General features: G+C 40.7%; 4 protein-coding genes and 1 pseudogene across 10 annotated transcripts; 1 reads left to right on the top strand and 4 right to left on the bottom strand.

Moving 5' to 3' along the window:
• Positions 1–46875: 46875 nt before the first annotated feature.
• Positions 46876–47638, top strand: LOC147466127 (uncharacterized). The gene is made up of 5 exons (XM_086506146.1): positions 46876–46879; positions 47025–47088; positions 47167–47260; positions 47348–47455; positions 47540–47638. The coding sequence occupies exons 1-5, from the start codon at positions 46876–46878 to the stop codon at positions 47636–47638; spliced, it is 369 nt and encodes a 122-aa protein (XP_086362272.1).
• A 1116-nt stretch (positions 47639–48754) lies between these two features.
• LOC147466128 (uncharacterized) lies at positions 48755–83874 on the bottom strand. Of its 5 annotated transcripts, none has more exons than XR_015189697.1 (6): positions 83460–83590; positions 50908–50974; positions 50345–50836; positions 49873–50255; positions 49607–49791; positions 48755–49529 (listed from the first exon to the last, which is right to left on the bottom strand). XR_015189697.1 is itself a non-coding variant. In XM_086524198.1 (3 exons), the coding sequence occupies exons 1-3, from the start codon at positions 83483–83485 to the stop codon at positions 50387–50389; spliced, it is 543 nt and encodes a 180-aa protein (XP_086380324.1). In that variant the 5' UTR covers positions 83486–83590; the 3' UTR covers positions 50307–50386. The 5 variants fall into 5 exon arrangements, 2 of the variants coding, with proteins under 2 accessions (XP_086380324.1, XP_086380329.1); XR_015189696.1 differs by lacking the exons at positions 48755–49529; positions 49607–49791; positions 49873–50255; positions 50345–50836; positions 50908–50974 and adding exons at positions 52646–53341; positions 53661–53822; positions 53929–54274; positions 54388–54947; positions 83737–83874 and having other exon boundaries at positions 83460–83623; XR_015189701.1 differs by lacking the exons at positions 48755–49529; positions 49607–49791; positions 49873–50255; positions 50345–50836; positions 50908–50974 and adding exons at positions 52636–53341; positions 53661–53822; positions 53929–54274 and having other exon boundaries at positions 83460–83591.
• On the bottom strand, positions 51552–52213 carry LOC147466129 (uncharacterized; annotated as a pseudogene).
• Positions 83875–84631: 757 nt separating the features above from the next.
• Positions 84632–86819, bottom strand: LOC147466130 (DNA mismatch repair protein MSH4-like). Of its 3 annotated transcripts, none has more exons than XM_086524216.1 (5): positions 86630–86819; positions 85321–85396; positions 85138–85210; positions 84873–85021; positions 84632–84797 (listed from the first exon to the last, which is right to left on the bottom strand). In XM_086524216.1, exons 1-5 carry the CDS (start codon positions 86668–86670, stop codon positions 84639–84641), a joined length of 498 nt encoding a protein of 165 aa, XP_086380342.1. In that variant the 5' UTR covers positions 86671–86819; the 3' UTR covers positions 84632–84638. The 3 variants fall into 3 exon arrangements, 2 of the variants coding, with proteins under 2 accessions (XP_086380342.1, XP_086380337.1); XM_086524211.1 differs by having other exon boundaries at positions 85138–85216; XR_015189705.1 differs by having other exon boundaries at positions 84655–85016; positions 85138–85396; positions 86630–86813.
• A 24209-nt stretch (positions 86820–111028) lies between these two features.
• Positions 111029–114190, bottom strand: LOC147466131 (protein phosphatase 2C 51-like). The gene is made up of 4 exons (XM_086524227.1): positions 112817–114190; positions 112386–112730; positions 112204–112309; positions 111029–112100 (listed from the first exon to the last, which is right to left on the bottom strand). The coding sequence occupies exons 1-4, from the start codon at positions 113792–113794 to the stop codon at positions 111790–111792; spliced, it is 1740 nt and encodes a 579-aa protein (XP_086380353.1). The 5' UTR covers positions 113795–114190; the 3' UTR covers positions 111029–111789.
• Between the last annotated feature and the right edge of the window lie 29989 nt (positions 114191–144179).

Below are 144179 nucleotides of genomic sequence, written 5' to 3' on the forward strand. Positions count from 1 at the left end.
TTTCATATTGCTCACATTGCTGGCAATCATAATGAAGTAGCTGATGCACTCTCAAGACGACCAAGATTGAATGTGGTTTCCATAGCAACTCACAAAGAAATATCTTTTATGATAGATGAGTGCGCTATTGATCCCAATTTTAGGGATGTGATTTCAACCCTTGCACTAGGGAAGAAAGAAGAACCATTTACCCTACAAGATGGTTATCTTCTCTATGGCCCAATAGACTATGCGTTACTTTCTCACTAAGTGAGAAAGTAATATATGAAACTCATTCTCCTCATTATGCAGGGCATAGAGGGATTCAGTCTACCCTAAAAGGGATAGAAACATATTTCTATTGGCTTGCCATGAAAGCGAACATACAAGAGTATGTTTCAAAATGTGTGGTATGCCAAAAGACAAGGTTTGATATAGAGGAAAGCAACCTGGATTGCTTCAACCTTTCCCAATCCCATATTCACCATGGGAGAGCATATCCATGGATTTTATCTTTGAATTTCTCAAGTCTATCCATGGGAATACATGAATATGGTTGATAGTAGACAGGTTTAGTAAACAAGCACATTTCATATCTGTCAAAAAGACTACCAAAGCCCATCAAATGGCAACCCTCTTTATATCACAAATCTTCAAGTACCATGGCTTGTTGATGTCCAAGTGTCAAATAGAGATCCTAGAATGACCAGTAATTTTGGAAGGGCCTCTTTGAGAATTTAGGTACAAGGCTAAACTTCTCTTCGGCCTATCATCCCCAAACGGATGGCCAAAGTGAAATAGCTAACCTAACAATTCTTGATCTACTAAAAGCATATGTAATAGAAGTAGATCAAAGGTCCTAATGGGAGAAGTACTTACGCTTAGTGGAATATTCTTACAATAACATTGTACATACTTCCACGGTAAAAGCACCTTTTGAGGTAATTGAGGGAAGATCCAAAAGCCCCCTGCTACTTAAGGTACACGAGAAGATCTTTGTTGTAGATAAGTATAGCCAAGGCCTACAAGAATCTTTCAAAAAGATTAAGGATGTTATCTCTATCTCACAGCAAAGGCAAAAGAAGGCTGGTGATAAGCATAGAAGAGCTCAAGCCTTTAAACAAATTGATTGGGTCTTACTTAAATTTCCCAAGGCTCGATTAAGGCACAGAACGGGCATGAATCCTACGCGACACCAAAAGTACTATGCTAAATTAGCAAAAAGGTACTATGGTCCCTTTCAGATTCTTAGGCCGATCAATGAGATGGCCTATCAACTTAAGTTTCCCAATCATTGGCTCATACACAATGCTTTCCATGTGAGCCTACTAAAGACTTACAAAGGAGAGCCACCTCAAGAACCAACTATTGAAGACCCATCAGAGATGGAGGACCAAGAAGAGGTGCTGCAGCCCGAGTCCATTCTCCGACATGAAGACAAGGTATTGAGAGGCAGTAAGATTATCCGATGGTATCTTATTAAGTTAAGAAATATCCTTTTGAAGATGCTAGATGGATGCAATGCATACAATTAAAGGATATCTTAAACCTTGTCGATGCTTACAATAATTCCCTAGAGTAAGCAAATGTAAAAATGTTTAAATGAACAAAGTTTTTGTGTTATAAGACTCTCTTTTTCTTTATAGTGTGCAGATGTTGATGAGCATGCATGCTTAGGATCATGTTTACGGAGACGACGTCTCCCGAACACCAAGAAGAGCTTGTCACTCTACTATGGAAGATTGATACAGACTAATGTGCAGACATGCTTGCGGCAGCTAGCGCTCTCAAGCACCAAATGGACTAGTCATCCATTTTGGGATGATGTCGTAGGGTAAATAGGGGTCCTCTACCCACTAGCAAATGGACTAATGACTAGGCTTCATCGTCTCTACCTCATAGTCAAGGACGACTATGATTTCAAGAGAGAGGTAATGTCATAATAACTAATATCTAATTCTTCTAAATGATTTTCTCATGCTAAACTGATCATTTAATATGGGGAAGTACAAGGGGAGAAAAAGCTAGAATATTGGTTAGGCTGGCAAACCGGTCACAATAGGGATCAAAAGGAGGGAAAATAGGGATTCAAAGGGGGTCCATCTACAAAAGAGCAATGTGCATCAATGGGATTCAAAGACCCTAAGGTTAAGCCCATTAAGAATTCCAAAATGCAAGGTTTCAAAATTAAATGAAATCTTCAATGGTCAAACCTTAGGGAAAATTGGATGCTTGTGGGAAGTCTCAAAAGTCTTCCCACATCCCTATCCAGGAGGGGGCGAGCCATTTTTGTAGGGGATGAGAGAGAAACACACACACACTCTTCCAAGATCCCTTTACACAAAGGGCATAGTGGACACATGTCAACTTTCTAGCCCAGTTGCCCCCAAGGTGCATTCAAATCCTATTGGATGGCCATAGAGGTGGACCAATGAGAATTAGGCTAGAGTACATTTACCTTAATTCATTTAAAAACACTTGATAAAAGAACAGATAGAAAATAATCTCTTTAGAAGACTATTGGACAGTCTACCAAGGGGTCCAATGAGCATTCAGCAGCACAATGGCTTGCCTGATTCCTATCAGCCAGAATGTAGAGTGCGTAGGTGATGGAGAAGGTAGAAAAGAAGACTACGCACACACACCAACACACATCGAGACACACACACACACAATCGTTACCCTACAGCAACCATTCAACGAGCTGCTCTTCTCTTCTTTTTCTCTTTGAACTATTATCCAAAGTATATTTACAACATAGTATAGTTAGTGTCCAGCCGCCCATAGCACAATGGACATATTCTTTAACATCATGTTCTTTAACACTCCCCCTCAAGCTCAAAGTGAGCTTGCATATGATGGATTCCCAATGCTTCACGAAAGTAGCAAAACTTCTCCTTTCCAAGAGCTTTTGTGAATATATCCGCAACTTGATCATTTGTCTTCACATACACCAAATCAATCTCATTTGCCAAAACTTTTTCTCTAATGAAGTGATAATGTACCTCAATGTGTTTAGTGCGAGCATGGTAGACTGGATTCTTTGCCAACATGATGCTGCTAATATTGTCACAATATATAATGACACTGTCAAGATAGTCAAAACCAAAGTCTACCATAAGTACTCTCAACCATGACTCTTCACATGCTGCCAAAGCTGCTCCACGATATTCAGCTTCTGTACTTGATAATGCTACAGTTGATTGCTTCTTGCTACTCCAACTTATCATACCATTTCCAATGGAAAATGCATAACCACTTGTAGATCTTCTATCCATAAAATCTCCTGCCCAATCTACATCTGTGTAACCATAAAGACAAAGCTTCCCATTCTTTTCATAAAACATTCTATAACTAACAGTGGCTTTCACATATCTCATAATCCGTCTCACTGCATCAAGATGACTTTTACATGGCTTTTGCATGAATTGACTCACAACACCCCCTGCATAACTCAAATCTGGACTTGTTATTGTCAAGTAAATAAGGCTTCCAACCATCTTGCGGTACATAGTGACATCCTCAATGTAATGTCCATCATCAAACAACTTCACATTTTGATCAAGAGGTGTATCAACCGGTTTGCACGCTGTCATTCCATACTTCTCAAGCATATCCAATGCGTATTGTCTTTGTATCATCCAAATTCCTGATAAAGTGCTGACAATTTCAATTCCCAAGAAATATCTCAACTCACCAAGGTCCTTCATGTTGAATTGTCTCAACAAACTCTTCTTGACATGCAAAATTTTCTCATCATGACTTCCAGTGAGAATCAAGTCATCAACATAGATAACAATAACGACAATCTCTCCATCAACATGCTTCAAAAACAATGAGTGATCAGCAGTAGACTATTTAAATCCAATCTTCTTCAATAATCTGGTTATCTTTTCACACCAAGCTCTAGATACTTGCTTCAAACCATACAATGCTTTCTTCAACTTACATACATAATATGGAAACTCTGGATGTTGATAACCCTCTGGCTATATCATATAAACTGCTTCTTCCAAGTCACCATTCAAGAATGCATTATCCACATCCATTTGTCGTAACTTCCAACCGAACATACTTTCCATTGCTATCACCAATCTGACTGTTGTCATCTTTGCAATTGGACTAAATGTCTCATCATAATCAAGACCTTTTGTTTGTGCATAACCTTTAGCAACAAGCCTCGCTTTGTATCTTTCCACACTACCATCTGACTTGCACTTGACTTTGTATACCCATTTTGAACCAATTGCTTTCTTTCCACTTGGCAAACGAACCAAATCCCACGTGTCATTCTTCACAAGAGCATCCATCTCATCATCCATAGCTGACTCCCATTCTGATTTTCCAATTGCCTCTTGAAAACATGTAGGCTCTTTATGTTGCACACGTGAAACCATGTATGCATAATGTGTACGCATGTAACCGTTGTATGTCAATCTATCAACTGGATAACGCACCCTCTCTGATCTTCTCAATTGTGGTGCACTCTTCTCTTCAACTCTTGCATATGGGGGTTCATATTTCTCAATATGCTTACTGCCAGGTGTCCTCAAATGTGGTAAACCATGCTCTTCATCGAAGCTTTCATCTCGAGAACTCTCTTCAACCACTTTCTTCTTGCCTTTCTCGTCTTGCTTCTTATCTCGCAAATGACCGCTCCATGGGTTGACACTTCCTATACTCTCCTCTTCCATATGTGGTCCTGAAATAGTTATTGTTGATGGTCCTGGCTTATCAACAACATGACGCACATTCTCTTGCTCTTCATACTCATCTTCTATCATCACTGGCTTTGGTTTATACCATGGTTCATGCCTTAGCCAAGGTTTTTGTGGCCAACACTAATAATCTGAAAGCTCTAACTAAAGATAGGTTGATAGAATCTAGAAGCTTGTAGCCCCGGCTCATTAATTACAGTGTTTATCTGAAAATTAGGAGTTACAACATTCTTGATTCATCAAAATAATAAGTGTTTTTACAATAAAAACTCCGAAAATTGTTATCCGAGTTAGTTTCCTGCTAACATCCTCCTTTCTATAGATATGTGTTAGTCTACCAACACTTTTAGCCAGTAGCTACTAGGTAGCAAGGAGGTAGCATATAGATAGTAATTTGATAGCTACATAATAGCTTTTGATGGTTAGTATCAACCCAATAGTTACCTAAATGTTGTCTATAGCTTATTTGATAGTTATGAATTGACTAGATTGTCTATAGATAGGGATATAATACCTAGTTACCTAAATGTTGTCTAATAGCTTATTTGATACTTATGAATTGACTAGATTGTCTATAGATAGGTATATAATACCTATTGGGAAGCTACTTCTAGCTATGATCTTTTGATATATATCAAGTAGGTATCAGATAGCTATCTGATTGCTATCTAATAGCATTTGTTAGACAATAGCTATCTAATAGGTGTCCAATTTTTTTTTTCTAATAGTCATAGATAGGAAATAGAGATGTGTGAACCAATGGTTTAATTTCTATTTATAATAGATAATGAAAAGACTAATGAGTAACCCAAAATGTTTGTATGTAGATATAGTTAGCTATTAAAATACTATTAGTATCTTATAGTTGTCTGATAGTTGTAAAGTATCTATTACATATTTATGTGCTTGATGCAAGTTTCTAGTAAAAAACTAGCCTTGGTAGCTATTGCACAACTATCATTGGCTAAAATCTTTTAAACAGATGTCATGTCCCAACAAATCAACTTATATCCCTCTGATTTTAGGTAGTTCCATAGCCATGGGCATAGCCTATGGATAAGAAATGGTTCACACCTTGTATCATTTGGTGAGCCAAAATTTCGCACAATGCAACAAGTGGTGACTAGGATTGGAAAGCACTTATACATGGTATCATCGACTAGTAGAATATTGTCTTCACCAAACTCATCACCAGATTTTCTCCAAAATTTATCCAAGTGCTTGAAAAACAGAGGTTTTTTTCAATGCAACAAAATTTCCTTCAAGACATCACATGACCCAATGCAATGAATCCTGCAATCAGACTCACAAACCTAGAAAGCATTCATAGAAACACACCACCAGATTGTGTTCTATCCATGAGCTCCATATGCTTGCTGCCCACGACAAAAATTATCTTGCATCAAGGCACATGAGGAAGTAAAACCTTCTTGGATTTTCCATAAAAATTGGTCATCTCAAGATTCCAAGATGGGAAGAACATTTATTCTTGTAGATCAACTTTGTAATTGAGAAAATCATTTACATCAAGGATCCAAACACAAGGATCATCTTCAATGCTAGTTGGGAATCTCATTTTTGGGTGATCCAATCATCCAATTTTTGGAAAGTCCATCCAAAACTACTACATGGGAATACATGTGCCAATTTTTTGTAATACATCTACTTATCCACCCATAGAATGGGTGAAATGTGCATAATATTCTGACCCTTGACTTTAATTTGGGTGGCAAACAACATACTAAATCCATCTTCATTTATTTATGAATTACTGAATAGACAAGGCATCCTATATAGAACATCATGACAACTTTGAGAAACATTTATGCAAGGTCTCATGAGTAAACCCGACATTATCAAAAGATCAATAGGTTTCTCAAACAATAGAGGCTCATTACAATCAATCAATTCTCTATTTCCTTGAACAAATAGAACTACAAAAATGAATCTTCGGACAAAATATCACCACCATCGATAGGGCTTGTAGGAACATTGTCCTTAGAAGCGACTTCAACACCACCAACATGGCTTGCATAAACAATGTCCTCAAGAGCAAGGTCATTGCTACCAATGGCATTTCCATCCCCCGCACCCATACTTTCCACACACATAGAAAGTTTCTTGGGCCTCTTGGATGCTTTCACTAGACTAGATTTCTTTTGTTGTGCAAGTAGAAACAAGTCATGTAGAGTGTCCCCATAATCCTCATCAACAATTGTTCTTGCACGTAGACCACATGCCATTTTAGGGCATACACTAGATAGACAAAATATTGTACATTATGAAAACTGACTTTATTGTCCATGTTTCATTCTCTATTTCATAAGCATACCTTGAAGTGACGAAGCAACATTTTCAGCATGTCCAACATTCTCAGGATCATGTGTACTTTGAGATTCTTGTGTGAACCTCTGAGGCATACTCTGCTTCGGGCTACTATTTTTTGCTTGCCTCGCCAGTTTTGAAAACATGCTTTATACACATCACTTAGTATCTCATGTGCTAGCCCATCATCAAGTGATCACTCCATTGAAGACACTACCATCTTAGATGAAAATGCTACCAAGTATAGTAAAGATAATTTTACAATTGTTATCTAACCTAAAAAATAGCATAATCAAGACATCCAGTAACATGAAAGCATCACATAGCTATTAACTCTCACCATTAAGAACCCAACAACATACTAATGTTTCTTACCTATGCTATCAAGACCCACCTTTTGACAAATAAAGCAATCCACAACAATGTTGAAAGGATTTTCTTCTTGCACTATTGGTACCTACAATGTCTCCAATAGGCTACAAGCAGACCTAGTTGGGGATTCCCCCTAACACTGAGAGCCAATGGTATGATGCAAGAATGATGTTGAGTGTACGGCTAATGCACTTGATATCTTCAATGGGCTATAAATAGATTTTCTTGGCCCACTATCAGGTGATACTGGTAGAGATGAAGCTGCCAAAGAAAAAGAAGTGAACATTTTGCAAATGATGACTTATTGCACCCAGATGTTAAACATGTGTATGATAATTTTATCTATCAAATCCAAGAATATGAAATAGCAGTTAATAGATGGTTACATGTAGATTCTGTTTTGATATAAACTTTCATGGCTGATAGCCATCAATAGCTATCAGGTAGCATGCAAAAGCTCTTGACAGCTATATAATAGAAATACCATCCAAAAGTTTTCTAAATGCTGTTTAATACCTAATCTAATAGCTTTGAATGAACCAAATTGTCAATATGAAGGTATATTATAACTATTGGATGGGTTTGAGGACAACTTTTAAGCAACTATTAGACAGCTATCATATAGTTATTTGATTGCTATCAGGTAGATTTTGATACACAATAGCTATCTAATAGCTATTGGAAAACTATTACTACCTAATGTCTGTCTACTGATAGCTGTCAAGTAGCTAACACGTTTATGTGCTAGCTGACAGTAGCTAACACATTTATGTGCTAGCAACAAGTTTCTATCAAGCATTAGCCTTGAGGGTTATTGGATAGCTACCACTAGCCAATAGTTGCCTCAAAGTGGCTATCACAATGTTGTTAATAGTATCTAATAGCTAAATGATAGCTTTTGATGGCTTATACCAATCAGATAGTAGTCTAAAAGCTATCTAATATCTTACCTGATACCTATAAATGAAACAAATTTTCTACAGATAGGTATATGATACTTATTGGGAATCTATTTCTTGCTATTATCTTTGATAGCTCTGCAAAAGCTATCAGATATTTATTTGATTTTTATCTAATAGCTTTTAATAGATGATAACTATCTCCAATAGCTGTTGAAAATGCTAATAGCACTACAATAGATCAATACATTACCGATGCCACCAATGTCATTGGCAGGCATCGGTATATGCATTGCTAAAATTGGAGGGAGTCTCAGATTGAAAAAAATTCAATTTTTAAAATATCAACGATCATCCCAACACTTATATCGATGCTTATATTGGCGGGCATAGCGATGCAAGTTAGACGGATGTATCGATGCACATACCGATGCAAATTCCAATACTCTACCATAAAACAAAACCCACAGGTTCATTTCCACATTTTTTTGTTCTCCTTCTTTTTCCCCTTCTAGATTTTTCCTCTATACTTGCATATCTATTGTGTTGGGCTCACCCTCCCTTGTGTTTCCACTCACGCACCCTCCTCTAGAAAAAAGATATGCTTTTTTGGGTTTATATTAGAGTGAGTGCATATTTGTGTGTGTGTGTTTTTTTACAGGTTTTTCTTCAATCCTGAAGGCACTTTGTGCTCACATTGTTCAAATGTGAGTGCTCTTTTTTTTCCTGCATACACACACACATATATATAATCCCACACACATGCACATAAACACACAAATATATTTGCACATAAACATACACACTGTTTTCAAATAAAACATTATGATTAATAATAGATTTTTAAATTATATTCTTCATTTTTTAAATTTTGACATAAATGTTACCATTTTGACATAAATTTTGACATAAACTAATTGATTTTTTTTTAACATGAATATTTAATCAAAACAAAAAAAAGTGTTAATTTGTTTTTGTTTAGATTCATTTATACTTAATTATTTTGTTTAGATTCATTTATACTTAATTATTTTGTTAATTTGTTTTTGTTTAGATTCATTTATACTTAATTATTTTATATTTAGGCAATTCCATTTTAAGTTCAAGTGGTACTCTTAATTTATGTTAGCCTTACTGTTATATTCAAGACTTATGGTCACCAAATGCAAAGCGGTTGTAAATGTTAGTATTAGGATGCTTTAGGTTAGAGATATAGTTTTAAGTTATAGAGTTAGGGTTTAATTTGGCCATCTTAATCTGTTTGGAACTTGCCACTTAGGTTAGAGAGTTAGGGTTTGGCCATCTTAGTCCGTCTAGAACTTGCCACTTAGGATTGGCCAGTTGTTTTAGTCAGCTTAGAGCTAGCCAATTGGGGTTAGTGGCTAGAAACATTCCCTTTCTAGATAGTCTTCCAAAAATACCAGACTTTCCTACCTAGATGAAACAATTTTGGAGGCAAAGCAAAACAAATTATTGATCATTGAAGAAGAAGAGGAGATGTTGAGGGGATTCGATTGGCATAAATATATTTTGGTTGCTTCTTATTGTTAACCACATGATAATATGTCTATAGCAAGACTAATATTGTTTTGTGTGCTTGTAGTATCACAAATACTAAGCATTGTGGTCACATGGGTGACACTTTAGAGTGCAATGGATAGACGAATGAAGGGTCACCTTCAACAATGGCATTAGGGCAAGACTTTTTTAAAATTTGGAGTAGTGCCAGGGATAACAACACACATACTGGCAAGCTTGTATGCTTTGGCTACATCCAAGACATCTTGAAAATTAGCTTTAGAAAGTTTGAATATTTTATTTTTGATGTGAAGTGGTTCAAGGTTATAACTAGTGGTCCCAATGCAGCTGTGGGCAAAGATAGGAGTAGACTAATTCAAGTGAACTCTATGTAGGTGTGGACGGATGACTGGGATACATTTGTACGTCTATAGCATTGTGAAGAGGTTGTGTTTATCACAAATCCACTATGGAATGAAGAAGATGCAGATGATTTGGCTAAACTCTTTATTGTCCAAGTTTCTCCATGGAGTAAACAAGTGTGTGAAGGACTGGAGTTTGAGGATGAAGAGACACATGAGTAGCGTGCATGGATTGCGAATGATGTGGATGAGGATACCAAGCTTGAGGTCAATGCTCTTGGTGAGAATATTCCCAAACCTGTAGGTGAGCGAATAGATATTGAGATAGATGCAAAGATGGATGTAGTCGTGGAGTTTGATGTCAAAGATGCAGAAGTTCAGATAGAGTTAGATGTCTTTGGTGCATCAGCTCCCATAGAATATGAGAGATTGACTAGTGAATTTTGTAAAGAACTTTCTTGTAATGTCTACTTATGGTTAATTGATTTTAGTTGTTATTTAATAGTGAATAAATAGTGATTTGTGTTGCTTCAGTTGGTCATTTATTGTTCAGTGAACTGACGTATTGTATATATGTTTTCAAATTAGTTTTTGCAGCCATGGCAGATGACAAGGAGCCATACTCTCCTAGCTTTAGTTTTCCTATTACTATGGCCGACATGTCACCTGAGTAAATGGCCGCATTTTTCTCACAGTTTTCCCCTAGGCAATGAGCATACACACAAACGATTTTGAGAGTTTGTTCTTCCATGCCAGATACAATTGCTTTGGCTCCTATGACCAGTGAGTCAATTACATCGACAGGTGGTGCCACACCTACAACGAGTGTGTCAGTTACACCAATGGGTCAAGCTACACTAAAGATTGTGTTCTCTTGTTCTTCTTTGCAAGCCTCATTATTCTTTGAGACAACATAAGCCTCATCATTCTTCTGCTAATGGTTGTTGCAGTAGTGGTGCTACCAATGCATCCACACCATCAAGAGAGAGTTTAACTCTCTCTTTAGTAGAGAGTACACCACTTAGCACACCAGTTACACCTTGGGGATCACATGGGTTATCCTAGCGAGGTGTATAAGACTAGGGATGGGGTGCCGGTTAGATAGGGCCAAAAAGGCCACATGCGAAAGAGGATTTGATAGCTCGGTATGGTGTAGTTTGGGCACTCTATGATGGAGCATTGGGATGCTCAGCATCTAAGAGGAATAATTGTATAATTGATGACATTCACAAAGGGTACAAGCCAGTAGATGGGTATGATCCAATCTCCAATTAGTGGATCTTGAGCGTGGCTATTGCAGCAATGTCTCATTGTTGATGAGTGACAAGAGACGGGTATAAGAATAATGAGCGAAATCTCACATGGTTGGATGTAGAGGAGTGGGAAGGGATCCTGCAAGAGGCAAAGGAGCATCCTGATAGGTTTCAGAAGTAGAGAGATGCAGCTAGAGTACACCTTAATTCTTTCATTAGGAAGACAGTGGGGCCTAAGTGAGCCTATTTATCTACCATGGTATTATAAATGAGATTATGAAATGGTTAAATGGGTGGATTCCATGTGGGTTGAATTGGTGGGTATGGCAAGGACTAAAAGTGAGTGATCAAACTTGTACTCTTTTTTAAAATATAAAGAGAAAATTTCTTATAGATTCAAACAACTAAAATTTTCTCTAACTTTGGGTAAAAATCCAATCTTTTCTCTCTCTAATGGCTTCCAATTTCTCCCTCTCTCTCCTAAAAGGAGTCCCTCCAAAAACGTGATGATCATTCCCTCCCTCCCTCCCTCCCTCTCTCTCTCTCTCTCTCTCTCTCTCTCTCTCTCTCTCTCTCTCTCTCTCTCTCTCTCTCTCTCTCGCTCGTACCATCTCTCACTTCTCTTCACTCCACCTTGAAATTTGCATCTCTTTCTTCAATGCCACTTTTTCCTCCCAAAAAGCTCTACAACAAAAGTTTGAACCTCCTTTCTCTCCTCAAGCTTGCTACATTCTTCTCAAGCTTACCTCCTACGGAAGCTCTCCATTACTCTATGAACCTCACTACACACCTCTACCTAAAGCTCAAGATATGCAACATATCCTACAGCTAGATCTTCCATTTTTCTTTCCTCAACAGGGTCCCTATTTCTTCTCGATTGAGCTCACTAGAGTGGATCTACTTCCTTCTATAGCTTCTTTGTGGCATCTTCCCCATTTTGCCAACTTGCAGGTGGAAGAGCATAGCAGTAAGTGGCATTGACCATCTTAGTGTACCTTCTAATCCTGATCTTTATGCAATTGAGAACATGGTTGTGCTTAGATTAATTGTAAGTGTCTGTGTGTAGGTTGTTCTACTATTCTCCATGGCATCATCAGGTACTCGATGACCTAGGAGTGTTATTGACTCCATTTCTTGTTGCAGCATACAAGACGACTGTGGAGGTTGGGTGACAATTGACTACAAATGATTGATGTGGGTGACAATGCAGCCCAGCTCAAGGGGTGCACACAAGGCCTCAAGGAGACACATAGCTTCTTGGACACACCATTGGAAGGGAAGAATCATGGAGTTCAAGCAAACCCCAGACATCAAGAGTCTTGCAAAGGTGTAGCATGTGTATGTCACCTCACAATTGAAGCTAGGGACAACGTTGGCTCCACCAAGGTTTCTTGCAAGTTGTAATCTTTACTCCTCTATCAAGTTTCTAGGTTAACTATTTTGTATTTTCATCTTGTATGTTTCTTTTAATGATTGTAAAATTTCCATTGCTTGTTCATTCTTGCAAATGTTTTCCCATCCGATTTTGTAGAGTGGGAGCCAATAGACTCCTACACAGGGACCTTTGAGGCTATCCACACTAAACTTGGAAAATTACTCTATGTTGGCTGTCCATCCTCTGGGATCTTCTCATGGGACATTTTTCTTTATAGCCATACTAATGTCACACCTAGGCACAATGGGGATCATAATCTTCCTCAGTTCAATCACCAACCTTGCAGAGTCTAGAATGGCCTAAGTCATGGCCTAAGTCAAATAGTGCCTTGATAGAAGAAACCAAAAGGAGAATCCAGGTGGTTGTGCATGCAGCAGTCAAGTGCACTTATGGTTCTCACAAAGAAATGGTAACATGATTTATGGCTCTTCACGAGTTTGTGTATATCTATTGATTGCAAAGTGTTCAGAGGACCAACAATGTGGATGTGTGATGAATGACTTCCTTGCAAAGGGGAAAGTGTGATGAACAACTTCCTTGTTGAAGTTGGATGGGAGACTAAGGTGGTCAACTACCAGGGGGGGAAAATTAAGTGCTCTTAGTTGGTGAGAAATTGGTGTTTAGATAGAATATTGTGAAGCAAAGCCTGTCACAATGGTCTTTCCCTACAAAAGGTGGAAGCTAATGATGGGAGAATGGGAGGCACTAGACTCTGATGTTGCTACGAGAGAAACCATTGACCTCAGAATATCCCTCCACAATGATGTGGTGCACGATGTCTTTGTGCATAGCTACTGGCACTTCAGTCATCTTCGTGAGTTTCTCAATCTCAGATATACATTTCCCAAGCAATACCTCTTTGTAATCAATGACAAAATTGTTCAGTCCAGAAAAGAGAAGAGCTTTCTTTATGGCGACATTGTGTTTTTGTAAAAGATTATAATTGATGAAAATTTTTCTTTCATTAATGAATATGGTGTTTTGAATCTCCTCTCTGAGCATATTTGTTCATTTTCAAGTTGTTCAAGATTTTGATTGAAATGTTCAATCTCATTGATTTGGAACACGAATTCCTTCAACCTTGGTGTCTTTTCATTCTTTGTCGTGTGATTTTTAAGAAAACTACAATTGACGTTAATTTTAAGTGTTTTTAAAAAGTGACCTTGGGTATACAAGTCACTTTCTATGTTTTAAACTTCATTTCTCACATTCACAAAACTCTAGCTCTAAGCTCTCTTGCCTTTTTTTTTTTGAACAAACCTTTGACAATGTCCTGTGATGCACTTCTTGCACAACAACTCGAAAAGGTTTAGCCTTCCAGTTATGCACTTTTTGCACAACTAGAAAAGGTTGGCCTTTCAAATCGAGCACATGAACTAGTTAGTCTGTTTGAGGGGATGATTAACATGTAGGCCACTGCCAACTTGCACGCAGAGGTGTTCCGAGGCTTTCTTGATTACATGGTGCACCGCATGGAAGAATATGTCATAGTGTTTGAGGGATCCAACACATTGTGGTTGCCAATGGATTTCCTCAAACACCTCTACACTGCTGACAAAAACTTTCACTTTCGCTTGTTGAGGTTTGTCAAAGGGCTCGCCAAATGGGACTACATGACAGAGGATGAGGATGAACTCATAGACTTGGGCATGGAGGGCATAGGCACACAATTTGTTTCTTGGGCCATGTTTCTAGTTTTACTTGTGCTTGAGGGCATGCAAAAGGAAAAATCAAAGAACAAGGCCAGCAAGAAACCCTGTTGTGACCATTATGGAGGAGTCAAATGAATTTTTCAAAGAGGTTGATGCAAAAACTGAAGCATTTATGGTACTTGTCCTCTTGCAAGAGCCCCGTTCCACTGAGGAGAAAGATTGAATGATAGAGGGAGATGAGGTGTTGAAAAAAGTCCCTAACCTCCAAATTCTCACTTTGCATGCAGTGGTGGTGGAGGGTTGTCAAGTTTTGTTCCTTGACGACATTGCTGAAACACTAGGACTTAGAGAAGATGAGTTGCTCTCAATGCTTTCCAGCTATGCGGGCATGAAGGATCCAAGTGGAAAGGTAGATATGACCAAGTCAAATTGACTTTGAAGACCAAAGTCTCCCGGTAAGCATCTCCTTCCTCCTCAATAAAAATGAACAGAATTTCATGCAAATGGTTTATAGCCCTAGAAGGAGACCTAATCCTGTCTCGCAGTGGAAACGAGACAACTTGTTGAATTGTATTAAAAAAAAATCTAGCCCTATAACTTCCATCCTTCAGATTAAGGTTTCCTTAGCCAAGCTTTTTTCCCCCTAACATATGTGAGGGCACAGCCGTTGGTGGATTCCTCTTCCAAGCGAAGAAGTTTCTAAACGTTTTTAGTGCGCAGGAATGGATAGTTACCTGACTAATCAGGTCCACCCGTCCATGATTGACAACCTTAGTCAATCCCCACTTACCACCACGCACTCACACATGATTCTTTGTTGTTTAATTACTACCTTATTCTTGTCACAATTAAAACAATGATTTCTTTTAACTTTCATAACTGAATTCATTAAGACAACCCTTGAAAAACAGTATTGAAAACATTCTTTTGGCAAACAAACATCTTTAGACTTAAGACAAGGTACTGTCATTCTGAAGTATCTCTGACCAGTACTGGCTTGTCTCAAGACCACCTATACAGGGGTGAAAAAACGGCACCTGTTCCTTATCTATAAAAAACCGGGGTGGAAAAAGCCATCACCCATAGTCCGGGCGTCCATACGCCAACCGATTATCCATACAACCGGGCGGTTCCTCTAGGATAAACTTGATATCGTAAGTAATATCCACAAGCACAAACAAGCACGGGGTAAAGACTCCACGCGCACTGAGGAAACCAACTCATCCATGGCGGAATCGCCATCATTACTCATTACCTGGAGTAAAACATTCCAAGGAATCAGAGGCGTCTTGAGACTAGCTGTCTTAAGGATGGTCAAATATTTCTTTTCTAGGTCAATCAGTTATAACCCAATCATTTCTTTCCTATTTACAATCATTGCTCATTGGTTTCTTGGAAGTTACCTTCCATTTACACCAGTTTATCCTTCCTAGCCCTTACGTATGCAATGTTAACTTAGAAATGAACTTTAATATAATGAAAGACTTAAGTGAACAAAATAGAAATCCACATGGGACTGATCGTCCATGTGCTGCTGCGCTGGTGCTGCAGAATTTCCTCTGTAGGCCTATGACTAGGCTCAGCCTCATGGTCATGAGTGGCTTTATTTCTTTTGTTGCTAATATCCTCTTCCTCGGTAAGAGGATTTCCTCTGGTTCTCTTAGGAGCCATATTGGCAGCCTTTATAAAAGGACTTAATTGATTAGAGGATTAATTGAATAATCTATTTTCTTCTTTTTTACCCAAAAATAAGGATTTTTGGAATAAATAGGTATCCTTGTTAGTTTATTGGATGAGATATTTCTCCTGTAACTTCGTTGTACTATTAGTACTTTCCCATAATTATTATATAATTAGGGGAGCTATTTTATTCGGTTTCTCCTTAGTCTATATTCCAAGAATATCCTATATTTGGCCTTAGTAAATTATAATTATTATCTGCTATTGGATTACTCACCCTAGATGTAATTTGATATGTTCTATCTTTAATAATTTTTTGGTTAACTCATAAAATTGATTTATAACTTTTTCCTTCTATACTTATGGTCTAATTTAAGCAAAATTTATCGACAATAATTTGTTATACCAATTACTTAGGCTAAGGTAATTTTCCCAACCTTCAATAGTGAGTTCTGACATTTGTAAATTATTGGGTAATTTTATAAATTCATTTTCTAATTTCCTTTCTCTAGTTTATACACAAAATTGGTTACTTTTAATGAAAATAAGTATCTAAACAAATTATCTGAGGTTAAGATATCTATCACGGGTTCCTCAAGGTGTGTTTTACCTCTGATAATTATCTCAAAGGTTTTTGGATTAATTTGTTATTTTCTCCCTTTTATTTTCTCTTAAAAGAAGTGTAATTCTATAGAGATAATTAGTAAAACTAATTATTTGAGGTTAAGATAATTATCACGGATTCCACAAGATGTGATTTACCTCTGATAATTATCTCAAAGCATTTTGAATTAGTTTGCTATTTTTCCCTAAAAACAATGTAATTCTGCTATGATAATTAATTAAATTAATTATCTGAGGTTAAGATAATTCTCATGGATTTAATAACATGTGATTCACCTTTTATAATTATCTCAAAGTATTTTGGATTCGTTTGCTATTTTTCCCCTTGTATTTTTTCCTAAAAATAGTGTAATTTTATTTATATAATTAATTAGACTAATTATTTGATATTAAGATAATTATCAAGGGTTAAAGATGATATGTTTTTTCTCTCATAATTATCTCAAAGCATTTTGGATTAGTTTACTATTTTCCCCCTTTTATTTTCCCCTAAAAACAGTGTAATTCTGCTAAGATAATTATTTAAATTAATTATTTGAGGTTAAAATAATTATCACAGCTTCCATATTATGTGATTTACCTATGCTAATTATCTCAAAGCATTTTGAATTAGTTTGATATTTTTCCCTTTTTATTTTTCCATAAAAATAGTGTAATTCTGCTGAGATGATTACTTAAACTAATTATCTGAGGTTAAGATAATTATCACGGGTTTCCTAAGATGTGTTTTACCTCTGATAAGTATCTCAAAGTATTTTTGGATTAATTTGATCATTTTTTCCTTTACTTTTCTCTTAAAAATAGTGTAATTCTGCTTAAATAATTATAGAAATTACTCAAAAAATTACAAGATAATTTTTCTAACATAATGACAGTCTAACACAGCTCTGATGATTATTTATCTTAATCTAAATTTAATTAGTATAATTATCATTAATTTATGGTTAAAATGAGTAATTTCAGTCCTAATATGATATAATTATTAATTAGCTTAGTATCCCTAAGCTTAATCACAATAATCAGTAGAGAATTTTGAATTAGAAGAGAATTTAAGAGTATGCATAGGTTTAATCGTCAATTAATTAAGAAAATTGTAAATAGGTTAACCTACTTTTACTAATTAGAAAAAGGTTAGTGCTAATTACCGTTGATTAACCAACTAGAGCTTTTCTCTCTAGTGATTTCTATGTAGAGGTCTCTCTAGATGAGAGAGAATGTACCAAGGCTCCAATCCGAGTCTAATATTTTGTGAAGGAAGGGGGTATTTTTATAGTTTTTCAAGGCCCCTGGGCTGTTTCTGGCAGGTTCTGGCACCTCAAGCAAGGCCCCAGCTTCCAACTAGCACCACCTGCTACTAAATCTTTCCTAGGCAGGTTCCCCACAGCTCCACACAGCCCCCCCCCCCGCTTCCAGAAACGATTTTTACTAATTTCACTGATTTTTAATGATGAAAATTGGAAATATCAGTAATTTCTAGAACCTTAGAATAAGAAAGTATTTATTAATAATAATTACTGAAACCATCCAATTTTACTTAACTAATTAAATTCCTAGTGTAACCTTTTAGAGCCCGTAACTTTTCCAGATTTTATCGGAATCTGATTCTCAAAAATTCTAACCATAGTAAAGCTCTGGTTATGATTCCAAAGATACCAATATCAGCCATAGTTGGATCATTCCACAGTGTTTTCAAGTTAAATTTAACAGGCTTTGTGCAATTTCTAAGGTTTCAGAAACTGAAAACCTTACAACCATTGATTCTTTGAGTTGCTCACACAGAGTTCTTCAAGCATGGTACTACGGAGCTACTCAAGTGCAAAGTTTTAAGTGTCATCCTCACCAAATATTCCCTCACCCTTAATGCTAACAAATGCATATTGCTAGATCACGAGGGGAGGTTGTATGCCTTTATAGTCAAGCACCCTAGGTCAGTCCTCTCCCATAGTGCCTTAAGCCTAGGTCAAGGGGTGACAAACCCAAAGGAAATTGTAGAAACCCTTGGCATTGGGTAAGCCATTCTCCCCATACCCTGTTATTTCCAAAAAAAACTAACCAGCCATGATGTAATTCCCAAAGCAATAGAGAATAATTTTGTCTTTTTCTACTGTCTTTTGCCATCATTTTGTACATTTTATTTCTTTTTGTTCATATTGTCCAAACAATTTCATTATTGCAACGCATGCACGAAACGGCCTCCACAAAAACTCTCAGTGGGGGGGGGGGACTCCGTTGGTCAACTTTTGTCGATCAACTTTTGTGAAAATCACGCACAATGGGGGAACCGTACGAGGGTGGTGGGACACCCACGATACATGGTGGAGATAGTCTGCTCAAAAAATGGATGCGTACATGCCATGGTGCATAGGCCCTTTTGTTAGTGCCAACCATCCCCTCTTCGCATCATGGGCATCCTGCCACCCTTGTACGGTCCCCCGGTTGCCCGATTTTGACAAAAGTTGATCAATGGTGTCCCCCCGGCCATCGAGAGTTCGTGATCATGGTAGGGAGTTTAAATTAAACTTCTTAAGAAATACAAATACTAAAAAAATACAATGTACACAATCAATGTTACAATTGCACCCACTGGTAGAAATCCGAGTCATTGATATTATCTGAAAAGATTACAAATCTCATAAAGAGAGTGTTGGTGGAAGATTCCAACAGAAGTTCCAGTTTATTCTATCTCCCATGTAATTGTAATTATAATCCCAATTTGTAGCAACATCTCTCTCACAACTTGTATCTATTGCCCAAATGTATTTTGAAGCCAAGAATGTAATTACTAATGCAATTATGGCAAATCTAGCTTTTGTACCATGAAACCCAGAGCGAGGGTATAAAAGGCAACTTTGTAAGGGTTATTTGTACAATCATTGTTACGAATGAATGATCAGATAAGGTTTTTTTTGTGTACTTTGTGTGTCTTCTCTTCTATTGTGTATTTCCATTGCGCACACCACACCACACAACTGTCGCATTGAAATTCCAAGGCCACCATTGTGTTTGTCTTGTCAAACTTTATGTACGAATACCTACATTGCAAGTGTCACGCAAAAATCAAGCACAAAAACTTGGCATGCCTCCATGCCCTAGTCAAGACACTTGCTTCCTAGGATTTACATTACATCTTGGTTTTGTCTCTTTCAGAGATGTGATAGGAGTTGACCCACCTGGACCCCTAGACATTGGCAGCATTGTCGGGGAGCATGTACCTCGACTAGAGTGAACATAGTCGAGTCTGTCAGAGTTGCCTTAAGTAAACTCTTAGTTTAGATAGGTTAGACAAGGAGACCAGGGTTTCCGTGGTCTGTGTTTCATGTGTGATTGTGGTGAGTTTCTCACTAAAAAGTGTTAGAAAAGTTAGGATCATAGTAAAAAAAAAGTTTGGAGCTTAGTGCAAGACTTCATCGACTGGTAGAGTGGTAAAGCTTGCAGTAGGCAAGAAAAACACAAGAAAATGGAAAAAAATTTAAAGTTCAATTAGGGAGTGTAGCTCAAGCAATTTGAATCTATTTTTAGTTGATTTATTTTGTTTTAGGAGTAGGGTAAGCATGCAAGTCTCACAAGTACTCTCAGCATTTCACTGGATTTGCATATCACGGAAGGGACCTTTTTGCCAAGGGTAATGAAATCTCGGATAATGATAGTGCATCCAAGGAAGTGAATGATTCTAGGCATGGTTTATATGAAAAATAGTTTGTGATTGCTCAGCCATCACCAAAATTCTCAAAGAACTCTTAAGCAGCATTTGTGAGAGAAAATTACGATTTTCTCCTACAGGTGAGGCTAGAGGACAAGATTGTGCATGAGACTTCATTAGTGTCTTTGACTTAAGTGTTTAAGCTCTTGTTTGTGTTAAGTTTGGTAAAGACTAAACATCAAGAAATGAGTCTAGGACCAAGACTGAACTCTTAAGCAGCATTTGTGATAGAAAATTACGATTTTCTCCTACAAGTGAGGCTAGAGGACAAGATTGTGTGTGAGACTTCATCATTGTCTTTGACTTATGTGTTTAAGCGCTTGTGTTAAGTTTGGTAAAGATTGAACATCAAAAAATAAGTCTAGGACCAAGACTTGACCATTTAGGTCAGAAAAAGTATTGGAGTAGAGCTTGAGATCACTTTACTTGCCCGATTGAGGTGAAAATTGGCATAAGTACTCTTGAAGGTGTGGGATGGGTGTCTAACCTCACTCCTATCTTATTGCAGACGTAGCAAGAACCATGAATATAATTGTCAATCCATGGGACGAAGCTGACTTGACTAGTGCATAGAGGCTACAAGAGGTTGTCAATCTCTTGGAAAACAACAAACAATTCGCATCTAACTCAAGCTACACTCAAATGACTAAAATCACCAACAGCTAATCGCTCATCAGCAAACAAATCACACCCGTTACAACATCAAATGACATCCAATCGTTACAAAACTTCTAGGACAGGTTTATAAGACCTAAGCACACATGCTTATGGTCTCAAATCTCACTTTAGGTCAAGTGCAAAAATCGTGATATTAACAGCAGGCAGTGAGTTGTTGACCTAGTCGTTTTCGACCCAGAATGCATCTAAATGCTTAGCAATGATGCCCCAATACCCCGCCTATACTTAGTTTTTGATTTTAAAGCTTAAATTCCTACTTATGATGAATCTGGAAGCTTGTAGCTCCGGCTCATCAATTACAATGTTCATCTAGAAAGTAGGAGTTATAATATTCTCGATTCATCAAAATAATAAGTGTTTTCACAATGAAATCTCCAAAAAATGATATCCTAGATAGCTTGTTGCTAACATTCCCCCCCTCCTCGATTGTGTCATCCCTTGACACAGCTTCATGGGCTGAAGTAATCTTGGGTTGACGGCTGGCGAGGCGGTCTTTAAGTGCGTGTAAGGCTTTCTCGTATATGGGTCTTCTCTCTTTGTCACGAACCTGGAAGAATTGCATGGTGACTTTGTTTTTAAGCTCAATGGTTGAATAGCCAACAAATCTGGATGTTAGGTTGCTTATCACTGGCCTAAATATCTTCATTCGCCAAGCGAAGAAACCTGTATAAAATGCTTCCTCAAAGGCCAACATATTGCTAGATGGTAAAAACATGTATCGGGCGTAGAAGCCATAAAGGACTCCTTCAGAAGGCTGGCCGCTTAGGTCGTAGAAGAGGCCCTTATTGCCTTTGAGGAACGACATCCATGGTGCTTCTGCTTGCTGTTGCTCATGAAAAGCTTCAATACATGTGAGCAGCATTTGGTAGATCTTGTATAGCATAGCACATGAGAGGTCAGGAAGGCTTTTGAAGAATGTCATGGCACTCGTTAGGGTTTTCACCATGTATTCCTCTGTCGATGTTCCCTGCTCTGGAGCTGGCAATCGTGGATAGTTCAGCCATGTAGGCCGCTTCTTATTCAGTGCTTCATGTGCTTGCCATGTCCTTACCGTGATACAGGACAAAAGGTTGGGTCTTTTGAAGTGCGGCAGGTGCTCTTGTGAACGGGATCAGATATCGTGGATTCTTGTTCAACCCGCTCTTTCTCCACTTGAGGTGGACATCCTCTGTGCCTTCTACCTGCATATCCTTATATAGTCTTTCTTTACCTGTAATATCTCTACCTTGATTAAAGGATATGGCAATGATTGTTTATGCCATTGTGCATTTGATTTGGTTGGGAGTGAGTTAAGTGACATTAATTGAATGGAGAACTCTCAGCTCCCAATCCATCGTTGCTTTCCATTCGGCCTCTGTCTCTTGGGCAACCTGCTCCTTGAGTGCATCTTCCTCAGCTTTAGAAAGTTGGACCATGGGCACTTGCTCAACATCTGTGAGGGGTACTTGAAAGTCTTCTTCTCCTCCTAGGCCTTATGTCGGCTGTGTTTCCATCTCAGCTAAAGAGACTAATGGAATGTCAACACTTGGTTGCTCAGAGGTACCAACTTCTTCTTGTGTCTCTGGTTGTCCCTCTCTCAGTAGTTGATTGACTCTTTTTAGCTCGGCTATCTCCTTGAGCAGTTGTTCTTCTCATTGTACCTGCATCAGTGCAAGGTCTCTTCTTTGTGATTGTTGTAGTTTTATCTCTAGCTCAAGATCCTTGTTTTTCTTTTCCAAAGCCTTATAGACTTCATACGTGCCTTTGATCGAGGCGACAGTAGGATTTTCTCTGATCTATCTCAAAAAAGCTGCCTGATCATTAATTATTTGCTCTGAGTATTGTAGAGAAGCATTCGCTATATCGAGCTGCACTTGAACCTTCTGTACTGACAGAGTTGTGGTTAGGAGTTCATTTGTTACCTCTGTCAGCTGTTGGTCTTTGGTCTTGTAGGCATCGGTTAGTTTGGTTAAAAGTTCTTCCAGCTCCTCCATTTCTTTCTGTTGCTTCTCTTTGGCTAGCTAGTGTTGTTCGGCTTCAATTTTTAGCTCTTGGACTTGTCTTTGTAAATCTGAGATGACATTCATCCTAACATTTAACTCTCCTTGTAGAGAATCGATGACCATTTCCAACTCCCTAGCCTTAGCACTGTGGCTAAGTGCTGTTGTTCGCATTTTTTCCACGTCATCTGTTGCATTTTCTTAGTATATTCATTAACATGTATGATGACTTCATCGTTTGTTTGCCAATCTTCAGACTCTGTAGGCCGCCTTGATGTTTCAGTCGTTTCGGTTTGTGGCTCCTTTCGTGGTTCTGTGGTGGTTTCTTGTGGTTGTGGTGGGGGTTCTACCTCTTCTTGAGGCGTTGCGGTTGCTTGTGCTGCTTCTGCTTCTTGAGGCTTCGTGGATGCCTCAATTGTTTCTTGTTGGGTGGTCGTAGAAGGTTTTGACTCTCTTTGTTCAATTGGCCGTGGTTGCTCAAAACTAGCTATTGTCTTGTTGTTCCGACGCTTTTTCTTTGGCTTCCTCGCCCTCATTGGGTCTAACTATTTGTAAAGGGCGAGGGCTTGGCATTGGGTGGTCTTCTTGCTCCATAGCAGGTGAGGTGGGCTTTGAAGACATTTCTTCTTGGTCGTGTTGTGTCTCACTTTGTTATGTAGCCTCTACCTATCTTTGTTGCTTTGTTGCATCTTCTCTTGCTTTTCTCGTAGCTTCTTGAGCTTCTTTTAATTTTAGGGTCTCTGCTTCCGCGTACATGCATTCAAGAAAGTCTATGGGGTCCTCTGCTTCTTTTCTTGTAGGGTTTTTAGTTTTGGGTCCCCTTATCTCTTTTGGAACCCACCTTTCGGGTCCTCACCTGTAGCTTGGCGGCTTCGTTCGTAAGTTTGTTTCTCTCTTTCAAACCTCGCCTTCTTTTGTTGAGGTTCTTCTTGGTGTGCAGCTAGGGATTTCTTCTTAATCTCTTCTATTCTGGCCCTTCTCTCCTCATTGTCCAAGCTCTCACTGCTTGAGCTTCATGGGAGCTTTCTGCCGATTCTTCATCAGATCTATAAACTCTCTTTGACGAACTTGTGGTTCTGGGAGAAGGTTGTGCAGACACAATCCATGTATTCTAATCTGGGGCTGGTGGCAAATTGTCGGCCATGTCAATAGCATGGTATGCTATTCTTATCAGTACTTTAGGCGCCCCCGGATAGGTGATTTTACCTTCTTTCTTGGTGCTCTTTAGCATTGTCAGCACATACCGTGCATGATCGATCGGTTGATTGGTTGTCGATTTCAACACTTGGGTGAAGGTAGTCGCAACTGCATGATTTGGTGCGGTGTACCTGGCAGTCTCTTTTCTAGAAAGTGGAAGTGCTGATGATACAATCGTGTTGGTTATTCCACTTGCCTTTGGATGAGGCTGGCAAAAGTTGCAACAGCAGTCTTCTTAGTGAATGTTTCTGCTATCTTTCTGTCTCTGGCCTGCATTGTCATCCCTTCAATTGGCAGCTTCAGTGCCTCAGCCCCCACAATCTCTTTTGTGATCACTACTTCTACTTTTTTTCCTTGTTGGTCAGTGATTTGGGATGACCCGTCTTCTTTAATTGTAGACAACAACTCAAAGGCTTTCTGGAAAGCTACGCCGCATGGTTCCTAGTCGTAGAAGTCCCTGAGGCCTAGTCCTCTGCTAGCTTCCTTTGTGTCTAGCTTTGTAGCGACATCATAGATCTCTTTTGGTAGTAGTTGCAGCTCCACTTGGTGTCCTTCTTCACTCTTGAACATGCCCTTGAAAATTGTTGTATTGTTTTCCTCAAGCTGTTCTCTTAACAAGTATGTTGCATTGGACGTCTTTACTAAACTTGGGTCCAGTTGGTAGGGTGGCAACTCTTGCAGGTTCTCTTTTTGGGACACCCTTTTCTTGGCCTTCTCGGCAGCTTGCATTGCTCGTGTTAAGTGAATACAATGCCAAAGTTAGAAAATTTTGCAAATTCCGCTCTGAAATGCCCTTGAGTCTGAGTTGCTGACAAATTGAGTCCAATTTGATATCTTGGTGGAATGTTTTGGAACCATGTCAGTGCTTTTTCTTCTAGTGTCATTCCAAACCCCTCGAACTGAGTATGGAAATCAAATATGTATTCTGCTCTTACCACTTGCTTTAAGCTTGCTAAGTAGTCATATGGATCCCCAGATCCACTGTATTTTCTAACCCATTTCTAAAAATCAGCTGGTCTGACACGTCTATTTGGTTCAACTCCCGGTCTCCTGGAAGTTGGTCCTCTTCTGAGTCCTTCAAACTAGTCTATTGGAAGCAGTGACTCATGTAGCCCTGGGCTGGCTTTAGTGTCACCCAGTTTTCTTTGTGATGAGGTAGTTTTTGGTTTCTTAACATTACTCTCAAAAGATCTCTTGCGGAGTTTTAGTTTCTGGTCCTTGGCCTAATATCCAATCCCTTATGGAATACCCTTAGTATTTGGTTTGTTCCACCTCCTCAGGAGTCATCATAACAAAGTTATTGTTATAACAATCCTTAAATAGGTAAGTTGATAGATCTGTTGAATCCTTGTCTTTGATTTTGAAGATATAGACGATCTTGATGAGCGTTAACCGTCCTAATTTGGCATGAGAAGTCCATAGAAGATCTTTGACGTTTCTATCCTCCCAACAATAGACTTCGATCCTATGATTATTTGTGCTAAGCCGTCTTGAGTAAGGAGTCAAGGAAAATGCAGGACTTGAAGTAGTAACACAAAGTGTAGATGAGGACATTGAGCACGAAGTTGAAGAGTTGGTTCCTACTGTCATTGACAACCAATTAGGTTCTAATATCTTAAAGATACTAACAATTCATAAAGGAAAGCGGATACCAAAAAGTACCTTTTTTCATTGTGTTATCAACACAAAGGTTAGGGAGTTAGTAAGGGTTATGTGCCTATTAAGGGATGGTGGGTGGACATAAAGAAAGGATCTTGTATTGAGGAAGAGAAAGAGGCTTTCACTAAGCACCAAAATGGGGAGTGTAGATCCAAATTTAGATCCATTGGCAACATGAATGAAGACACAATGCCCCAGATTCAAAAGCAAAAACGAAGTATCTTGGAGGAGGCAGAGAAACTGGAGTTAGAGAATCTACCTACAAGAATAGGTAGACCAAAGATTTTTTTTTTTTTGCAAACATTTGAGGTATGATTTGAAAATTTGTATGCTTAATTTCTTTATTTACATAGTATAAAGTATGTAAACTACTTATACTTTTTTGTTATCAAATGGAGAAAATGATTGTGATGATCTTGAGATTACACATGCATAGAACAGAAAGAAGGGGATCACCACTAACATGACTCAAGCTCAGCTCGAGAAGAGCGCAAAACAAAAGTAACTCCCTTACGGCACCTATGAAAAAATGCACACACTTACATTGTTTACTTTCCTAATTACGCTTGCAAGATTTACATGCGAATGAGTAAATCTACGTTAGTAACACACCTATCCAAGAACCGATCTATATTGCAGTGATCGATCTCACACATAAGGCGATCATGGATCACCAAGAAAGAAATGGTCTCGACATGTGTAAAGCTAGAGGTCGATGATGAAACCGGCTACAATAACATTCAAATTATAACTTGAAATAAATGTCAAAAATTGTCACTATGAAGAGAACAGGAGTGTGTAGTCAAGGAAAGTAAACTTACGATGACAGACTCATCATCTAAAACTTTAATACCCTCTTTGTCATCCCTCTCATTTTCCTCTCGAGGAATGTGAGCCTCATGTGGAAGGCCATAAGCGCGAGGTTTGTACCCGTGCTTAATTTTTTCCTCTAACTTTGTTGTCCTACATGGTATGTCTGCTTCCCATGAGACTTTTATGCTTCAATCCATGCCTCTTCCCACTCTATTTTTTATTTTCCTTCTTTGTCAAAGACTCTAGCCCACTCTTTGGTTGTCGCACTTGTAAGTCTTTGTGAAACTTTCTTCGTGCCGCCCTAACCTTATACGCCATATCTCCAAACCTTGTAACGCATTGACGTTTAGATCTAGGAGACACTGGTCGTGGTGGCCGTTCACTGGTTTTAAGTCACCCTTTTTGGTGCTCTGGAACGTGAATATTTGTGATTTTGTGCACATTCTTTAGATGCCTAATAAGAAGACATCGCCTTTCGTAAGAAACCTTTTGGTCAATACATGTTTGCGATGCATGACACTCACGAATAACCTTCCCATTTGCTCCCATAACCTCAATGAATGGAGACAATTGCTGACAATGAAACAAAAGACAACATTCAATTTTTCTAATCCCTATTACATGACTCAAAAGCCCAAATCTCCAAAGACACACGCAATTTACGTCGACATTGTGTGGAATTCTAAGAAAAGTGAGCTCGTAGACATACCTCATGATTCGCCACCTTATTGTAGAATTATTGTAGAAGTACTACACCCTAGACTTCCCTTGAGTTGAAGCCGCAAATATTGTAATCTTTGAAATACCGGTGAAAGTAATCTCTGCACACCTTTGAAATTACTCACAATCGATCCACACCTTTGATGTAATCTCTGCACACCTATGACAGATTTCAGTAGTAATGCAAGAAAGGAGCAGTCCTATGACGTTACCGGTGAAGATGGACGAGCATAGATTCGTAAAGATTGTTGTGCTAAGGCCAAAATATGCTTTAAGAATACCAGACACAGGGCCTCTGTTCCTTCAAAAATTCCTCACACATCCAGGTAGTACTGTTACCACCCATGCACATCACTACACACATCTGCATAAATGCAAAAGAAGGATCAGAATGCTGCATTGACAGCTCAATATCTTTCTTCAATGATCGTGTGAACGATTCCAGAATTAGGTGATATGCAAGCCATGCCAGTCTTTTATAGATACACCCCTAATTTCTGTAGAAGCATGATTCAATAAAAAACCACATTGTAAGCACAAAGCCAGAGTGAATTTGCTTCTTAGGGGTCCAATTCAGTTTTAAATTGCAAAATTACCAATACACTCAGGTACTCTTTCACAATGCATGCACTTAGAGGTACTCACCATCCAGTAGGGGAGTGGTTGTATCTTTTGGCTGATGACAAGCCATTGCACACCATAGCCGACCATGCCCTCAAGAGAACTGATCAAGAGAATGGTCAAGAGAGGGAGGTGGTCCAAGAGGAGGCCAGCAAAAACACCGAAGGCCTTTCCAACATCTTTCGTAGAGCTCAGGCCGCGCAGCTCAGCATTCACGCGCATGCTCTGCTCAGGTCGTGCAGGCTATGCAGCAGGCAGGTTGAGCAGGAGGACTCGACAGAGCTTCATGTGCAGGCTTTCGGATTTGGGCGCGCAGAGCTATGCCTCATAACTGGAATGCATGCCCGTCGCTTTCCCTCTAGACTCTGCGTCCCCAAAATTCTAAATTCTCCTAAATCAAAACGAACAGCCGATTTTATCACCACCATAGGTCCCTTGAGTTGGACCCCGTGTTACATTTAGACAAGCCCCCCCCCCCCCCCCCCCCCCCCCCCCCCCCCCCCCCCCAAAAAAAAAAAAAAACCACAACCAAACTGTAAGGATTGTAGGCCAAAAAACTAAATACAACTACCAAACATTAAGGATTGGCAGGCCAAAAACCACAACCAAACTCTTAAGGCCTTTGCCATTGGGTGGTCGACAAAACTTACTTAACAAAAAGATAAGTGAACTCTAAGGCCTTTGCCCTTTAGGTAGGCCGATGTTGCTTGAGCTAGCCCTTAAGAGTTTTGATGAGGTGTCCATGTGATGAGCTTATTAGGAGGCACAGCAAGTCTCATAAAAAATGTGAAAAGGGACGGGAAGCTTTAAAAAAAGCCACGGGAAAACGCAGCTGCCCATATGAGAATGCTCAAAGACCTGGTAGGTTCAAGTGAGGCCTAATAGTTGCCAATGGAGTCTGTATTGATACCATGAAGGAATGAGGTGAGAAAGTCATAGAAGAGACACACACTCGATCAATTGAGAATGAGTAGGTTTCACAAATTTTTCTAAAATACATTTGCCAAATGATAAGTTCTCATGCTAGACTTTCTCTTCTTTTTCTTATGCAAGACTTGTCTGCTTGCTTGCACGAGAAAGGCTAAATTTTGACTAGGAAGAATAAATGGGCCTTGGCAAGCCTTATGTGTGTGCATGGGGTGGGCCGAGGAAGTAGATATGAGATCCAAAGGGCACATGGTGGTCAAGGACAAAGGGCATGTCTCGATAGATCATGTATGCACTGCATCCCACAACCCTCTAGATAGATATTCGTTGCATCTCACCGCTCTCTAAACCCTTGATGTGTGCACTATTGTGGTCTAAACCCCCCTTGTGTACATGATAGGCAACACACTGTGTCTTGTGTGTGCTGCTTTGGCCTTCCCAATGCTCTCTCTATGTATGCTTGCAATGATAGGGATGATGGTAGAAATATTTGAGAGCTTTTGAACCTTCGATAAGCTGGGAAACTCTTAGGAAATTTGAAGATTTTATTTAAATAAGATCGAATAGCATGTAACATGAAATGCGACCAGGATGGGGCACGAAGATCCATAAGAACAACCTCTTGTCAAAGGATTATCATTTAGACTTGAATACATCACTAAAACAACCAATTAAGACTCACACAATGTAAATGAAAATGTTCACCAAAGTGACAATGAATACGCTCAAAATACAGAGCAAGAGGAGAGAAACACAATGCACTTGACAAAACTTGATTTGGATTCCCATTTCAAGATATGCTGATTAGAAATATCTCTACTTACTTCGCTCTTCATCGTACAAAGAGCTTTTTTGTCCTTCTTATAATTGAATTTTATACCTAGGGCTTGCCAAAAATGATCTCTAGGCTCAATTCCCACCGGGCACTATGTAATCACATCAAAATTAAGTGGGACAAATCCATAATTTGGTGAGCTTTGCCTAGATTCACTATTCGTATAATCAAAATAGTAATGCAAAATGAGTACTCCATTAGAAAATTAGCTAGAAGGGGTATTCAAAAGTAGTATTTGCAAACATTCTTCCCTTCCTAGTTCGTGTTGTTGCTTGTTACTAACGTATGCATGATGGCCTTTGGGCTAGTTTCTTTGAGTGAGAAGATCTAAAACTCCTTTTCAATTAATATGATTCAAGGCGTAGTATCCTTTCCTTAAGTGATTTCTTCCTTGGTGTGTTTTGTCCGGTCCAAACATTGTTCACTATTTTGCACATAAGTTGGATGTACATATATCCCTGATAATGGACACGAATATTTAGATGATATGGACTTGTCATCAATGCATCATGTAAGGTACATTCAAAACTAGACACAAACCGAGTGACTGAAATCCACATTTTTCTTGAATGACCAAAACATGACCATAAAACAAAATTAAACATAACTTGAGCACAAGAAAATAGGCTTAGGATAAATAGAGCATGACCCATCATTTTTTGCCAAATCCACTTTTGATGAAAGGTTTTGGATTAGCATGATTAAGAAATCATTTGTACACGATCATTTTGAATTTGAATCACTGGTTTGGATTTTATGTGAGAATTTTCAAATTTTAGAGTTTTAAATCAAGGATTGACTTTTGGTTAGGTTTTTGGCTTCCAAACATGAAAAGATGATAGGGTGGGCTTGTTTTGATGCTTTAAATTGGGGCTGGGTGGTTAGATCTTGCACATCGAGAAAAATATAGACTTTGCAAAGGCCTTGTAAGAAATCTTATTTTTTAAGGATAAAGGCTAATGTTGTGTAACGTTAAGGGAACAAGGGCATTCAAGAAATTAGTTTTGAATAGGTTTTTCTAGCCTTTTTAAAGGCACATATTGGATCTGGACCTAGGAGGTCCCTTTCTCTCTCTCACTTTTTGAAAGTGAAGGGAGCAAAGGAGTTCGGCCACATAATCAAAACTGTCCATAACTAAGGGCCAAAAATTGACTTTTTTTTCAAATAATTCAATTTTACTTATTTTTTACTTAACCACCCTCCCCCCCCTATGCATATTAAAAAAACATTTTTTTTTACCTGCAAGCACTGAAAGTCTACTTTTTCATAAATCTCTCTCTCTCTCTCTCTCTCTCTCTCTCTCTCTCTCTTTGAAAAAATAAAATCCTTTGTTCTCTCCTCCTCCCTCTGCATGCCTTCTATGAGGCAATGCATGTGGGTGTTAATGGGATGCTTGGGCTTGGCGAGGATCTTTCATGTGAGCTTGTTTGGTTTCTTTCATGTGAGATTCCCAGCTTTGAGTTGCACATTGACTAGAATTCCTCTACCCTTTATGTTAGTGATCATGAATACATGCACAGCTATGTTGTAAGAGATTTTAAAGACCTCATCTTACTTACTTTTTCTCTTTGAAGGAGCTCAAGGCTTCAATTGACTAGTTCGGCCATTGTTGCCTGGATTGAATAGGGTAAAGTTTAGTTTAGACTATTCTTTTGAGCGAGGTTAAATTTCTTCTGTTTGCAGTAGTCTGACTTGAGTTCTAGTCATTTATCAGCTAGTGGGACTTAAATTCTAAATTTAGAAGTTCAACTCATGTTTATTTTGTCATTGTTCTATGGGTTGAATGGATCTAATTCATACATTTATTCACAGTTATTTAGTTCATACATTTAGGCAAATGGTTCATCTCTATTGTTGTGGGTTGGGTATTGCTTATGACAAGTATCCACAAGTTCCTCCATAGACAAGAAAGAGAGTACACAACTTGAATGTGTTCATATTGCAGCTTGAGCTGCAACATCCCATGGTCCCCAAGCTAGGGAGCACGAACAATTGGCAATCGATGCTCTTCGGTGATATCCAAATCCTATCATTGACTTTGGAAATAGTGGGCAGGTAGTACATGCTGAGCTATTGCCCCAACTACTCAATAGCTTACCTATATTGTATATATGGTTTTTGTTGAGAAGCTCATGTTGGTTGTAGAGTGGCTTCATGAAGAATCGGTAGAACTTAGAAGGGCTTGAGCATGGAGACAACTAAAGGCAGAGAGAGATCCCTACAAACTTAGGCAAAGATAGTCGTGGGAAGTTGTACTAGTGAGCAATAGTATGTAGGTAGATTCAACAGAAAGCATCCCAATAGCAACTAGCGAGTTAAGAGATGAGTGGAGTCATCTATGACAAACTGGGGGATGGCATGCCTTGCTAGGAAAGTAATGAACGTTGAGAGTAGCCAGTGCACTCATGCAACTTGTCATGCACTCTTGTATGCACAATTCATGGTGCCATGAACAACACTAGAGATAGCTTGCATGTCAAAATTTAGGTTGACATCACCTTTGAGGAGAAGGAGAGGGAGAGAAGATAAGACAAGAAGAAGAAGAAGAAGAAGAAGAAGCAACAAAAACACCAACCATATATGTAGCACTGGTAAACCAAGCATGGGGGCCTTTTTGATAGCAATGGGGATGCATGATCAACTACATTGTCTTTGCTAATACCTATTCTTCGTTGATTTGAAAGTGTCTTAACCAGCCAAAAATTGCAACCAACCACTGACGAATAGGCTTATTGCAAGGTCTCTATGTGGGAACTTGGAAGATAGTAATCCTAGGAAAAATGTTGAAGAGATTAGACCTTCAGCAGCTACTATGTCGATTGCAAAAATTGTGCATAATTCAAATTCTAATGAGTTACATGACTGGTGTAAAGTTTTAGTTTTTTATTCATGGCAAGCCTTGTTGCACAAATATGGGTTGCTTGAGATTTTTAGCACTCAAGGCATGGAGAAGTCCCATTATCGAGCTAGGGGATGTAGTTTAAAAATAATCGACATGGTGTTGGTATGGTACAGTCTAATTATTTGAAAGAGATGTTCAACTAGTTCTTTTGCACAACATTTTCTTGTAAGCTCACCATGAGCGTGCATGAAAATCTAAGATTGCAAGTGAAGTGCACAAATTGAGTTGTGAAGAGGACAACAACAAGTGGAGAATGCCACAAGGCCCCACCAAGCATGTTTCATGGTGCCAACGCAAGGTTCGGTAAGGGTCGAGGTGGATTCAGTGCCAATAACTACACACAAAAGCAAGGTCTGGCAAGGGTCAAGGTGGATTCATTGCTAATAACTACTCTTCTTTACATTTTTTTTTATTAAAGCTTGGGAACACCCATTAAAAAAATAATAGCTTTTTAAAGAAAATTATAGTGTGAAAGGGCCCTTCTAAAATGGACCCTCTTAAAATGGGCCCTTATAAATATAAGATCCACTCACTTGTCATTTGGTTTTTCTCCACAGGTGAGCTCCCACCATAGCCAATGGTGCATACCAACTAAACCGCCAAAGAGCATCTCCTTGCTAGCCAAAACACTCTCCAAGGTTGCGAGAAGTTGTTGTGGCTTCAAAACACAAGAAAACACTCGTGAACACCTGACTGTTCTTGGCACTCCTCGAGCTCTGGGCAAGGTAGTTGGGGAGAGGGCTCATTGTGGGCTCATGAGCGGCATGCACAAGAGCAACAATCACATCAACAACAAGCACAATAGGCACCATGTCAAAGATTCAAGCAGTGTGCCAAACGATGGCAAGAAGAAGAAGAGGAATCATCATCACTGAAGGGGAACACCCACCACGTCAACAAGTGCAAGCAAGGAGGTCTCGAGGCTTGATTGGTGCATAGAGATAGCGATTCACAGACAGAGCCACCATGGCAGCGTGATGAGATCCCACGCACACACCGAGTGTTAGTGGCAGGAAAGACACTACCCGATGGGCAAGGATCTCTCCCTACAACACAAGATTGGAAGGTAGTGAGGAGAGAAGGATGATGAGGAGACGGAGGAGGCTACTAGAAGTCAACCGAGATGCTCATTCAATAGAGTGGTGCATACAGACAGTGAGTCAGAGACAGAGCCACCATGGCGGTGTGCTGAGATCCCAAGCACACACCGGGTGTTAGTGGCAGGAAAGACACTACCTCGTGGGCAAGGAGCTCTCCCTACAACACAAGATTGGAAGGCAGCGAAAGAGGAGGATGCTGAGGAGACGGAGCAGGCTACCAAAAGTCAACCGAGATGCTCATTCAACAAGTCCCCTTTGCTCGCACTATGAAGGAGGTTCTCCAAAATTATGGAAATCAATATAGAATGCAAGCAATGGTGCTTGAGGGGATTTAAAAAGCTGCACATGCCCACATCATTTCTATGCTAGAGGATACCAACCTTTGTGCCATACATGCAAAGAGAGTGACTATACAGCCAAAGGACTTGCAATTTGCACGTCATTTGAGATGAGACTTTGAGCACTAGCTAAAGTGAAATTTATATTTTTTGTATTGCCCACCCTACTTTTGTATCCAAATATTTTGTTCATGATAAAAGGCTTAGAGTTTTGTATCTTCTGTATCCATAATCATTTAAGTTCTTTATCTTCTTAATGTTCTTAAGTTAAATGATGTTTGTCTAATGTATAACCTTTGGGTCCACCAATGTTAGAGGGGAAGGGGGTTATTTATGCACGAACAATTGAAATCAAGCAAAGTATGTGCTTTTCTAGTGTTCTGATGTACACAAGGCCAGGATAAGAAAAAAAGTGGGTGACCACAAGGGCACATAGAACAACCAAACAAGGATCCGTGGAACAGTCGAATAGGGACCCCCTCTTTGGTTGTTCTGCATGCCCTTGTGGCCACCCCGCTTTTTGATTTTCTTGGACTTCTGTGCACCCCAAGACACTGAAAAAGCATATACTTTGCTTGATTTCAAGTGTTCATGTCCCCATTCAGCTTTGCCTCATGCACTACCAGGGGGAAGGGGGTGAAGTAATGTATGGATGCTAAAATTTCATCTAGATATGAGGTTTTTTCGGGTCTTGAGAGGCACAAAAGGCCAAGATAAGAAGAAAGGGGGTTGGACGCAAGGGCACATAGAACAACCAACCATGACCCCCTCTTTGGTTGTCATATGTGCCCTTGTGGCCACCCCCCTTTTTGCTTGTCAAGTTGGCCTTGTGTGCACCCCAAGACCCAAGAAAACCTCAAATCCATGTAAAATTTACGTGTCCATGCATCCATTCTTTCCCTACCACCCATGAGTGTGGCACCAGTCACAATGAGTTGTTTGGCTAAGAAAAAAAGACACTCTTTATATAATTCATTAGTACTTTGAAAGAAGGATGTTACATCATTCATTTGAGGAGCCCATAATCTTTTTGGCCATTTCTTGGAATCTCTCTTACGCATAAGGCAACTCCCCAGCCAAGAGGGTGTGTGCTATTGCCTTAGGGTGAGTTGAGCCAACAAAGGCGTGTATCCCTATCTGGGCAAGCACCTTGCCACGAAAACCAATGCCAAATGCATTGCATGCTAGGGATCTTCACAATAGGAATCTTCACAATAGGGATCTTCACAATAGGAAGAGAAGATGAGCAGTTTGGGCAATGGTGCTCAAGCAGAAAACTTTGCTCAAGGATTTCAAAGATCACATCATGAAATGACCTTGGGGAGTGAACTCATTGTGTACAATGGAAACATCACCAGGGGGAAGTTTTCCTATGTAATAGGCAAGGGAGGAATGTGGTCCGCTTGTCGCTCGTCCGCACTGTAAACTCATCCATCTCCAAGACATCCTACCATAAACCAATCAATGGGAAAAAGAAGACAATTAAGGTGATAAAACACAACTATGAAAGTAAGATAGAATTTACCTCCTGCTCCTTGTCCTCCTCCTCACTATTGCCCTTGGCATCCAAGTCAATGCACGATTCATCACATCCACAAACTTTAGTTCATCAAAGGGGGGATTCTATACTGGAATATGCATCCTTGCTACCACAAACTTGGCTTGCATGGCTTGGAAATCTTCCTCTATCACGTGCAATTGCTTTGCTACCAGAACCTGCAAACACATAAGTGTGATAGTGTCAATGACAAAGTCATCGAGTGGTAGGAGGTTGCTTTAAAGGGAATCTGGCATGGAGTCTAGGGGGAATTGGGCACTGGTGCATAGGACACTCAGGCACTCATCCATTCATAGACCAAATGCTTTCTCCAATTCATGCAAAAAAAGAAACTCCCCACCATCCACCACCACTAACGATAAGCAGTCGATCTCTACTTTTGGGATTGCCTCATCCATCAATGGAGCATCCTTTAGAGTGACACTAGTGGTAGACACAACGATGGGTTTTTAAACCACTTCCTTGAGCCCCTAGGGTACTCAAGATGAAGTGCTTGGCCTTCGGCCAAAGGGTTCATGGGGACACCTTGCTACTCCTTGGCATCTTTAATGATGGGGCCAACCTGAAGGTGTGGCAGTCACACCTCCTCCAAGCAATAAAGGCACTTCATCCCCAATTTGTGCTTCTTTAGTGCTAGAACCCCTAGGGCTTGCTCGTCCAAGAAATGGTGTGCATCAACGACAATTTCTTTTGGAATCGTCTCAACCGCTTAGAGAATATGCAATCTCCTTTGTGGATGTAGTAGGAGATTCCAAGGCACCCAGATCCTTTCATGTGGGGGGATAGTCACGACATATTTGATGATATGCTCCTCCATGAATGTTGAAATCTCTACAAACACATCCATGTGGAGGGCAACTATGGCATCAAGGTCAGGGAGACGAGTGAAAAAGATGTAAAGATCCAACTTTCCCCTGTAGTTGGTGTCCTCAAGGAAGAGGGTGAAGCGTGGCAAAGGGGTGGATGTGGGCACAAAAGCAAAGGCTATGGATGCATCCATATCTGGTTTGGAGTGTCCAATAGAAAGTCACAAAGAGCTCAAGGGTTGCAAAAGTGAAAAGTGAGAATGAAATATCAAGCCCCCACTTTTATAATGGTGGCAATCTTAAAAAGAGGTATTTTTTTCCAAAAAAGCTTCAAGGTCTGTGGGCTTGAGTTGGTGAGTTGCATTTGTGGAGACATCCACAATGCTTGTATGCAAAGATATGCATTATGAGGATGATTTCTTTGACATGATCCATCCTTCTGGTCTATCTCCATGATGTGGTTGACTTGTTTGTGTCCAAATTGGATCCTCAAAGTGTGCACCTTGCAAAAGCCTCATATCACATGCTTAGAGCCTTCGGAGACTTGTAGCTTTGCAAAAGTCATCAAATGAAGCATCAAAGAGGCCCAATCAAATTGAAGTTGCTAAAAAAGGACGGGTGCCCTTCTCTCTCTCTCTCTCTCTCAACAAGTAGTCTCTCTCTCAAAACCCAACCATGCATCCACCCCTATGAACAACACTGGGCTAGAGGCATGCTAGAAAGAAAAGAGGAGAATTCATCCACAAAAGTTTTGGAGCAATAAAACTCTAATAATCATAATTGAAAAGCCTTTGTTCGAGATTCCAAGGTAGTTGCACCTTAACGTAGCAATACCTCACAAAGCCAGCCATAGTAATGTCCTTGGATTGCCGGAATAGATGGAGAGGTAGGTGGAGCAAATGACGAGCCATCGCTCATCCTCCTCCTCTTGTTCGTTCGCTGACAGTGAAGCCGACGGGCAGATGTTGTGCTTACTATGGCTTTCAAGAGCTCTTGGACGAACAATTCCTTCGTGCTCCTCATCTGATCCACTCCACATCCCAGGTTTTGGTGCTCTGCTTTCAGTAACCCCTCTTGCTCCTCAACTCCGCCACAGTTACCCTAAAGCAGACGTGCCCGCCTGCATGGCTGGGCTGAGAGTGTTGTAGCGGGAGTGCTCTGCTACCCAGACCAAGGACGTGGATGTGCGACCCGCTGCAGGTTGAGCTTAGACAGGGAGCCTTGAACCTCTTCTCTCAAGAGTACACAGAAATCAATCTGTGTGTGTGTGCGCGCGCGCGCATTGCGGGAGTCACCCTCAACCGAATACCGCTCCTAAGCAGTGCCAATCTCATGGCCAAGGGTAGAAAAATACATTTTTCTTAACGGATGAAAATAAGGGCAAACTTGAAATTCTCCGGTTTTTAGGTCCAAATTTGAAGCTTTGCCAGTAACTACGCAAACTTGTGAAAATTTATGGGTTTTCTTCAAGGCAAGCTCAAAATCTAACCGGGATTTTAAGATTTCAACCGGTTAAAATACACTGGACCCCACTTTTTTTCTAGCACTGGTGACTCATGCACGATGAGCGATTCAAAAATTCAATTTTTTCACTGCCATGTGTGCAAAGCATCGCAAGGTGAGCAATCTAAAAATTTGTTCTTTTGGCTTCCACATGTCAAAATCATAAGCTTCAGTATCTTTGGAGAATTCACTATCCTTTAGTATAGAGTAAGAAAGCATCTTTTTTGTATGCCCGAGAGAGAGAGAGAGAGAGAGAGAGAGAGAGAGAGAGACCTCGTGCATAAACTTGCAAACCAAGAGGGTAGGAAAGAGATCTCATTTTGGAATCCCCTCAAATGAATAGTTTGTGCACAAGAAAAAGAGGTGCTTTGCTATAGCAGGTAACCTCGCCAGGTCGATTTTGCTGAAGACATGTTTGATGTTGATTCACCTCTCGCTCCCTCTCACTCACTCTCTCTCTCAAGCTCAAGGCACCTTAGCTTGAGAGAGAGAGAGAGAGCATGAAAAGGTGGTGCAAAAAGTAGTATCCTTGACACTTCTTGTGAGGCACTTATGGGTGCTTTAACACACTTTTACGGATGTTCTTGCACATGAGACTACATTTTATATTTATTTTTTTGAAACGTTAGCTCCAACCACTTTAACAATCTCTTGAAATGCCTATATGTCTGCCTTTCATGCGTGTTGTAGCTGAGCGCCTCTCTCTCCCCCCCTTCCCCCCCCCCCCCCCCCCCCTTCTCTCTCTCTCTACTTGCATGTTGTTCATCAATCTACCTCCATCTCTCCTTCTCTTGAAGCAAGCAAGCATGGCTTGCACAGCCATCTGCCTCAATGTCTATCTAGCTGTAGAGATTATAGTTGACAGGTTGGGCTTGTGCCTTGAGAAACATGGTTGGAGAGTATCTGCAACAGGGTATTGGTGTGCCTCAGATGTGGCAGTAGGAAATTCAACAACAACAACATTCTCACTACTCTCAAGGTGGATGGTTGCCCATGAATAGAAGCATCAACAGATTGGGAGAGGAAATTCAACAACAACATTTTCGCACGGGTGAGAGCACCTTGGACGCGGGGATTGTGCTGCGGCAGCAGCATTGGCAACTCCTTCAGCTTGGATTGCAACCCACATCCGTGGAAGTAGAAATTGGACACCAACAACATCCTCCAAATGATCACCACATTGGATGACAACCCATAATTTGCAGACAATGGTTTTGGTTACCATCGGCAAGCTTCAAATCCAATGGAGTGGTCTCACTCATTTCAACTAGATCATGTCGAGGACAATCCAAGAAATGATGGGTTGTCCCCTCATGGCCGCACTGAGTACTCAACCACAATTCACCAGAAAGCCACACATAGGATGCGACATTATTACCATGATGAAACGAGAGAGTCATCAAAGGAAAAGAGAACATGATCCATCATGCTTGTCAACGCCTGAAGACATGAGTAGAATTGGACACCAACAACATCCTCCAAATGATCACCACATTGGATGACAACCCATAATTTGCAAACAATGTTTTGGTTACCATCGGCAAGCTTCAAATCCAATGGAGTGGTTTCACTCATCTCAACTAGATCATGTCGAGGACAATCCAAGAAATGATGGGTTGTCCCCTCATGGCCGCACTGAGTACTCAACCACAATTCACCAGAAAGCCACACATAGGATGCGACATTATTACCATGATGAAACGAGAGAGTCATCAAAGGAAAAGAGAACATGATCCATCATGCTTGTCAACGCCTGAAGATATGAGTAGAGTTTGCAAAACAATGGTACTTTGATGGCAAGAAGCTACAAAAGGCTTGAATTGTGAAGCTAAGAAAGCTATCTTTTGATTTCTTCTAGAGAAGCCAGCTTTTCGATGGTTGCACTGTGGATCAAAGAAGTCTATACTCTCCAACATACAAGGCACAATCACCAAAGTCAAAGCATCCTTGTCTGAAGAGGAGCTGAAGCTAAAAAGAGCTTTATGCAAGGGTTGCATTGACAAAATTTTGTAGTATCTAATTCACGATCAAAACAGGCTAAGGCAGGAGCCTTTTCCATTGCAATTATGCCGACGCCAACATCCTCAAAGTCATTGCATCACGTAGGAGATAAGAGACATTGGTTTTGCTTTTTGGAAAACGGAGATACGAGTGTCCCCAAACAGAAAGAATGTGTGTCAGAAATGTCTGGGCAAAAATCTTACATAAAGCATCCAATACATTAGCTTGACGAGTCAAAGGTTTATTGCTCCAAAAGTGGTTGAATTATTTTGTTCTCTTGCATTCTCTAGTATAGGTACCACGCGTATAAGTAGTAACTGCATATGGGTAGTATTACATCAAGTATAATGTTGTCTCTGAAGCGCCATATGTGTGTATGCTCCAACAATAAATATTTTGGTACTCTTGGAGCACCAATATAATGTTGTCTCTGAAGCGCCATATGTATGTATGCTCCAACAATAAATATTTTGGTACTCTTGGAGCACCAATATAAACTCAAATATAGTTTACTATCACCATTGCAAGCACCATAGGTATAATATATACGAACTTAGCAACCACCAATATATACTGATGGATCTCCTAAAATACTTGGAACCATGAAGATATCTTCACCCTGGGTAGAAGGTAGCATGAGGTCAGACAAGTAATTCAAGTATACATAAAAGCAAAAAAGGTGCATTGGGCCGGAGTGCATAGACTAGGTACTTTAACACTACCAATTTTGCTACATGTACCTTGTAAAAATATACTAGATTGAAGATTACCTAGAGTACCTACATTTAGATGCTAGTAATACTACCATGTCAAAGAGGTTGGTGCACAAAAGCACCAATGTAAACTCCTAAGTTCTATTAGGGTCATCCTGGACAACCAATGTACATTTTATGGTAATTTAAAATCACCTTTGTAAACTTATAGGTCCTTTACAACCATGACAATACATACTAATAGGCTCTCTTGGGCTACTTGGAAGAATCAAAAGTACCTTGAGATTAGGTAGAAGCTAGACCAACATGTACTTCCAAAATACAAACTCTAGGTATATAGGTACTTTATATGTACTCTTTGAGGTACTTATTAAAGTATCAATTTCAGGGACTTAGGTGCTTTGCAAAAATTGGTACTTCATAAAGTACCATTTACAAATCTAAGGTACTTTAGTACCTGATAAAAGGTTTAGAAAAGTACCATGTTATGTAGCATGTTCAAGTTGCAATGACTTTGACCCTTGTCTTCACTACAGGTTTTGATGAGATTTACTTTTCATTGGATAGGTGGAACTTTATAGGAGATTCCAAATGCAATATTCACACATCAAGATCTCTCTCAGATGTTTTGAGGGAGTGAAGCCTTGGTTTGTTCACAAGTTGAAGGATAGGTACACTCATTGTTGCATTGCTCACATACAGATGATATACCTCTAGGATGCATCATCAACCAAATGAGACAAAGCAAGACACGAGTGCACAGTGAAGGATGTGGTTACAAGTGTGATTAGTATGATTCATAGAAGAGGTCCTAGGAAATTGTGGAGTTGTTGTGTACACGCACAATAGCATCAAAAAATTGGCTGAGTGGTATTATGTTCGAAGCCAAATAGTCTACATTTCATAAGCTGTTTTTCTTGAAGGGAGAATGTGATCAATGTGGATCGCATCGGTTAAAGCTCTATCCAAAAGAAGAATCTAAAAATGCATTCGTGATTTTAATAAAGGTGCTTGAAGGCATTGCATTAGCTCATCAAGAGGGCAAGAAGTACAAGGATCTACTGGTCACGAAAATGGAATGTGCAGATTTTACATCCTTCCTTCAAAAGCATCTAACCACCTACATCATACACAATTTCATTGAAAGGTGGCAATCTCAGCAATTCAAAGACTGCATTCAAAGGTGTCCTAAAGATGTGGTAGTCTTTGTTATAGAATTTGCTGAGAGTTACTCTTTCAATGAGCAAAATGAAATCCGATCAATGCATTGTTACTCTTATCAAGTCACAATCTTGGTGCACATCACTTATGTTTGAGACGAGGTTGACAAGGTGTTAAAGTATATACATTTTTACATCTCTAATGACAAAGATCATGACACATTGTTTGTGCAACATTGCATGCAATTGCCTAGTAGTTGGCTATAGGAGAAAGGATTCAACTCCTTGAAGTAGCACTGGGTCTGGTCAGACGGATGTGCTGCTCAATTCAAGGCATCCATTCCATTTTTCTTTGTGTAATGGTATTCTATCTTCTCCAATCTCTTGAACATGATTTCAAGTTTCTTGTTTTTTCCTAGCCTTTGAGACGTGTCATTGATTTGGATACTACTCTTTGAGTGGCATTGAGATGTTATGGAGTTTCTTTGAATCGGGCCATGGAAAAGGAGAGCATGATGGGGCCGGTGCAATTATCAAAGGGCTTTGGCACATAAGCAATTGAAACCTAATGTATGGAACATGAAGTGTGCCAAGGTGGATGTGGTTAGTTTCTTGAAACATAAAATTCATTATGAAAACACCCAGGTAGAGGTGACTCGATTTTTTTGGGACGTCCAAGCGGCTGATGTGACAAGGGAAAGGAACTGGAATTGCAAGTGAGTGAAAGGATCACACTCATTGCATTGTGTGAATGGACACTCTAGGAATGACAAGTATGCACTTTGCTACAAAGATCTTTCATGTTTTTTCCAATTTTGTAGATCACAATGTTGGAGGCGATGCCTTAACAACACACATGCTCAAAACTGATAGTATACCACCATCAAACCCTTGGACAACAATGATGAAGAAAGTGATCAGTCAAGTGACGAATGAAGGATCATATTTGCTTATGTATGGTGGATATCATGATCCAATTAGTGATGCTCTACATGTAGGTGACAACTTTACCACAAATACGAATGAAGACAGATCAGACTTTATCTCTTGAGGTGCTCAAAGAAGAAATACAAAACAACACAAGCTCTAAGAGATTCTTGGGACAACTGCATTTTTCCAAATTCCTATTTGGTTGAGGGCTACTTCTATGAGCTAGTTCATGGTACCAAGCATATTTATTACATACCTCCTGACCAGCCAAAAGTGTTGTTGGCATCACACTTGGTTGGATCCATCAAGATACCTTTGGAACCCTTGCATGATGAGCCGCATAAGTTCACATTATCTTTAGAGGTTTTTGAAAATGTGTACAACAACATGCCAACGGTGTTGTAAGTCTTTGTACCATGATCTAAAATTTATTTTTGAGGTTAGGGGTGTGTTAGTCAACCTAAAATCTACCCTTTCCTTGATTTTTGTGATTATTGGTTGTCCCAACTCGATGTAGTTGCCTTTTTCGAGTTCAAACCAGTCTAATCATTCTCTCTCACCGGATTTGACATGCAATGGCGTCAAATGGTAGTGTGCAAGGTAGGGAACATATCTCAAAGCTCAAAGCATGCTGGGCATGGGAATTGCAAGAAAAACGGTTCCAAAGTAGATTTCTCTCTCTCTCTCACAAACTCACACTTGAAAATGAAGGGTTAATTAAGTGGGCCTTGCCTATACATATCCCAAGCTCTCGAGTCATTTTTCCCCCCACCTCACAGTTAGTCCCACCTCATGTGTCTGATGACCACCGTGTTAAATTTTTCTGAATTCGAACACCGTATGCCCACAATCTGTCCATTTTGTTCGATCGATCTTTTCCAGCTTAAAAACATTTTTCGTAACTTATCCGATTTTGGCCATAACTTGCTCGTTGTTACTCCCAATTGAATTTTAAAAATTCATGTCTCTTCTCAGAGTGCATGTACGTGTGTCTGATTTTCTTGATGATTTTCTTGCTTCTGTTGTCATTTATTGCTTAGAAAATCAGTAAAAAATAATAGAAAAAGTAAAATTGACCTTAAAAAATAAAAAATTGATCTAGATAAATAAAAGAAGTTAACTTTCATTGAGAAGGCCTTATTTGCAAATTTTGAACTGATTATTCCACTTATTATTAATAATTTTAGCAAAAAATTATATTATTTGCGTATTTATACACACCCAAGGCTCATCTTTAATGTTTGTCCCTTCTTCTCGAGTCTCTTCACTTTTAAGGCACAAAGTCAACAAGTGTGCCAAAAATGAGAAATCAAACACGAATTTCAATTCAAAGATTAAGAAAAGGTTATCACATTACAGTGCAGTCTGTTGCTTTGCAACTGCAGGTAATAGCTCTACGCATTGACGTAAGTATTTTATGGTAATCCGTAGCTTTTGGCGTCGTCGGCCCGCGGCCTAATCTCATCATAAGTAGAAATTTAAGCTTTAAAATCAAAAACTAAGTATAGGTGGGGTATTCGGGCATCATTGCTAAGCATTTAGATGCATTCTGGGTCGAAAATGACTAGGTCAAAAACTAACAACTGGTAATAATCGTGATTTTCGCACTTGACCTAAAGTGAGATTTGAGACCATCAGTATGTGTGCTTAGGTCTTATAAATCTGTCCTAGAAGTTCCATAACGATTAGATGTCGTTTGATGCTGTAACGGATGTGATTTGTTTGCCGATGTGAGCGATTAGTTGTTGGTGATTTCAGTCATTTGAGTGTAGCTTGAGTTAGATGCGAGATGTTTGTTGTTTTCCAAGAGATTGACAACCTCTTGTAGCCTTATGCACTAGTCGAGTCAGCTTCGTCCCATGGATTGACAATTATATTCGTGGTTCTTGCTACGTCTGCGATAAGATACGAGTGAGGTTAGACACCCGTCCCACATTTGGCGCCACTGCTATCGAGGATCGAAGAGACCTAAAGTAGGGAAAAATACGAGCATCTTGTGAAGTTATCCTTTAACTTCCTCTAAAATCTCCTAGAGTCAAAGCTTCTTTTTAAAATCGCATAGCTTAAGATTGTCATCTTTTGCTGTGTAGAGATAGCTTGGAAGTAGGTTGTACTTGCTAAGTACATTTTAGGATTGTAGGATTTTTGAGAATGATTGACGGACTAGACAAGTCTTAAGATCAAAGCTCCAAAAACCATAAAAAACAAGAAAACAAGTGTTTGTGGACACTTTCCACAACCCCATTGCAGTAGAACCTAGGAGTAGGGTAAGTAGAATTCGAGGTGGATTTCAGAACATTGATCTCTCCAAAAGAATCAATTGTGAGTGTTTATGTGAAGTTGCAGAATTTCAGGTCTACGGCTAAAAATAGCACCAAAAGACTGTCAACCACTGAATCTGACTAGTGAGCATGCTTTAAAAGTTGTATGAACCAGTGGGTAAACTTGAGGACACATTGAGGTAAAAATTTCAAGAGTTTGAAAAAACTCAAATTATTTACTTTTTCTTGAAGTTTTAGGTCAAATTAAGTTTTGACTTGACTCCGAGGCTTAAAATAGCTCATGAAAAGATTGTTCAATAAAAAAACTAAAAAAAGTGTTCTTAGACCTAAAGTAAAAATCACGATTATTTACTTTCAGTTCAAAAGTGACCAAGGTTGATACCAGAGACTCTATGCATGTGTACAAACATCTTTTGTAAAGGCCCATAGAATTTGGAGCACTAAACTGACCAAAAACTTGATAGAAACTGAATTCTGTACTGACTTTCGAGAACTTGAGAGTAAAATGGAAAAATTTTGTTCAAACCAAGTGAAACTTGACTCATCGGCTTATATTGATGTGATAAACAAGTGTACATGCTCAATTAACCAAAAAGATGTAAAATTTTCCCAGAAGTAAATAATTGCGATTATTTACTTTGTTCCATTTTTTATGCCTTTTTAAACTTCGGTGGGATGGGAGAACTTGCAACCCACTTACCCTTTTTTAGGGTTTGAAAGGACAAGGCAAGATTTCAAACATGTTTTACAAAGTATAACAAATGTTTTCTAAGCTAGCCTATTAGGCATACCGATGCACAAGTCATCTTGACAAATCACCTAAAAAACACACAGAGATTAGAGATTTAAATGCATCTCTCCAACTTCAAATCTTATAGAAGTATTTAAACAAAAGAATGTGCAAAATATCCCTTTGTCCAAGAAATATTTATATTGACACACCCCCATTCAAATGCATGACACAACACAAGTATTTTGAATAGCTTCTTCAAAGCTCTTTGGCTTATGATGCATACACATTTCATCTAAATGATAAACACAAAGCGTACTCTCTTTTGTATTTCGCTGCCAAAATATCCCTCAAGACCTGAATTAGAGATTATTTTGGACACAAACCCCACGACTCAACTCAAACTTGGGCCAAATATCCTAAGCTATTTTGCTAGCGATATAGTCAAGGTGGAGCCCCTCACATACTACCACCCACTCAAGGATTGTAGCGATATATTCAAGGTGGAGCCCCTCACATACTACCACCCACTCAAGGATTGTAGCTTGAGTCATGAGTCACAAATCCCATGCCCCAAAACAAAATTCGGGGCTAGATACCAATGTCATTGACGATGTTCTAGATCTTGAAGCTTCAAGAAAGACAATCAACCTTTTTGCATTGTGAGGAAAAAAACTTTATGCCTAAGTAACATTATATTTTTTTTGTTTTGTTCACTTGTGTATCTCATCCTTCATAGGTGGATGGAAAGCATATTTTTGCCCGATGTTCTCTCAACTGTGTGATGGGTAGACATCTTATGGTTCCCATTTGTCTCTGAGCGTGCTATAGGAGATCATACGTTTAGCAATTTCTTTGGGACGTTTGATTTAGGATCTCACATATTTACCTTCTTCCCCGTTTTAGATGGGTATGGATGTTTTACTTTTATGTATTATCGTAGTATCAAAAGTGTCAAAGCTTCAAGTCTAAAGGTGTGTTCTTTATATAGATCACATTGGGTTCTTGTGGCATTTTACAATGCCCATCTCATACTTTTTATCGATGACGGTCAGCTATACTTCTCTTTGACTCACTTTCGATTGTCTGCATGGAGAGACTCTTACCACACGTGTCTAGGTATGCATTGTTTTTGCTTTAAACATAATGGTCAGATTGTTTGCATAATCTCAATTAATTGATTGCTTGTGTTTGAAGGGTACTAAATCACTTTAGTAAGCATTGTTCAAACCTTCAAGTCGAAGACGAACTTGAAGATCCTCGGGAAGCTTGCGAACTCCTCACTGCACAAGTTTAGGGCGCAATTTAGTATTGTGTGCTATTGCATTGTGTATTGAATTTTCTGTTGTTGACTTATATACATGTTTGTTGGCTATAGTGTCCTCAACAAAAACCAAATTCTATTGCCTGTGGTTATTATGTGATGATAGCAATGAGGTTATTGATAAAGACCACTCTTAAAGATCAAAAGCCTCAAGGAAATTTGGTAATTGCTTGTCTTAATTGAAGCACTCATTATAGTGTGAACTCTCATTACTTTTTTGCTTTCTAATGCTTTGTGTTTTTTCAGTTAAAAAAGAATTGGTTTGTGCATGAAGAGATCGAGTTCACGAGACAGAAACTCAATGCCTGGTTGAACAAGGCTTTGGGTGAGGTCACACTTGGATAGGCCATGGTTTAGGTCTTTTTTGTGTTCACCTTTTTTTGTATTAATGGCAAAGTTTGAAAGTCATCATGGCCTACTTTGTATCGATGATTATGTTTACAGATCTTGTCTATATCTACATTTTGGTCCACTTTGTATTGATGGCAAACTTTGAAAGTCATCATGGCCTACTCTGTATCGATGATTATAATAATAGATCTTGTCTATATCTACATTTTGGTCCACTTTGTATCGATGGCAAACTTTGGAAGTCGTCATGGCCTACTTTGTATCGATGATTATGTTGATAGATCTTGTCTAAATCTACATTTTGGTCCACTTTGTACGGGCATTATGTATCAAGGACGTACATGTATGGTGCTAGAGAATAAGGAGATAGATCTTGTCTAAATCTACATTTTGGTCCACTTTGTACGGGCATTATGTATCAAGGACGTACATGTATGGTGCTAGAGAATAAGGAGATAAAAACGTGTATGTGTGTGTGTGTGTGTGTGTGTGTAGCGAATAAGGAGATAAAAGCATGCAACTCGAGAGCTGGTTACTTTAAATTTTTGCTCTTTTGAATGAAATTTAGATCTTACTTTGTTTGTGGTGTGCGTGTGTGCGCGCGCGCCCACCCACAATACGTTGATACCTGGGTGGAGATAACTGTTGGTGTTGTTAATGGTGCACTTTTTGGTCTTGGTGCCTCTCTTCCTTGGGGAGGCTATAAAATGCAACAAGGAGGTGCCTGCTTGCTGTTGAACTTGGATTTAGAAAGTACTTTTGTCCGTCTTAAATGAACAGATGCCATGAATGAAGACATCATCACGAAAGATAGAAGTTGATAGATGGAATTTGTCTTTTTTTTTTGTGTTGTAATTTGTAGCAGGCTGCAATGTTGAAAATCTTACTTACATGGGATATTGTCATGTCTGGACTTAATTAATCCACTCAAGCTTATGGGACGCTTTTTTATAGAATTTTCAACAGATATCTGGATTGTTCAGGGTCATTAACGTAATCTCAACACACGAATAATGGTTAGTTTAAATCAAAATTGAATAAAACTCCTCAAAATTTATCCCTTGTATTAAAAAGAAGCTTGAAATAGAATTGTTATAAATACATCATTACATGGCTTCAACTAGAGGAATATAAAAGTAGAATTCTGACGATGGAAGCTTTGATGCCTAGTAGTTGTTCCCCATTTTCTCGGGTAAGTGTAAAGCAATACTCAACATCTTCTGCACCACCAGATTGGTAAGAAGAGATCACCCTCCCCAAAACTCTCAGCTTCATTACAAACGCAAATCACTTGACCCACTAAAGATTGTATGACATTTTCTTTGATGTGCATAGACTTTACTGGGAGGAGAGCATGACACGTGTGACACTTGGGTGTGATTTGGGAATCCACTAGCAAGGTTTTGGTGCAACAATGTGGACACCAAATACGGGGCCGTTTATCAAAACGGACACGAGATCTACCCCTTTGGTGCTTACGTCTGAGTTGGCTCGTTTGATGCAATGGTTTGGAAGGTTGGCTAGTTCCATTAAGATCTATGCTTTGTAGTTCTTCATTTGTGCAAACTAGTGGTACACTGTGACCAAGCCGAGTTGTTGTAACGTGGGCCTGTATTTGTCTAATACTTCCTCTGATAGGGAGATCAATCTTTGTAGGGATCACAAATGTTGAGAGTGTCCCTTTCATGTTTTGCAACTGTTGCCTGATGATTTCAATTTCTTTAGGATCCTTAGAATACACCTCTTTCTGTATAGCTGACAGTGCATCCTTGAGGTGGTTGATGAGATCCACCACATCATCTTCCCTTTCTTGTATATCATTGTTACTATCGTGCGCTTCAAAATCACGATGCATGGCATCTTTGTAGATGTTGGATGCGTCTTCCTGTGCACCATGTAGAAATTCTATCAAACGAGGAAAATGAGTCAGTACTATCATTCAAACACCATTAAGATGCTTACACTGGCTGCTCCAATCCGGACAATCACAATAATTGCTTTGCGAGCTGACATGATACCATATACTCTCATTTGTGATACTTGCTAGATGGTCTAGTTTGAAACCTTTGCAAAATTCTCTCCCCTTCAAGCATTTTTGTTGTCTGCATCTTTGTCACCCCCCCGAACGCCATATCGCCCAGAGTCAGCTACCATGCAAACCGTGAATTAGACTTGAATCCAAACCTTCAACATATAATTTGCATCAATCAAGAAAGAGAAAAAATTACCTATTTCTTGCTTTTGTTGAAAGAACCTCAAGAGGGTACCACCGATGCGACTTCTAAACTTCAAGTCACCCACAAGCGCATGCAAGAGCTCCAAGATAGATCGATTAATCCGAGCATCCAAAAGAGAATATATTTCCATAAGCACTCCACTAAGTTTGTGGTGTCAACATTGCCATGTCTAAACATTCGTCCAAACCTCGGCCATCGGGTTTTCCACATGCAATCCTCCCACACCATCCATTAGTGACATAACTAACTATATTTGGGTATGGTGAATACCTCACCAAAAGCTCTTAAAATCTGCCTTCAAAATCCGATTCTGTCGCACAATGCATTAAGTTTGACAAATCATTATAAACATCGTCCTTTAACTCCTTTGGAACCTACATTTCAAAACAAACATGCATATGTTGTACATCATTTTTTTTAATAGATCAAATAGTTACACTAAAGTAACTTAGCAGTATAATACCTGAGGTAAGAGATTCTCCATCCATGCTTTTTTGGTATGGAATCAACAAAGTAGAACACGGCATGCAACTTGATACTTTTTTCCATTGGCATCAATACTCCAACTATGCGGGTCTTCATCCACGACCTTCGATATAGTCTCTAGTTCTTGCTGTGACTTATCAATCACAATAGCTGATGGACGAATGTGGTCCATCCTCTCAAAGACTACAGTAACTGTCAATTTTAAAGCAATGGTGTCGTGATGACAGTCAGGATCTGTCGTACACAGCATGAACCAAATTGGTAGGCCAACACCTTGTTGGTTTGACAACACTGTAGCATACAAAGGTAAACCATATATGTTTGTTTTAAATGTGCTGTCAATAGCCCAAGAGTTATTTGTAGAGAATCGCTTGGCTATTTGCATCATCCAGTCATCTTGAATGATCAAGATAAAAGACTTATCTTTGTCATTAGTTGCTTTTGGATTGTATGGTTGGCAATAAACCACCTGCATAAATATTTGAATGTAAGAAGAAAAGAAATATGAATTACTCTCTGTGACTTATGACAAAACATCACCTTGTTGGTTTGGCGTAATTTCAAAGCCTCCGTATACATACAAACCCAGTCATCATCTGTACGCGACCTGTATCAACTTGATCACTTAGAGGGTATCCTCTGTATAAAGCAATTTATTAAAGAAGCAAGTCAAAGTGCTACCTTGATAACGCATTTGATAAGACAAGATATTGATTTCATGCGGTATCATAAAGAACCTATAGATAGTATAGTGAAGAGGGAGGCTCGCTCCATGTGAAATCTTTCTTTTGACAAAGACATAGAAGCAACATATCGAGCATTCCCGACATCAAAGAGATCTTCCATGGAACACTCAATTACGGATGGATGGACAGGCAAGTGATATATATCAATTCTTAAACCTGGGACATGACCATTGTGACTAGTGTTTAGATTAATATGAACATCATTACTCCCATTGGTAGTTATCACTTGTATTTTAAACGGACAACCACATTTCTTTGATGTCCTTGTTCTCTTTTTATCTCCCCTTCATCGAGGCACACCACCTCAATGACATATATAATAAATCACAATTTTTGATGCGCCATATTTTTTGGAAGAACGGACCATCACTAGCCTTGGCTTGTGCTCGATCATGATGGTCTTTAGGTGCCCCTCTACATTGGATATGTTTGTAGTAATCACATTTGGAGGCTCTTAATTCAGGTCCATTCTTTGACGCCATGATCTTGAAGTTGAAGCGTTAGTTGCATTGCTACATCCACAAGCATTTATGTACTCTTTGACGTATATAGTAGATATACCATGCTTCCTAACTTCAATGCACCATTTGGACTTGATGGAAATGAGGGTTTTATTAAACCCTTGGTGTTTTGATCCTTCAACAATGTGGAAAACTTTTACAATATCCTCCCAATCTTCAACACATGGAACTCTCACCGGCTACGATCTCCCAAATATAAACAATGCCTTCTATCCTCATCATGCCCAACATGCAACTCATCCTTCATCTTGCGCCACTTCTTCAAATCCAACATGTCTCTAGAGTCATAGGTTTTAAGAGTTTCCAATGTTGTGGAGAGGTCACTTTGAAGCACTCTTTTATGTAATTATATGCCTCTATATGAAATAAAATTTATGTTGTGGATACATAGAAATTTCGATCCGGAAATACCTTAACCATTTGATCATCAAGAGGCCTGTTTTCTCCAAGAACATCACCTTCGTCATGGAGTACCTCAAAGTCGTCATCAATACTTTCACTACTTGCATCGCTTGAATCTTCATCAAACAACTCTTCAAGCATATGATCACCTTCCACATTTTCTTGATCCCAATCCATCACTTGGTTGTGATTGAGGGTGATTGGATAAGAAAGCACACTTCTTTCGGTCCGTGAGTGTGAATGTTACTGTGTGTGTGTGTGTGTGTGTGTGTGTGTGTGTGTGTGTGTGTGGGGCATAGAGAGAGTAGTTTTTTTTTAATGTGTCGAGATTACACAGAGTGTGCTGAGATTACATACATTGTGGGTCTCTAGATTACTTTGATGTGGGTCGAAAGTTAGACTCTTTAAAGTAAGATGAGTGAATGCGAAGGTAGTTAGGTACGTAGTGTTCGGTACATATTCGGTACATAAGGTATGTACTACAGAATGGATTGAGTTTTTAGGTACGTAAAAATTAGTCCTTTTTTTTACAAAGCCTAAAACAAGGGGAACTTCATACATTTACTTATGCATTCACCAAGTCTTCAAATAAAGACTAGCAAATCAACACTACATCATTACAAATGCCAAAAATTGGAGTCCACGACTCTAAGCAAACAATGAAAACGCAAAGCTGAGATTAGCTAGCCATTGATCAATGTCTACAAACAAATAATATCCGATGTTTGCTACCATGGTCACAAAACTAAGAGCATCAAAATAAATACATAGTGAATCATGAAAATGATAAATCCAAGTCTGAAGTCTGAAGTCTGAAGTCCAGACTCCAATAACTAGTAAGCACTAAAAACCGCAAACTCAGCACTGCACTCAAAAGCCATCATCATCATCAGAGGACGATGAAGATGATGAGGGTGACATCTCTACCTCTATGAGGACATTGCCCTCATCATCATACTCTGGTCCTATAAATCCTGGGTCCCTTGGTGTGTATGCATCATCCTCATGTAGATCACCTTGCTCTGAAGTCTGGAGGAGACGAACAGCCGGGTTCGCTGGAACCCGAGGTCTACGTACTGGAAGCTTCCCAATCCGAATGCTCTCTCGCCGTGCGATGTCAGGATCTGCAGCCTGCTGTTGGAGAGGGATGCTCAAGGCCCGAGCATGTGACCTGGTGACTCGTCTATCCACACTCTCCAACTATCTATGAAGCTCTCGCAGTATCTCCTCCTGCTCGTCTCTGATACGAGTATCTATCTCCTCTACTGTAGGGTCTAGAACCATCTTCACCTCCGTAGGATCCACCTGCACCAACATTGATAAAAATCCATAAAGATTTAAAGATACTTCAAGTAATTCAACCCCCGGGGCGGTCACTTATCAAAAGCTTCCTATATCACGTGCGTTCAAGAAAATAATACCTCAATATACATACTATATTTACACTATGTGCCTATTTAAAAAACCCCCACCCCCCTCTGTATGTATACATTTTGATCTTTTAATAATCCTCTCCGGTTAACTCACATGATAGCATACACATTCTAAAAAGTGACCGCCCCGGGATTCAACCTAGTCTATATACGAGCCTTTAGCGGACTGAAGCATGGAACAAAGTTCAAACCTCCTTGGGATTTCCCAAAGCATGGAAAGAGCGCACTAGCCTCATGTTCGCTCGATAGTACACCAACTTCTCTAGCTGGGTCGTGCTCAATTTGTTCCTGATCTTCGTGTGCACCAAGGAATATGCACTCCAATTGTGCTCACAAGCGCCAGCTGAACAATCCTGATGGCAATGTAGTTATGTACACAAGGTGCAAATCTTTAAAGGACAAAAGTGCACAAGGTCAACATTTTAGGCACAACTCACAAACATGTTACAACTTGAGTACCTGAGAGAGAATGCTTAGAGCTAGCTTGCAAATTTGTGGAAGACCCGAACTTCCATAGTTCTGCCATCAACTTAGGGGAAGCTTGGTAGCCTCGGGTCTCACTGCAACACTCCTCATGAAAGTAGGACCCAAGTTGTTCATGAAGCTTGACATCTCACCATCTATGATCAACTGCTCATCCTCGCTGAACATGAGATTGAGGTTCTCCAAACGAAGGGTCAATAAGGCCATGTTTCCAAAAAGCTTGAGCTTCTTGTAGAAGGGATGGAGTAAAGCTGCCATCCCATGAATGGGACGACACATATATTGCCATCGACTATCTACAATAGCGAGAATGTCGTTCCGTCTGCAAGTTCAAAAAGAACAATCATTGAATCTGAGATTGGCAGATTGCCTAACATTCTATTTTAGAAAAAGCAAGGTAAGCAACCTAATGAATCAATGATTCTTAGTACTTACCGCTCTAGAGGTAGTGTCCTCCACGTCTCAACGTGTCCTCTCACCTACATGAAAAGGTGAAATACAAGACCAAGGGTAGATCCCTCCATATCTGTCACGCGCAAGAGAACAAAGAGTGGCTGAAGAGCCACGGCAAAGCTATGCACCTCTGTCCAAAAGGCTTCATCTAGAACCTTCCTCTGAATGGCCTTGGTAGGCTCCTGTCCTGCATGGCTCATTAGGCACCACTTTGGATCCACAACAGTTTGCAAAAGTGGGTCCCTCAGCCTGTATAATCTCTGAAGAACAAGGTACATGTATGCAAACCTTGTCTTCGAGGGCCGCACCATATCCAATGTGTTGTGGCTCCTGAAGATCGCTAGAGCTTGGTGCTTCTTGCGGAAAAAAGTGGTAATCCTCGTTGCCTTAGACACAATAGGTTGAACCCATGGCAATTTTCCTATGTCCTCCATGAGTAAGTCTAGGCAATGGGCGGCACATGGAGTCCACACAATGCGAGGGAAATCCCTCTCTACCATATCACGCATGGCCTTGCAATTGCTAGCATTATCGGTAACAACCTGCAAGTAGCCAAACAATGTACATTGAAATAGTAGAGATAGAACAAAAAAACACAAGGATAAGAGATGCCAGCAGCAAGATGAGGAGATTGAATTTACCTGCACCACATTCTCCTTTCCCACCTCAAGAATGGCCTGACGAATATGTTTGTAGATGAACTCTGCAGTGATCTTCTCACCTGCCTTTCCGGCATCCACGGCTCTCAAAAAGTATGTACCAAGGCAAGATGAGACTAGAATGTTGATGATGTGGCATCTACGTACATCACTCCATCCATCAGAAATGATATAACACCCAAAAGTCTTCCACCCATCTTTTACTAGAGTGACTACTCTATCAATGACCACTTCCTGCTCATCTAGCACACTTGTACGCATCTTGTTGTAATCCAAGCCAGTCCACGACTCTGTGGGGCCAACCTGAGAAATGGCTCTCACCATCCTCTTCCATTGATATGTACGAAGCACATTGAATGCAATTTTGCACTCTACAAGAGTGCGAGCAATCTCCATCTCTGCTATCTTTTGTCTTTCACCCAAGACTGAGAGTTTACGCGTGAAGGCAACGTGGTCTGCCTCGGTGCATTGGTGGGAGATGTAGACCGTTCATCACCAATGACCTCCTCATCATGCCCTGCTACACGAGCTCTTTTCCTACTAGTGTCGACACTGGAGGGCACGCTAGTCTAAGAGCCGGAACCCATCGCTCCATCTCTTGGATTGTCACCAAGGTCCCCAAGTAATGCATCTTGCAAGGCATCCTATGAAATCGAAGACCCCCTCGAAGGTGCACTCGATGCTGAGGAGAAATGCTCTCGAATTAGGTTTTCCTTAATTAGAGGTGGAATCTTCTCACAGCCATCGCAATGATTTGTAGTACCTATCCCTGTAAGATGCTTGAGAACACGAGTAATAGTACTTGTCTTGCTTTCCCCACAGTATTTGCACTGCCACTGACGAGTACCCGTCCCTTGCTGACTCGACGTAGTAACTATTCGGATCACGTGGATGTGCGTGTCCCACACTGGGTTGGGTTTGCGAGGCATCTTACTAATCACCTGCAAGAGAGGAGCACTCACTGGTCTAGTGCACTCTGCACAGTACCTGCAGGTTCTTACCAGAAGCGCTTAAAATTCAATCGCAGAAGACGTTTTTCGATAACAGTTCCCAGCGCCTGAAATAGGGCTTAAAATTTTATTTTTTTAAACACCTGTACGCTACGTATTGTACCGCACAACACGGTATGGATGTACGGTACGGATATGATCCGTACGTACGTATGCATGCAACCTTGGTGAATGCTAAGCATACTTGCAAGAATCTACTTTAAGCTTGACTTCAATGCACAAATAAAAGGCGCCGTGCCAAGCCTCCAAAAGTTATGACTGTGCCGGGATTACTTTTTGTGCAGAGATTACAATTGCACGGCACCGAAAAAATCCGCGGTCCTCATTCCATCTTGATCCAACTTTTCACTCCCACCTTTGTTGGACCCCGTGTTACATATAGACGGGGGGGGGGGGGGGGGGGGGGGGACTGTAAACATTGAGAAAGAGAGCTTGAATTGAGAGCATTCGATCATGTCGAAATATATATTCCACATTTTTTGAGTAAACAACGCAAAAAAAAATACATGATGAATTTTGATTTTCCAAAACGGAGTACCAAAAGACTTGCAAGATTCAAAAAAATCCATTCCTCACATACACATACATCATCATGCATACTTGAAGAATACATCTTGACTAGACCTTCACACAATAGGTCCCTGAGCCAAGAGCATGCATAGGGTGCTCCGCCAAAAATATTTTTCATAGCTCGATCTGCAACGTAAAATCTCTTGTAAAACACTGCCCTGCTTTTCCTATTTCCACCTCAAAACTCAAGCAAGATTTTCATGAAAAGCAATGATTAACAAAAAAACTATGAATGATTGATAAAAGAGTGTTGAATAGACTTAAGACATTATCACAAATGCTCATTACACCACAAAGATTATGCACTAAGATCACACTTTATCATCATCTACATGCATCTGTTAAAAGGGTAACACCGAAAAGACTCTCCACAAAGACAAGCGCTTTAAACAAGGAAGACATGAAGGATGATAACCATTCAAACTATTTATGATTTCCTCCCACATTATGATCCATCATCCTATACACATAGAGCTTCAAAATAACTCTCTTTCTCTCACTTTGCATAATAAGCTTGTCATGTTGCCTTGTTCTTTAGCAACAATCTCTCTCTCTCTCTCTCTCTCTCTCTCTCTCTCTCTCTCTCTCTCTCTCTCGCACGCGCTTTGCTTCTCGTGAAAGGGAGACCAGAGAAGTACACCTATGGGATGCACTACCTTTAGCCAAGTAAGACCTTCCAAGTAGTTCAAGAGGAAAGAATTACATAACAACTTTACCACTGCATCAACTTAAAAACAAACCTTACTAATTGAACATCCTCCTTGCAAAGGCATAATCCCGCCGAGTGAAGATGGTAATATATTAGATTAGATATGAGGAAAGGGCATCTCTTTAATGGATCGTGCTTAAAAGATAGATTACTCATGCTGAGAGATAAAAGACCCACACCTTAAGATATAAAGTAAGAAAGGAGACAATAGAGAGATTTAGGGTTTATGCGAAGGAGAGTTCTTTCAACCAAGGAGATGCACAAACACAGATGGCCATGGGTGATGGTTTTCTGGATGATAAAAATCCCTTTTGCCTGCGTAACAATAGATGCAAATACTAGTAACTAAGGTCTCATTGAAGAGCAACGCATAGGTGGGTATGGCGGCAGGTGGGGTGGCAATAATGCCCCACTCCTTTGCATGCAGTTTCAAATTCATGCCATGGGGGTTTGTCGATTTTGTCATTAGCTGGGGACCACCATGCCCTCTCATTTCACATATGAGGTTTGTTTCCTACTCCCACCTTGATTCTCCAATTGCTTTCAACTTTCCAACAACATCAAGAACGGTGCCATGAGCTCCCAAACACCAAACTGGCCAGAGCCAGTAGCTATTGACACGTGGAACAAAACATGTTTCACCATTATCTTGTTATTTATTATATAGATACAGATGTGAATGTAACATTTTCTTGAAGATTTTTGGTAAATTTCTCACAGGCTAGACTTCAAAACAACAATCAGTACGTGTACACCCACGTCACTTCACAAAGTGAGAGGAGTGCTCCTTGCAATGCTCTCACACCACACACTTTCACTCAAGGCGGCTTGGGAAAATGCTTTTATGGATCTTTTTCACCTCTTTGTGAGAAGCTAAAAACTATATTTGAGAAAGAAAATTATATACAAATGTGAACTTTTCAACTAAAAATCTTGAAATTTGAGCCAACCTAATGGCTCCAAATTTGATAAAGTGAACCTACACCGTAGCACTTCTCCTCACTATCTCACATGGGCTTTTTAAGAGGGTGGAATTGGAGTTGATCTCTTCAGATAGCTGATTCTAGTGTTAGAGTTTACAGCTACTGGAAGTCGTCAATTCAGTTGATGAGATTGAAATGGAGTATAGAAACTGAGCCGGAATAGTTACTGAACTGAAATACTCTACTGAAATTAGGAACAGACTGAATGACTGGAAAAGTGTTTCAGATTCAGATTCAGAGTTTACAGATACAAGGTATTACAGACTGAAGCTTAATGGACCACTGTATTAATGATTATAGAGTAGAGTTACAAGTAAAGAGATTGTCACTCAGAACAGCTTTGAAGACTAGAACCATAAGACTACAAGTAAGAAGTCAAAGAGTGCAACTAGCTCCAAAGTACAATCAGCCCGATTACAATGTAATGGGTCCTATTTATAGCTTCTTGAGATTATTGTGGTAACCACCATGGTAATTACTGGCTGGTCCGTTGTTCGGCTTCCTAGAGATGATTCCCACCTGTTGAGACTATCTCCGCCGTCTACATCCTTCCCTCCTTTTCTTGAATTTTGATAAAACTCCAAAATTTTTGAAAAAAATCCACCGTCTGATCCTTCTGAGGTGTTGAGGAACCTCTTTGCCTGCTTGCTGAGCTGGCCAATGTTCCTCATGAGTCGGCCTATGTTCCTCATAATAGTGTTCTTCTGAAGTGGCTAGCTCTCCTGGTATTGCTAGCTTTACCATACTTCATGCTTCTTGAGTGCTTGGAACCCCTATAGTTGTAATTCCATGGGTGTCCGGCCAAAGAAAATCCACCTTTTGATTGTGGAATTGGCTAGATAAATCCACTGTCTGATTCTGAGAACGGCTAAAAAGAATCCACCGTCGGATTCTAAGATGGAACTACCCAGTATCCTTCCACTAAACCTACTTCATGTTGCCCTTCGATCGTGTTGGTGTTTTAGAAGTCCTAGTGCCAGCATTGTCCTTCTGGATAAGTCTGTAAATGGCCTCATGCTCAAGCTGATCCCGCCTTTCTATGGTCATTTCTACTTGTTGACCGCCGGGTCAACAACACAACATAACTCAAGTTTCGTACCAAAATCTTATCTTTTGCGAGTTATGAAATGCTGCGGATTATGGCTATAAACATCATTTGTAATGAGTAGTTATTCTAGTTTCAGAAGCCGGGGTGCAATGGCAGTTCCAGATTGTAAATACAAAGCCATTTGACCCTTTCAACCCCATTTTGGTTAAACCTAAGGTAGCCTTAGTATATAAGGTACCTAGGTCATTTTGTAAAAAGACTTTTTATCATAATCAAAACTTTAGCGCTGCCGTCTCCTGTGTGTGAGAGAGAAAGAGAGTGAGCGTGAGCTTTATCCTCTCGCTACGCCCGGCTCGCTCAACACATTGGAGATCCGACTGCACCATTGTTGTAGGCTCAAGGAGAGCTACGCGACAACGCCAAGCATTCCACGCGAGACGAAGCGCACACGCCGACGCATCTACGAGCTATTTGTGGCCGTAAGTGTATCAAACGATGTCTGTTTTCTGCGTGCTAGTAGTCTATAGAATCGTGGTGACATAAGCTATGCATAGATACTCATAAATTTCAGTTTCGGGCACTTTCAAAATTCTGCTCTGTCATCCTGCACGTTTTCCGCAGATGGGTTTAGAGTGAGGGTTTTGAGTGTAGAAGCTTAGGGACACGTGTATCCTAGTGAGGGGATGGTGTTCCTTAAGTTTCGTATGAATCTGGCATGATTAGGTGAGTTACCTTCCGTATTTGTGTATGTGGCTAGGTGGTGTAGTTGAGAGCAATGAGGTTCTTGATTGTGGTTTAGTTGGCCTTCCAGAGTGTTGTATGTGTAGGATGGTCTCAACCTGACAAGCTTAAGAGATTTCCTTCGTGTGCCTATCGTGTCATCTGTGTCCTCGATTGACATTATGTTGATCTAGGTAGTGTTTGCATGCACTTCATGGGTGTGTGAGTCGCCCTTCCAACATTGGCGCCGCTGCCGGGGACACAAGGACCTAAGTAGGTTTCCTACTAACACTCATGTGATGGTTGCTTGATTTAGTTTCAGCTAAAGAAAGCGTTTTTCTTAAGTGGATCCGGAAGAGGATATTCCGCAATCAAGTGGATAGCCAGGAAGCGTGTGTCTTGCCGAGGGTCTGCGACTAGATAAGTTTAGTTAGGATCTGTGGATTAGAGTAGTTGTTAGTGGTCGAGTGATTTGTGAGGTGATAAAAGCGTTTACTAGTCCGTGTGTGGCAGTGAAGCGTTTTTCTACTCATAGATGCAAAACCCCATATGATTTGTAGGAGTAGCTTTAGGTAAGTGATCCGACTCTGATCTAGAGCTATTCATCACTGAATTATTTGCTAAAGTGCTTGATTGCATTTGAAATCACGGAAAAGTGTGCTTTTGAGGGTAAAAATGCATTAAACAAGCTTTTGTGGATATTTTTGTATGACTGACTGATGTTGTGCATATAAAAGAGCATTTGCTAGGGTTCTGTGAAGAAAACCTGCAATTCTGTAAACTTAGACATCCTACGCGTAGGATGTCTCAAGGGGGTTCTGCAGACCAAATTTGAAAATTCTGACTGCACCAGTGGGTTCATAGGGTAGGTTTTACCCTAGTAACATATTGACTTGAGTGTTTTTCCCTATTTTTGTTGACCAAAAGCCAAAAGGCGGAGTCAAAAGACGTAAAATTTCAGCAAAGGCTTAATTGAGTGATTTTTGCATGTTTTTGCAATTGTGAAGCATACTTGCACTTGCTGAGAGCATAGGAAGCATCAGGGACACTTCAGTCAAAAAAAAATCAGCAGTAGACATCCTACGCGTAGGATGTCTATAGGGTGATCTGGTGGAAATTTTGAAATTTTGAGTTGACCAGTGTGTTCAGAAGGTAGGTTCTACCCTATTTTCACCTGGAAAGTGAAAATTTGACCAAATTTTGACAGATCAAAGCTAAAAGACGAGAATGGCCAGACATCCTACCCAAATTGTGTCCAAGGCCGAATTTTGAGACCAAACCATAGGATGACACCAAAGGCATGTTCTAAATGTTATATTGAGTGCATGTGATAAATTTCATCTCATTTGGGTCAGTGAAAGGAAGATTGAATAGACTTAAGCATTTTTTACTGAAAAAGGCAAGGATAGCTAGTTTTGGCGTCTTTTGACATCCAAATTAAAATCTAAGCATAGCATTGGGTTGCTGACATCAAGGGCAAGCTATGGCTCAAGTTTGAGCAATTCTAAGGACTTAGACATCCTACACGTAGGAAGTCTTCACCATGATTTAGCACTCCAAATCAACCTCTGAGCATACCACAGTGATCAGCACCTTAAGGAGAGTCTGTGGTTCAAATTTGGGTTCATTCTGAGCAAAATGACATCATACGCGTAGGATGTCTACTGCATAATTCTGAAACCAAAATTCTATTGTGACCATACCATGCTGTCATATAGCCTTAGATAAGCCTCCTAGGCAAATTTGGTCCAATTTGGAGTTGATTTGACTTGGGAATTCATCAGAACAGACATCAGGCTTTTGGAACAGATTCTTGATCATTTGACCAACCTATAGGTGTGAGAATCAAAAAGTAAAAATAGATGTGAGTTTAGCACATCAAGGGGAAGCTACAGTGCAAGTTTGAGCTGAAACTGAGCAAAAAGACATCCTACGCGTAGGATGTCTCCAGGGTCATAAAGTGGTCAAAATTCTACTTTGGCCATATAGGGAGGTTCTAAGTGTCTCAAGGATTCCATAACTTTTTTCAAAAGTAAATTTGGACCTTGTTTGACCTATTTACCAAGCAAAGACAAGAATTGTCAGACATCCTACTCTTGGAGTGCACTAGAAGCTTATGCAGCCTAAATCTTGACCTATTTGCATCCAAATTCAATTTTGAGCATACCATTGGGTTGTTGAGCACTAGGAGAATCTTGGGATCAAGTTTGGACAAAATCTGAGCAGTTAGACATCCTACGCGTAGGATGTCTCTAGCTTGATTTAGGACTCCAAACCAACCTATGAGCACACCACTGTGATCAGCACATCAAGGAGAAGTTGGGGTGAAAATTTCAAGTCATTCTAAGCAAAAAGACATCCTACGCGTAGGATGTCTCAAGGCCATTTTTAAATCCAAATTAAATTCTGAGCATACCATTGTGTTGTTGGACTTGAGGAGAGTCTCTGGACCAAATTTTGTTAAATTCTGAGCATATAGACATCCTACGCGTAGGATGTCTCTAGGCCAGTTTTAGGGTCCAACTGTAATTTTGACCATACAGGGGTGTTCACAGTCTCACAGAGATCCCAAATCTTTTTTCAAAATTGAATTTAGACTCATTTTGACCAATCTAAACTGCATTTCACTGTTTTGGCCATAACTTTCACAAACGGTATCGGATCGGAAAAGTTTTTATATCAAAATGTAGCCTGAGAGCGGCTACAGATCTTAGAGCAAAATTTGAACTAAATGTATGTCTACGGCAATCGTTTAGGTCAACTTTGAAAAAAACGTCGTTTGAGGCCTCAAAATACATCCGGAAGTTAAGGGTGTCTGAAAGCGACAATTTGCGAGAATTGTGATGAAACGATTGTGGTTTTGGACATAGTTTCGACTTTTCCCTAACCAAAGCACTTGAACACAGTGGACTAAGTCTACTTGAACCAAGCAAAAGCTCTTAAGCCCAGAAATCATGTCTACCCTAGATTCAAACGCAGCTTACACAAGCTTGGAGATCCCGACGATAGAGGAATATCCTCCCACAATGGATCTTCCAAACTTGCAATTGATAAAGATCCATCTTGTTGAGAGAGTTTGGATGATTAGTCATGAGAGTGAAGGACTATATAGATACATTGATGACAATGAGGTCAATATTTATAGGTGCTAAGATCCATACCTAGAAGAGATAACGGATTACAAGCTCTTATATGTATACACATACGGAGTCAACTGTCAATGGAGATCTATAGTTGTCGACAAGTATGGACGAGAATACAGAGTTGTAGAAAGCACAAATCCACAGGTTGAACTAGAAAGAGGTGGATATTTGGTCAATGAAGGACCACAAATGCCTCCACCAAACACGAGAATTCCTATAGGAATTCCAAGAAGAGAGCCACCAGGATTCCCTTCAAGAGAAATAACAAGAGAAGGATTGGGAGAGTCTTTGGTTAGACTTGTAGACAATCGACAAGTTAGACCATCCCAAGTCCAGAAATGGGTAAACACAAAATACTCCGGAGATAAAGATCCAAGAGATCACGTAGCGGCTTTTAGAAGAGTGATTAGAGCAGAGGAAGTTTCAGATTTTGCGACACAGTTTGCGGGATTTGGATTGACTCTAGAAGATAATGCAGCTACATGGTTCGACTCGGTGGAAAAATGGGATTTTGAGACCCTAGATGAGCTGTTTGAGGAGTTTATTGAAGAATTCTTGCCAAAAGGCATTGCTCACAACACGGTCTCGCAAATCTATAGATTCGAACAGAAAGAGAATGAATCAGTACGCAAAGCATCATTACGGCTCAAGAGATATGTTAAGCTCTGTCCGAGAGCGGAATTACCTACGCAAGCACGACTGATGCTGATTTTTATCGAGGGAATGAGACATGCGGGCCTTCAGAAGGATCTGCATATAATAAGGAGGATGACGCTAAACGAGTTGATCAAAGAAGCTCTTTATCTAGTGGATAACTATGAGGCATACAAAGAAAAGGACTTAAAGAGTCAAGGAGATGACACATCCTCTCAGCACAGTGTTTCACAGATAAGTGAGTCCATTGCCAAGCCAACGGCACCTATTGATCAAGAAAAGCTTATCGACGACTTGGTCAAGAGGTTGATTCCTCTTGTAAGGCCTGATTCGGGAGAGCCGAAGTGGTGTGAAATTGAGAGAAAATGGACGAACCATACCGGGGAAGAGTGCTATTATAGCATGGAAAATGCTAGGGAGAGGTATGTACAACCTGTTCCAAAATCACCTACTCCACCTAGATACATTACGAGGAATGCGCCAGGACCGGTAGGAGTTTTAAGGCCACAGCTTGTCTTAGGACAACAACCTCCGCTGCCAGCTGCTAGAATGCAGGTAGACATGAGATACATGCCAATGATGGAAGCATCAAATAAACCAACGCCAGTACCAGCTACAATGTGGTATAGCAACCAAAGTGAGTACTACCCTTCGGAGCAACAAAATGTGAGAGAAACACATGGAGTGGTGAGGCCGGTACAACCTCCACCTCCTGGGTTTCAGTCGAAAGAAAGAAGGTATGAAATGGACGAAAGGACATTGCGATTCATTGCAAATAGCGGCTTATCAAGGTCAAAGCTTGCTTATAGCCAAGAGGAAATGCTAAAAGAATCTCCTCAACCAGAGACAGATTGTCACAAAAGTCGCAACAACCACTTGGTCAAACAACGTCCTCATATGGAGATCACTGAAGTAAATGCCTATTGGCTTGAGTGTGGCATCACTCACTTGATCCCCGATTGCCCGAAAAACCCAAACCAAATCAGGAAAATCACGACAAATGTATTAGGGATTGTTCAGCTACCTAGTAGCTTAGAAAATGAAAATGTCGTACCAGTTCAAGTGGTTACGAGAGCACAAGCTCAAAAGAAAGCTGATGAGAATCCAGAGACAAAGAACACGGAAAGTGACACAAGTCCAAAGACAGATGATGGACCAAAGACAGACGCACCTAGTCAGAAAACCAAGAGCAAACGAAATAGTTGGAAAGCTAGAAAGACTAGGATGAAAGCACGCAGGGAACGAGAGCAAAACTCCCTAGCTGAGAAGCTTACCGAAGCTGAGGAGAAGATAAAACAACATGAGGAAAAGGAGGCACCTTCTCTTACACAGATGGTTAAACCTCTAGAAGAACCATCCCCAGATGAGAAACCGAGAAGTGCTAGTTCAAGAGGATCTGTGTTGGCAGAGAAGGTTAATGAGACATTAGATGCCCTCTTGAAAGCCTATGATGTGAGGCTCAAAAACAACCAAACCCAAGAACACAAGTGGATGACATATCCCTATGTGGAACTAGAAAAGAAAAAGTTTAAAATGTGCCAGAAAATGATTCAAACAGCCCAAGCTTTACTAGAACCATCAGTTGCAAAACCTGAGGATGTGATCCATGTCATGCCTACACAAGTAATCCCACCAAACCAGGAACTGAAAGAGCCAGATTCTAGTCATGAGCACAGACCAAACCTCAAAGACCCAGCATTAGAACCAAGGATAGTACTGAATACCACGGATAACTTTTCCGAGGGATTTCACCAAGCTATACCTGAGGATTGTAAAGAGAAAGATGGTCTTGACGAATTGTGGAAACAAGTCAGAGAGGCCAATGAAGCCGATGACCTAAGAAGACTAGTAGACAAGACTGGTGATGAACGAGGAGTGTTTCTACCACCAATAGAGGAATTTGAGACTGGATCTCAAATGAATCTAGACGTGCAATCGTATTGGGACAAAAAAGGATCTGTACAATCTATGGATAGTCAACCCCATTCGCAAGAACACTACCGTCCTGCATGGGAGAGTACGAGACCAAGTCAGATGTGGTTGCAGTCCCATCACAGAGACTGTCTCCCAACAAGGCCATCGATTCAAAGGGGCTATTAGATATTCTATCTACCCTAGTCACCTGTACAATAATGTTAGCCGAGTTTCTCAGAATAAGACCAAACATGTGGGCTAATGTGGGTAAATGTCTAGAGAAATTTGGTGTAAAAACCCCAATGACTCAAATCAAGGAAGGCATCAAAGAGCTTGAAATGCCTCAACTAAATACTAAGCCAGTGCCATTAAACAAGGTAGGCGAGTATTACGAGGGAGAAGAGGGAAACACCACCCTTCCTGTGGAATTCAATAATGTAAAAACCATGGCAATCCTTGACAGTGGAGCTGGTGTGGCCATTGCAACCAAAGAGGTTTGGAAAAAATGGCGAATGACCCTACAGCTTGCAGACGGAAACAAGGAAAAGCCCCTAGGACTGCTAGAAAAAGTACTTATTACTTCTTGTGGCATTGAATATGAACACACTTTTGTTGTTGTTGACTTTGGCAAGAAGAACAACTATGACATCATTCTGGGAAGACCATTCATGCGACAATTGAAAATGGTCCAAGATTGGGGTTATGACCATATATACCTGAGACATATGGAAATTATAACAAAGATAAACTTGAGGGACCATAGCTATAGGGATGTGACGAGAACACCGGTTGAGGAGTTTGATTCCCCCACAGTAGCAGGATCAGAACTTCCAGCTTGGTTAGGTAAGCCTAAAGACCTGTGGATGTGTGGAGCTTCACAATGTGGTAGCTTGAAACGTGAGGAATGTATCCTAGAGCGGGTTATAGAGGATAGGGACTATATCCAAGAACCATTTCCTAAAGAAGAGTTAGAGCCTTTTGGATGGGAACACATCTTGGCTACTCTGGACGTGTGCGCCGTGGAGGATGCTCCCACAACAAAGTTTTGTGATGAAAATGGCTATGATGTCGTTCCTTATTTTGCAGTGAGTGTAATCCAAGAAAACAAAGAGATCCAGACATCAACAAGCTCTCGAAATAAGGAGCAAACAAAGAAATGTGGAGAATCAAAAGATGAAGAAGACGACGAGTTCTATGACTCTGTAGAACACTTCGAGCTTCAAGAAGATCAACGACCCGGGAATCAATGTCATCGCTACACGAATAACGTGCATCAAAAGTGGATTCCAAAGTCCTTGGTGAAGACACAGCCACCACAAGCATCCTCATACATGGCTCCTAATAAGGAGGCAAAGATTCAGCTAGGAGGAATACGACCAGAGCAACGAGCTAACAATGCTCTAATCAATGGGCTAGAAAAGTCCTCCAAGAAACTACCACCCACGAGCAAACAAACAGTAACTTTCCACTACCAGCCAAAAAATCAAGGGAAAGTACAAGAAGTCAACCTCGCTGAGGATAGTAGCGATAGTGATGAATCTTACGACATCCCCTATAATCAACTCAGACCATCACTATCACCAACCCCTTCAGCAACAACCATGACAGGTCAAAAGAACAGGACAACAAGTCAAAGCCAAAAAGCTCGACAAATCTGGATACCAAAAAGCTAGATCGGCCAAAAACAGATATGGATCAAGAAGACAAAGATCTCTCATGACAAATCACAAGATCCAACACCAAAACAAAAACAAGGAAAACGTGCACGAACGGGTAAGAATATCACAAAGTCGCAAGCTTTCACAACTCAAGTTTGGGCTCCAAAGAAGTTGATTCAAGCACAAAAAAGTCAGGAATTCATTTGGATTCCAAAACAACCACAGTATCAACTTTCAAAGCCTGAATCCCGTCACCAACCAAGCGTACAAGGGCTAAAGCAAAGACCACTGTTAACTCACATAACAAAAAGGTGGATCCCAAAGAAGTCTCTTCAAACACAAACAAAGCACGGGCAAGTATGGGTTCCCAAACGAGCGTCAGCAACAAAACAGCCAATAATCGCAAAGAAATGGGTCCCAAAGAAGAACAACAAAACTGTTGTCAGTGCATCGCCGCTTGAATTCTTACAATTCTTCCTACGATTACAGTACGGTTAGAAGAGAGCAAGTTGCTTCAATCAAGAAACGATACAGGAGCTTCAAAGACCATTACATTGCTTAGAATAGGAAGCCTCGCCAACAAATGCCAATAAGAAAATTGCTTATACCCACATCTTGCATAACATAAATCTTTTCCATGCATTGACTATGTATGCATAATAGGGCTACATTACAAGGCCTGCATAGGCACAACTTTTAATTGCCTGAGCACAACACATACCCTTTGCGATACCCTGTCGTAAAGGATGACTCCAAATAGGAAGGGGGGAGGCATTCTGAATGCGGACCTAACATTATGACTATTAGAGGGCAATGTTTTGTGAGAGGCATTGAATTTTTGCATTTTATTGTGATAATTTTTTGACGAAATTTAGAGTATATGCCCTCATAGTAGTGTTACAGAGGAGTATGGGAACAAAATCCATATATGAGCCCCTAGGGACATGTGTATAGTGTACATAGCATTTAGATTTCTATTTGAATGATTTCTTTTGTTGAGTTGTTTTAAGATTTTCTTTGTTTATTATTAAGAAAAAAATAAAAAATTCCATAATCCACATGAAGAAAAGACTGACGAGAGGCCTGAGCACTACAAAGAGAAGAAGGTGCAGGAAAACGATGAAACTTCACGAAGTATGTCTCAGCAGCCACTACAACAACCGAAGAACTTGTCACAAAGCAGTGTCAACATGCAACCGACAAGTCATACAAGTCAAAATCGAGTAGCTAAGCCACAAAATGAGTGATGTGTTAATCCCAAAGCTTCAAGTAATATTTTATGTGGTCTAAGCGTCTTAGCTATTCTAGGTACTGCTCAAGCTGGAAGAGTTGAGCATATTTACGTTGTGTCGCTCATGCTGGTATAGGTGAGCAAAAGAGTCGAAGTCTAAGTACTTAAGTCTGGTGAAGTGAAGGAGAAGGTCCAAAAGACACTCACGTATTGAGCACAGTGAGATACGAATGGAGAAACTTCTACATCGAAAACCCTTCTTGGAAAGGTGGAAGCTATTGAGACATCTTTTGATGTCACATGTGCTACATTTATTCCTCGAAACACCCATCATCTCCTTCTTTCACATTGCATGCTTTCGTTGACAAATTTCTCATATGCATATAGAGTGTCCCATAATTGGCACTTGCATCAGGCACTCTTTCCGTGTTTCACCCCAGCACTCACCTTTCATGAACATGTACTTCACGTTCAACTGCTCAACTCCAATAAGAGCGTATACCAAAGGCATTTTTTTTCCCACCGGGTTTTTTCCCTTTGGTCATCCAGGTTTTAGACCCTAATCTAAAGACACCTATCACCATCCTCTTGTACATATTCCTTCTACATCAACAATAAGGAAATGCTACTCAAATCAATTGACAAATGAATTGGAGCACCAATTTCAGATCATAGCATACTTCTCCTCAATGGCGAGTCGAAGAATGGCCTACAATGACAAAGCTGCAGACAACACTAACAACATGATTGCACAGGAACAAAGAAGTCCCCAATCAAGAAGAGCAGACATGAAAGTAATCAGAGGATCTCAAAAGATGAATGGTTATGATGATAGATGTCCGCTCTAATGGATCATAGTTCTTGTTGTGGTTCGACAAAGTTACAAGGAGTGCAACAGATGAAGCCAAAATGATAGCAAAGACCACATCGCCATCGACAATCAGGTCATGTCGGGGACGACATGAACGCGGAAGGGAGGTGTGTTGACCGTCGGGTCAACAACACAACATAACTCAAGTTTCGTACCAAAATCTTATCTTTTGCGAGTTATGAAATGCTGCGGATTATGGCTATAAACATCATTTGTAATGAGTAGTTATTCTAGTTTCAGAAGCCGGGGTGCAATGGCACTTCCAGATTGTAAATACAAAGCCATTTGACCCTTTCAATCCCATTTTTGGTTAAACCTAAGGTAGCCTTAGTATATAAGGTACCTAGGTCATTTTGTAAAAAGACTTTTTATCATAATCAAAACTTTAGCGCTGCCGTCTACTGTGTGTGAGAGAGAAAGAGAGTGAGCGTGAGCTTTATCCTCTCGCTACGCCCGTCTCGCTCAACACATTGGAGATCCGACTGCACCATTGTTGTAGGCTCAAGGAGAGCTACGCGACAACGCCAAGCATTCCACACGAGACGAAGCGCACATGCCGATGCATCTACGAGCTATTTGTGGTCGTAAGTGTATCAAACGATGTCTGTTTTCTGCGTGCTAGTAGTCTATAGAATCGTGGTGACATAAGCTACGCATAGGTACTCATAAATTTCAGTTTCGGACACTTTCAAAATTCTGCTCTGCCATCCTACGCGTTTTCCGCAAATGGGTTTAGAGTGAGGGTTTTGAGTGTAGAAGCTTAGGGACAGGTGTATCCTAGAGTGAGGGGATGGTGTTCCTTAAGTTTCGTATGAATCTGGCATGATTAGGTGAGTTACCTTCCGTATGTGTGTATGTGGCTAGGTGGTGTAGTTGAGAGCAGTGAGGTTCTTGATTGTGGTTTAATTGGCCTTCCAGAGTGTTGTATGTGTAGGATGGTCTCAGCCTGACAAGCTTAAGAGATTTCCTCCGTGTGCCTATCGTGTCATCAGTGTCCTCGATTGAGATTATGTTGATCTAGGTAGTGTTTGCATGCACTTCATGGGTGTGTGAGCCGCCCTTCCAACACTACTTCACAAGGCGTGAGAGGATGGTAGGTTTTGGTGTCGGGATCATAGAGCATGCGTTTGCCTTTTGTTAGACGAGTTCTGGCTAATTTGTGACAATGCGAATCTACATGGATCCATCCTTCTAGGAGAGGCTGATTTATTTTAATCCTAGCTTCAAAGAGAATCTCAGCCATCTGTCTATACTGTGGTCCGAGGCCTGGTTTAGCCGTAACATCCTTTTCAGGAATTTTAGAGGACTCCACAGTAAGTTGCAGCAGCTGGTTTGTGATCTTGGTGAGACCTCTAAGCTGAATTTTCCATTGCCCCATACACAGCTTAATTTTCTGTATCTCCTCTTTTAATTCCTCGGGATCATTTAATTGAAGAGCATCATTGAGAGTGATGTGACTGATGCACTGGTGAATTTCCAGTGTTGCTGGGTTACTGATCTCTAGCTTGCTGATTACCCGACTGTTGACCTTCATACTGGTCTGGCTGGTCTGTGTTGGACCAATTCCCTCCTGTGGCCCCTGCTCCACCAGCACCAGATCCTGACGGTGGAGATGGAGGAGAGTCATCATCATCATGCCTTTCTTTTGGTTCATCCTCCTTCTCATCCTCTTCTGCTGCCTTATCATCATCCTCATCGAGGCTGTTCTGCTGCTCAATATAATCCAAGATAGCTTGATTTGCCAAAGCACTGTTGTATTCAAAGAGTTTATCCTGCAAATCACTCTGCATTGTTTCCATGAGTGCTCTTAGATTATCTATATTGAAAACACCATTCCCCTCTGGATTCAATATCTCAGCCAAATTATTATAGATATATCTCTCAGTTAAAGTGGCTTTCGAGGCAGTGTGACTAGTCAGCAATGAGTTGAAATCAACTCTCTTCATTCTCAGCACAGTTTCGAATCTGTCAGCAACTCTTCAACCTCTGCCTTTTCTTCTCGAAGCATCCGCACCTCAGAATCCATCTTAGACAACTTGTCTTTTAAGTGCTAAATGGTCCTAGCTGAGTGATTTTCAAGGACACTGTGCCGCAGGGACTGAGCTCCTCTCTCCTGCTCCAACTTTTCAACTTGCTGCTCAGTCTCCCTCAATTCAGCTTTCAACGTGGTCAATTCATCATTTGACACTGAGGCATCCAACATTTGTCCTATGGCATTCACAATAGTGTTCCAGGATGACTGAGTAAGTACAGAACATCCATCATTCATTGTGGCTGGGTCACAGGCAACTGGCTCGTAAACTGTGACAGGAGCCATATATGGTAGTGTAGTGTAATTAGAATTGTGCAGGAGTAGACGTCCTTTGAGAGGATGAGTCTGTAGCTGTTGTAATCGGTCCTTCTTGGTTAAATGCAGAGCCGCCTCACTGTAAGGAATGGAAACCTTACCCAGTGGACTCGAAGGTACCGCTGGTCCTTTTCCCTTATCAGTCTGACCCACTGACTACTCAGCACTGGTCCTATCTGACTGGTCTTTTCCTGCACTGGTGTTTGCTGAACTTTGCCCTGCTGTCTGGCTGATTCCACCAGTGGTCTGGACGAGGGGTTGTTATGACTGACCAGCTGAAGTCTGGTCTGCTGGAGTCTTTTCAGCAGACACTGTTTTGACTTGACTTTCCAGCTGCCTGAAGAAAGCACTGCTTTTGGCCAATGTAGTTTTTGGCCTTTTCGAAATGCCAGCCTCCTCTTGCGTGGCTTTCCTCTTTTGTCCAGTGATGGCTAACTGGTTATCTGAGGCTTCCTCATCTGATGAAAATTCCACATTGTTAGTTATTGTCTGGCTCTAAGCTATCCTTACCTAGTCATGAGCAGTGGGAGAAGTTGCCCAGTAAAGGAATTGTTAAACATACCTGGCTTTGAAGACATTTTGGAACTTCAATTTAGCAGTCTGCTGAAGCACATTATGTGACAGAATCTGACATAGATTGATTGGAACTCTGGCGTCCAATCTTTTTGCTAGTAACATAACATAGCAAACAATTTTTTTGACACGTAAGTTGGGTTGTTTTTTAGACTCACAGCTTCAGCTACAAAGCGGTAAGCAGCAGGAATGTCCAAACCTGCTATTGGAACCCCTTGCGCACTGGCTTTGCGTTTCTTCTTGGCAGCCTTATCTTCTTTCAGCGCTGCACTGATCTGTTTTGTTGTTGCTACAGCTGGCTTTGGCTCATTTGGCATTTTGAATGCAAAAGCAATGTTCTTAGGTGTTACCGACACCTTTCTACCATAGACCATAGCACTTCCATCCTCCACATCCAAAGTATCAAGAACCTGTCTAATGATAGCTGTGTCAAACTCAATTCTTGTGGCTTGCACAATCACATGCAAGTCCCACAGTTGGAGTAACGCTTCGGCTTGCTTAGTGAACACATACCGCTGTATTTTACTGTGAGGAATGAGTGGAAGAGAATCTTTTGCAGCAGTAATAAGTGCTTGGGTTTCCTCTACAGTTTCTTGCATTCTTCCCGACATTTTCTTCCTACCCATACACCATGAATACGATGACTCAATAGAGGAAGAAGAAGAGGACTTACTTGAAGCTTCAAATCTGTATCCTCGTGTAGCTGGTAAAGATAGACAGTAATCAGCAGTTTCATCATATGGAAAAGTTTGTGGTTGTAGTGACGAAACTTCAAAGCTTGGCGATGGCGAATGGATAACAGTAGGTAGACGTCGCACAGGAGATTTACAAGGAAAAATACCCATGCGTCTTATTGTTATACGCGTCCGTGCCATAAAAGCTCCACTACTCACCGTTCCTAGAGTCCTGTGCACCGCAAATGACGTGGCAAACATGCATTGGCTAATTCTCTCCATCTTCTCTGAAATGATTATCACTAATAGTCCAGCTGACCCTTTTTCCCATAAAGGCTGAAATTGATTTCGACACTTTACTGAGTTTGATACTGCCGTGCTGTTATCGTACTGAGACTTTTTTGACTTTTTGACTAGTTCTGGAACTGGTTGAAAATAGAAAAGGCTTAAAATAGCTAATTCTGGAACTTCCTGGTCCTCATTTCCTAGATTACCAGTACCCTTGTTTCTGGAATTCTCTCTGTCTTCTGAATAATAAAGCTTGATTTTAGCCCCATTACATACCCCTGACAACAATAATCCTGATAAATCTTTTAATCTAACTGTGCCATTGGAGAACACCCAATCAACTTCGTATAGACCTGCCCAAGCTATTTTTAATTTCGGTTTCTTAGTGTTGGGGTATAGGCGTCTGTGCCTTGCCCGGCCGCCCAGAGTCTGGGAGCCCATTGACTTGTATACCTTATACATATCATAAGTGTATAGGGAGCTGCTCACTCTTTTTGAGTCTCCCCACCCATATCTGTGTTGTGTGTCTCCTTCTCTCTCTCTCACTCTCCGTCTGTGGTGCTCCCCGATCCCCTTCAATTGGTATCAGAGCTATGGTGACCGCGGAGAGCACGACGGCTTTGAGAGCTTCGAGGTGATAGCTTGCTCGCTCTCGACAGTAGAGAGATTAAGAAAGCTTGGAAGCTTTGTGAGAATGCAATGGGAGCTTGTGAGCTCAGTTGAGAGTGATGTATGCTCTTGTGGAACCTCAGAAAGGAGTGTGGAAGATTCTGTGTAAGTGAAGGTGCTGCCCTAAAACTATGTGCGCAGCAGCACTGTTTTCAGATTCGTTTTTCTCCTTGTAGAATGCATATCTGAGAATTATGTCCACCAAGGCCCATCCGTTTCGACGTGGTCTACAACTTTGCAAAAGAAACTTTTTGCAAATTCCTCACCATTTTGCTGATATTCAGCTCAGACTGACTGTATACAGAAATTCCAGATTTTCTGTTGTCGCATTGTGTGCGAGTTTGATGCACTTTTGGAAGCACGGGAGATGCTTGAAGTTGAGTGCATAAATTCTAAGTTGAAGATGCAATTGCAGCTTGTGTTAAGCTTGTGGTTTGAGGGTTTTTTGGTAGACTTGGGCAACGAAGTACGGAGGCGTTTACACACCACCGAAGCGGTCTCTTGAGAGACGCAGTTTTTTGGAGCACACAGGTGGAGCTTCTTTCACTGGTTTTCATAGGATACTTTGGCAGTGATTTTGTGCTTGGATTCATGGTCTTTGCGGATGGTTTGCATATGGTTATGGCGCATGGTTGATGCCCATTATACATGCATTTTGACAAGCACTTTCAAGTGCCGGTGAGCTCTCTTGAGAGCATTGTTTTCGCATTGAATAAGTTTCCGGATTGCAAATCTTTTGGCGCTTGCTTATACGCGGTCACTCCGTTGATGTACGTTGAGTGCGGATTTCCATTGTATGTGAAAATGTGGAGCCATTTTGGCATTCTTACTCATTTGCATTGAGTAGTGTTATGGTTTATGGTAGAGATTGTACTTGAGTTTTTGCTCAGGTTTCAGGGGAAATTCTGTCCGATTTTTCCCAGATTCTCGCCATAGTTTGTGATCGAGTGTTTACTCTCACTTTGACAGGTTTTGTCAGTTTGGACACAGTTTTGTGTTTTTTGTATCCACTCTCGCAAGAGTGAGGAGTTGTGTATCTTTCTTTGCTTGAGACAGTGGTTTGCTCTCGGGTGGGAGAGTCTTGTGATCTCGAGCATTGTTTGCCATAGTTTTGCAGAGCTTATGCATGTATATTGAGTGTAGTTTGATGCGCATTGATTGCTCATTGTATTGAGCTTGCAGGACAATGGTTATTTTGTGTTGATAGCCATTGTGCGTCGAAACTCTGGCGAAATTTTCCCAGGAGTTTTATGCGTATCATTTATGCGATCTAGGTAGAGATTGCAGGTTGCACTCAGCATTTGCGTGCGGTGTTCTCTGCAAGTGGGAGATTTGTGTGTGTGTATGCATCGATACCGCACAGTGTGGGCTTGGTGATTAGCTCACAGATTGCAGTGTGATACTAGAGCATGCAAGGCTTGTATTGACATTGCGGGAGCTATATTTTGGAGTGTGTCTCACAGGTTTTACATTGTGTTTCTGGCCATATTGGTAGATAGTTTCCAGGTGTTGTTGGTGAGGTGGTTTTGCTTTCTAGTTTGCTACATTGTGCTCATGGCAAAGACAGGTGATCGCTCAGGTTATGATCTCTCCGAAATGTGCATGTTTGATGGGTCAAACTTTGCAGCATGGAGAGTGTATGCTTGATGTATTGACACAGCGAGGGTTGCATCGACCATTGAGTGGTGATGCAGGTAGACCTTCAAACATGTCTGACGATCAGTGGCAGGAGCTAGAGGAGATGGCACTATCTACGCTCTCTTTGCACCTTGCGGAATCTGTATATGCTCTTGTTATGTATGAGACTACTTCGAGAGCACTTTGGCGCAGATTACATGATATGTATGATAGATCTGAGTCATCACGGACTCGTGTGAGACATGTACATTCACGAGCACGCCGACAGGTGACATGTTGGTATTGTGGTCATTCTGGACACGTTAGACGGCGTTGTTTTTGTCGTATGCGACATCGTAGGAGACATGGCAGTCTCAGAGATGTATGTAGTGATGCCATGGACTCATTTGCTTTGACAGTTGAGGCACATGTAGTGTCGGAGTATACTAGTGACGAGGATGTCACTTTTACCTCAAGCTATGCACGAGATGCTATACATGTGGATAGTGCACTCCCTTCGCAGTGGTTGCTAGACGCAGATGCTATGTTTCATGTCACGCCGCATCGTGCATGGTTTTGTAGCTATTCTAGCGGGATGCTTGGTAGTGTACGTTTGACCGATGGATCGATGCATGCGATAGCAGGTGCAGGAGATATGAGACTGTCATTACCGAGTGGTGCATCTTACTTGTTACGACATGCACGCTATGTACCAGATTTGACAATGAGTTTGATCTCGATTGGTCAGCTTAGAGATTGTGGATGTCAGATTTCGCTACGAGAGCGAGATTTTGTGATGCATTTGGGTTCGCTAGTGATTGCGAGAGGTGCCAGGAGTGGTACAGGTTACCCATTGCATGTGGATCACGTGAGAGACGGTGTTGTCTCTGTGATCATGCAGCTAGGTAGACAGCGAGAGAGCAGGCGAGTCTCTTTTGCTTGTGGGTTGCAGGATACTTTGCATGGAGTGCAGAGTAGTGAGCTCGTTGTGCACACAGTTGGGGCACGACTTGAGCAGTCACACAGAGAGGTGACAGAGTCATACATGCATGCTTTGCTAGTGACTGAGCAAAGCAGAGAGTCAGTTGTGCGAGATACTTCTATGCAAGATAGATAGGTAGAGCGGTCTTGCTCTAGTGAGTCACGCGAGGAGGAGGTTGTGCAAGAGTCTATGCATACGGAGTTAGAGCATGAGAGCTCTAGTGAGTCACAGCAGATTGAGTGGTCATGTTTGCAGTGGATGATTGCAGAGGAGACTGAGATGTCAGCGATTATGCAATCATTCCTTTCTATGCTCGACAGTGAGCATGGGGATATAGTTGTGCAGGATATGTCTTCCAGCAGACACCTAGAGCAGCTCGTTTTCTCTGAGGTTGCACGACAGGTTGATGCGTCTTTTGTGGACAGTCAAGAGATGCATGTGGCTGACACGCCTTGTCAGTCAGAGATGCCTATTGCCAGGGATATATATGTTGATGCATGCTCCGTAGAGCTAGCAGGGCCCGCTAGCATTGCATCGGCATTCGGTGGTCTCATGTATGAGATGTTGATCTTGAGACCAGATATCGCAGCTGCAATGGGAGCATTTGCAGTTGGGATTGTCAATCGTTTGTTGACTAATGATGGCATAGTGCACGAGGGAGATATGCAGGTATTGCGTACATACTTGCAGTACGTGTGCGGTACGTCTGGTGGTGTATGGACTTACACGGGAGCAGGGCAGCCGGATGCACACGATCACAGTCAGCCAGTGGGTATCGGTTGAGAGCGGTTTTCTCTCGCCTTTTGTAGTCTTTAGACTAGGTTCTCTTGCTTAAAGGCACATTCGCCTTTAAGTGGGAGGTTGTTGCGGTATAGGCGTCTGTGCCTTGCCCGGCCGCCCAGAGTCTGGGCGCCCACTGACTTGTATACCTTATACATAGCATAAGTGTATAGGGGGCTGCTCACTCTTTTTGAGTCTCCCCACCCATATCTGTGTTGTGTGTCTCCTTCTCTCTCTCTCACTCTCCGTCTGTGGTGCCTCGATCCCCTTCACTTAGGGCCTAGCTTTGACTGATATAACAGAACCAAACCTCATTTCTGAAACTCCCTTAATGTGATTCGTCTGTCATGCCGGTGTTTCCTTCTTTGCTGAACAATTTCTTGTTCTAGCATAGCTCTCTGCCTTAACTCATCTAACTGTGTTAACTCCTCCAGTCTCTGCCTCAGATTGTGATTAAAATCTAACCCATACTCAGACTGTGTTAACTCCTTCAGTCTCTGCCTCAGATTGTGATTAAAATCTAACCCATACTCGACTGCCATCCTAAGACTGAATATGACAAATTCCATAGGCACAACAGCTTCGGTTCCATACACCATTCTAAATGGTCTCCCCGTGGTGACCTTATAAGCTGTCCAATATGTCCATAGAGTTGTTTGAAGTTTCAAGTCCCACCGGTGTGGCTCTGTCTGCACAATCTTAGTGAGAATAGTTTTGACAGTCTTGTTACTGCTTTCGGCTTGCCCATTGCATCGAGGATAATATGATGTGCTTGATTGAAAGCATATCCATTAGAATATCCATAGTGTCATTGATAAAATGCGTACCCTGATCTGACACAATCTCCACAGAGCATCCGTATCGACAAACAATATATTCAAATAGAAACATAGCAATAGATTTTTCCGTGTTGTCGAGAAGATCCTTAGCTTCTACCCATTTGGTCACATAACAAGTGGCCATCAATATATACCTATTCTTCCTTGGAGTAATTTTCTTGAAGGGACCCTTAAAAACTAGACCCCATTTCATAAAAACACCAAGTGGCTGAACCGGTGTGAGAGGAGTCATATATGTTGTCGTGGGTCTGCCCATTCTTTGGCATATATCACAAGTTTTATAAAAGCTTCTAACATCAGATATTAAAGACTGCCACCATAAACGAGCCTGCAAAATCTTTTTGGAAGTAATATCAGTAGAAAAATGTCCTCCAGAGTCTCCATTATGTGCCTCCGGAATGACTTGCATTCGTCTCTCCATAGGCACGCATCTACGAAGAACCCCATCAACTCCCAATCTGTAAAGTGATCCTCCAATGGTAGTGAACTTCAGACTCTTAATAATCAGATCCTTCTTCTGATTCTGAGTCCAGTTATCTGGGAATCCTCTTTTAGAAAGAAACTGATATACCTCATACAGTTCTGGATCAGTTGATTATGTCGTTGTTACCTGGAATAGTTTTGCATCTACTGGCTCGTCTCTTAAAGACACCTCAGAGTAGCCATCCGTACTTCTTGATAGGAAATCGGCACCACAGTGGTTCTTGCCAGGCTTCTTGCCATTAGGAACATCATCCAGCGTATCAGTCTGCCTTGAATAATGACTTTATTGATCAGAAATAATAAGGCTGATGATCCACATAAAAATGAAATAGCTTGCTCAGCAAATAATGTCTAAATTTGGTAGCACTGAAAACCATCCCTAAGGCTTGTCTTTCAGTAGTTGTATACCCTTGTTCAGTCTGACTGAACCTGCGACGACTGGCAAAGTATATTGGATAATCGGTTCTACCTTCGGGTTGAGCCAGTATTGCTCCTATCACCAATCCTGAAGCATCGACATGTACATGAAAAATGACGTCCCAATTCGGTTGTCGAAGAACTGGCTTACTGATAATAGCATTCTTTAAATTCTGAAAAACTCTCCTCACATTCATCTGTCCAACTAAACTTGTTGGTCTTCTTTGTAAGTTCATACAAAGGTAATGCCTGGGAAGAAAACTTGTGTACAAATCGTTGATAAAAATTGATATATCCCAGAAAAGAGCTTAACTCTGACACATTCCGATGTGACTTGGCCTGTTGGTTGGACACACTGGATCTTGTCATTGGCCATTTGTATACCATTCCTGGACACTACGTGTCCCAGTAGCTATCCTTTCCAGACTAGGAAAATAGATTTGAATGGATTCAAACAAATCCTCTTTTCCTGACAGTGCTGGAAAACCATTTTAAGAAAAAGTAAATGCTTCTCCTCCGTTGAATATATAGTAAAATCATCCATAAATATGGCAAGGAATCGGTGAAGAAATTCATTCATACATCATTGAAAAGTGGCTGGTGTGTTGCAAAGACCAAATGGCATTACATTTTTCTTGGGTACCACCACAATAGGGAATTACCAGTCACTACTAGCTACTTCAGTAATGAACCCCGCCTTTAGAAGGTTATCAATCTCTTCCTTGACCTTCTTAGCGTAATTTAGATTCATTCTGTATCGCTGCAGTTGTACTGGTCTAGCATCTAGTTTCAATGGTATTTGATGTTGACATACCTCTGGATCTACTTCTTTAAGATCAGTATGTTCCCATGCGAACACATCCTTGTACTGCTGGAACATATGTTGAGCCATCTCTTTCATCTTAGAATTCAGATGCTTGTTGACTTTGATCAATCTCGGATTTTCCTCAGAACCTAAATTCCATTCCTCTATTTCCTGGTCATTCGAAAGAAACCAATAAGGCCCTCCGTCTTTTCTCTTGGTTGATTCTTCAGCGTAATCCTAGGATGGTCCTCTGATTTCTGAACTGCCATTCTATTTTGAAGTGCCATTCTGATTCTCAGTAACTTCTTTCAAGTGTTCAGAATCCACTGGTATACAGAAATTAACTGGTTCTTCTTGTCTTCCAGTCAGCTGAACTGGCCTTTCTCCAAAGTTTTGCTCAGTGAACTGGTTTGGAAATTGCTTTTTTTGCTTTTCAACATGATCTTTGTCCAGTAACACTGTGTTGAGATCTATCTCAGCTAATGGAAAAATATTCATTGCTGCCAGCATTCTCTCAATTTTCTTCACCTTATACTTCTGGCAAAGCTCTTCAGGTCTCAACTCCTTTTTCCAGCTCCTAGTGTTGTTCGTCTGAATCTGAATTCTGCTATTGGTACCTTGTATTGTCAGAGTCTAATTAGCATAGTCGTGAACAGCCTGTGCCGTCCGCAACCATGGGCACCCTAATAGCATTCCATATGCGCCTTGCACGTCTAATACTAGGAAGCTAGTTTTGAACTTTTCCTTGCCCACTGTTATTAGCATGCCTTCTATCATACCAGTTGCCTGCACTACCCGATGGTCCGCCATTCGAACTTTGAAAGGTGCAAGTTTCAAATTTGTAATTCCCATCCTTTGCTGAAGATGTGCCCCCAGGATGTTTACCCCTGCTCCACCATCTAGTATAACACCAAATAGTGGCTCCCACTGTTTTCTAGATTTATAATCTATATGGATCACTAGCACTTCATCATCTCTGACAGTAGCCAAGTCAACCATTCTGGCTTCTGCCTCATCCCTCCTTCACTGTCTGATGAAATCCGCTGCTTCAAGTAAAGTTTTTCTAATGTCCTCTAACTCCACCGTGAGTTTCTGAATTGTGTCACAAATTTTGACATGAATTTCCTCCTTCTCATGATCTGAGTTACTCTAAGAACTTGAAGAATTGGTAGTATCTGCACAATACCATTGCTTTGTTTTAGTACTTTCAACTCCCTTGTCAGTCCCCAATTCTTCCATCAATCCCTGAACTGCAGCCAACATGGTCTCATGTGTTCCAGACCTTGACTGATCTGGTTGTGCTTTCTCAGAAGACTTTGCCGGTATCTTCTAAATGACCCAAGCATAAGAATTATTTGGTTGCTTTGGCAGCTTCTAGGCTAAATTCTCTGTGATTTTGGCCGCCAATTCTCTGCTCCTGCCATTCATCAACCACAGTTTCTTTACCCTTGGCTTTCCACACCTCTCTCTGTTGAGCCCATTTGCTACTTTCAGGATTAACTGGTTTTGCTGGAATTTTTGGGATTTCTTCAATCACTACCCCTTTGCTGTGTGTAACCGCTCGTACAAGAACTGGTTCTGAGGCTTTCGCCTCAGTAGCCGCAATAACATGTGTTTCTGGACACTAAGCCGCAAAATGCCCATACTTGCCACAAGTATAGCAATTTAGACTTCGACTCTGGAAATTACCACGACCCCGGTCCCGGCCAGTACCTCCTTGGTATCTGTCGCGCCCTATACCAGCACCGTTGATACCTAATTTCTCTTCTTGGGGTACATTGGTAGTCTCCACTTTTACTGGTTCGGCATTAGTAAATGCCACCACCGATAGATCTTTCCCCTCTTAAAATGATGAATATGAATGCTACAGTTGTTCCATAGATGGTCGTAAACTTTGCAATAAGTACACTGTGGACATTCATTGGAAACATGGTCTTTGGATTTACACTTTAAACACCAAGTTTCCGCTCTTCTTACTGGTTATCTGGTCTGGCTGATTTCAGCAATTTGTCGGGCCATTTCATCAATCTTCCTAGACCAAGACCCCTTCTTAGTCTTGTCTTTGCTCCTCTCATTTGAGCTGATTTCAGAACTACTGAAGGTCTTACTGGAATCAGAGTTCTTAGTAGAAGTATTGCTATCACTGGACCTCCTCTTCTTATGATTTCTTTCCTTCTTAGCTTGCTATTCCAGCTTCAGGGCTCGCTGCACCAGATCATTAAATTTCTTTGTTGGTGCAGGCGCCTCCTGTAATTCCCTAAGCTTCTTACTACGGAAACCATTTAAAAACCATGTCCGCAACCGTTTTTCTGATGGTGGTTCTTGTAGCTGCATAGTCAGTTCCTTGATCTTCTCAACATAGCTTCTAACTGATAATTTCCTTTGCTTTATCTTATCCAGTTCACAAGGAATATCCTCATCTCCTTTGTTATTTGAATATTCCAGTCGGAAAGCTTTGAGTAGTTTGTTATATGATCTGAGTTGGCAAGTTGGGTAATGGTAGTACCATTTTCGGCTGCCTCCTTTAATGTTTGAGAAAAGTATTCCCCCCAATCATCTTCATCAATCTTTTTCAACTCAGCATACTGTTCGAAGACTTTGATATGAACATCCGGGTCATCTCTTTTCCATCCTTAAATACTGGAACATAAATTGAAGGGAAGAAGATCCTCCTCAAAGTATGGACCCAAACAAAGACCTTGAAAAACATTGGATGCTCATAAAAAGGTGGACCTAGCTCACTTTACCTTGAGCGCAATATGTTAATGCCCCAAAAGCATACCATTCCTGTATGAGCGATACAAGTAAATTCGGGTGCAGCTTGTAAATCGGGAAATAAAGTAAATTCGGGCTACAGGGAAAACATCGAGTTTATCATTTGGTTGTAACCTTTGGCCTATCACCCACCACCCTTTCTAATATTGTAAATATGGACTGCAGGGAAAACATGGAGTTTATCATTTGGTTGTAAGCTTTGGCCTATCACCCACCATCGTTTCTAATACTGTGAGTTTGTCAGTTCAGGCAATTATTTTCAAAAAATAGTTTTACATTTTTACACACACCACCTTCCCATGCAAAAAGAAGCTCTTGACAAAAACCATCTCTAAAAATGTGATGGCATTTACCTTGCCATACTCTTTCAGACACGCCGTCTTTTGACTCAAATATAGAAAGCAATAAGAAAACAACCAATGGAATGGACTTTGCCAAGTCAATTTGGCACATATGGTCGACCTCTATTCCACAGAATGGAACAAAAACACCCTCCCCCTCCCTTAAGACAGAGTTATTACACTGCGAGCAAATGTTATGGTGACAATTTCTATGGTTATTGTATATAACATTACATAAGCAAAGAATGCAAATGAGAAAACATTGAATGATCAAAAAACACATTTGATCCATACCTTTCCAAAGTTAGTTCCCTTTCCATCTTCCTCCTCGCGCACTTTGGACTTAGTCTCCGCAGGAGCGTCGAGCATTGGCCTTTCCATCTTCAGCCTCCTAACCCCTTTCAATTTCCACATTGCTTATCCCACAAAGCTTACACATAGGAGGGAAGCTTATCCACCTGTAAATTCAAGAAAGCGTTGTGAATTCAAGCTGTAGTTTTGTCATTTTGGGCAGTGGTAAATTTGGGCTTTAGGTTAATTCAGAGAGGGAGAGGTAAAGGCAACTCTCTACCTCCTTAGATAGCTCAGCAATGGCCATCTCCACCCACTTGTATGAGGTGCAGGACCCCAATCGTTGCTCGCTTGGCCTCCCTTCCCCTCAAGAATCGTTCCCCCCTGCTTGCCTCCAGGGAGAGAGCTCCTGGGTCTTGATTTCCCTTTTTGGCACATAGCTTGCCACCTCGCCTCCTATGAGAGAACGTGTTGCAAGCTTCCCCTTCTTGGCATACAAAAAAACCCTGCGAGGCTTTCCCTTTTTGAAGGTGCCGTAATTTGCCCGTGTGAGATAGTGAGGAGGCTGGTGAATCTTACTCCTTGTGTCTAAATCCCAGCTATGGCCTCTCATTCTCGACATGGGTCGTTTTGCGTGCACAGGGGAACTGCCCTAGTCTCTATGGATATGAAAAGTAGACCACTAGGGCTCTCATCAGGCTGCATGCCAGCTCATTCCATTGGGCTCCTCAGTAGTGCTCGTTCCATCCAATTGTAGGCCCTTCATCCCCTCCTCTGATGTTTCATATAACAAATGTTGCCCACTTCCCGCAGGTTGCTAGCTTGGCAGCAGCAAAGTCAACCCCTTTATCGCCATATCCAGGGAGTGGAAAGGAAAACAAAATAAAATATGAGCTTCTCTAAAGATTGACCTTTTTGACTGAGCGGGATGCTTGGCAAGTGCCCCGTAAATGTGCATGCCCTGGTAGTGCAAGTGGAACAAGGCGTCCACAGGACGAGTGGCACTGCCGGTTGAACAATTAACAATCTTGTATACTTAAAGAAAAAATCTTGGAAGGCCTTGCTCGTGGACATCTTTTTCTGGTGTAGCAATATAAAATCCCCTCTTGCTGTTGAATGGCATCTTTAAATTTGGCAAATCTAATTCTCTATATTTCTAGGAAAGTGCTTAAATCGCTATATTTAGCTGTTGACAGGATCTATCCTCACAAAGTGCAAGCAGATGCTAAAAGGGCATGTATGTAGATAGATACTCCTTTCATGTAGAGCTTTAAATTTGGGGTGCTGGCACATGGACTCTCTGATATCAGTGAGAAGGAGGCTTCTTCCTGCCTTAAGGACCTGGAACCTCATAGAGAACCCATTACATGAAAAGACAACATGATCCTAAAGAGCAATGATTGACTGCAACTTTACCTCTCTAAGAGCAGGAAGAACTTCCACTACTTCTTTGAGCAGGATAATACTAGCAACAAGAGGCAGACTCCGGCCTCTTGTGCTAGAAGAATCTGTCGCATTATCTACAGTTTTCTTTTGCCGAAAACAGAAGTGACAAAGGACCTGGTCTTTGTATGAGCAGAAATGCTTTGTTAGCTTGCAGACAAATACCAACAACTTGCTTCCCAATGAAATTTCTTTTGTACCATTGTGAATTAAAGTGGCATAACGACCTTGAACTTACCAATGTCCTTAGGGAACTTCAGGAGTACTCTTGAAAGTCCAAAAAACAGCTTTTCATTACTGGTTAACTCCTCCTTCAACTCACAAAGAGTGCAAAGAAAGTGTGAGAATGAAAGAAGCCTATTCAAATAATTCACAATCTATTTGGTAGCGAGTTACAAGAACCATTTTGAGTCCTCCTTACTAGACAATCGAGACGAGTATATATAGTCACAGCATCCTTCAATGGCGGAAGGAGATTTGCTCGGAGACGCATTGACCTACAGTAAGAAGCATCTAAAGACAGTTAAGCAAATATACCCACAGGCTTAAATGATTAAAATTCTCATATACTTAGTTCCTTGGTCAAACATAGACATGCAGTGACATCATCGTAATGAAGACTAAGAAGAACCACTGTAACATGTTAAGAGGTGAACAGAGGGGAATCCTAAGGTTATAATACAATTCGGTTCAAGCTACAAGATGAAACTTTCAACACCATAATTTGCCAGAGTTCGCAAGTGTCATCAGCAAAGCAAGGTTTTGAATACCTTGTCGAATCAATACCCATATGATCCACTGATCCATTAACAGTAACCCAAGGTATGACCTTAAGGTGATTAGCTCTGCTCATTCTCAATGAGCAGGGCAATTGAGAATCTCTTTATATCTAAATATTTTCTGGTCTCAAGCTCAGTACAAAGACCCAGCAAATGAGTCATGATGTTGCAGCATTCAAAAGAATTAAGTAGTTACTGGTGACAAAAGCTTGCCTAAGCGAATGATGGATCACAATAATTCCTTTCTCGTTTCCCACCCTGAAACATAACCTTATATTAAACAGGTAAGGTCACGCAGAACTATTTAGTCACTGTGGTGTTTTTAGTACTTGGTTAAGGAAGAGAATCAAACCATCTAAGAACAGCAGCTGCTGCCCCTAGGCAAAGATAGTACTGTTTGAAATACCAAAAGCCGAAGGTTCTTTGGCTGCCAAATTCTTCACCATGATAGCACCCTGGACCACGGTAAAGGATCCATATGTAGAAGACGTTCTAGTTCTCTCTTTAATTTGCAGAAAGGGAGGAAAACACGTCCTTAGTATCCACGTGCCAAGACCACCTGAGCTTAAAGAATGGATGTCACTACTACGGTGTGAAGATGTAGACCAGACATGCCAGTAGGCTGGCAGAAGAAAAATGCAGCTGGGGCCTTTTTAGCTTGCACATGATTGAAGAGTCCGAATGTGCCTGCCAAGCCTTGGGGATTTGTGCCGAAGGGCAGCACAATGATTTCAATAGGGTCGAAGAGGTGCAGCATTAAAGTAGTGGTGTTTGTATAGGACTGTGAAATGCGCTCCTCAGGTCGAAGGCAGCCAGCCCTACGTACCTGAGTCCAAGCACAATGTGCCAAGCATACACACGCGCAAAACTTCTTGCATGTAAGGATGCATGCAGTGAAACACTCTCTCTCTCTCTCTCTCTCTCTCTCTCTCTCTCTCGTCTGCGTCGTACCTCCGCTCGATTCTCGATAATGGCCACAACGATGCGATCATGCGATTGTGTAGCCGAGGACTCGGGAGTCTTGCTGTTGCGCCTGCTGGAAATGCTCCGCTGCCCAGTGGAATATCGTGCGAGCTCGTGAACTGCACCTAAATGTGCGCGCAAACTCACAGTTGGCCAGGTGAACCCGCCTCGTGGCGCATGTGTCACGCTTCAACCCTCTTTCTCAAAAAAGGAAACGAAGGCCACACTTTTTGTAGTCAAATCGAATCGTTGCATAGGCAACTGCCTCCGGTAGTGCCAACAAAGCAAGGCAACTACTGTGCACTATGCCAACCTGGAGGCAAAAAAAGAGGATATGATCAGTCCAAATGAAGAAGGTAGCATATGCTAATAAATTATTCATGGCAGCATAAGTAAAGGTAGGGGTACTCTACATGGGATAGCTGGACCTCCAAGCTTGAAGTCACTTAGACTTAAAAGCCTTTGTGCATGTGATGCAAGAGCTACGTCACATTCCCTTGAGCAGGTACATGTTGAAGATGGTAAACAACTTGTCATCTTGAATTTTGCATGCAATATCTCAAGAAGTTGCTTCACCTCATCCTATGCCAAAACCTTACTAAAGTGATTGGATTAGATGGATTTCACAGGCTGTATGACTTGTCCAATCATGAGTGTGTGATAGTCTGACAAGAGTGAGTGGCGTGTATGGTTTGTAGAGCTTAATTGGGGGATAGATGGTCTTCATGTTTTCAGATGGATGTGGAAAATGCAATCCCTGTCCACTCCTCTGCATCCAACCATGCCAAATTTGGCTCATTATTCTCCTATATGTCTCATGCCTTTGATCAACGATGTGACATTGTCGCAATAGTCATGCCTTAGATCTCATCATTGGAGATTGGATCGTATCCAACTATTGTCATGTACTCTCTGTGAATGGCATTAATGATGTAATTCTTTCTCTCCTGATTCTAAGCATCTCAATGTTGTATCATAGAGTGCCCAAACTGCATCGTACAAAGTTGGCAAACCGTCTATCTCATGGCCTTTCTAGCCCTATCCATACTTGGTGCCCCATTCTTGGTCTTGTAGACCTTGCTAGGATCAAACTCATGTGATCCTCAAGGTGTACATTGTGTACTAAGTGGTGTACTATCCACTGAAGAGAGAGGTGGATGCTCTCCTGGTGGTGGATGCATCGGAGTAGGGAAACGGAGGGCGCTTTTGGAGGAAGCTTTAGAGGGAGCTTTTTATGGAAAATGGCATGGCTGGCAAAATTATTAATAAAGCTCTCTCTACTTACTTCTTGTTCCATTCCATAATTCTATGCAAAAAGCTTCCTCCGCCAATTGAGTGATATCCTATCATCATACATTCCATATAACTTCTATTTTCCAATTCCTCTTCTTCTTCTTCTTCTTCTTCTTCTTCTCCTCTCTCTCTCTCTCTCTCTCTCTCTCTCTCTGTGTGTGTGTGTGTGTGTGTGTGTGTGTGTGTGTGTGTGTGTGTGTGTGGCCATTATCAAATCCATATATATCTCTTATCGTTCACGGAAAGCATTAAAGCAACAAAAAATTCCACTTAATTACACTTAATTTCTTAATCCATAATGTTTGGATGTAGCCCCAATAGAGATGCACTTAAAAATTCAAGACAGAAAAACAATGCAATGCTACATCATGTAACTCTGCTTTATTGCTATCCATCTAGAGCTTCCCACTACCCAGATTTGTGCTGCCACATCAATGTGGTGGTTGGGTGGTTGCCGGTCTTATGTGCAAGACTTCTAACAATGTGCTTGCACACGAGATACTGGACATATGAAGACAAGTGTTTAATTTTCACATGCAAGAGTATTATACGACAAATGGCAAACACAAAAAAATCCACGTTTACATTACCACTATGGTCCTCCACTTTATTGCAAGAGACTAACACTTGGGAATAAGCACTTTTCTATATTCAAAAGAATGTTAAAAGCGATCGTTCATAGCATTTTTTTTAAAAAGCAATGTTCACACAATGCAAGGTGTTGTTCAAAATATCTACTCTAGATCAATGGCGTGAGGGTCAAACTCTACAATGTTTGGATGCGGCCCCAACAAAGATGTTGCCTTTAGGGGACGATCCACCTCATCTGCATTTTTCTTCTCTCGCTCCTGCATCTCTCTTAACCAATGACATTGCAAACCTCTCTCTCCCTCGCTCTATCCAATCCCACTCTATCGCTTTATCTCTCTCACATCCTCCCTCTCTCCATCTCTCTCTCTTACTCTATCTAGTCCCATCGCTTTATCTCTCTCTCTCTCTCTCTCTCTCTCTCTCTCTCTCTCTCTCTCTCTCTCTCTCTCTCTCTCTCTCTCTCTCTCCCCCTCCAATCCCCAATCTATTTCTTTATCTCTCTTGCTCTCGCCACAGATCCAATCCCCACTCTATCTCTTTCTCTCTGTCTCGCATCCTTCCTCTCCATCTCTCTCTCTTGCTCTATCCAATTCTCTCTCTCTCTCTCTCTCTCTCTCTCTCTCTCTCTCTCTCTCTCTCTCATATGTGCGAGAGAGAGAGAGAGAGAGAGAGCGTGGAGGAGGGAAAATATTCTTAAGATATGTTAGGTCTACATTATTTCCATGATTCATTTTATTGATCGCTTACCCATTCGATGGAGAGGGTAAGAGAAAGAGGGACCGTGATGGAGAGGCCGGTTAGAGAGTGGGCAAACGAGTCAGAACCGTACCTTCCAAGGTTGATAATTGACACCAAAAATAGTTAGAGAAGTCAAAACAACTTAAGCACCCCATGCCTTTATATAGGGACCTCCCACCCTCCCTCCCTCCCTAAATCTCTCACTAGCAAAAAGCACCAATGAGTGCCGGTGCTTGGTTTTTTGTTTTGAAAAACTCCTTTCCTCAAGGCCGGGTTCAGATAAGCCCGACAAAAATCTCTTGCTTTAGTGCTTGCCCTCGATCATGGGTTCACATAAGACGGCAACAAACTATATAAAGTAAATAGCGGGAATGCATTGCATGTGACAATGCTAGCCTAGTGGTTACGTGGATGGCTGCGATGCACCTAGCTCGTGTTCAACCATGGCGATCTATGTTTTTCACTGAAAAGTGCACGGCAGTTCTTCTCCACGGGGGGGGGAGAAGGCTATGTGGACAAAGAGGACTTCTTTATCTCTCCTCTCAAGCACGAGGATGTAATCCTAGGAGCACCATGGTTTGATCGCATGGTTGTCAATGTTAAATTCCCTTAAAGGAGAATCTACTTTAGGTTCAGGGAAAAAGATATGTACATAGATGCCAAGCAAATGGGCAACACCATACCCATTGTACATACGCAAGCTTTCAATAAGTCAATAAAGAGCTCTATTTCCGTGTACATGATTTTTATTAAAAATTCTCAAAATGAACCTAATGTTCTAGAAAAAGAAAATATACACACTCACAAGGAATTAGAGTTATCCAATTTTCTCAAGGGGTTTCAAGATGTCTTTATTGACGACATCCCTTGTGAGCTACCTCCTAAATGAGGCAATGATGACCATGCAATTGAACTTCTTCCAGGAAGTTCACCACCTAATAAACCTCCTTATAGAGTTTCTCAAGCTCAACAAGAGGAGATTATGTGGCAAGTGCATGAGTTAGTTGAGAAGGGCATGGTTAGCCTAGCTCATCTCCATTTTGTTCTCCTGTGCTATTAGTGCAAAAGAAAGACGGCACATATCATACGTGTCGACTATAGATCACTAAATAGGATCACTATCAAAAACAGGTTTCCCGTTCCACGGGTAGAAGACCTATTTGATAAGCTACAAGGGTCCACCTACTTCAGTAGGATTGACCTAAAAAGTGGCTATCATCAAATAAGGATAGTAGGATTGATCAAACATTGTAAAAACCGCATTTTGCAGTACGTTTGGTCTTTACAAATATATTGTCATGCCTTTTTGGCTTGACCAATGCACCAGCCACATTCAACCGCTTGATGGAGAAGCTATTCAGGCCTCATCGAACCTTTACTGGAGTGTTCTTTGATGATATTATCATCTACTTTAATTCACTAGATGAACACAAGCGACACCTCCAGGTAATATTTCAAGTTCTAAGAGAGAATAAAGTTTATGTTAATCGAAAGAAAAGTGAATTTTCCTTGCAAGAGATTCAGTATTTAGGTCACATTATCTCTCAAGATGGCATCCAAATGGATCCATCAAAGTTAGAGATAATAAAAGGATGGCCTAAACCAAGGAATCTTCATGACCTACGAATCTTTTTAGGTATGTGTGCATACGATAGATGCTTCATAGAAAAGTTCTCACAAATTGTAAGACCATTACATGACCTAACAAAGAAAAATGCTAGGTATACATGGTCTGCCAAGGAGAACAATGCTTTCGAAAAGCTTAAAGAAAATCTTATCTCTCAACCTGTGCTTACATTGCCATACGTCTTTAAGCCATTTGAGTTCTAATGTGACGCTTGTGGTGATTGCCTTGGAGCTGTTTTGCTCCAAGAAGGGCACGCCATAGCCTATGAAAGTCGAAGGCTCGACCCTATTGAGCAATCTCTAGGCATATTATGAAAAGGAACTCCTTGCAGTTCTACATGCCTTAGACTCATGGAAGCACTATTTATTGGGGCTCCATTCATTCTGCAGACAAATCACCAAAGTCTTAAGTACTTCATGACGCAAACCAAGCTCTCTGACAAACAAATGAGGTGGGAAAATTTCTTTTGCAATTTCATTTTCATATTGCTCACATTGCTGGCAAGCATAATCAAGTAGCCGATGCACTCTCAAGGCCGCCAAGAGTGAATGCGGTTTCCATACCAACTCACAATGATCTATCTTCTATGATAGATGAGTTTGCTATTGATCCCAATTTTAGAGATGTGATTTCAGCCCTTGCATCACGGAAGAAAGAGGAACCATTTACTTAACAAGAAGGTTATCTTCTCTATGGCAATAGATTATGCGTTACTAGCTCACTATGTGAGAAAGTAATGTATGAATCTCATGCTCCTCCTTATGCAGGGCATAGAGGGATTCAGTCTACCCTAAAGGGATTGAAACATATTTCTATGGCCTACCATGAAAGCAAACCTACAAGAGTATGTTTCTAAATGTGTGGTATGTCAAAAGACAAAGTTTGATAGAGGGAAGCAACCTTTGCCAATCCCTAAACCATGGGAGAGCATATCATGGATTTTATCTTTGGATTACCTAAGTCTATCCATGGGAATATGGAAATATGGACGATAGTAGATAGGTTCAGTAAACAAGCTCATTTTATACTTGTCAAAAAGACTATCAAAGCCCATCAAATGGAAACCCTCTTCATTTCACAAATCTTCAAGTATCATGGCTTGCTAATGTCCATAGTGTCAGATAGAGATCCTAGAATGATCAGTAATTTCTGGAAGGATCTCTTTGAGAATTTAGGGACAAGGCTAAATTTCTCTTCGGCCTATCACGCGCAAACGGATGGCCAAAGTGAAATAGCTAACCTAACAATTCTTGATCTACTAAAAGCCTATGTAATGGAATAGATCAAAGGTCCCAATGGGAGAAGTACTTATCCTTAGTGGAGTATTCCTACAATAACATTGTACATACTTCCACGGGAAAAGCACCTTCTGAGGTAATTGAGGGAATATCAAAAAGTCCCCTGCTACTTAAGGTACACGGGAAGATATTCACTGCAGATGAGTATAGTCGAGACCCACAAGAATCTTTCTAAAAGATTAAGGATGCTATCTCTATCTCACAACAAAGGCAAAAGGCTTTTGTTGATAAGCACAGAAGACCCGAAGCCTGTAAAGAAAATGATTGGGTCTTACTTAAATTTCCCAATGCTCGATTAAGGCACACGACGGGCAAGAATCCTACGGGACACCAAAAGTACTATGCTAAGTTAGCAAAAAGGTACTATGGTCCCTTCCAGATTCTTAGGGAAATCAATGAGATGGTGTATCAACTCAAGTTGCCCAACCATTGGCTCAAACACAATGCTTTCCATGTGAGCCTTTTAAAGCCTTACAAAGGAGAGCCACCACAAGAACCAACTATTGAAGACCCATCGGAGATCAAGGACCAAGAAGAGGTGCTGCAGCTCGAGTCTATTCTCCGACATGAAGACAAGGTACTAAGAGGCGGTAAGACTATCCAACGATATCTTATTAAGTTTAAGAATTATCCTTTTGAAGATGCTAGATGGATGCAAGGCATACAGCTTAAGGATAACCTAAACCTTGTCAATGCTTACAATGCTTCCCTAGAGTAAGCAAATGTACAAATGTTTAAAATGAACAAATTTTTTGTCTTATAAGACTCTCTTTTTCTTTATTGTGCACAAATGTAAAGTAGTATGCTTGCTTAGATCAAGTTTGCGGAGACGATGTCTCCCAAACACCAAGTAGAGCTTGTCACTCTACTATGGAAGATTGATAGGACTAATGTGTAGACATGCTTGCTGCAGCTTAGGCTCTCAAGCACCAAATGGATTAGTCATCCATTCTGGAACAATGTCGTAGGGTAACATAGCGATCCTCTACCCGCTAGAAAAAGGACTAATGAATGTGCTTTATCTTCTCTACCCCATAGTCGAGGACGACTATGATTCCAAGAGAGAGGTAATGTCATAATAACTAATATCTAATTCTCCTAAATGATTTTCTCATGTTAAACTGATCATTTAATATGGGGAAGTGCCAAGGGAGAAAAAGCTAGAATATTGGTTAAGCTGGCAGACCCACCACAGTAGGGATCCAAAGGAGGGAAAATAGGGATCCAAAGGGGGGGCCATCTGAAAAAGAGCAAGGTGCAACAATGGGCTTAAAAGACCCTAAGGTTCAGCCCATTAAGACTTCCAAAATTCTAAGGTTCCAAAATTCAAAGGTTGTGTCCAAATGTCCAAAGCCTAGGAAAATTGGATGCTTTGTGTGTGCTCAAAAAGTCTTCATGCATCCCTACATAGGAGGGGGCGAGCCCTAGAAGTAGGAGATGAGAGAGAAACACACACACACACACTCACAAGCTCCTTTACACAAAGGGAAAGAGGGACACATGTCAGCTCCCTAGCCCAGATGCTATTGGATGGCCATGGAGGTGGACCAATGAGAATTAGGCTAGAGTAAATCTAGTTTAATTGATTTAAAAACACTTAATAAAAGAACCAATACGAATTAAGCTCTCTAGAAGACTATTGGACAGTCTCCCAAGGGGTCCAATGAGCATTCAGCAGCCCAATGGCTTGCATGATTCCTATTGCCCATGAGACAAAGGGGTCTAATGAGAGTTCAGTTGCATTAATTGATTACCTAAATCTCTCACATAAGGGCAAAGGGGGACACATGTCACAAGAATATCACTTATGCTGCTTAATTTTCATTGGCTAAGCCTGGCATGGGCCAATAGGGTGTGAGCATGAGCAAATAGCAAGAGGGGTCGACCAAGAAAGAGAGGGGGCTAATTTTTGAAAGGAACTATTGCATACACACTCACACTAGTCCATGTGTAGAGAAAGAAGACTCTCTCTCTCGTTATCAAGCTTTAATGGAAAGCTTATCACCTAGTCCAAGCTTGTGAGAAGGGAGGCCTACACCAACAACTCTTGGCTTTGTGATGCAAATCCAACCAAGAGAAAATCTTCAATGCATGATCATCTCCTCTACCATGCTAGTTACTAAGCTAAGCTATGCTAATATGAGTGATTATGTGAGGAGATGTACATCTTTCTCGTAAGACTACTCCTTCTTCCTCTCAATCTACTCTCATACCCCGTTAGCTCTCACCATTTTCGAAGGTGTGTGAGGTCTTGGGTCTGAGACCGTGAGGGAATTGATTGATTTATAGTTAAGGGATGAGATCCCTCATGGATTATGATTATGATTTTTAAAGTAGAAGCCGGTGTGCTTCTTGGTTTTTTTTTCTGGATACGGTTATGTTGCCAAAATTTTTGCATCCATGTCATGTTCTAAAGTGGTTATGCAGGATTGGTTGTGCCTCACCCCGAGTTGGGTAGAGTGCTCACTTGTGTGATGTGACTGGGTTATGGGTTATGTTTTAGGATCCGATCATGAAGTGATTGAATGGTTTATGGTAGACGTATAAGGGTAGAGACCTTGTATAGTCTAGCTGTTTGGACAAGATTGTGTGTGAATACGAAAGATGCTATTGTGACTAGATACATGTGTTATGTTTCTCATGGCAGCGTCGCTACAAGATTAGGATCACCTACATCGCGTAGCCTTAAATAAAAGGGTCGTACTTGGGGCTTTGCGGGAACGGGGGTGTTGCCTAGGTCTTCTTTTTTTGTTAGGCTCATCTACACGGTTAGTGCATCCGGAGTTGAATGACCTACATGGCTAACGCTTTGGGGATCTTGCCTTGGCTTTGCCTAAACACCCGATGTTGGGCATCGAAGAGGCGTGGCGCGTAAACTGGTATGTTTGGTGTTGATACCCTACCACCTGTCAGTATTTGGGATCCTTTGAGAGCTCGGGTTCATGGAGGGGGGTGAAGCGGCCTCAGCCTATGTCTGGCTCAAGTAGGTTGGAGGTGTTCTGGCTCGCTCTTGGCAAAGGGGAATTCTCTTTGTCCGTAGTAGAGTAAAAGTGGATGGGTGGACCAATCGATCCCTACACAAGGTCTGGTGCTCTGCTAGTTATTTTGTTATACTTCTTTTTTTTGTTATGGTATACCCAGATTTTGTTATTGCATTAATACATGGTTGCATGTTTCATTTAGATGGGGCATTTAAAGATTCTCTATTCTCGTTCTCTCGTATCTCTGTGCACTCTATCTCACTCTCTACTATATTCTCATTCTCTCTCTTCTCACAATGTGGCATACACATATATTCACCCTCCACAATGTTATTTTTTCCTAAGTATGCTTTCATTCATAATACCCATTCAGAGGTAGCACTAGGCGCTAGGTGCCTCTGGATACAGTCTGGCTCATGACCTAAACTCTATGCTAGGTTGGGTGCTGAGAACTCCTCCCCTATGCAAAGGCTTTCGCAAACTCCAACTACCTCACATTCTCTAGCCATGCCCAATCCCCATACACCTTGGTCTAGGGGTGTACGAAGATCAAGACCACTGTGATACTTTTTTCTTTATTGGTCAATGTCTATATTAGTGTGTGTGACATAAGTACACACCTATGTCTACATGAAAATGCATGTAGATCGAGGACAAACCCTAATATTGTAATAGTCAACCTAAAACTCCTACCAACCAAACTAAGTTGGTTTAATTTGTTGATCGGCTAAGTCAATTTAAAGCCACAAATACTAAGTACATTGGCACAGTTATGAGCAAAAAAAGAATGAAAACACTTCAATGTTTGGGCTATTTACATGTGTTCAAATTTTGTGATTTTGATTTATGGGAACATTGTATCTATGGCAAGCAAACTCGGCAAACTTCCTCGCCATTACATTGAAATTTGGAAGCACAATATTTTCTGATATTTATCGATGACTCTACTTGGAAGGTGTGGGTCTACCTCTTGAAGGGGAAAGACGAAGTGCTACATTCCAGAAATTCTTAACCATGGTTAAGAACCAATCTGGTAGAAACCTAAAATCTGTTAGAAGGAACAATGGTGGAGAGTATGTCTCCACAGAGTTCAAGAATTTTTGTAGTGAGTGAGAGATTCGACAACAATTTACTACGCCGTACACACCTTCTTAGAATGGAATTGTTGAGCATATGAATTGCACGATTCAAGAAATAGTCACAGCCAAGTTATCTATGGAGAATCTACCTCCTGAGTTTTGGGGAGAGGTTGTTATGACAAATGTACACATCACAACAGATTGCCTAGTACTTTTGTTGAATTTTAAGATTTCGGAAAATATGTGGTTTGGCAAGAAGCCAACTTATGATAGATTGTGTGTTTGGGTGTGAAGCATTCTCACACATTTCCAATGAGCTTCGCAAGAAGCTAGATCCCAAGTCACACAAGTATATCTTCATTGGTTATGGTGCAAATGGAGAGATGGGATATTGTCTCTAGCACCCATAATCTAGAAAGAATCTTGAGTTTAGCCATTTTGGTCCACAATGTTTAGTCGCTTAGGGTTGGTCATGTTTGGCCGCTTAGGTTTTAGTTCTTCACATTGTGGTTATTTCACTTCGCTTAGGGCTAGCTACTCAGGGTTAGCAAATTTTGATTTGGCTGCTGTAAATCAGCTAGTCGTGTAAAGATGCTTAGGATTGGCTGTGTAAATCCCTGTAGAGGGTTAGGGTTTGTCCTCTACATGCATTGTCATGTAGATGTGAGCGTGTACTTATGTAGCATCCATGAATATAGACACTGACCAATAAAGATGATAATATAACATGGTATTCCTTATCTCTGTGCACCTCTAAACTGAGGTGCGCGGGGATCAGGGCATGTCTAGAGAATGTGAGGTAGTTTATAATGTGCCAATGTAGAAATTGTTAATAGCTAACGGCTTTTGGTAAATTGTAAAGGAAAAACGGTTAACTAGACGACTATGCCACAACTTAGTAGAAGGCTACTCGACTACATATATAGAACTCTCTTTGACTGAAGAGACATACAAAGAGTACAATGAACCAGATTTGTGACCTTTTATGATAACCAAATTTCCTTATGCACCATCCAAGAACCATTGCCAAAAACAGTAGTATAGCCTAGAGCATCAAGTTGACCAATTGACACCAAACTCTTAGTTAGTTTAGGAACATGCCCGACTCCATGAAGCATAAATTCATTGTCATTCGTCATGCACAACTTGACATCTCCCATACGGCATATATCAAGTTGATAAAAAGCTCCAAGCTTGTCTCAACCATGCATAGCAGTATATGTGGAGAACCATTCCCTATGGGGAGTAACATGGAAGCTGGCACCTAAATCAATGATTCAGTTTTTCACATACACTCATCAACATCCAATAATGCATATGGACTCAAATCAAAATTGAAAACAAGCACATATGATGCCTGTTGCACGTCAAGAACAACCTCTGGAGGTGGAAATTCAACAACATTGATCTCCTCTATCCTTACACTTCTCTTTGGAGTGTCAAACTTCACAATAGCTTTGTCCTTTTCACGTTGTAAAGGATGGAAATCTTTCTTTAAATGGCCTTTCTTACCACAATGATAGCATTCTACACTTCTCAAATCACGGCCTTGACTCTTGCTACAATTTTGGCAATCCTTACAATCCTGTGAACGACCATGGTAGTGACTATGTCCACCTCTTTGCCTATGGAGATTATGGCCACTTCTCATATATGCAACTCCATGCCCACCACTATCAAGAGATTGGCGTCTAATCTCTTCAGTGAGCTATGCGCTAGTAACATCACTGAACTTCATTTTACCTCCTGGTGCGGAGTTACTAATTGCAATGTTGAATGTATCCCAAGAAGAAGGCAAAGAGTATAAGAAGAAAAGGGCCTTCATTTCATCATCAAAATCCAACCCTTATGATGTCAGCTAAAAAAATATGCAAGTGTGCATTAACACTGCTACCTTCTTTCATATTCAAACGCATAAGTTTCTTCATCAAGAAAACTTTGTTAGAAGCAGTTTTTATATCCCAAGCTACACATAAAGAGTCCCAAAGCTCTCATATTGTAGGCTTGTCATAATCGTGAAGAATATGGTCTTGCCAAGATGTAATCTAATCTTGGCCATAGCACGAGCATCCAACTCTCCCCACTGATCAGTAGTGTAATCATTCTCTCTACGCTCTTTCAATGGCTATGCCAGACCCTTGTTGACCAAGAAATCAAGCATACATTGCTTCCAAATCATAAAATTTGTGCCATCAAAATTCTTTATGTAGTAGTCTTCCCTTTTCGAAGCACTACTAGTAGCCATAACTCAAGAGAAAATGACCAAAGATTTATGGTGAAAAGTGACAAGAGAATTTTGACAGAGTTTTTCCTAGAATGGGAGCAGAAACTCAAGATCAAAGACGATAGAATCATTGGCTGTAAACACTCAAATGTGGCAAGAACGCATATGGTCGACTCGCAAGAAAAATCCGACAGAGTCTCCCTATACGGGGAGCAAAATCTCAAACCCGACAGGACAAAATTCAACACATAAAGTGACAAAAGCAACCACTAGGCATAAGACTAATGTAACAGACTATCATGTGACTGCCAACTCTGTGTCAAAAGCAAAAGTGTTTGTCTAGATACATTGCCTATGAGACGAGGATATCGAAAGAGGGTACTCCAGCAACCTGTATCACCGAAAGTGTCTTAGCATTCAAGAACACCCCAAATCAAGAAAACCTCACGCAAATGACCCTCCAAAGGCTAAGCAGACTCAAGACTAGCCACAGTCTCAGAAAGGTCTCTTCCAGTTCGAGTCTCAAAAACAACCGAAAAAACTGTCAAAATCATCAAAAAATGGTTCGACACGAAGTACAATAGGCAGTAACTGCAACTCAGCGTACATGAGAAATCGTGCATAAACAGGTGCCAAAAAACTACTACATGCAGCTGACAAACCCCTACGAGGATATCTGCTCTCAATAGAGCTCAATGGCACTGTGCGTGCTCAAAATAATATGCATTCATCATGTGCATGACCGTCCACAGAGAAATTGCTGCCAAAATGACTGTTAAAAAATTCCTGAAAAGCATTGTACCTATGAGTATTTGGTATAAACCTATAAAACTCCACATGTAATGTCGATGCAAAACGCTATGCCTTGATCAAAAAGTGATCTATGATTCTTTTCTGTTAACGTTTGCTAATAGATGTCACGCCATGTTCGGATGGTTAGGGCACGATGTGTAAAGCCGCTTAGGTTAAGCCGCTCTAATTGTGATTACGGCAGCATTTGGCCATTCCAATCTGCTTAAGGCTAGCCGCTAAGGGTAAGTGGCTTAGAGGTAGAGGCTTAGGGTTAGCAACTTTTGGTTTGGCTGCTAATAGATCGCCGTTGTATTTGGAGTGTTAGGGTAGGTCGTGTAAAGCCGCTTAGGTTTGGCTGCTCCAAACTGAAATAGTGTAGTGTTTGGTCATTTCAGTCTGCTTAGGGCTAGCCGCTTAGGGCTAGCCGCTTAGGGTTAGCGGCTTTTGGTTTGGCTGCTAATAGATGGCGCATTGCGTTGGAACGATTAGGGTACATTGAGTAAATCCACTTAGGTTAAGCCGCTCCAAATTTGATTAGGAAAGTGTTTAGCCATTTCAATCCGCTTAGGGCTAGGTTAGCGGCTTAGGGTTGGTGACTTTTGGTTGGCCACTAAAAGATGGTCGTATTTGGAGCATTAGGGTATGTCGTGTAAAGCCGCTTAGGTTTGGTCGCTCCAAATCAAATTAGTGTAGCGTTTGGCCATTTTAGTCTACATAGGGCTAGCCTCTTATGTTTAGCGGCGTTTTGGTTTGGCTGCTAATTGTGTTTGGACAGTTAGCATACACTGTGTAAAGTCACTTAGGTTAAGCCGCTCTAAATTGGCTTAGGGCAGTGTTTGGCCTTTTTAGTCTGCTTAGGGCTAGTCGCTAAGGGTTAGGGGCTTAGGGTGAGGGACTTTTGGTTTGGATGCTAATAGATCACCGTATTTGGAGCATTAGGTTAGGTCGTGTAAAGTCGCTTAGGTTTTGTCACTCCAAATCGGATTAGTGTAGCGTTTGGCCATTTCCATTTGCTTAAGGCTAGCTGCTTAGGGTTATCGACTTTTGGTTTGGCCACTAATACATGCCGGTGTTCGGATGATTTGACCAACAAGAGTTTTAGGATATACTGTATGTATTAGGGTTTGTCCTCAATCTACATGCATTGTCATGTAGATGGTGTGTACTTATGTCGCATCCACATGAATATAGGCATAACCAATAAAGACAAAAATATCACCCGGTGGTCCTGATCGTTGTGCACCTCTAGACGAAGGTGTGTGGGGATCGGGCATGCCTAGATAATGTGAGGTAGTTAAGCTACATTGTTATCTGCTTTTGGTTTGGCTAATTAGGAATGCTCATGCAAAGACATTGTTGGTTTGGCCCATTAGGACTAACGGCTTTTGGTTTGGCCATAATGCTTAGCTCATGTTATATGCTCTAATAACAGTCAAGCCATGTGCACTCAATATTTGTTAATAACAGTCAAGCCGTGTGCACTCACTACTTGTTAATTTGTTTTACTATCTTTTGATTAATTTATGGATGATAGGATGGCATGCCCTTGTATGCTATGTAAGCTTGATATCAAATCTTTCAAGAACAAAAGATCTATGATCAGCATATATGTAACAACGGCCTTTTTTTTGTAGAGCACCTACAAGATTTGTGTTATCAATCTGGTCAAGAGAGAATAGGTCAAATCTTGGATATCTATATCGCTCCAATCTCAACACGGATTCAACAGAGGAGGAAAACATCAAATGAAACACTACCGGTGGAGTCTACCCCATCAACCATCGATGCTACTTTTCAAGAAGTTGAGATGGATAAGATGTATGTATTCTTTGACATGGACCCCATCATTGAAAGCCAAGGTGGAGAAAGCACCTGCAATCAAGGTAACACTACCTCTCAACCTCAATCATCCCTTCCACAATGACAGCATGAGAATAACAAAGAGGAAGGAGAGATGATGAAAAGGCATGCATGCATGCCGCTTTACAAAGGTGCCAAAATTATGTTCTTCGTACAGCTTTGGCAATGCTTAACCTACAATCTATTTATAGATGGTCCGACACGAGTGTTACAGAGCTTTCAGGTAAATATATACATGTCATACAAATTTACCTGTAAAGCCAAATTTCTTGTTTAAATTAATTAAATGGTTTTGACAGATTGCTCGACAAGCAAATTTTGCCAAAAGGCAATCACATGCCCCCTACCCAACCCGCTGCCAAACAGCTGCTTACAAACTTGGGGATGGATTATAATAAAATCCATGCATGTCCTAATGATCATGTCCCAAATGCAGATCAAATAGGTATAGAGAGGACACACAAGGGAAAAATATCCCTACAAAGATTCTACAACACTTTCCAATCATTCCATGGATAAAGAGTATGTTCATGTGCAAGTCTACAGCAACTTTGATTACATGGCATCAAAACACTATATCTACAGAAGAGGTGATGCGGGTGCCTGCTGATTCTCTTACATGGAAGCACATAGAGGGACAATGATCTGCATTTATAGAAGAACCTTTTTGTGTCCATTTTGGTTTGGCAATGGACGGAGTAAACCCATTTGCAATTTGGAGTTCTTCATGGAGCACATGGCCTATTTTCTTGGTGAACTATAATCTTCCACCATGGTTGGCTATCAAGCAGGCTATCTGCTATTGTCATTGATTGTTCCAAGGAAGTACAATGTAAAGAACATGGATGTTTATCTGGAACCACTTATAGAAGAGCTCCAGATCTTGTGGACACGGATTGATGTGGTTAACATGTCCCAACCGATTGGTCCATGTGGACCATGCACAATTGTCCTGACTTTGGTGAGTATTCGGGCAATTACTTTAAAACCCCTATCTATATACATTATGTAGGTGGTGTCTGTTCAATGTTTGATCCTTTTTCATTTCTTCTTTCTGGCTTCAAGGTTTCAGCAACTCGGGCAACCATGCATGTCCACTATGTGGTCCTTGACTTGGCTTTCATCACTCTGATTATTTGGACAAGACCGTGTATAAGCAGCATGGATGATTTTTGCCAGAAGGTCATGAGCTGTGTAGACCAAATATACGCAAACACAACATGCACCCATTGAAGGCGAGTGACTAGAAGAACATGTGGAAAGAATCAAAAGAGTTTATGCCATCTGGGATGAAAAGACTCTCTATTTTTCATGACCTTCCATATTGAAGTGATCTAATTATCAATCATTTTCTCGACCCAGTACACATTTTTAAAAGTATGGAGGAGATCCAGTGGAAGACCATTACTGGAAAAATGGATAGCAAGTTGCAAAGAGACGATCTGCAAGCCGTGGGAAGAATGCCAGACATGTGGCCTCGAATTAACCCCAATGAAAATTATGTGTATCCAAAAGCTCCATGGGTTTTGAGAAAGGCGTGGCTCGAATACCAGTAATTACAAGGAATAAAAGAGAGGGTCGTTCAACACCAAAACAACACCAGCTCTTGTCAAGCTTTTAATAGCTCAATAGTGGTTAAGCCGTAGGCAAGCCCCACAGGACTCCACTATTAAGACCATAGCTCTGAACGGTGATGCCCCATTATCTGTACAAAGGCAGGCGCACTGCTAGGTTAAAAAATCCCTATTCTACTTACTCAAGTGCAATTAATAGTACCAACCATTTATAGCTAGCTTGAGTACCTCCCTTCTTGAGCAAGAAAACAAAAACCTTGTGCTCTGATACCAATGTAACATTTAATGGCCTAGTAACTTGTGTGTAGCAGAAAATGGCATGAACATAGTGAGCATTTCATTAGAATAGATTCCTAATGAGAATAACAAGAGTGCTTGGGTGGAGAGAGAAACAAAAATTATAGCACCTAGTTAGATAGCATGAACAATACTTCAAAAGAGAGAGAAATTAAGCTATTGACAACATTTGAGAACCGGATTTACATGGAGCTGGTCCCCCCTCCAAAAGGCTTTGTATTATGGTTTCTCCCATCAAGAGAGACATTTTACAATACAATTCTTTGTGTTCCTTCAATACTAGCTAGTGCATGAAGATGGAAACTTCAAGCACTAAGCCAAACACTTATTAAACACAACATCAATTCCCTCACGGTCTCAGACCCAAGACCTCACACACCTTCGAAGATGGTGAGAGCTAGCGGGGTATGAGAGTAGATTGAGAGGAAGAAGGAGTAGTCTTACGAGAAAGATGTACATCTCCTCACATAATCACTCATCTTAGCATAGCTTAGCTTAGTAATTAGCATGATAGAGGAGATGAGCATGCATTAAAGCTTGTCTCTTGGTTGGATTTTCATCACAAAGCCAAGAGTTGTTGGTGTAGGCCTCCCTTCTCACAAGCTTGGAGTAGGTGATAAGCTTTCCATTAAAGCTTGAGAAGGAGAGAGAGAGTCTTCTTGCTCCACACGTGAGATTGTGTGAGTGTGTATGCAATAATGCCTTTCAAAAATCAGTCCCCTCTCTCTCTTGGTCGACCCCTCTTGCTATTTGCTCATGCTCACACCCTATTGGACCTCTCCAGGCTTAGCCAATGGAATTTCAAGAGCATAAGTGATAGCCTTCTGACATGTGTCCCCATTTCCCCTTTTGTGAGAGCTTTAGGTAATCAAGTAATACAGCTAAACTCTCATTGGACCCCTTTGTCTCCTGGCCAATAGAAATCAGGCAAGCCATTGGGCTGTTGAATGCTCATTGGACCCCTTGGGAGACTGTCCAATAGTCTTCTAGAGAGCTATTGGTTCTTTTATTAGGTATTTTTAAATTAACTAAACTAGATTTACTCTGGCCTAATTCTCATTGATCCACCTCCATGGCCATCCAATAGGATTTGAGTACACCTTGTGGGTACTGGGCTAGGGAACTGACATGTGTCCCTCATTCCCTTTGTGTAAAGGGAGCTTGTGTGTGTGTGTGTTTCTCTCTCATCCCCTACTTGCAAGGCTCGGCCCCTCCTATGTAGGAGCCATGAAGAATTTGTGGTACACACACAAAGCATCCAATTTTCCTAGTGTTTGACCTTTGGACAAAACCTTTGAATTTTGGAACCTTAGTATTTTGGAAGTCTTAACGGGCTGAACCTTAGGGTCTTTAAAGCCCATTGTTGTACCTTGCTCTTTTGCAGATAGCCCCCCCTTTGAATCCCTATTTTCCCTCCTTTGGATCCCTATTGTGGCCGGTCTGCCAGCTTAACCAATATTCTAGCTTTTTCTCCCCTGACACTTCCCCTTACTAAATGATCAGTTTAACATGAGAAAATCATTTAGGAGAATTAACTATTAGTTATTATGAATGTTATGTTTATGGTTATGTCCATTTTGATTATGGTTATGTTTTAAGGTTATGATTATGGTTTCAAAATTTGGTTATGGTTATATTTTGATTATGTTTATAGTTATGTTCGTTTTGACTATGGTCATGTTTAAGGTTATAGTCATGGTTTCAAAATTTGATTATGGTTATAGTTTTAGAATTTGGTTATGGTTATGGTTTGAAGTTATGGTTATGGTTTGAGGTTATGGTTAAGGTCATCGTTTCAAAATTCTATTATGGTTATGTTTTACGTTTTACACGATGGTTATGGTTATGGTTTCAAAATTTGCTTATGGTTTTATGGTTTCAATATTCGGTTATGGTTACAGTTTCATGATTTGGTTAGAAATATGGTTTGAGGTTATGGTGATGGTTTGAGAATTCAATTATGGTTATGTTTTGCGATTTACACAATGGTTATGGTAATGGTGATGGTTTTAAAATTCGGTTATGGTTATGTTTTTAGAATTCGTTTATGGTCATGTTTAGAAAATTCATTTATGGTTATGGTTCAGTATTCGGTTAGAAATATTATTTGAGGTTAATGGTTATGGTTTCAGAATTCGGTTATGGTTATGGTTTCAAAATTTGATAGGGGTTATGCTTAAGATTATGGTTATGGTTTTAGAATTCAATTATTGTTATGTTTTGTGATTTACATGATGGTTATGATTTTCAAATAATGGTTTGCGAGTATTGTTATAGTTATGTTTTGAGGATCTCTTCATGGTCAATATGTACTCATACTTCTATGGAATTTTTAGGCAAAACAAAGGTGAAGTACGGTTGCTTTTTCACTCTGTCCCTGTACTGCGGCACCAGATGCCAACCTTCTCTGCTAAAAAAAAAATTGTAGATTTTGGCCTCCGTATGCACAAATATATTCCAGCGGGCATATCGATGCCTGTTATACCAACGGACATATCGACGTGATGGTATCAATGCCCATAGCGACGAGCGGGTTTTTTATAGCTAGCTTATTTTTGTCGATATGGGCGTCAGTATTCACTTAACGTGTTGTAGTGTATGGACAGGTGGACCCGATTAGTCAGATACTTTTCACAAGTCGACTTGTTAGTTAAGAATAAATCTCATATCGCATTTAGGACTTATGATTTGCGGTTGTGCCTCTTCAACGTGGGGGGGAAGGGCGTTGTTTATAGATCTTAGGTATGTCAATGAGATTTTATCTTTATGCTATAGGAATTAGCTTCCATTAGAATCCTATGATTAATCGACTTGGATTGTGGTGTATGACCCTTACATCCACGATCGCGATGGATAGAGGGCTTCCTCTCTTATATTGCCTGTATCTTTGCTTTGTTGAATTGAAGTAGGGTGTTGTCAATGGAACTTGAGAATAAAGGAAGGCCAACTATCAAGTCGCCCCAATCACCCCTTGGGGACCTCACAATTGATATCAAAGCCTTACGTTAAAAGTTGGGATTCTCAACAATCTGCACTATTCTTGGGGTTGAATGCATGAATACATAGCTTGACACTGTTATTATGTATGTCTTGTAGCACAAATTTATGGACACCAATTATTTAATTGTCTTTAAAGCAATGTACCACACTTCTTGTGAAGGCGTTCAAGAGTTGTAATAGCTGGAAATATTTGCATAGTCATGCTCTCTCCCTCCTACCACTCAAATGCTTGAATCCTCTTTGTCGTAATAAAGTAGTATAGCCATTTCAATTTTAGATAGCATGTTTGTTATGTCCAGCCACACCATAGAACCATTCAATATGAGGCGCACATATTTGCTATGTCCGACCAAAAGGTTCTCCCCAACAATTGAAAAGCTCATCAACAAGAAAGGGTGTCCCTTATGAGCGTGTGATATGTGCATCCACACTCACATTCACATGGAGAGAGAGAGAGAGAGAGAGAGAGAGAGAGAGAGAGAGAGAGATTTTCTACACACATGCTCTTTTGCTTTGCTTCTATAGCAAGCTCCTAGATCTATTAAACAAGTTCTCAGCTCTTAGGCCTTGCACATTGCGACGAAAATGGGATAGCTAATATAATGGAAAAGATGGGTATAAAAGGGGTTTGGTTACGAGGACGCCTCGTAAGAATGAACATAACCTCGAGGACTACCTCCATGCGCCTGATGCAAACAAGGTTAACCTCCCCAGCTCTGCTTCTAGTGCCTCAACTCTTAATCCACATCTCTTTCCTTGTGCCTCCCTGTCTACCTTCAGCCTCGAGCTTGCCAACCCATTTGCCCTACGTTACCTAACCTATTGCATCATTCCCCAATCTACCAATAGCTCCCACTCTTTGGGCTTAATCATTGGTCCAGCCAAACAACCTTAAAAATAGCTTCTTCGGGCTTAATTCGTTGCAAAAGTACAAATAACACAACAATTCTTCAAGACTCTCTTCTCCTTGTGATTCCTCCATGACTACTTCTCCACAATCCTCTCCTCCCGGTGACAATCTCTTGGCATTCATTGTGGGTGACCCGCCCCATCTCAATGCCCTATCCTCTAGACATTTGATCACACACACACACACATACGGAGCTGCTTGCAAATAATTGCTCTACACTGTGTTTTGCTCCACGTTTGTAGGTTGCCATACTACATGTTGTTGCATGTAGACATTATAGTTATCTCTCTCTCTCTCTCTCTCTCTCTCTCTCTCTCTCTCTCTCTCTCTCTACCCCCAAGAGGTGGTTCCTCTTCACCTCCCACTGGGAGCCTCTTCAGCTTTTGCAGCCGAGAAGCTTCCGCTCATCAACCCCTTCTATTCTTGAGTGTGCTAGCTTCTTTTGTGCCATGTAGACTACCTGAATCCTCTTTGCCATAATAAAGTAGTATAGCTCATCTCCTCCCATTGCCTTCAACATCTCTCTCTCTCTCTCTCTCTCTCTCTCTCTCTCTCTCTCTCTCTCTCTCTCTCTCTCTCTCTCTCTCTCTCTCTCTCTCTCTCTCTCTCTCTCTGCCCCCAAGAGGTGGTTCCTCTTCACCTCCCACCCGAAGGCTCTTCAGCTTGTGCAATCTCGCAAAGCTCCCGCTCATCAACCCCATTTGTTCTCGAGTGTGCTAGCTTCTTTTTGTGCCATGTGGACTACCTATCCTCTTTGCCATAAAAAAGTAGTATAGATCATTTTCTCCCGTGGCCTTCAATGTCTCTCTCTCTCTCTCTCTCTCTCTCTCTCTCTCTCTCTCTCTCTCTCTCTCTCTCTCTCTTTTTGTGTGTGTGGGTGTGTAGTTTCCTACAACATTAAAATTCTCTTCTTCTTCTTCTTCTCTCTCTCTCTCTCTCTCTCTCTCTCTCACAGGGCACATGCATGGTGTTCAATTTTTTGCACCAAAAAGGCTGTTCGATGGGAGAATCAATGCTCAAAAAGAACCTTGGTTTAGTATAATCCCACCTACAAATTTAAATCTACCTCTATATATAAAATTTAAGGTGAGAACACCTACAAAATTTAGATTTAGCTTCAAGTATTAGCCAATTTACTTCAATTTTTTTATGTGTACCACTGCTTGCCTCGAGGAAGCCTCATGCACATACGCATATGTGTTCTTGGGTTTGCTTACACTAGCCTTTTCAAAAACATTGAAGGCGTTCAAGAGTTGTAATAGCTGCAGAAACATCTCTACATAGCCATGCTCTCTCCCTCCTACCACTTAAATGCTTGAATCCTCTTCGCCATAGTAAAGTAGTATAGATAAGCCATTTCAATTTAAGATAACACTTTTGTTATGTCCGGCCACACCATAGAAGCATTCAAGATTAGGCACAAATATTTGCTATGCCTGGCCAAAAGGTTCCCACCAAAAGTTGAAAAGTTCATCGACAACAATGGGTGTCCCTTGTGAGACGTGCACCCGCACTCACTCACATGTAGAGAGAGAGAGAGAGAGAGAGAGAGAGAGAGAGAGAGAGAGAGAGTTTCTACACACTTGTTCTTTACCTTGATTGTCTAATACCAATTTTAGAGAACTCACTCACACATAGAGAGAGAGAGAGAGAGAGAGAGAGAGAGAGAGAGAGAGAGAGAGAGAGAGAGAGAGTGTTTCTACACACTTGTTCTTTACCTTGATTGTTTAATACCAATTTAGAGAACGTTGAACAGGGAACCATGCCCCTTGGAACATAGGTATTGGCCGTTAAAACTAAATGCGTAAGTCTACCTTTAAAAGACTGTCCGCTAATTGAACAATGTGTGGCGATGATTCCACAGCAAGCCACAAGGTTTAATTAAGATTTACTGGAGAAAAATGAATTGCATGCGACGTCTGTCCACCAAGCATCATCCTTTCGGATGAGAAGTTGGTGTGAAGATGAGTACATGAAGCTTTTAATGTACATACTGACAAGCACATCCTAAATGCCTTAGCTGGATTTGCATCTAGGGTTTCTCGTTTGTTGTGAAAGGGCCGGAAGAACAACTTCAATTTCTTGCAGCTCGGGGAAAAGGGTTTGTTGCCTTCCATCAAGGAAGTGCTTGGTGTGAATGTGTACTATCAAAATAAGCAACCCATGTGCCCTGGAGCCTGAATAGATTAGAAATGTTTGTTGAAGCTTCTGTTCTTGCACCTATCCTGATCCAAGTTCTCTGAGCCCGAGGAACGAAGAAAACCTTGTTGAATATTACGTCTTATTGAAGGATCTAAATGCCGCACTCCAAAGCAGTCATGGGGGCAAGAATATATACAAATACAAATCTGGTGGAGAGAATGTAGTACTTATAGAGGGTGGTCATGGCAAGGTAACTGGTGCTTAGTGCTGATCGAATTGGAGATATCATTTGTAAGACAAGCTCTCATCTTGCAGTACACTGACAATTACAGTCAAATTATGTTGCACGTATTAGACATGTCGATCACGGAATGCTCGCATGGATTCCTATACGTTTTGCTACCATGGGCTAGCAGAGAAATTGTTAAGCATGGGCCAGGAGAGATTACTAAGCGAGAACCTATTGACTATAGAAAGGCATCAGTCATTGCAAAATTTAGAAGCCAAAGAAGGTAAGTCTAAGTCCCCATTTGCAACCATGGGCCAGGAGTGTTTTTGTTAGAACCTGCGCATTACAGAAAGAAATTAATAAGGGCAGAATGCCGAGGCAAACATAAGTGCCCCTAACAATACTAAAGAGGATAAAAACCGTAGGGGAAGGGCACATTCCCTATGGTATTATTCACAATGTGGAGGATGGTGCGAACTCCACCCCATAGGACATGGGGTCTCCTTTTTTATGAGCACAAGCATCCAGGTGCACAAAATGCTCCTCTTTGCATTTTTAAGATATCATTTGCAACTTCTCCTTCGCGCATCGTCTGGCTCCATATTCTTCCTGTGTGACGAGGTTGGAGAGCTTTTTGAAAAAGCTTTTGAGGAGAGATGCTACGGAACCACAAGAACAAACTATGCTATATGAGGTAAAAGGTACAACACCTCTATGCTTTTCAAATTCTTAAAATCTGCATAGTTGAAGCACTCAAGGCACACTAGTTTGCTTTGCTTCTATAGCAAGCTCCTAGATCTGTTAAACAAGTTCTCAGCTCTTGGGCCTCGCACTTTGCGATGGAAATGGGATAACTAATCTGTAAGGAAAAGATGGGTGTAAAAGGGGAGAGGAACCTGGTTATGTGGAATTCTACATAAACTAGCAGGAGGCCTCATAAAAGCAAGCATATGGGTAAAGGGGCAGGAATGGGGAGGGTGGACACTTCCAAGTTCACACAGTTTACACCTGCCAAAAGCGTCAATGACCATGCCTATGTTTAGTTGGACAATTAGACATCGTTGGGTGAGACGGCTTTCGACAAGCTTTGCACACATGATGTACTACTCATTCATAACTTGTCTCAAAAGTAGTCCATATAACAGAACCCTTGTTAGTATGACCATTCCTGCAAAATATGGCCATTCCTGCAAACGATGAGCTCTGCAAAGTACTATCAAAACACAAGGGATGCTCTGTTTGCAATACAACAGTGCTCCCGTTACAAGATCTAAAAGCTTGGATAAACCAAGATAAATTCCTCCAGCTATCGCAGATTCACTCAAATTCCAATCGCTTCCTACTAACAAGGTTGGCTTACACCAAAGCTAGATTTATTTGAAGCACTGCATTCCAACACAGCAGGCAAAGCATTGAAGCATTTAAAACACGGCTGAAACTAAAACAAGTAAGCTTTCGACCTGTAAGATCCTTGTGAAATGCCAATGGGAGTGAAGGATATGATTAAGGAACATGCCAATGGGAGTAAAGGATATGACTAAGGAGCAAAATCAATACCCAAGGACGTAACTAACAGCATACATCGTCCACTGCTTTCATTTGCTGCAAAACATGTTCTGATAACCAAAATCCAAGGCCACATGCACACATACACTTCCTCAGCAACTTGATTCTAAAAGCTCAACCTAGCTGAGAAGAAAATTAAGGAATGAAAAATCAACAAAAACTGCTTACAACTTAAAAATCTCACCCTAATCGAATCGCACTTCTCAATCATCACTAATTGTCTTACAGAAAGGTTTGATCTTTAACATCCATGAATACATTTCAGAGAAAAAACAAGACCATATTCTTAAGGACAGAAACAAATTTTTTGCCATCTGTCCTTGGCAAGTGACTGCATAATCAATACAAATGTGTGCATACTGAGTTCTTTTGTTGGAGGTTCCAAATGCTGCATTGGTGTGACAATACAGTGTCTTGCACTGAAATTATCTTTCACAGGAGAGAGTGTATATCACATCGGCAGACCACTTTAATAGCGCAGCCTGGCTTTCAAGCTTTTTTGCCAAAAGGGCACAAAATGTAGCCACATTAAACCTTCAGTTCTTCTCAATATAGCAATTGCAGCACATCCCCATCGAGAAACACAAAGTTGATGTAGAAAACGCTTCTCTCTCGCAACACGCACAATTAGAAGGCTATTCTTGAAAAGCTACTGTCAACCTCTTAGTTGACGCAGTCATGCCGACTCTGAATGTTCAACAGGAAGAGCATTAAGTAACAGGAGTGCAGATACCTTCTTTGCAGCGGCTTGTATTGCTTGCAAAACTTCACCCTGGGCAGGCAATTTCATGTTCGGAAGGCCTGCAGTTTAGTATGGTAAATGACAATCTTCTAGGAAATCAAGAAAGTACCAGCAAGAGCACATCAACGAAGAGACCTTCAGACCCAAATAGCTGCCACATAGTGATGCAAACCAATATTTCAAATCTGCCAAATCGTGATCAAACCTACAGCTGTCTAGACTTCAAATCAATCACCACGACACTTATATTATCCCTGCTACCTCTGCCATAGGCCAATTTTACCAAAAGGGCAGCTACTTGAGCACATGACGTATCCTCACCAGGAGCTGACCCCTGATGCTCAAATCGTCTACGTGGCGACGCCAAACACCTCCTCGCCACATCACAGGCAGTCTCATTACTTATAACATCCCATAAACCATCACTTGCCAAAATTAAACACTCATCCTCATTTGTCCGAGGTACACACAGAACATCAGGCTCAGATATGACATATTGCTTTAAATAGCGGTCACCTGTATCACGAACACAATCGAAAAATAGGCACCTCAAATACAGCTGTTAAATCGTCTTGCTTGCTGAAATGAAACAAACAATAGAAATGACGAGTGTTCATACCCAGAGCTCGTGACAAGGCAAGAAGACCCGCCACCCTGTATCCATCCCAATATATAACTCGACCTCCTGCTGCCTCTATGCGGCTGGTCTCGTCAGCTCTCTCCGGCTGAGCACCAACAACAACATGATAAGAACCCTGCAAAAGGATAAGAGTTAAGGTCTTAACAACATATATTGGTTACCTTGTGATCCTTTGATAGAGGAATGGCAATTCCTCCTCGAGACAAGACAGCTCTGGAATCGCCACAATTCGCAAGTGTAATCTGAGAGGGACTTAAAACAGCTACTACTGCAGTAGTCCCAACGTTTTCCGGGGCAATAGCATTCATACAACAAGTTGCAGAGCTGTCCACATTGTCACATGCCCCATTGGGACAAATACCTCCAACCTCTCTATCCATCTTAAAAAAACACGATGTCATCACTCGCTTCCACTCAGAGTCATCCCCTGAGTTCTCAAGCACTTGTGATCCTGTCAGCTCCTCAGACAGCGCGTGGTGTAGCCGATCAGCGCAGAAATTGGAAGCCTACACATAAATCCAATAAGAAATAAAGAACAAAAAGAAAGAGAAATCTCAGAAGGGTCACTTCAAAAGATGACAGTTCCACATACTTGAGGGCCACCGTGACCATCATAGACAGCAAAGAAATGCAGGTCACAAGACCCCTCTACACCGTTGGCAAAATGAATCTGAGAAAAATAAGGTGCAATGACAGCAGTATCCTCCATTTCTCTGCGTCTTCCACAGACCAGTACCTTCCCACTCAGTACAGGACACCTCCTTGAAATTCGGTGTTCTTCGAGAACAGAGCTACCGGTCAAGACCTTTGAATTGCTTCCCTCCACATGCCCAGAAGGGGTCTCATTTCCTGGATCCGGGATGTGCACATCAAGCCCTGAACTTTGGCTTACACTGCCATCCGTGGACACAGGATCCCCTGGTTTCCCATCGTCAGTAGTGTCACTGCCGGGATTCAAAGCAGCGACAGTTCTGCCAGTTACTACAGGAGGCATCTGGTCCATGCTGTTCGGATCTGTATCACTGCAAACTTCAGCTTTCCGAGAGGAGCCCTCTAGTGGCATTTCCTGCAATGAGCCCTTTTGCTCTTCAGCAAACACAGTTGCAATATGACCTTCAACATTCATAACCACATGGTCTCGGCTGGTTTTCCTGATGTGAAGAACACACCGGCCAGTATGCAGGCACTGTGGCGGGAAGGACTTTGACCTCACGAGCCCGCCCCCTCTCATTACATCACCCGCACCAAACGCCTGTGGGACTTCAAACTCGGCCACAACTTTGGAAGAAAAAGGGAGGCTCTGCTCTTCCAGTGCCTTGGAGTCCGGATAGATATCAGAGTCTCCTTCCTTATCATTGCTGTGGAAACATACGCTGCAGATGCTGCTGGTACGGAGAGGGCGGATCCGCTTGAAGGTACCTTGCTGCACTGAGCTCAAACCTGAGCACGACACCTTCTTGAAGCGCCTGATTTCCATGCGTTTGCGCCGGGCAGTAAGTCCACTCTCAATGATAACTGTGGTAGAGGTTTGCTCCAGGACGCAAGCATCCTCTTGATCGATTAGATCCATAGAAGACAAGGTCGGGGTCTCTCTCTCTCTCTCTCTCTCTCTCTCTCTCTCTCTCTCTCTCTCTCAGATCACTTCAAAAGACATGTTACCCTGCTCTAGGCAAAAGAAGCAGTGAGATCCGTCAAGGAGTTAAAAGTGGCTCACAGAATCGAGCCAAGTAGTTCACATCGGACGAAAGCAAGCTTGGTACAAGGTAGCGGGTTACAGACGAAGGTGAGAACAGCTTCCAAAGCCTGGGCTTCCTGGCAGCGCGTCTGCGAAGCTAGAGCGAGCCACCCGGTGGGCTATGTCGAAAGAATGGAAATAGAGGGGAACTCTGTGCAGGCCAAGAAAAAAGGGACGATGAAGGAGGAGATGACAATAATGTGGACGAGGGTAGGTGGGTGCGACACAGGCTGCAAAAAATGAAACCTAAAAGAAAAAGCAAAATTCAGCTGGAAAATTATTTTCCCAACCACTATATGCCACGACACGCACCACCTCCACGTGTCTGTCTCGGGCCTACACGTGTCCTACTTTCAATTATTCAGAGTGCCCACCGAAGCTTTGAAAAAAGTTGATATTCCCAAGCTTCTTTGCTTCCCACACAAACAAAGGTTCCCACCTTAGCCACGCTTCCTCATTATCCCCTCCTCAAAATATCACCTCCCAAAGGACCATTTTCTAATATCTCTCTCTCTCTCTCTCTCTCTCTCTCTCACTCACACAACATAGCTGGCATTCTATTACTTGTGGAGCGCCCCTGATGGTGCTCACCCCAAAGGGAAGTAAAAATCGTTCCAAAAATGCACATACACAATTACAAGGAAAAACTGACAATACTATAAACACGCCAGTGTAAAGAACTCCTCCTAATCATGGTAAAACATGCCTTGGCAACCATCGAAAGAAGGAGGGAGAAAGGAAAGGGTATTCATGAAAACCTCTAAAACATAGGCACCTCCAAAGCTAATGTGGAGAGAGGAAAACCACTTAGGGAAAGTATGGGGCATAACTAAAGAATCCCAAAACAATATCAAGGATGCCCTAAGAAGCAGCCACCGCATAGGAGAGTGAAGGGTGGGAAGGAAGAGACTAAAGACGATAACCATACTGCTACAGAGATGCTCATCCACGAAAAGAAAGAACCACTAGTGAAGTGTGAGACCATAAATCGAGGAGATCACAAGACAACCACCAGATAGAGTGTTTCTATACATTTAGCCTATAGACCTATTCCGTAGTAGATGGTTAGTCTACACACTGTTCAAAGGACAAAGGGTGCCAAAGGCATGTGCAAATCTTAAAAAGTTGCGAGCTTTAATGGATACATAAGAGAAGTAAAGATGAAGGGTTGCTATGATACCAATGTAACAAAATTTGGGAGAAATAGTCTCCCAATAGATTCATAGCATCATGTTTAGAATATGAATAGATTTAAACATGGAGACAATCACATAACCACGAGTAGGAATTTAGAGAAAGAGGAAAAGAGAGATGACACAGTATCGAGGGTCAAAATGTCTGTAGGATTAGTCATGCATGGGGATGGGCGGCCACTACGGCCCTTTACCCCAACAATCTCTCTCTTAAAGGCCAATGTGGTCGTAAGTAGCCATGACTAGAGTTATTATGTACAACTGTGAAGTGTGACAGATCCATCCTTGTACAAATGTGTTTACCCTATATCGATTAACTCAATGTAATGTGCAAATTTCTCTCGTAGCGAGGCTCTTTGTGAGAGAATTCACTCGATTGTCATCGGTGTGGACCTTGATAAGCTCCAACTACTTATCCATCAATGCATCCCAAATGAGATGATACCTCACCTCAACTTGGAGTGAATCTCAATGTATTTCAACTTGTGTGTAACCAACAATAGATGCATTGCTATTATCAAAGCATGAGCACTTTCTCGATGTACCCAAGTACATGAAGATATGTTTCATTGTTATCTAATGCTGCTTGTCAAGGTTAGCCATATATTGATTAACCACTCCCACTGCAAATTCAATGCCTAGCCTCGTAGCTACCATAGAATACGTGAGACTGTCTATAGCTAAAGAATATGGCATCTGGCTTGGGAGAATCTTCCTTGCTTAGTTTCAAATATGACGATAGTGGGGTACTTACTGCCTTCCCCCTCACATGTTGAAACGCTACAAGACCTTGTGGATATAAGATCATGAAACAACTCAAGAATACTCTATTTTCTATCTCTCTTGATATGCATATCAAGAATATTATTTACTTCCCCCTAATCCTTTTTAGCAAAGTTTTTGATGAACATTTGCTTCAACTTGGCACTCTCCTGAATGAACATTCGTGTAATGAGCATGTCATCTACATATAAGATGAGAATGAACAATGAACCATCATTGAGTTTCCATGTAAACGAGTAATGATCTTCCTGACTCCTTCCAAACCCCTGGGACCGCATAAAAGCATCAAAATTTGAACCCTGCTTTAAGCCATAAAAGCCTTTGTTGAGTTTACATACAAGCTCTTCCCTATTAGGTTGTCCAAAACCTTTAGGTTGCTTCATGTGCACGTGTGTCAAAAGAGCTTTGAGAAAAATTATATCCAAAGTCACAAGTTTATTTTCTTTGGTTATGGTGTAGATGGAGAAATGGGATATCACCTATGAAAATCTTTTAAAGTCATTAGTAGTTCATATGTTATCTTCAATGAGTCAAAGATGCAAAAGAAGCCTATCAAAGAGGTTGAGTATAGGCAATGATCTTCAATAGGTTTTTCAAGGAACAAGGTCATGAAGGGAGAAGGTTATGAGTAGATCAAAAAGTTTTTACCCTCAACCGCCCATGCATATGCACTCTTACAAAAGAAAAGTATATCCTCAGCATGAAAGAAGGAGAGAAAGAGATTAAAGCATATAGGGTTGTCAAAAATAAACCTAACGAGAGTAACCATTGAATTTTAAACAAGACATTGATGTTTTGCAAAAATGACCCCAAACCCCTATCAAAAGCATCAAAACAATCAACTATACCGTTCAACATATTTTCATATGGAGATCATAAGAAGGATTTTTGGCTAAATTTTAATTGTAAAGCAAGGTTTTGTGATGTAGATTAGGACTTTACAGAGCAGGGATTCCTCTTTCACAAAGGGATCTCCTTCTATATCTAAGTTTCCTTAAGCTTTGTGGAGAACTCTTTTCTTGCTTTGAAATATAGATGATACTTTCTCTCTCTCTATATTTAGTCAATCATGGACTCTTTGTTGTAAAGAGAACGACAAATTTTTATGTTCTTAGCATGGTTTCTACAGATAAGAGTTCTTGTTATATATATGCATGTGTAGGTTTATAAGTATTTATGTATAAATATGAAAAGTACTCACATATAAACACACACACACGTGTGTGTGTGTGTGTGTGTGTGGATTCACGTGTTTAGATGCCTTTGAGAAGGAGGGTGGAACAATAGGTTTTTTCTCTACAAAATTGAGACGATAATCATCAAACTTATGATGTTCTTAGGCAGTCACAGATTATCCAAGAGCTATGTAGTCAAGTTTATGATGCATGTAGTCATGTTGAGCACTTTAATATTTATCTCCTTCTGAGGGGGGCAACCTCCAAAAATCCAGCCCTCTATGTTGTGTCAAGTATCAAATTTTTTGCATCCCTCATGTATAAGTTCTGCCTAATTTGGACGATTAAGAAAATTTTACTCACAAGAGAAATTAAGGTTTAGAATATTACGCGACAAATGTATCAAAAAATAGCTCCTTCTAAAGGAGACCTTCATGAAAGGGGAGTTCAATTGCAACGTAAGGTAAGGGAGGTAATATTGTTCTTCCTTTGCCTATGGACACCATGAGAGCTTGTGGTTAAGCAATACGCCTCTCTTTGGGGGTTGATCTTTGCTTGATGAATACAAGGGACACCTACTGTCATAATAACTAATATCTAATTCTCCTAAATGATTTTCTCATGTTAAACTGATCATTTAATATGGGAAAGTGCCAGGGGAGAAAAAGCTAGAATATTGGTTAAGCTGGCAGACTGGCCACAATAGGGATCCATAGGAGGGAAAATAGGGAATTAAAGGGGGGGCCATCTGCAAAAGAGCAAGGTGCAACAATGGGCTAAAAAGACCCTAAGGTTCAACCCATTAAGACTTCCAAAATGCTAAGGTTCCAAAATTCAAAGGTTGTGTCCAAAGGCCAAACACTAGGGAAATTGGATACTTTGTGTGTGTCCCAAAAAGTCTTCTCAAGTCCTACAAAGGAGGGGGCGAGCCCAAGAAGTAGGGGATGAGAGAGAAACTCTCTCTCTCTCTCTCTCACACACACACACACACACAGAGACAGGCTCCCTTTACACAAATGGAATGAGGGACACATGTCAGCTCCCTAGGCCAGATGCCCACAAGGTGTACTCAAATCCTATTGGATGGCCATGGAGGTGGACCAATGACAATTAGGCTAGAGTAAGTCTAGTTTAATTAATTAAAAAACACTTAATAAAAAAACCAATACGAATTAAGCTCTCTAGAAGACTATTGCACAGTCTCCCAAGGGGTCCAATGAGCATTCAGCAGCCCAATGGCTTGCCTGATTCCTATTGGCCAGGAGGCAAAGGGGTCCAATGAGAGTTTAATTGAATTAATTAATTACCTAAAGCTCTCACAAAAGGGGAAAGGGGGACACATGTCAGAAGACTATCACTTATGCTACTTAACTTTCATTGGCTAGGCTAGGAGAGGTCCAATGAGGTGCTAGCAAGAACAAATAGCAAGAGAGGTCGACCAAGAGAGAAAGAGGGGGCTGATTTTTCAAAGGCATTATCACTTACACACTCACACAATCTCACGTGTAGAGCAAGAAGACTCTCTCTCTCCTTCTCAAGCTTTAATGGAAAGCTTACCACCTACTCCAAGCTTGTGAGAAGGGAGGCCTACACCAACAACTCTTGGCTTTGTGATGCAAATCCAAGCAAGAGCCAAGCTTCAATGCATGCTCATCTCCTCTACCATGCTAATTACTAAGCTAAGCTATGCTAATATGAGTGATTATGTGAGGAGATGTACATCTTTCTCGTAACACTACTCCTTCCTCTCAATCTACTCTCATACCCTGCTAGCTCTCACCATCTTCGAAGGTGTGTGAGGTCTTGGGTCTGAGACCGTGAGGGAATTGATGTTGTGTTTGATAAGTGTTTTGCTTAGTGCTTGAGGTTCCCATTTTCATTGCACTAGCTAGTATTGAAGGAACACAAAGAATTGTATTGTAAAATGTCTCTCTTGATGGGAGAAACCATAATACAAAGCCTTTTGGAGGGGGGACCGGCTCCATGCAAATCGTGCCCTCAACTGTTGTCAATTGCTTAGATTCTCTCTCTTTTGAAGTATTGTTCATGCTATCTAACTAGGTGTTATGCTTTTTGTTGCTCTCTCCACCCAAGCACTCTTTATTCTCATTAGGAATCTATTCTAATGAAATGCTCACTATGTTCATGCTATTTTTGCTACACACAAGTTACTAGACCATTAAATGTTACACCTACAAGGGCCATCCTTATGGAGGATCCCAATACTAGCACTAGCACACAAGGAAACACAATGAATTGGCAACATGTACATTTATCTAATGATGAATACAAGGGAAGCCTACAAGGGCCATCCTTATGGAGGATCCCAATACTAGTACTAGCACATAAGGAAACACAATGAATTGGCAACATGTACATTTATCGAATGATGGTGGATTTACACAAGGACTTCATGCAATTAGACTCTTTGCATGGCATCTACAAGAAGCACAAAGTAGTCAAACTTTGCAAGCGGTTCTTGAAGCACAACAATAATTTGATTGCTCATGCATGAAAATATTGTGTCATGGCTAACAAACAAACTTTAGTCAATATTGAGGAAGAAATATTTGATTCAAAGAGGCTTCCCAAACGAGAGGGAGAAATTCCATGTGGGAGTCTTCTCTTGTGAACTTGCTTAAGAGAAAAATCAAGTGTAGAAGAAGGGATACACCATCTCCATCTTATTCTCCATTGTACTCCATAGAATGAGCGTGCCGATTGTAAAAATTCAAGGAAGGAGGTAAAAAGAATCACTTTCCCTTCCTTCGATGGCATCTATGGCAACACTCGCAATGACCTAAATTTCATCCAATGATTTGATGTTTCCTTTGAAGGTGAGAAATTCACCTTGACCACCAAAAGACTGCAAGGTAGTGGTAGTATAGCCTTAAGACTCAAGGAGAGGCACCCCAAACCTAGAAACTTGTAGAGTTGCTACCATGCAGTAATTTCTCATCGAGAAAGCTCGGTGATGTTTTTCACAGCTTGGAGGAATCTTAAATTTGAAAGTTCTCAAAAGTATTTCTGCAAGTTTTGAGAATTACATCTCAAATCCACTTTATTCAAGCATATGGACTTCTAACAACGCCAACAATTTTGAACATGTCTTCTTGATAGCATGCATGCATATACATTCTCAAGACCATACAAAAATATTTCACCACACTCTGGTTGTCTCTAAGGCCTTCTCTCTCATTGGTAAATTTATGCACAAGTTTCTTGACAAGGGAGACCACAAGGAGTACAAAAATTCAAGACACATTTCAAAAGGCAAGAACAACAACAAGGAGTAGAGGGGGAAGAGATTCTATAAAGGCAAAACTAAGCTCTCTCTTTAGGACATTGAAGGTATAAGAAGGAGCATAAAATGTTTTAGATGTGGAAAACCATGGCATGCGTATCATCAATGCCCAAGGGAGAAAAAAAAGTCTATCTCACATGATACCTCAATTCCACAGGAGGTCAACTATGCTATATTTGGGAAAAGGTTTGGAATCACAATGATTTTATTCTATCTCTATCCATAGCTTTATCTCTTAAGGTTATCAAATTGGGTGCAAATGGAGATTTTTTAGGGAAAGAAGTTACAGCTACTTTAATTGGAAGCTCCCAATTCATGTTCAAGGGTATGTAGATCAAGAGGATTTCTTCTTTTCCTCTTGAAGCATGAGGGTGCTTTTTGTTGGGGTAAAGGCCTTTGGTCAACTAGCTTGTGCCCGTCCGCCCATGACTAACCATTTACTATTCATATAACAATAAAGGTAACACAAGTTCTCTTGGGGTGATGTTTCCTTTAATTGCTTCTCCTTCTTCTTTCCATTTCCCACACACACACATGAGCACACACCACACCCTTTAACTGGTATCAAAGCATTGTGTTGGCACAAACCTAGCTTCCCGACACCCTCCCCTCCCCTCTTGTGTGCAACGACCTTAGCTTTAGAGGGAAGGAAGAAGCTCACAAAAAACAAAATCTTTGCAGGAAACATAAATGTTAGCTTGAAGCCTTTGGGAGAATCTTGAACCTTAGGCTAAGGTGCATTGCTTTGGAAAATAAGCAAAAGATAAGTTTGGAAAGAAAAGTGAACCTTAAAACCTTAGCTTTTGGGATCAAGATGGAGATATGTGCAACAGAAACAAAAAGTCGTTTTCTTGAGGCCTTTTTTGGAGAAGGGGAAAGATGAACCTTCTAAAGACCTGGGGCTTGCAAAGGTTTCAAAAATCTTTAACCTTAGTAAATTAAGGCTTATGTGCAAGATCTGAAAGGGAGAAGTTTCGTGTTTCATTATGCGCGCACACACACACACTCACTCACTCATAGACATGCCTTGACATAAAGGAATTTGCATTTATTTTTTTTAAAATCTCATAGATTGGTAGGCACGAACTTGTTTTTTTACCAAGTTCGTATGTCCGACTCCCCTTTCACACCCCCCAGTCTTTTGAAAATGTAATAGAAATGGCCTATGAACTTTGAGAATAACGGAATTAAGAGAATTAGAATGAGCATTTTTGTGAGATCACTTTGAGAACATAAAGGGTGAACTTAATTGATGGTAGCAACATGACATAGTACTTAATTAACTTGGCATGAACAATACTTTTGCAAGAGAGAGATTATTAGAGAACATGACAATAGTTGAGGACCGGATTTACTTGGAGTCGGCGGTCCTCCCTCCAAAAGGCGTTTGTATTATAGATTCTCCCATCAAGAGAGACTTGGTACAATACAATCTTTGTGTTCCTTGTGAACTTGGCTATGAAGATGGAAAGCTTCATGCATCACGAGCATAACATAAACTTTGCAAAAAGCATTAACTATCCCAAACCTCACTCCCAAGGCCTCAAACACCTTCGAAGGTGGAGAGAGCTAGCGGGGAATGAGGGTAGGGAAGAGGAAGAATCATCCATAGGAGAAAGAAATAGTTCCTCACTTATCATCACTCTTCTTGCTTAGCATAGCATAATAGCATAGTAATGAAGATGAAGAAGATGGCAAGCTTAAGCATTGAAGCATGGCTCTTGGTTGGATTTGCATTTCATAGCCAAGATTGTTGGTGTAGGCTCTCAACTTCTCAAAACAAGCTTCGAGCCTATCCAATAGGATTCAAGCACATCATGAGGGCCACATATGGAGGATTTTGACATGCGTCTTTTATGCTTATTAAATCATTTGGTTTGAATTGAACACTACAAGCACACTTAGTCAATTAAGCATGAAAACCATTTATGCCTCTTGAGAGTTTATCTTTGAATTGAACACTTCAAGAACCTTAGTCATTTAAGCATGAGAATCACCTCAAGCTTGGGTAAGGTTCCCACAAATACTTTAAGCACTTTAGTTAGCAAGCCGATAAGCACCTAATGCTTGGGTAGGATTCCCACCTCAAGGTCAGTCCTAGCTTGCCTAAGGTCAAAGGACTTTTAACACTAACTTTTGGAGGTCTTTAATGAAGCTAACCCTAAGGTCTTTTAAGCTCCATTAGATGCACGTTGCTCTTTAATAGACTACCTCCTTTTGGACCCCTATTGAGATATAACCATCTCTCCTCTTGGTCCCTTGCTGAGGTAAACCTAGAAGCACTTATTGCACGTTGCTCTTTGGTAGACCGTCTCCTTTTGGACCCCTATTGAGATGCAACCATTTCTCCTTTTGGTCCCCTGTTGAGATAGGCTTAGAAGCACATATCTATATCCTAACTCTTGTATTCCCATATTAAATGATCAGTTTAATATGAGAAAATCTTTTGGTAAAGTTAGAAATTATATTTTATGACATTACCTCTTTCTTGAAATCATAGTCGTCCTTGACTATGAGGTAGAGAAGATAAAGCCTAGTAATTAGTCCATGTTTCGGGTAGAGGATCCCTTTTTACCTTGCGACGTCATTCTAGAATGGATGACTAATCCATTTGGTGCTCGAGAGACTTAGCTATCGGGCAAGCATGTCTACTCTTTAGTCCATATCATACTTCCAAAGTAGAGTGACAAGTTCAACTTGGTGTTTGGGAGACGTCGTCACCACAAACATGATCCTAAGCATGCATACTTCTTAAATTTTTTGCACAATAAAAAAAAGAGAACGAGTCTTATTAGAAAAAATATTGCTCATTTAAAATGCATTTTCATTTCCTTACTCTAATGTAGCATTGTAAGCATTGACAAGGTTCATATTATCCTTAAGCTAGGTTCCTTGCATCCATCTAGCATCTATAAAAGGATAATTCTTGAACTTAACAAGATATCATTAGATAACGTTACCGTTTCTTAGTGCCTTGTCTTCGTGTCGAAGAATCAATTCGAACTGCAACACCTCTTCTTGATCTTCAATCTCTGACGGGTCCTCCATTATTGGTTCTTTTGGTTCCTCTCCTTTGTAAGGCTTGAGTAGGCTCACATGGTTAGCATTGTGAATGAGCCAATAGTTGGGTATTTTTAACTAATAAGCCATCTCATTGATTGGCTTAAGAATTTTAGAAGAAAGGACCATAGTATCTTTTTGCTAGTTTAGCATAATACTCTTGGTGGCTTGTAGGATTCTTACCCATAGTATGCCTTAGATGAGCATCGAGAAACTTTAGCAAGACCCAATCATTTTTCTTAAAGGCTAAGACTCTTATGTGCTTATTAGTAGCAGCCCTTTTTGCCTTTGTTGTAAAATGGATATAATTATTTGGAAAAGATTCTTATAAGTCTCGGCTATATTCATCAGTATCAAAGATCTTCCCATATGCTTTAAGTAGTAGGAGACTTTTGGATCTTCCCTCTTTAACCTCAAAAGGTGCTTTCCCCATAGAAGTATGTACAATGTTATTGTACGTATACTCTATAAGAGGTAGGTACTCCTCTCATTGAGAACATTGATCTACTTCCATGACATAGGCTTTTAGTAGATTCAAGAATCGTTAGATCAGTTATTTCACTTTGGTCATCCGTTTGTGAATGATAGGCCGAAAGAGAAATTTAATCTACTTCCTAGATTCTCAAAGAGATTCTTCTAGAAATTACTAGTCATTCTAGGATCTTTGTCCGACACTATGGATGTTGGCAGGCCACGATACTTGAAGATTTGAGATCTAAAGAGGGTTTCCGTTTGATGTGCCTTAATAGTTTTTTTTTTTTTACAAGCATAGAGTGTGTTTTCTTGCTAAGCATGTCGATTGAAACAATCCAAGTTGCTTCCCTCGATCAAATTTCAATTTTTGGTATACCACGCATTTTGAAACATACTCTTATATGTTTACTTTTCATGGTAGACCAACCAAAATACATTTCTACTCCTCGAAGAGTAGATTATGGAATCCCTCTTTGCCACGCATAAGGAGAAGCATGGGATTCATACATGACTTTCTTATTGTATGGGTGAGTAGCACATAGCTTATTTCCATTTGGAAAATAACAATCCTTTAAGGTGAATGGTTCTTTTTTTTCTTCCCTAATGCAACGGCCGTAATTACCTACTTAAACTCTTGGTCAGTAGCATACTCATCTATCATAAAAGATAGATCATTGTGAGTTGCTGTAGACACCACATTTATCCTTGGCCATTATGAAAGTGCATCGATCACTTGATCAGTGCTTGCCAACAATGTGAGCAATATGAAATTTAAATTGCGAACAAAAATTTGCCCACCTCATTTGTTTTTCGGAGAGCTTGGTTTGCGTCATGAAGTTCTTGAGGCTTTGTGATCCATTCGTAGGATGAATGGAGTCCCCAAGAGATAGTGCTTCCATGTGTTTGGGGCATGTAGAACAGCTAAAAGCTCTTTTTTATATATGCCCAAGATCCGTTCATTGGCATTGAGCCTTCGGCTCTCATATGCTATGGCATGCCCTTCTTCAAGCAAAACTGCTCCAAGGCAATCACCACAAGCATCACATTGAATGGATTTGAGAGATCCGGAAGCATAAGGATTGGTTGAGTGGTAAGCTTCTCTTTGAGCTTGTCAAAAGCATTATGTTCTTTAGCAGTCCTTGAGTACTTAACGTTCTTCTTTGTTAAGTCATACAATGGTCCTGCTATTTGAGAGAATTTTGCTATGAAGCATCTATAGTATGCACACATACCAATAAAGCTTCTTAGCTCATGTAGATTCCTTAGATTAGGCCATTCTTTTATTACCTCAACTTTGATGGATCCATACAGATACCATCTTGAGAGATAATGTGATCTGCGTATTGAATCTCTTGTAGGAAAAAAAAAACGCTTTTCTTTTGATTAATGAAAAGCTTATTCTCTCTCACAACTTGAAAGATTACCTAGAGGTGTCACTTGTACTCCTCAAGATTATTTGAGTGGCCTGAAGATTTTTGTCCATCGTGAGTTTGAATGCGACTGGAGCATTTGCCAGGCTAAAACTTATAACTTATCAAATAGACCTTCTATCCACGGCACGTGAATTAATTTTTTTATAGTGTTCCTATTTAGTGCTCTATAGTTGACACACATGTGATATATGCCATCTTTCTTTTGCACTAAAAGTAATGGTGAACATAATCGAGAGGAGCTAGGCCTCACCATCCCTTTTTCCACCAATTCATGCACTTGCCTAGTGATCTCCTCTTGTTGAGCTTGTCAAACTCAATAAGGAGGTTTATTATGTGGTGAGCTTCCTAGTAGAAGCTCTATTGCATGGTCGTCATCCCCTTGTTTTGGAGGTAGCTCACTAGGGATGTCATCAATGAAAACATCTTGGAATCCATTTAGGAGATTAGACAACTCTAATTGCTCTTTATTCCATTTATTGCTACTTGTGAAAACATTAGAATCATTTACAAATACCCTAACAAAAATCATATACGCAAAAATAGAGCTTTTCATTGACTTATCAGAAGCAAGCGTATTTACCAGGGATATGGTGTTCCCCGACTCATTAGCATCTATGTACATGCTCTTTTTCCTATAGGTGAAATAGATTCTCCTTTCAGGGAACTTCATGTTGGCAGCCATGCGGTTGAACCATGGTGCCCCTAGGATAACATCCTCATGTTGGAGAGAGAGATAAAAAAAAAGTCTTCTTTGTCGACGTAGCTTTGGACATGAAGCCTCAAATTCCCAATCAAGGGAGTACCGGGGACTTGCTATCCCTTGAAAGCTGTGTTAGTAGTTACAGTATCTCCCATCTCAAAAGTTTGAATTCCCAACTAGGTGACCAACTTTGTTGATATGAGGTTGTGAGTAGAGCCAGGGTCAAACAAGATGAAGGCATCATGTTCCCTTACCTTTCCCCAAGCATAGGAGAGGAATGAGCCTTTGCAATGAGTATTCTCTTTAGAGCCTCAACCATGGAAGCTCTAGGAGTATCATTGAGTCCATTTCTTTTGGGGCAAGAACTCTCTCTCTCCTCTTGGAGAGGAAGGGAAATCCCATAAGCATGAAGTTGTTGGGTAACTTCGGCTTGCAAAGTAGGGTTGCCCATAGATTGATGCAATTTAGTAACAAGATAATTGATAAACATGGGGGCATCATCATTAGCACCTTCATGTGCAAAAGTTCCTTTTCTGAACATCATCATTAATACTTACTAAGAAATACATATACCAACCCTTGTTGTCTCTTTGATTTTTCTTGGTTTTCATGTTCTTAGACTCTTTGTGTCTGTTTTAGTGCTTGACTCCTATTTTATTCCATTTACGTTTTGGTTACTTATACTTAACCTGTTGGTTCATCATTTTTTACAAGGCTTACCACTCTTAGTATTTTTTAAGCATAAGAATCACTCGGTACAAGTTGCATAATGCTATCCACCTGATGGAGAGTTTGGAAAAGGCTCAACATAATACCTCTTGTAATAGTATGTGACACTACGGTGACGGTTTACTTTACATGCAAGAAAATTGAGGTTTTGTAAAGACTTGGAAAGAATCAAAACATTGGCATTTGAATGGCTTGCAAGAATAGAAAGTAGTTACCTACCATCAAAAGGAGTTATGACCTTTTGTTCTATTCGGTCTTTTTCAAAAAAGAAGTTTTTTTTGGTGTAAAGGTTAATGTAAACTATAGAACTTTCCAAAAAAAACCAACTACTGGTTGGTTGAATATGGATGTAGGGCTCGATAAAATAAAGTCTCTTTTGCTAATAAATGTGATAATACTAGGAAGGTTTGCAAAATGGAAGTATATGGAGGTGTCATTTGGGGGAAGTTTTATTGAGTGGTTTAAAAGAACAAAAGGACTAATGACCTTATGTTGAGCTATAGTGTTTTGGAAAGAAATTTATTTTCCATCTAATTTGCTTCATATACACTAAGGATAGTTGCTCAACTAATCAAGTGTAAGTATGACATTGAGAACAAGTAATAGGTTCTTTGACACCTACCATACATAGCCAAGTCTAACAAAATATATTGTCTTGTTTCTATGGATGCAAGTGAGAATGCTATATTTGCATAAAGTGGTTTAGCTTAGCTATTGTCCGACTCTCAAGATGAAGACTTATTCCAATCCTAATTTCACCTACAATTGTATTCCTGATGATTAGGAATATTGGAACGATTCCTCATTTTGACCATATTGTACAAAAATGAATCAAATATTGAGTCATTTTGGTTTAAACCACCTTCGAATTGTCTAAATGTTTTGATGATTTTTTGTATTCCTCTACTGCATATGTCAAAGTGTTATCTCCGACTTCATACGTCAAAGTGTTATGTTTTGATGATTTTTTGTATTCTTCGACTGCACATGTCAAAATTGTAGAATTCATATGATTTATTAAAGAGTTATCTTAAAAAGGGGAGGGGGTCACTTACAAGAAATCACCTATATCATGTGTGTGCAAAGAGCATTAATAAAACCCCTATTTCAACATGCTCTAAGGTAATAAAACAACCTCTTTTTCTTTAGAAACTTGTGGATTTTTCAAATTGCAATAAAAACCCCTTCTACAAGTAGAATTCTATTGATTTTAAAAAAAGTCCTTGATGAAGTACCCTTATTTTGAGCTCACATGCTATACTTACATGTTTGGGAGCAAGCCTCCCCAAGAGAGTTATGTTTTAATGATTTGTTTTAATATTCTTTGGCTACATAGATCAAAGGGTTACAATTTTGATGATTTCTTTAATCCTCAACAACTGACGTTGAATGTTATGTTTTGATGATCTATTTTATTTTATTGGCTCTATAGATGTTGAAGGATTATGATTTTGACTATTTATCAAAGAGTTATGTTTTGGTAATTTGTTTTATTTCTCGCTTACAAATGTCAAAGGGTTATGATTTTGATGGTTTTCTTTGTTATTTGTTTGTAGGCTAAAAGCATGCACATGTTAAATGTAGTTGATGTCATAACGATCTTATGTGTATTTGTAACAATATATAAATAAAAATTTATGTTCTTCTCGTTCAATTTTGTCTAAAGAGCAATTTTGCTAACCATTTGCACAAGTACATGGTGCTTGTGGATTTTTGTAAAGATATCACGATTTCTAGATTTTTGGACTACATAAGTAGTCCTTAGTAAAGGGTTGGATTTTGAGTGCATCTTTGGACCGTTGGATAAAGCTTGTGGATTAGTGCCAGATGGCAAGTTAATGATAAGAGACTTTTTAATTATTATTTTGTTTAGGCCTTTGTGAGAGGGTGTTGACATTTGTGTACATCTCTCCTTAACGAGGGGCATTGAGTATTGTGACCAACATTATTTTTTATGCTTTTGGAATATATTGTAACCTAAATAGTTCATTCTTACACCTTTTTCCAAAAACATAATATTTTATTGTGATATTACATGTTTTAAAATACTAGTGTCACTTTCTATTTCTCTCTCACAAAGAAGCCTCTTATTATGAAATTCTTCTCAATAGCCTTATGTAGGCCATAGTGAATTTTCACCTTGTTTTCTTTGATTTTGATATGTTTCTAGATATACACAATTGGGGCAAGATGAAGTTAAGTTTTAAAAGAGTAGCAAAGATAAAATGATGTTAAGACATTTCAAGCTATGAAGATTTTTGAATGGTTATTTAAGCATTTATCCACCTCTTTCTATTGAATATTTTGTGGCCATCATTTTACTTGATAGGAGTGATGTAGCTAGTCATAAATATTCCTTGTAAACTCTCATATTTTTAATATAATGGTGGGTGTATATAGAGCAATGGGGTTTTTCCTTGATCTCCCAATTGTAATTTCATCCACAATTAGGGACTCTTGTTTAAGCAAGGGTGTTGAACTTATATACGAAGCTACTTTGTTTGATGCTTTATATATGAATGTACTTTCATGTACTATACCCAAGTACCCTCTATATATATGGTATCTAGTGTGAGTATTCTACTTTTGGTTGCTCTCTCTATGTATCGTGTCTCTAGTCTTCTCTTCCTTTGTCTACACATAAAGTGCCAGATCTCATATGAGGAGCATCATTCGTAGTATGCCCCTTCTTAGTGTTACCATATACATGTGGTATTGATGTGTGTGAACACACTTAGGACCACCGGGGCATTTTCTCCCTCACTAAGAGGTTTTTTCTCTCGTGCATTGTATATACGCCCACTCATTCTAGGGCTATCTATCTTTTCATTGCACACTAAGTAATACACTCTCTGTTGAGTGCCTTGAGGTTCCTTTGTCTTCTCCAAGTTGTGTGTGTGTTTTCTTGCAACCCTAATTCCAATAATTGGTATCAAAGCAGGTTGCATCCTCCCGAGCTTAGTCGCCAGCAGCTCCAGCATACACCTGCACACTTTCTCCAATTTCAGTGAGCTTTGGCGAGCATTCGCAGGATCAACAATTTTTTTTGCCAAGCTCACAGAGCGTAGTCTGCTTAGATTTCTGATTCGGGCTCATTTCGGCCTCCGTTTCCACTACATGCAATACTGCACAAGCTATTTCGTCATTTTGTGCAGAATTTTTGTCAGTGTCGTCTTTTGTATAACATGTCCCTTACAGTCTTCTACAATTTGTGCTATATAGCACGTGTTGTTCCCACTTTGTTTCTCCTCTTTTCAGATAGTTTTCACATCAGGTGCAATATTTACCATGGCTGACAACAACACAAATGTGTTCAAGATGTTTGCTACTGAGGAAAGATTCGATGGGGACAATTACCCTATGTGGGCTTATATGATGCAACATGTTCTTGTGTCAAAGGGCGTTTGGAACATTGTGCAGGGCATTGATGTACGTCCTGTATCTAAGGATACAGGAAATATTGAGAATGTTGTAGGTCTTGCTGCTGTTAGAGTTATTTTGCCAATGACAGAACAAGCTCATTTGGATGTAAAGGATGTGCAAGCTCATGCGCTGATTGCGTTTTCTGTAAAGAGCACCATTAGTCCTCATATTCGTTCAGTGAAATCTGTAAAACAGGCTTGGGATATTCTAGCTGGTCTTTATGCAAGCCGTAATGAGGCAAAAGTTGCATTGCTGCGTAAAGAGCTGGAGTCGAAGATTATGCACCAGGAAGATGATATGGATACTTTCCTTGCTGGTGTCAAGGATATCAATGAGCAACTAATTTATGTAGGTGAAGTCATTTCAGACAGTTCCCTTGTGCAGACTGTTCTTGGCCTTGCCAGACTCTTACCAGACTTTTGCTAGTACTTGAAGACTTATGACCCAAGGAAATCTTGAAGTTGTCAAGTTAGATGCATTGTGCACATCGTTGTTGCAAGACTTAGTTTCGAGAAAAAACAGGACTAGACAACGTGCAGTTGAACAAGCTTTTATTGCTGCTCAAAGAAAGGGTGTAACAACAATGCAACCACTTCTTATGGTTCTTTTGTGAGTGGAAAATCACATGTTCCTAATGCTTATGTTGGTAGCAATTCATTTGGAAATTTTGGTGGTAAGGGCAAAAAGAAGATGCGTTGGAATTATTGTAAAGCTAATGATCACTTGATCAAGCAGTGTCCTAAGTTGAAGGCCAAAGAGGCTAAGAAGAAAGAGGGTGGTTCCATTGAAAATGCTGAATCCATTACAAATGCAGCTATTGTTGAGTCTTCTGTGAAAGGAGACTGTGATGCTAATGTTGATGCATAATGGGCTTTTAGTGCAGAGTGTACCTATAATCTTGTTGTCCATGATGCATGCATGTCAGTTGCTGCAGATTCACATGTGTGGTATTTTGACAGTGGTGCTACAAAGAACATTACCTCACATCGTGATTTGTTTTCCTCTCTTGAGTTTGTCCCTCACGGGAATTCAATTACTTGTGCCAACAATGCCTCTTATCTGGTTCAAGGAGTTGAAAAGATTGTGCTTACTATACTGCAAATGGTAGTTCTTTCACACTTGTTGACGCACTTTATGTACCTAGGATCAAGAAGAATCTTTTGTTTGTATCCACACTTGCTAGACTTGGTCTTGTAGTCAAATTTATGGATGACATATGTACAGTATATGATCTCAGTTTCGGTGCTGAAATTGTTGTATTTGGCATTTTATGCCGTGGGCTGTATAAGCTCACTTTGTATGACAAGTGGGGGCAGAATTTTGCAAATGCAGTTGTGGATTCAAAGGCTATTTCAGATGCAAAACTTTGGCATGCACGTTTTGGTCATTTGAATTTTGCCAATTTGCTGTGTTTGAAAAAATATGATATAGTTTCTTCTTTGCTGCCTCTTGAAGCACCTCTCAAACATGTTTGTGAAGGCTATATATTGGGTAAGATGCAACTTTCAAAGTTTCGAAAGGATGGTTCAGTTCGGGCCACATGTAGGTTGCAACTTGTGCATAGTGATGTTTGTGGGCCCATGGAAACTCCGTCCTTGGGGAATTACCTTTACTTCATGAATTTCATTGATGATTACTCGAAGCATGCATGGGTATTTCCGCTTAAAGTGAAGTCCAAAGTATTTATGTGCTTCAAACAATTTATGGCTATGGTTGAAAATGTACTATGGGCACCCTCTGTTCCGATCGAGGGGGGGGGGGGGAGTATATGTCTCATGAATTTAATGCATTTCTGGCTAGTCGTGGGATAAAACGCCAATATACAGTGCCTTATACACCTCAGCAAAATGGTGTTGCTGAGAGGAAAAACAAGTCGCTTATGGAAATGGCACGGTGTATGGTCAAAAGTCAAGCTTTGCCACATTCTTTTTGGCTTGAGGCCATCGTGTGTGCCACTTATGTACTAAACAGGTGTCCTACAAAAGCTTTGCAGTCTATTACTTCATATGAAGCATGGCATGATAAAAACCCTTCTATTGAGCACATACGTGTTTTTGGCTATTTGACATATGCTTTGGTGCCACAAACACAACGCAAAAAATTGGATGATAAGACTGTCAAATGTATTTCTGCTGGTTATAGTGCGAAAGCAAAGGATACAGGTTGTATCATCCACAAAAAAAGCGTATCTTGGTCTCACAAGATGTTGTGTTTGTGGAAGACTGTGTTCAGCCCTTGCTGTCATGTACTAGAGACAGTAATGTCAGCTCACATGACATTTATGACACTTTGTTGCCTCTTTTCAATGGTGGAAGTACGAATATAATTTCCAATGAGGCAAATGTACAGCCTATGGGGGTTTCTAAAAATGTTGCAGATCAGCTTATTACTGATGCAGATGTACATGATGTACTCGATGAGGAAAGGGTTGAGAATGAGTAGGCTAGAGGTATGCCTAAATGGCTGGTGCATACTTTGTGTGACAGTAAATTGGATGCACCTTTGTCTAGTCGTACTGATTCAGGTTCTCACCATGCACCTTATGCATCAGATTGTTATGCTTTGGCTGTGTCTAGCTTACATGATGTTGAGGAACCTCAGTCTTTTGATGCAGCAAATAATTCAGAAAATTGGATGCTACTATGCAATCAGAATATGATGCACTTATAGAAAATGACACATGGACTATATGTGATTTGCCTCCTGGCAAAAAGGCCATTGGTACAAAGTGGGTTTACAAGTTGAAACGCAAGCCGGATGGTGAGATTGATCGCTATAAGGCTCAACTTGTTGCACAGGGTTATGCACAACAAAAAGGCATAGATTATGAAGAGACTTTTGCTCCCACTTGTCCTATGACTAACATGCATTTTCTATGTGCATTGGCATCTCATTTTGGTTGGGATGTCCATCAACGAGACATTGTTACTGCTTTCTGGACTGGTGACATATTTGAGGAAGTTTATGTAACACAGCCTCACGATTTTTTCAAGAAAGGACAAGAGGATAAGGTGTGCAATGTAACAAAGCTTTGTATGGGTTGAAGCAATCTCCTCATGCTTGGTATGAGAAGGCCGACACTCATTTGGTCAAACAAGGCTTTCGTAACATTCCAACAGAAAGCACATTGTATGTCAAGCGTGAGGGTGATGTACTTTTCATTCCGGTTCTTTATGTAGATGACTTGATGATCACTGGATCAAATATGAGACATATTTCTGAATTTAAGGCTGATTTGAATGCTACTATCAAGATGAAAGATTTGGGGCTGTTGCATCATTACTTGGGTATACAATTTATGCAGTGTGATGGTGGTATTGCCTTGTATCATAAAAGTTACATATAGACATTGCTATGTAAGTTTGGACTTGAGAATTGCAAAACCTATTGCCACTCCCATAGAAACAGGTTTGAAATTGAGTCTTCATGATGCTGGTGATCCTGCAGATGTCACTCTTAACGTGGTGATCCTGCAGATATCACTCTTAACCAAATTGCTGGATGCCTCATTTATGTATGCAACACAAGGCTGGATATTTAGTTTGCAGTCTCACATGTCAACAGATTTATGCATAGCCTAGGGTCTAAGCATTGGCATGCTATCAAGAGGATTTTCCGCTAATTGAGTGGCACTTTACATCTTGGCTTGTTTTACCCCAAGGGGGGATCATTGCCGCCAGACTTACATGCTTTCTTGAACTCAGATTGGGTCGGTTGTTTTGACATGCGAGTGTCCACAAGTGGTTTTTGTTTCATGCTTGGCAGTTCATGTATATCATGGTTGAGCAAGAAGCAACCTACTGTGGCCACTTCTTGTTGTGAGGCTGAGTATAGGGAAACCTTCGCACCTACGGTTGAGTGTGTATGGCTTAGACGCCTTATGGATGATTTGGGTGTTGGACAGGACACTGCCAGCACTATCTACACTGACAGTCAGAGTGCATTGGCAGTTGCGAGGAATCGAGTTTTTCATGCTCGCACAAAGCACATTGAGGTGCATTACCACTGTGTCAGGGAGAGGCTCTCGACAAGAGAGATCAACTTGGTTTATGTGCCAACACAGGACAACCTTGCAGATATTTTCACAAAGGCATTGTCTCGTGAGAAGTTCAAAGCTTTCTGCAAAGCTTTGGGCTTACTTCCCTTTCTCGACTGATCATGTCCTCAGGGCATGGCACTTCCCTTTACTCATATGCCAGCTCTCATTCACTGCATCACTCTAGGGGGGATTTTTTACCATATACATGTGGTAGTGATGTGTGTGAACACACTTAGGACCTCTGGGGCATTTTTTCCCTCACCAGGAGGTTTTTTTTCCGTGCATTGTGTATACGCCCATTTATTAGGGCTATCTATCTTTTCATTGCACTAAGTAATACACTCTTTGTTGAGTGCCCTGAGCTTCTTTCATCTTCTCCAAGCTATATGTGTTTTCCTGCAACCCTAATTCCAACATTTAGGTGGATCACATAGCCTTGAAATTAGCAAGATGTTGCTAAGGATGCACTTCACTTGGGGCACAATCACCCTCTCTATATCATTGGAAGGTTCTGCCTCATGTGACATGTCACTATTCTTTGCATCACCAAGAGGGATGTGGTTGCCACATCATCAAGGGCTATATAATCATTCTCTACATCAATGAAATGCTTTGCCTCATGAGACATTACTAATCTTCACATCAATAGGCCCCTTTCCTATTTTGTTGTTTTTTGTAGCAAAACTGAGGTTTTACAAACTAGAAGTGACAATTGGATGGTAATTGAATAATTTGACAGACTGTATAAGGTATTTAAATAGTCCTTGCACTTGAAGCTCATTCCAAGAGCATACATCAACATATTCTAAAAAAATTCCCAAAGGAATGTTACAAAGACATTGGAACGATGTACGAGGATTGACAAGGGTTTAATTTTAGAGCACTACTTTTCACATGTTTTCAATCCTTAGTGAAATATCTTTTGGCTCTAGTTTTGGTAGCACCATTTTTTCTTGTGCATTATTTACGGCATCACATTTAGCATTTGTTCCTTTAGTAGCACTAGCATGTGCCCCTTTAGCTACATCCCAATCACCGTGATAGTCTCCCCTTGTTTGTCCTGCAAGATCATTGAACATCTCAAAGAGGATGTGCTTTGTCACCTTGCACAGGAGTTGTGTGATTTGCCCAAAAAAAAAGAGATCATTGAACATATCGAAGAGGATCTAATCATAAATAAGTAAATATGCTAGTAATTTTTTTTTTCCTACTTGAATTCAATTTCTGTCTCTTTGGCTTTATTGCTAGTGCAAAAGCATGTGTAAGGCTAGGGATTTTGAGGAGCCCAAGTGCTTTGATCATTCATTTAGATGATAAAGGATTTGTAGGAGTAGGGCCTTTGGGGTATTGGGCTTCTTCACTCATCGGTTTAGATGTTGTCAATATCTCATGCACTACATCCATCACATCATCAGACTCTTTACCTTTATCTACTAGGTCTAACAGACTTGTTTCAGACCCATACAAATGTGGAGAGTTACATTATCAAATAAAACAATAATCATTTTCTGTTAAAAAGTGTTGCAAACAAATGAAACAACCACTATTACCTTCACCATCATTGTGCTTTGCATCCTACACAACGCAACTGATGTAGCTACAACATCAACTGATGTAGCTACAACATCAACCTCATTGGGGAAAACTTCTATAGCTAGAACTCCATTCTCAAGATCTCATTCTTTAATAGAAAAATTAGCAAAAAAAGTGATAACAATCGTAAAGTTTGTTTTTAGAAAGGCTTGCCAACATCACAATCTCTAATTTTAAGATGTCATCCTTTTTTCCTTTTGAACATGGACTCTACAAAAGTATGGGTCAAAATATATTTTAAAAATAAATCCATGCGATCAAGTAGCTTCCAAAAATGTAAGTAGGAAGCACACACAAGGAATATTTTTTAGTGGGACAACCTATACGGCTCTTAGACTTGATCAAAGACCAGTTCAAAAGTTTGGTAGGTAGCTACCATAATGATTGCTACAGTACCCAACACCACAATGTGCTAGCTAGCACCAAAGTAACATTGGGAGCTAGCACCATAGTGGTAGCTATCATAACAACAATATCTATGAGGTATAGTGATTGTTGTAGTACACAACAATGTGCTAGCTAGCACAAGAGTAACACTCGGAGCTAACATCATAGTGGTAGCTACCCATAACGACTGTAAGCAGCATTATAGTGCTAGCTAGTCCAAATTTTAGTAACATTTATAGCAATTTCCATATTTGTTGCTACCATAATAGTAATAACTCACATTGATTGCTTCCAACGTGGTGGTACCCAACACCATAGTGCAAGCTACCAAAACAAGGCTATCGCCACACTTTCTCCACCACAATAACTATCAACTAGGGAGACACCCATGTAGTGCATATACAAGATAAGACACTAATTCTATATTGCAGGTAGCTACCCCATGACTGGCAGCTATCATATGTATAGAACTATGAGCTACCACCATTTATGATGCTAGCATTGTAGCTATGACATTTGGTTGCTACCAGATAGATTTTAGTACTAGACTATCATATTGGAAGGTACTTACTTGACATTTATCTTATTGATTCACCATTGTATTAAGGTGGTGACTACCAAATAGTCCACAAAAGTGATAGCTTGGGCAAAGATGAAAATAACTATTTGTTGACATGGTGGCTACCTCCATCCAAAATGTAAGGCCAAGTGCAACCTAGGGGGTCAGGGACATAGGCCAAGGGCGTGGACCGCTTAGATGTGGATTGGGGATCCAATTAGACTAGGGCTATGAGCCACACAATCTATATATAGGGTGGTAGGGAGATGGATCTCCTAAGCTAGTCCCCTGGGTTCTTACAGTGGAATCAAGAGCATAGGTTATTTTTGGGAAAGGGCGTGGTCACTTGGTCACTTTTTTGCATGCTCATGCAATTGGGGAAGAAGATGACGATCGTGTGTAGGTTTGCTTGACAAGCAAGAAGTTTCTTGGGCGTGTGCAGGGCTGCCTAGGCGAGGAGGGAGCCAAAGCTCAACCTCCACCAAATTGCAAGCAACAGGGCTCGTTGGGAGCACAAAGCAGCATGGGTGAAAACCCATTGAAGGCGCAGGCTCGACGGAGCAACGCATGACTCTCTCTCTCTCTCTCTCTCTCTCTCTCTCTCTCTCTCTCTCTCTCTCTCTCTCTCTCTCTCTCTCTCTCTCTCTCTCTCTCTCTCTCTCTCTCTCTTCGAGTGTTGCATCACGCTGCCATCGCCATAAGAAGGTTTTTTTTGGGAGCTCCTTTCTCATTAGCGGCTGCCCGAAGCCAAAGGGTGACCACTTTTGGGTTATTTAGGGGGTGTACACACCCCAACAGTGCAATCGACACCTTACATCCATGGTTGACAGAACCTACGGCGAGAAAACAAGCAACATTCAGAAAATTGTGATGGAATTACTGTCGATATTCAGATAGTCTGAAAATCCCAAATAATGGTCTTATTCTCGAGAGGTAGGAACAACATAAAGGTGGAATTACTTCTTGATTCACTTCAAAACCTTCAAAAGAGGGCTAAGCAAACTGTTTAAGTCCCTTTAGATAAGTTATTACAGCAATTCGGTAAGTTGTTAAGGCTTTCTTGACAAGGATTACGGACTCGTTGGCATGCCTATTCGCCAACTGACGTAGCGGTTCATCAGGTGGTTATTTGAATAAGGTATTCTTCTTTCTCTTGCTAGCACAACACATACTACAATGGATTCAGACAGTAACATAAATCATGCATTTGATTTTGAGCACTCTGTGATGTAAATGGCCTATGAACTTTTAGAGTAGCAAAATTAGGAAATGAGGTGAAGCACTTTTGAGAGATTACTTTGTGAGCATAGCGGGTGAACTTAATTGATGGTAGCAACATAAACATGGTACTTAGTTAACTTGGCATGAACAATACTTTTGGAAGAGAGAGAGTTTAGAGAACATGACAGTAGTTGAGGACCGGATTCATATGGAGCCGGTCCTCCCTCCAATAGGCATTTGTATTATAGTTTCTCCCATCAAGAGAGACTTGGTACAATACAATCTTTGTGTTCCTTGTGACCTACATGATGCAATGAAGATGGAAAGCTTCATGCATCACAAGCATAACATAAACTTGTAGAAAGCATTAACTATCCCAAGGCCTCAAGCACCTTCAAAGGTGGAGAGAGCTAGCGGGGAATGAGGGTAGGGAAGAGAAAGAAGAAGCATTCCATAGGAGAAAGAAATAGTTCCTCGCTTATCATTACTCTTCTTACTAGCATACATAATAGCATAGTAATGGAGATGGAGAAGATGGCAAGCTTAAGCATTGAAGCATGGATCTTGGTTGGATTTGCATTCCATAGCCAAGAGTGTTGATGTAGGCTCTCACTTCTCACAAGCTTGGAGAAGGAGGTGGTGTTCCTCAACTTTCACCAAGTGAGAATGCCCTTGCAAATGAGTGTGTGTGTGTGGAGTATATCCCCCTAGCACCCCCCTTCCTTGCTTTGGGCGAGTGGTGACTTTTCTACCTGCTGCAAGCTCATTGGACCCCTCTCTCCCTAGCCAATTGCATGCGGCATGCAGTCAAGTACATGGGTAGTCTTTTGACAAGTGTCCTCCTTACCCCTTAGAGAGAGAGAGAGCTTGAAAATATCTAGATATTTGCTGGATGGAAGTAGAAGCTCATTGGACCCCTCTTTAGTCCAACCAATAGCATTCAAGCACACCATGTGGTTAAGCTTAGTGAGAGTCTAACATAATCCCATGTGCCCTTTTAGAAAAGGGGTGCCCCTTGGGTGAGTGGAAGGTTAGGTCAAAGATTCCCCTAACTTTGTGACTTTTATGCATAGGAAGCTTCTCAAGCAACTTCCTCATTAAGTGTGTAGGTTCTCTTTTTGACTCAAGCATCTTACCCCCCATACATAAGAAGCTTCTCAAGCAACTACCTCATTAAATGTGTAGGGTCTCTTTTTGACTCAAGCATCTTACCCCCCATGCATAGGAAGCTTCTCAACCAACTTCCTCATTAAGTGTGTAGGGTCTCTTTTTGACTCAAGCATCTTACCCCCCATGCTTAGGAAGCTTCTCAAGCAACTTCCTCATTAAGTATGACAAGTACCTCAAGTACCTTAGTCATCAAGCATGACAAGCACCTTAGGTGGAGTTCCCTCCTCAAGCTCAGCCCTAGCTTGCCTAAGGTCAAAGGCAAGTTTAGGTCGGGTTCCCACCTCAAGCCAGCTCTAGCTTGCTTAAGATCAAAGACAAGTTTAGGTTGGGTTCCCACCTGAAGCTCAACCCTAGCTTGCTTAAGGTCAAAGGACTTTTAACACTAACCATTGGAGGTCTTTAATGAAGCTAACCCTGAGGTCTTTTAAGCTCCATTAGTTAACCTTGCTCTTTGAAAAACCATCTCTCATTTGGGCCCCTTTACCATTGGCCCCGTGTTGAAATAGATCCATAAGCACATGTCTATATTCTAACCCTTGTTCCCGTTTATTATCCCACATTAAATGATCAGTTTAATATGAGAAAATCATTTGGGTTGGTTAGATATTAGATATTTAATGACAACTTTATGCCAAATCCACATGATGTTGCCTCGCAGTTGGATACTCTCATGGAGGGTACCCATGCGGCATCAGGGCTGGATGATAGCTATGGTCTGCTTGATATACAAAAGTTTTGTGTCTTGCACACACGTATGTCTGTGACATAGATTTTTTTTGCATTTTTGAATGAAAATGTTACGAAATTATCAGATTTAGTAGTGCAATCTATGCAACAACAGACCAAGGGTTCTGCTGGCACACACATGCAGGAGAAAGGCTCCAATCTGGGACAGGGTTCAATCCAGATTCTCTACATTCTCTCACCCAAAAAGAGGTGGACTATTTGTTGAAAAATACAAAACCACCGATTTTTTGAGGGGAAGAAAGAGAACGCACAACATGGGCACAATAAAAGAAAGTTTATAATAGCTGTATCGGAGGCTTCTAAAAAATCCAATGGGTCTAGGGGTCCTCTCTCCACTGAAGAGTTTGAGAAGGCTTAAAAAGAAAAACTCTATTTTACATGTCTAGAGAGGGCACGAAAAAAAGGATTGTCCCAAGGGGAAATATGATGCCCAAGGAAAAGAGAGAGCAGTGCACACGATGCAGCTCTTGCCTCTTGAGTCCTCCTCTTGTTTCTCCAATGTGGAGGTAAAACACCGAGGTGGTGCATGAATGTTATATCACGGCTTCCATGTGGCAGCCAACCTTCGATCCACATGACCTGGTGAGTATGCATGGGTTCATCCAAGGGCACAAGGTGTTCAAGAGGTAAGGCAATTGCATTTGAAAGCAAGAAGCTTGATTCAACCCAATAAAATTATTTTGCTTATGAAAGAGAACTCTATGCCATAGTGTCTGCTTTGAAAACTTAGTGGCATTATTTGTATGGGGCACATTTTGAGATTGTGTTTGACCATGAAAGCATAAAATGGTCTATACAACAATCTGATTTGAAGGGTAGAAAGGCCAGGTGGGCTAAGATTCTTCAGGAGTATGATGCTAAGCTCTGGTATCATAACGGATGATATAATGTGGTAGCTGATGCTCTTATTCGAATGCCTGAGATCAACTCCCTTCTCTTTACCAAGATACGAAAGCGAGTTTTTGGAATCTCTTGAGTGCAAATGTGAGCATGATGAGGCATAATCCAAAGTGTGGAGCCATGTACAAATGAGAGATCCTTCTCACTCCAATGCTGGTCGTGCGTTTTAACCTCCACACCCAGTTCTCTGCTATCGAGGTTCTAGAGATGGAAGAATTTTTCCATCGATGATGGATACCTACTCCACAAGGGGAGAGTATGTGTACCAATGTAAGCGGACATTCGGCGCCAAATTCTTTATAAGTGTCATGATAGTCCAAGTGTAGGGCACCCATGCATTAAGAAAACTTATACTCTCGTACGACGACAATTTTACTGGCAAGGTTTATATGGTTATGTTCAAGACTACGTCTTGCATTGCCAGAAATGTCAAGTTAATAAAGCATAGTGCTTAAAGGCAAGAGGACTCTTACATCCTTTGGAGATTTCCAAAGGAAAATGGGAAAGTATCTCTGTGGGTTTAATTATGGGTTTATCAACCACTATTTGGGGTCATGACTTGGTCTGGGTTGTAGTAGACCGGTTGACTAAACTTTGCAGGTTTATTCCAACCAAATCAACAATAAAGTCTTCAGAATTGGCTAAGTTATTTGTGGATAATGTGTACAGGTTGTAAGAATGAACACATGTAGGAGCTTTTATGCTCACTAATCTTAGTGCATCTAGGACAGGTATTACCATTATCTATAAACATGAAACCCTTGATAGAGGACATGGCCACATATTGGAGCCAAACATGTGAGCAAGGTTTGCAAAATAGTTGATATAGTATGCATGCCTAGAAGGAAGCATGAGCATTTCATACATGACCAATCCACATGCCAAGCAAGTATCAAACACCCCATACATCTCAACATTACTCATGGCAATAGTAATAGAAGTGGGCTTTTCCTGCATTGCATGGACTTGATAAAAGGAACTTGAGCATTCATTATCTTCATAGTTTGCTGCCTTCACATCAATTTCTTTTGCAATATTTCTTAAACCATGACCCCAATTCTCATAGTCAACTTCAACTTGCAGGGCTCGAGCATCATCTCAAGTTTAGTGACCAATACCTTTTCCTTTCCACTTCAGGACCTTCTCTTAGACTTGACTACAAATCCTCTATGTGTTTTTTGGTAGTTTCAATGTGAGTTGCCATGCTTCATATGACTCCCATAACTCCCTCATTATGCTTCAAATTTTCATGTAGAGCACTTTGTTTTGCATCAATCTTACTGAATTCACCCAATGCCTTCCCACACATGCATGCCATCATTTGCACAACATTGTCAAGGTCATGAAGAGATGGATTCTAGGCCTTGACATCTTTTTTGTTGGGTTCAAACTAGGGAGAAATTAGGCCCTTTGCATCCCCAACATCTACATCAGTAATTATCATAATGGATTGATAAATTTGAGATGCACCTGCAGAGTGAAATGTTGCCCCTCTTTACTTCTTTATATATAAGCTTCCCTGGTTGCATCTTGGCAACAATGCTCTTAGCAATGCTACCCAAATCTCTAGAAACCCCTTGCAAATGCCTTGGTTACTTACCTGACATAGTTCTCAGGAGGCTCTTGATACATAGACCTGAACATGTAGTAAAATTTCTTTAAAAAATCCTTCACAAACTTGCATTTGACCTTACTCCCTCTCTTGGGGACCTTATTGAACACTTGAGAAATCCTCTTTTATGAGGGTCCTAGTGTCTTGACCAACATTGTGGAGGTTGTACACTTCATGGGCCTTTGCCTTGGTCATGCAAAGGAGTATCTTCCTATCAAGACCCATAGCAGGAGTTTTTCACCTAGACATTGAGCAGGGGTGTTTGCTTATTCCATTTGGAAGGAGGCGTCTTCCTCCTTACACTAGGGTTTCTAGGAGGGGCCTTGCCTTCCGTCCCTCGCCCTTTCCATAATGGCATGCAACGTACCCAACGCGCCTCTTGTGTCGAGACCATAATGACACCTCTTCCATGTGTTAGCACAATAGGGCTCTTTTCTCGTTTGGCGTGCAACATTTCCTATGTTTCTCTTGTGTCGAGACCATAATGACACCTCTTCCATCTGTTATAAAGAGAGCACAATTCAAACATTTTGAAATGCTAAAAAATATTTCAATTTGCGCATGAGGGTTTGGCCCACATGCAAAGTGAGGCGACAATAAGCTTTGGCTAACCCTCTGAATTTAATAAGCCAGTGTAATACTTAACCATGCATACAAACTTCTATTGTCGAAGAGCTTTTGGTTTGATATAATGCTTGCGACATTACTTCGTCACCAAAGGTGTCCATGAATCTTGAGTAGTCATATGGTGTGAATCATAGACTCCATCCCCTCCTTGATATATAAGCTAGATTGGGCAGATTGATGAGTTCTTTTCCATAAAATTTTTACAATCTTTGATTTAACTATTCCGGGCTTGCAAGTTCACAATCATTTGTGCTTGTTGATAGTTTATCATTGTTTTTTTGCAGTCACCATTCTTGGTTGTTGTTTGACATGGGATGATTTATTGTTGTCAAAGTAGTGCTTACCCTTTTCTAGCACTTTGTTTTTGTATACATATGCCATTTACATATTGGATAATATCCCTTGTTTTGTATACAAACTCTTACATGAGTAAACATATACCTAATTTGTTGGAAATAGGGTTGCAGGGAAACACACACAACTTGGAGAAGACGAAGAAGCTCAAGGCATGCAAGAGAGAATGTATTGCTTAGTGCACAATGAAAGATAAGTTAGCCCTAGAGTGATGGGCGTATATGCATACATGGGGGAAAGAACCTCCTAGTGAGGGAAAAAATGCCTTGGCAGTGCTAAGTGTTTTCACACACGTCACTACCACATATGTACGGTCACAAATCACCCCTAGGAGTGATGCCGTGAATGAGAGCTAACAATATAGGGAAGCGTCGTGTTCTGAGGACATGATCAGTCCACAAAGGGAGTCAGCCTAAAGCTTTGTGGAAAGCTTCAAACTTCTTACGAGACAATGCCTTCGTGAAAAAATCTGCAAGGTTGTCCTGTGTTGGCACATAAGCCAAGCTGACCTCTCCTGCTAAGAGTCTCTCTCTAACATAGTGATAATGCACCTCAATGTGCTTTGTGCAAGCATGAAAAATTGGGTTCCTCGCAACTGCCAATACGCTTTGATTGTCAGTGTAGATGATGTTGGCAGTGTCGTGTCCAACACCCAAATCATCCATAAGGCGTTTGAGCCATACACACTCAGCCATAGTTGTGAAGACTGGCCTGTACTCAGCCTCAAAACTAGAAGT

The sequence above is a fragment of the Adiantum capillus-veneris genome, chromosome 1, assembly GCF_014529385.1.
Source record: "Adiantum capillus-veneris isolate H3 chromosome 1, ASM1452938v2, whole genome shotgun sequence".
In the NCBI taxonomy this organism is placed as follows: Eukaryota; Viridiplantae; Streptophyta; class Polypodiopsida; order Polypodiales; family Pteridaceae; genus Adiantum; species Adiantum capillus-veneris.

Excerpts from the sequence above, each read along its gene's own strand:
- LOC147466128 (XM_086524198.1), bottom strand. The coding sequence starts at position 83,485 with ATGGAAAGGGAACTAACTTTGGAAAG. Across the intron at positions 50,975-83,459 it reads AGGGAACTAACTTTGGAAAG|GTCGCGTACAGATGATGACT; the intron begins GTATGGATCAAA and ends AAGTTGATACAG. Across the intron at positions 50,837-50,907 it reads AATTACGCCAAACCAACAAG|GTGGTTTATTGCCAACCATA; the intron begins GTGATGTTTTGT and ends ATATTTATGCAG.
- LOC147466127 (XM_086506146.1), top strand. Across the intron at positions 47,089-47,166 it reads CTCTTACCACACGTGTCTAG|GGTACTAAATCACTTTAGTA; the intron begins GTATGCATTGTT and ends TTGTGTTTGAAG. Across the intron at positions 47,261-47,347 it reads GCGAACTCCTCACTGCACAA|TGTCCTCAACAAAAACCAAA; the intron begins GTTTAGGGCGCA and ends TGTTGGCTATAG.
- LOC147466130 (XM_086524211.1), bottom strand. The coding sequence starts at position 86,670 with ATGATCGCATCGTTGTGGCCATTATCGAGAATCGAGCGGAG. Across the intron at positions 85,022-85,137 it reads GAAGTTCCCTAAGGACATTG|ACCAGGTCCTTTGTCACTTC; the intron begins GTAAGTTCAAGG and ends GCTCATACAAAG. Across the intron at positions 84,798-84,872 it reads TTCTTCCTGCTCTTAGAGAG|GTCCTTAAGGCAGGAAGAAG; the intron begins GTAAAGTTGCAG and ends ATGAGGTTCCAG.
- LOC147466131 (XM_086524227.1), bottom strand. The coding sequence starts at position 113,794 with ATGGATCTAATCGATCAAGAGGATGCTTGCGTCCTGGAGCAAACCTCT. Across the intron at positions 112,731-112,816 it reads ATGGTCACGGTGGCCCTCAA|GCTTCCAATTTCTGCGCTGA; the intron begins GTATGTGGAACT and ends ATTTATGTGTAG. Across the intron at positions 112,101-112,203 it reads TGCCTTGTCACGAGCTCTGG|GTGACCGCTATTTAAAGCAA; the intron begins GTATGAACACTC and ends TTCGTGATACAG.